This window comes from Lissotriton vulgaris, chromosome 1_1 (assembly GCF_964263255.1).
Source record: "Lissotriton vulgaris chromosome 1_1, aLisVul1.2, whole genome shotgun sequence".
Taxonomy (NCBI): Eukaryota; Metazoa; Chordata; class Amphibia; order Caudata; family Salamandridae; genus Lissotriton; species Lissotriton vulgaris.
Window position 1 is genome coordinate 106,065,683 of NC_141685.1, and position 144,179 is coordinate 106,209,861.

The 144,179-nt window shown below is 47.1% G+C and overlaps 1 protein-coding gene across 1 annotated transcript; it reads left to right on the forward strand.

Annotated features, from left to right (window-relative positions):
- Positions 1-12,185: 12,185 nt before the first annotated feature.
- Positions 12,186-61,114, forward strand: LOC147737622 (uncharacterized). Its single transcript, XM_086938292.1, has 3 exons — positions 12,186-12,522; positions 31,158-31,227; positions 58,046-61,114. The coding sequence occupies exon 3, from the start codon at positions 59,291-59,293 to the stop codon at positions 60,755-60,757; it is 1,467 nt and encodes a 488-aa protein (XP_086794418.1). The 5' UTR covers positions 12,186-12,522; positions 31,158-31,227; positions 58,046-59,290; the 3' UTR covers positions 60,758-61,114.
- Positions 61,115-144,179: the final 83,065 nt, after the last annotated feature.

The window sequence follows — 144,179 nt, forward strand, 5'->3', positions numbered from 1 at the left end:
AACAGAGACAAAGGGAGCTCGAGGAAAAGAAACTAGCGTACGAACACGAACGGAACCTAGCCGAGATCAACCTACGCAAGCAGAATAAAGAAGCAGGGGTGCCCGAGCGACCCCCCACCTCCGGGGCCACAGACAAAAAGGTACACATCCCCAAGGATGTTGTCCGAGAATATTTCAGAGAGGACGACATCCAGCAATGGTTTAAAGCCTATGAAATCGCTATGACTGCACACCGGATCGATAGAAGCGACTGGGGAGCCGGTCTCTGGGGAAGATTCCTCAATGAGGGCCGCGACACCCTGCTACAGCTCCCGGACCACCAGATGACCTCCTACGACCATATGAAAGCGGCACTCCTCACCCGCTATGGTCTCACACCCGAGATGTACCGTCAGAGGTTCCGAGACTGCACCCGCATCCCGGGTACAACTTGGGTGGACTATGTAACATACTTTAGCCGAGCCTTCGAGGGCTGGATCCGAGGAAGCAACGTCACGACCTACGAGCAACTATTTAATCTGATGGTATGGGAGCATCTGTCGAACAATTGCTTCATTGAACTCCGCCAGCACCTCCTCGACAGCAAGTTAACGGATCCCCGGCAGCTCGCAGCCGAAGCTGACCGGTGGGAGATCACCAGAGTGGGCCGGAATGGGTCCTACGAACAGAACCGGAACAACAATGGTCAGCACCGACCCAGAGGAGGAGGAGGGGGCCAAGGGCGAGGAAGAGACAACGCCCCGGTCGCCCCCGCTACCAACACCACCCCCCCGGCCAACCGGGGCAGCACCCCAGCGCGACCGGGGTACAGAGCCAATGTCACGTGTCACCGATGTCAACGAGTCGGCCACTATGCGAACGACCCAAACTGCCCGCAGTACCAGAGCCCAAGACCCCGCCAAGTGGCCGCTGCAGCCCTAGGGGAAGAACAGATCTCCGAGGAACAAGAAGAATACGAACAAGAGCATCAAGAGTGGGAGCCAGCCGCCATGACTCTAGCCTGCTTAGGGGGGAAAGACATGGTCCCGCGGGTCCCCCTACCCGCTAACACCCAGAAGTACAGCCAATGGGTGAGCATCAATGGACGCCAGGCCGAAGCCCTTCGTGACACCGGGGCCAGTGTAACAGCCGTCCGCTGTCACCTGGTGGCCCCAGAACAGTATCTACCGAACATTCTCTGCCCTGTACGATCAGCCGATAACTCGGAAAGCCTGTGTCGGATGGCCTGCGTCCCCTTCGAATGGGGGGGGGTCTCCGGCATGTTGAAAGTAACGGTCCGAGACGATGCCCCCGTAGACTGCCTCCTGGGCAATGACCTGGAAAGCTCTCCGTGGGCCGCCGTGGAGCGAAAGGAACACCTGGGGATGTTGGGCGTCCCGGACTGGGCGTGCGTCACCACCCGTTCCATGGCCGCCCGTGCCAACCACCGACCAGAAGAACCCGAATGGCCGGCGCCACCGCCTCCGGTCGCCCCAGCCGAAAACACCGACCATAACATTCCCTCCGAACCAGCTCAACCTACCGACCTTGCTAACCTCGATCAGTGGCCTCAAGAAGGGGGGCCCACGCAAGAACAATTTCGCCAAGAACAGAAGACCTGTCCCTCCCTCGAGGGACTCCGCCAGCAAGCGCTCGCCCAAAGCGCAGGGGATACCTCCGGAACTCATTGGGTCTACTGGGACAATGATCTGCTGTACAGCGAGCAAAGAATCGCCGAGCTGGGGAGCAACCGAGTACTCGTGGTACCCCTCCGTTTCAGAGACTTCCTGTTAAACCTGGCCCACGATGTCCCCCTGGCAGGACATCTGGGACAAGATAAAACCTACAGTCGCCTAGTGACCCACTTCTTCTGGCCCAAAATGAGGAACGATGTGCACCAGCATTGCCGATCTTGCCCCACGTGCCAAGCCAGTGGAAAGAGCGGCCGCAAACTAAAGGCCCCCCTGCAACCTTTTCCTGTGGTCACTACCCCGTTTGAGAGAGTCGGAATAGACATTGTGGGGCCCTTGGACCCACGCACAAAACAAGGCCATCGATTCATCTTGGTGCTAGTGGACCACGCCACCCGCTACCCTGAGGCTGTTCCTCTGCGAACTGTGACAGCCCCGGTAGTCGGCCGGGCCCTGATGGGGATCTTCTCCCGTGTGGGCTTCCCCCGAGAAGTCGTCAGCGACAGAGGCACGAACTTTATCTCTAGGTACATGAAATCCCTCTGGCAACAGTGCGGGGTTACCTACCGATTCACAACCCCCTATCACCCTCAAGGGAACGGACTCGTTGAGCGGTTCAACCGCACGCTAAAGGGAATGATCGGGGGGTTGGAAGAGCCCCTCCGTCGCCAGTGGGATGTGCTGCTGCCGTGCCTCCTCTTCGCGTATCGAGAGGTCCCCCAGAAATCCCTGGGCTTCAGCCCGTTTGAACTGCTATATGGACACCCAGTGCGAGGGCCGCTCAGTCTCGTCAAAGAAGGCTGGGAGGTGCCTCCGTTAAAGAACCCGCCAGATGTCTTCCGGTACCTCCTCACCCTCCGCAACCAGACCCGGCGGTTCAGAGAACTAGCGAAGGCCAACCTAGAGGCCAGTCAAGAGGACATGAAAAAATGGTATGACCAGAATGCCTCATCCATTGAATTCGAACCTGGCCAACAGGTATGGGTGATGTCCCCCACTGAGCCATGCGCCCTACAAGACAAATGGACGGGGCCCTTCAAAGTAATAGAGCGCAAGGGTCCTGCCACCTATCTCATCGACATGGAATCCTCCCGGAACCCTCTCCGGGTCCTCCACGCTAACAGACTAAAGCCCCACTTTGTGCGAACAGAGCTCAGCCTCCTGATGGCCACAGACACTGGGGTTGAAGAAGACTCCGAGCCTCTCCCTGACCTCCTACGGACTCAAGAGCAAGACGGCTCCGTGGATGGGGTCCGGCTCTCAGAGGCCCTCACCAGAGAACAACGCCAAGAGTGTCAAGCCCTCCTATCACAATTCGCCAGCCTGTTCTCCCTCACCCCAGGTGTCACTTCCTGGTGTGTGCACGATGTGGACACCGGGGACAGCCCCCCTATCCGCCACCGGGCCTACCGCGTGCCAGACCGGGTACGGGCCTGCATCCAGGAAGAAATAGCCAAGATGCTCACGCTCGGGGTCATCGAGCCCTCAGACAGTCCCTGGGCCAGCCCTGTCGTACTGGTCCCCAAAGCAGCTGCCCCCGGCACCACACCGGAACTCCGGTTCTGCGTCGACTACCGGGGCTTGAATGCGGTCACCAGAACAGACGCGCATCCCATCCCCCGGGCGGATGAACTAGTCGACCGAATGGGAGCTGCCCGCTACCTCAGCATCTTCGACCTGACAGCAGGCTATTGGCAGATCGGCCTCACACCCCGGGCGCAAGAACGTTCTGCCTTCTCCACCCCCGATGGCCATTACCATTTCACGGTCATGCCCTTCGGCATGAAGAATGCCCCAGCAACATTCCAACGGCTCGTCAATCAGGTCCTGGCGGGGCTCGAAGGATTCAGCGCCGCCTACCTAGACGACATCGCTGTATACAGCCACCATTGGACCGAGCACCTCCACCACCTCCGAGCAGTGCTGCAAGCCCTTCAGCGAGCTGGCCTCACGATCAAGGCCAGCAAGTGTCAAATTGGGCAAGGGTCTGTAACCTACCTCGGACACCAGGTGGGAAGCGGCCTAGTGGCCCCTCTACAGCTGAAAATTGCCGCCATCCAGGCTTGGCAGCCCCCCATCACCCAAACCGAGGTACGAGCCTTCCTGGGCCTCACGGGATATTACTGAAGGTTCGTGAAAGACTATGGTACCATAGTGGGGCCCCTCACAGAACTCACGTCAAAGAGCCAGCCCAAGAAAGTCACCTGGACCCCAGAGTGTCAAACTGCATTTGAACAATTGAAGGCCGCCATGTGTTCCGCCCCTGTGCTCCAGGCCCCAGACTACAGCCGGGAGTTCGTCGTCCAGACGGACGCCTCCGACCAGGGCATTGGGGCAGTCCTGTCTCAAGTGAACACCGAAGGCCTTGATCAACCGGTGGCCTTCATCAGCCGGAGACTCCTACCACGGGAGCAACGCTGGAGCACCATAGAGAGGGAAGCCTTCGCTGTGGTATGGGCCCTCAAGAAGCTCCGGCCCTACCTTTTTGGCACCCACTTTCGGGTGCAGACCGACCACCGACCCCTGCAGTGGCTGATGCATATGCGGGGGGAGAACCCAAAGTTGCTACGCTGGTCCATCTCCTTGCAAGGTATGGACTTCACAGTCGAACACCGGCCTGGGCCAGATCACGCCAACGCGGATGGCCTGTCCCGGTTTTTCCGCCTCGACGAGGAGAGACCCCAAGAGGATGGGTAACTCTCCCCGCCTTCAGCTGGGGGGGACGCATGTTGGACAGGCCACATGAAGGGCCGCTCTCCCCCGGCCCAACCAGGCCTGAGTCCAGTCCCGCAAGTACCACACACCACCATTGCACGTCCTCCGTCCCCTCAGGGACCCCTGCCCTCGAGCATGTCGACCTCGTGGGTCCGATCCACTGCCGGCCCACGCGCCCAGCCTGGGGCGCCATCTTGGACACTCCACCACGAGGCCGCCTGGCCCCCGATCGACCTCAACCCTGGGCCTGGGCCGGCCTCAGACATTCCGGCACCACCCTCCACCCAGGAGGTGAGCGGGCTACTTGGCAAGTCAATAGGAGAAAGAGGTGCCGATGGCTCTCCCCCACCAAGTGCCGCTCGCCCATCGCCTCCCCGGGCGCTGGCTCCACCCCCCTGCTGGGTGTCTGGACTCCCTCATCCCGGACCTCCCGACCTCCAAGTGCGAGGGTCCGGACATCAAAGCACACCAGCCCTATAACTGGGGCAGCTCCAGAGCAGGAAGGCAGTTGTATCTTGGAGTCGAGAGACGTAAAGAGGAACTCATCCTGGACGGACTACTGGCGCTGCCGTAGCTCTGTCTTGTGCACCATCGTCCTGCCTGTTGGCGCTGCCACAGCCGTCGTAATCTTCATCACCTTCATCGTCGTCGGGACCTGCTGGCGTGGCCGCGGACCGTTGTAACCGCCATCTTCACCGGGACCTGCAGGCTCCGCCGCGGACCGTCGTTTTCCTTCGTCCATCTCGGGACCTGCCTGGCTCCGCCGCGGCCCGATCATCTAGAACGCCGAGCTCGAGGATTGAGAGCTATTTTCCACTCGTTGGTAACAAAGACTGTCCCGCTACCCCTTTCCTAAACCAGAGACTAGAACCGAGGGGACCCCTGAGTCCAGACCTCCTTGTATCCATCATCGTAACCTAAGAATTGCACATAAAGTCTCGTTAACCTTCAACCTTGTGTGGTGTCCGTCTGTGGGGGGGAAGTTGCTTATCTGTACAGTCGTTGGAGACGGCTCTCCCTGGAGACCTCTCCCCGTAACCTCGGCCGACCCTCCCGGTCCGTCTAACAGTCCCCCGCTGTCCGGATACCCTTTGCTCCCGCCCCCCTCCTTTGTCCGTGTTGAACATGCTCCAGCCCTCCTCCCGTTGTCTGCATTTCTTTTTTGTTTCCCCCTGCCTCTTCACTTGCGGCGGCCCGTGAGGTGCTCCCCCGCCCTTGCCCGCCTGCGGCACAACACTGTTTATTAAAAGGCTGAACAGAGTCAGCAAAAACCATTGGCAAAGCCAAAAGGCGTGACCTATTGGCTTTGCCGATGCTTGTCTGCCAAGCCGGTACACAAGGGGCGTCAGTGTTGGGGTAACGGATCCGGTGAGGAGAAGGAGGGGGAGGGGAAGGACTGGGAAAAGGGATGTCCGAAATCGCTGCCTCTTCTGCAGGATCCATCTCTCTCTTTCTTCCCTTAAGGGAGATTTATCACCTTTGCTGTAAAAGCCTTCCCATGGTGTGCCTGGCATGGCGACCTCTCCCCGGCATGGGCACTGGCTGCCAGTTTAGCAATGGCGACAATCATTTAAAAAAAAAAAAGGCGAGCTGCCAATTAACAATTACCAGTGCCACGGTGCTTGCTGTCTCATTATCCATGATATCATCGATTTAGTCACTCTGGGTAATAAAAGAGACGTGCCTAAGGCATCTGGCGCAGTGTGCGGGTGGCTCTGCTTGGGCAGCACGAGGAGCTGGGCACAGACTCTGGCTGGCAGATCAGGTGCCCGCATGCTCCCTCTTCATTGCCTGCTTGCACGAGTGTGTATGCTTGTACGTGTATGTGAGTAAAAACGCCTAGGACATCAGCATAAATAAGTGACCAAATTAATTTAAGCCAGCAGGTGTGAAGAATAAACAAAAACTAAAATAGTATACAATATATAAATTTAATAAGTATTGATAAAAAATCATATAGACAGGCAAACTATATGACGGGGCTAAAAATACAATTCATTAAAAATCAACAAGAATGACATATTACACTGCAATTTCTCAAAATCATACATATAGTGCAAAAACAGTACATTTATATACTTAAATGACATAAACAATACACTAATAAAGCAACTCGACGCGCGTTTCGGCAGAAAACCGCCTTCTTCAGGAGTCTCTGCTGATAATCTTATATTGTATAGGTCTTATTTTTCACTTGATTTTCAATCTTGAACCTCAAACGGTTAGTTCTGAGGTGCGGGCGATGATCAATGGGTTATTTGATATTATCCCGGTACTCTCTAAAAATCGAGAAAGTAAGCTTCGTGAATGACTGTGGATACTGATGCTGCCAGGTAAGACACTTGATTTGTAGCTCTTGATTTCGCAAGGAAGATCTTATAAGGGGGTTCTGAAAACGTAATTGGTACAGCACGGTGTTTCCGAAAATAGCGGAACCCGAAAGCCTTTCGTGTTTCAAAAGAAATTATTATAAGGGTTCTTGATCATGGCAGGCAATATCCGGCGTACGGGAGATGGCGATAGAGATGACGCTTATTCTGACGATAGATCAAGCGGACAGCAGAATGGTGCTGCTCCAATCGGACGAAGACCGTCGTATCGGGTTCTTTGGTCGTAAAAAAAGTCCAGTATGCTTGTACGTGTGCCTGGATCTGCTTGGTTCTGTTGGTGGTTGCTTTGTGTTGCAGCAGCATGACCCCATATACGGTAGCTTCAAAGATTAGTGCTAGTCTAAGCAAACCCACCCCTCCGCCCAAACCCTATTCTCCTGCATGGCTAAACACTTATTATGTTCCGTCGGCGAGACCTATTGGCTACGCTATTGCTTGTTTATTTTTTTTAAGTGACTCATACTTGAGAGAGGTCGTTTTTTTTTTTTTTCGACTATTATTGGTGTTGATGAGTGTCCAGTGATAGATGAAGTGGTTATGGTGGAAATATAGGATTATTGACCATCTGGAGAGAAACACAATAGATTATTCAGTTTACTTAAGACGATTTGCCTTTTATGATTTTTTTTAAGTCAATTTGTTGTGGGATAACAAACTGATCTAAAACAAGCTTGGTAGTGTTGTTAGATATTTGTATCCCTATACTGGCACTATTTCATATTTAATGTCTTTTTATTAAATTATTGTAAATGTTTTAGGCACTTTTATGCAAAATAAAGTATTGAACTGATAGAGAGAGGGAGGTGGTCAACAAAGCAACAAACAAAGAGACAGTCCCAAGTATCAATGCCTGACAGAGGCCGCTAACTTAGGGGACGATAAGAATGGTGGACGGATCGCCACCACCATGCTGGCGGTGGCGATCCGTCCGCCATCCTTGCCCGTCCGCCACCTATTTCCCCCTGCCATATTACAATGACGGGGGGGACTGTGGCAGACTGGAAGACCGTCCGCCGGTTTACCGCTGCGGTCACCTTGCGACCGCGGCGGAAAAGGTCTAATATGGTAGCGGTGTCTATCTTACACCGCCAGCCATATTAGGATGGGCTGAGGGGAATGCCTTTCCGTGGCGGCAAAGGCATACGGTTCTTGCTTTGGGGGCCGTTGCGGGCCCCCAGGGTGAAGGGGGGAGGTGGGGGGTTTCACAGTACAACATGGCAGGTACCGCGCGGTGCCTGTCATGTTTGGGATACCTTGATGACCAACCAAGGGGTGGCACCGCAATTGATGGCCCGTCTGACCTTGCTTCACAAAATGTCAGCCTTCCAAGATTTAACCCACCACTGTAATTGTTAGCTGGCTATGGCCTTCATAGTGGGAGTTGGCTTTTTGTGGGACACCATGGGGCTTGGCACCCTGACATTTTTTTTCCTCTTCCTATGTCCCTTCCCCTCGTGTTCTCCCTCATCCTCCTTCCCTGATCATCTGCAGGATTTTCTGAGCCACATCACCTCTATCTAGACGGGTTATTTCATTTATTGTTTTTCCTGTTTTCAATGTCTTCTCACAAGTTCTAGTTTACAGAGTATCTTGGACTCTGCTGGATCGATAAACTTCCATCCCTGTTATATGCTCATTGTATATGAAAAATCAATAGAGAATTGAGGTATTTAAAAAAAATACAGGGAGTGGTGTCACTTAACATTTGACTTTGACAATTCCAAAGGAAGAGACTTTACTGAATTTATAGACATGATGAGAACACATGTAAAGTGATAAGATTGACAACCAAGTCTCACTAAAATAAACATTCAATTTAACATTCTACTGAACTATGTGCAGTACTCATGGTGAAATATGAGAAAAGTTTTGCACCAAAATGTGGGACAGAGGGCCTGCTCTGTGCCGAATAGTCATGTGTGAAGTTCTAGTTAATCCCTATAGTTTGGAAGAATGGGCCAGGTTTGTGTGGGACTTCAGCACGACCTACAAATGTGTGAATGTCAATCGTGATGAGTGAGGCTTGAGGGCTCTGATATATGCACGTCTGAATTAATGTCGCTGTCGAGGCACTCAAGGTTGCTTGCATGACAATGCTACAAAGAGTTAACGCACTCACTAATCAGCGGTGTATTGATGGAAGGAGTAGAATATTTTCGAGTAATGAAATGCCCCTCCCCTGTTCTTCAGACCAGTAATACCCACCAATTTTTATGATACTATGTAAACTGTGTAAGAAATTTCTGGTTCATACTTGATATCTCTATCTTAGGAATTAATTGTTTCAAAGATATATTGCTTTATTTTTTGTCAGTGAATCTTTGTTGAGAGAGGATGGTGGTTACTGTAAACAAAAAAACAAAGCCTGGAAGAGACCGCTATCTTAATATTTTAGGAGATAGTTGTGCCCTTAAACCAGAAACTCAAAACCTAATTAGAACCTACAATTCAGTCTTGTTTGAGGATATAAAATCAAATTAAATATAAGGAATAACCCACAGACATAGGAAAATTAGAAATAAGCTATTTCTTCAATTGTCACTTTGACAAATGATCTATGCCTCGTTGTCACTGAACTGGTGTTTAAAACTCCATGGTATTTACCTCTGTTTACTTTGCTATCTAGTACGTTGGGGATTTGAAAAACTGCAGATAAATTATTTAAGAGAATAAATAAGCTGCCCAGTTTAATTGGAAAACTGACTGATATTCTGATATATTCTTTGAAATACAGACTGCCAATTCCAGTTGTCACCTTTCTGTAAATACTCTTATGTCCTTTACGTCAGTGTTTGGAAGATGCTCATCTGAAGTGAAGCTCCAAATACTTTTTTACAGCAGCAGCAAAGTGTGAGGCCCTGTACTTGAACTGTCTGACCCTTAAAAACATTCACATCTGTGACATCTGAAATCCCAGGTCTTTACAGGCACCAATGCTTGTTTGTGTGAGCCTGGAGGCGGTGGTTCCGGAAGCGGCCACCAGAGGGCGCTCCTCGCCTGCTGATGATACCCACTGAGCTGTACATTGCATGAAAGGAGAAGGGTTTCCTCTTCCGGGTCAGCGGTGGCAGAGACAGCACATGTAGCTTGGTGACAACACTTCCTGTCTCTCCTCGTGTTCAGCCTGCTGCAGAGGAGGAAGGAGCCCAGATACCTTCATCTTCAGACCCCCGCCCCCCACCCCAGATCTGCCCCCCCCCCCCTCCCCAGGAGGAGGAGAGAGTCTGGACAGGTTTCTGCTCAGGTAGGAGCGGCTAACTCACTTGACTGCAATTTATGAATCCAGGGATCAGATTCCCCCGGCCTGGCCTTCAGGTCAGGAGAGCTCAGCTGAGTGCGTGTGCCTAGGGAGTGCAGGACTCAGGAGCCCGCCCTGCTGAGCCTGAGTGGGGTGCAGAGGAGTCAGGCCTGTCCAGGGGAGCAGAGGAGGAGAGGCCTGTTCTGGGGTGCAGAGGAGGTGAGGCCTGTCCAGGGGTGCAGAGGAGGTGAGGCCTGTCCAGGGGAGCAGAGGAGGAGAGTCCTGTCCAGGGGTGCAGAGGAGGTGAGGCCTGTCCAGGGGTGCAGAGGAGGAGAGGCCTGTTCAGGGGTGCAGAGGAGGTGAGGCCTGTCCAGGGGTGCAGAGGAGGTGAGGCCTGTCCAGGGGAGCAGAGGAGGAGAGGCCTGTCCAGGGGTGCAGAGGAGGAGAGGTCTGTCCAGGGGTGCAGGGGAAGTGAAGCCTGTCCAGGGGTGCAGAGGAGGTGAGGCCTGTCCAGGGGTGCAGAGGAGGAGAGGTCTGTCCAGGGGTGCAGGGGAAGTGAAGCCTGTCCAGGGATCAGAGGAGGAGAGGCCTGTCTAGGGGTGCAGAGGAGGAGGGGCCTGTCCAGGGGTGCAGAGGAGGAGAGGCCTGTCCAGGGGTGCAGAGGAGGAGAGGTCTGTCCAGGGTGCAGGGGAAGTGAAGCCTGTCCAGGGATCAGAGGAGGAGAGGCCTGTCTAGGGGTGCAGAGGAGGAGGGGCCTGTCCAGGGGTGCAGAGGAGGTGAGGCCTGTCCAGGGGTGCAGAGGAGGAGAGGCCTGTCCAGGGGTGAAGAAGAGGTGAGGCCTGTCCAGGGGTGCAGAGGAGGTGAGGCCTGTTCAGGGGTGCAGAGGAGGAGAGGCCTGTCCAGGGGTGCAGAGGAGGTGAGGCCTGTCCAGGGGTGCTAAGGAGGAGAGGCCTGTCCAGGGGTGCAGAGGAGGTGAGGCCTGTCCAGTGGTGCAGAGGAGGAGAGGCCTTTCCAGGGGTGAAGAAGAGGTGAGGCCTGTCCAGAGGAGAAGAGGAGGAGAGACCTGTCCAGGGGTGCAGAGGAGGTGAGGCCTGTTCAGGGGTGCAGAGGAGGAGAGGCCTGTTCAGGGGTGCAGAGGAGGAGAGGCCTGTCCAGGGGCACAGAGGAGGAGAGGCCTGTCCAGGGGTGCAGAGTAGGTGAGGCCTGTCAAGGGGAGCAGAGAAGGCGAGGCCTGTCCAGGCATGCACAGGAGGAGAGGCCTGTCCAGTGGGTGCAGAGGAGGGAGGCCTGTCCAGGGGTACAGAGGAGGTGAGGCCTGTCCAGGGGTACAGAGGAGGAGAGGCCTGTCCAGGGATCAGAGGAGGAGGGGCCTGTCCAGGGGTGCACAGGAGGTGAGGCTTGTCCAGGGGGTGCACAGGAGGTGAGGCCTGTCCAGGGGTATATAGAAGGTGAGGCCTGTCCAGGGGTATAGAGGAGGTGAGGCCTGCCCAGGGGTATAGAGGAGGTGAGGCCTATAGAGGAGGTGAGGCCTGTCCAGGGGTATAGAGGAGGTGAGGCCTGTCCATGGGTGCAGAGGAGGTGAGGCCTGTCCCCGGGGAAAGAGGAGGAGGTTAGACATGTCCAGGAGTGCAGAGGAGGTGAGGCCTGTCCAGGGGTGCAGAGCAGGTGAGACCTGCCGAGGGGTATAGAGGAGGGATGCCTGTCCAGGGGAGCAGAGGGGGTGAGGCCTGTCCAGGGGTGCAGCAGAGATGCCTGTCTAGGGGTGCAGAGGATGTGAGGCCTGTCCAGGGGTGCAGAAGAGGTGAGGTCTGTTCAGATGAGGGGAGGAGGAGAGGCCTGTCCAGAGAAGCAGAGGAGGTGAGGCATGTCCAGGAGAGCATGGGAGGTGAGGCCTGTCCATGGGGTGCAGAGAAGAGGCCTGTTCAGAGGTGCAGAGGAGGTGAGGCCTGTCCAGGGAGTGCAGAGGAGAGGCCTGTCGAGGGGTGCAGAGAAGGTGAGGCCTGTCCCGGGGTGTGCAGAGGAGGTGAGGCCTGTCCCGGGGCATGCAGAGGAGGTTAGGCCTGTCCCGGGGTGCAGAGGAGGTGAGGCCTATCCTGAGGGGTGCAGGGGAGATGCCTGTCCAGGGGGAGCAGAGGAGGCGAGTCCTGTCCAGGGTGCAGAGGAGGTGAAGCATGTCCTGTCCATGGGGTTAAGAGCAAGTGAGGCCTGTTCTTGTGTGCAGAGGAGGTTAGGCCTGTCCCTGGCTGCAGAGGAGGTGATGCTTCCCCAGTGGGAGGAGAGGAGGTGAGGCCTGTCCATGTGTGCAGAGGTGATGAGGCTTCCGAAGTGGGTGCAGAAGAGTTGAGGCCTGTTCCGTGGGGGTGCAGAGGAGGTGTGGCCTGTCCAGGGGTGCAGAGGAAGTGATGCCTGTCCTGAGGGGTGCAGAGGAGATGCCTGTCCAAGGGAGCAGAAGAGGTGATGCCTGTCCTGAGGGGTGCAGAGGAGAGGCCTGTCCAGGGGTGCAGAGAAGGTAAGCCCTGTCCTGGGGTGTGCATATGAGGTGAGGCCTGTCCAGGGGCGCAGAGGAGGTGAGGCCTGTCCAGGGGTGCATAGGAGGTGAGGTCTGTCCAGGGGTGCAGTGGAGGTGAGGCCTGTCCAGGGGTGCAGAGGAAGAGTGGCCTGTCCAGGGGTGCAGAGGAGGTGAGGCCTGTCCAGGGGTGCAGAGGAGGTGAGACCTGTCCAGGGGTTAGAGGAGGTGAGGCCTGTCCAGGGGAGCAGAGGAGGTGAGGCCTGTCCAGGGGTGCAGAGGAGGAGAGGCCTGTCCAGGGGTACAGAGGAGGTGAGGCTTGTCCACAGGGTGCAAAGGAGGTGAGGCATGTCAAGAGGTGCAGAGGAGGTGATGCCTCCCCAGGGGGAGGAGAGGAGATTAGGCCTGTCCATGGGTGCCGAGGTGATGAGGCCTGCGAAGCTGGTGCAGAAGAGTTGAGGCCTGTTCCGTGGGGGTGCAGAGGAGGAGAGGCCTGTCCAGGGGTGCAGAGGAGGAGAGGCCTATCCAGAGGTGCAGAGTAGGAGAGGTCTGTTCAGGGGTGCAGGGGAGGTGAAGCCTGTCCAGGGGTGCATAGGAGGCGAGGCCTGTCCGGGGTGCAGAGGAGGTAAAGCTTGTCCTGTCCATGGGGTTAGGTGCAGGTGAGGCCTGTCCAGGAGTGCAGAGGAGGTGAGGCCCGCTTAGAGGTGCAGAGGAGGAGAGGCCTGTCCAGGGGTGCAGAGGAGGAGAGGTATGTCCAGGGGTGCAGGGGAGGTGAAGCCTGTCCAGGGGTGCAGAGGAGGTGATGCCTGTCCTGAGGGGTGCAGGGGAGATGCCTGTCCAGGGGGAGCAGAGGAGGCGAGGCCTGTCCGGGGTACAGAGGAGGTGAAACATGTCCTGTTAAATCTGGTAATAAATATTTGGCACACTCCGAGATGCAAGTAACGCTGAATGGTCACTCGTAAAATCGATATATACAAAGGATTTTGACTTCAGCGTGTAATTATAGCTCCCGGGAATTCTGTGCTACATGTACACACGTGCAGTGGGTGGTGACAGGGCGTGTGAAAAGATATTACACCCATTGAATAATTTAATCAGGAGGCATGTTAAGTACAGCACATACCAACATTAAAATTTAAACAAGAAGAGCGAGCAACAAGCCCGGGAGTTGTGCGCACACACGTGCAAAAAAGACATGCGAGTGGTGCGCACGAAAGAAGGAGAGGCCAGGGCGCTGAAAGCTGGTGGCTGCGCGCGTGAACGCAAGCGCTAGGCCATGTAGCAGCATTTTTAAAAGGCCTAACAAAATGTCTCGCAGGGCAGCGCATGCGCTGGCTCAGGCGAGACCTAAAAAGGGAAAGTTAACTATGGCAAGCGGGGAGAAATTATCCCGCAATAGGCGGAGTATCCACAAGCATATAGATTATTAGATGTTTTGGAGAGACAGTGCATGCACGCTGCCTAGGCGAGACCTACAAATTACCAACTGAAACAAATGAAAATGATGAGACACCAACAATCAGCCTAGTTATTCTAGTGAAAACACATCACATTCAATTTTTAGGTCGAGCCTAGATTGCTCGACTTATAGTAAAGGGCATCTCGAAAGTGCTACCCAGGATTTCATGGCTGGCTACACGCTTGAGTGCACAAGCGCAGAACAGCCATCTGTCTCCTCCATCACGGGTCATTAAATTGCTTTCCTCTCTGCGTCCGTCCGATCACTTTAAATTTCGCTTTCGTGGCTTGGCTTGTTTATACTGGTGGGGTGATGCAAAGCTCCTTATTTTTTTTTATTTTTTTTGGAGGAGCAAGTATGTTTATTAGAAAACTGTGAGATTACTTAAAATCATTACAGTATAAAATACAATGAACTTCAATAAAATACAGTAAAATAAAATACCCCCCCCCCTTCTTGGCCAAAACCAGGTAATACCATTGGTGCAGCTATATTGTCCCAAGACTAACTGTGTTCACTACTATTATACATTATTAAAAGAATAAGGGCTTTGAATTCACCATGAGACCACGCTTACTAGAGTCTGTGACACGTATAAAAGTTCGACATCATCAGTCGCACTGCGGACTTCATCCGACCCTTAGTCGACCCGGGTTAAATACCACAGTCCGATGGTACCAATTTCTTTTCGGCGTCTCCCTGAATTACCTGTGAGCTGCCAACTTTGGGGCGACGGGGAAAGCGCAGAGCCCACTATCCGGGCCCATCGAAATAGTAGCCTTTAGTTGGGAATCGAGTGCCATTTTAACTTGATGGATGAAGTTGCCTACCCTGGCTAATAAGCAGGTCGTGGATTCTGAGAAACACCAGTCCGAGGCCTCTCTGCGTGTTCTATGGCCCAGAATCCGTAATGCCGGACGCAACAATCGCTGTCGGTCGCTGGCCAACTTTGTACAGCAACATAGCAGATGTAGCCAGGATTCTCTGCGATAGTTGCAAAGTCAGCAGGCAGTGGCTCCGTCCGTGCGTGCCCAAATTGAGTTGAAAGCTCCTTATTTGTGTCATTTGAAAAGCTTGCAATGTCCTTGTTTCTCTTGCCTTGTCAAAGTTTGTTTGCATTTTGAAATAACTGTTATTTTATTGCGAAATTATGTCCCCCTCAGCCAAACTTTCGTCCCCTTTTCCCCTCTTTTTTGAAAGGAAAAATAGCTGCCAGGTACAGCCTCTGTCCTTTTTTGCTAGTGCCAAAGTGAGGCGGCCAAACGTGCCAATCGTGCCACATCCACCAATCGTGCCGCGTCTACCACCACCACGTCCACCACTACCACATCCACCTCCACGTCCACCACCACCACGTCCACCACCACCACCACCATAAACCAGCACCACCATGTCCACCATCACCCCCACATCCACCACTATCATGTCCACCACCACCACATCCATCACCACCACGTCCACTACCATGTCCACCACCACCACCACGTCCACCACCACATCCACCACCACCACCACGTCCACCACCACCACCACCCCGTCCACCACCACCACCACCACGTCCACAACTAGCATGTCCACCACCACCACCACATCCACCACCACCACCATGTAAACCACCACGTCGACCACAACCACCACATCCACCACCACCACCACGTCCACATCCACCACCACCACGTCCACCAGTACCCCCACCACTACCATGTCCACCAGCACCTCCACCAACACCACGTCCACCACTAACTCATCACCCACCACCATGTCCATCACCACCACGTTCACCACCACCACGTCCACCACCACATCCCCCACCACCACAACATCCACCAACACCACGTCCCTCACCACCACCACCATGTCCACCACCATGTCCACCACCACCATGTCCACCACATCCGCCACCATGTCCACCACCATCACCACATCCACCACCACCACATCCACCACCACCATGTCCATCACCACCACGTCCATCACCACCACGTCAACAACCACCACATCCACCATGTCCAACACAACGTCCACCACCACCACACCCACCACCACATCTACCACCACTACGTCCACCACCACCATGTCCACCACCACCGCATCCACCACCACCACCCTCCACCTCCACCACCACCACGTCCACCACCATCACCAATACCACTACCACCACCAGGTCCACCACCCCCACATCCACCACGTCCACCGCTGTGTCCACCACCACCGCGTCCACCACCACAATGTCCACCACATCCACCACCACGTCCAACACCACCGCATCCATTACCACCACCACGTCCACCACCACCACATCCACCACCACATCCACCACCACCATGTCCACCATCTCCTCCACCACCATCACATCCACTGCCCCTACATCCACCACCACCATGTCCACCACATCCACCACCACCATGTCCACCACCACATCTACCACCACTACGTCCACCACCACCATGTACACCACCACCATGTCCACCACCACCATGTTCACCACCACCACGTCCACCACCACCACCCTCCACCACCACCATGTCCACCACCCCCACACCCACCACCACCACTACCACCACCTCCAATTCCACCACCGCCATGTCCAGCACCATCACGTCCACCACCACCATGTCCACCACCAACACCACCACATCAACCACCATATCCACCACCACCACATCCACCACCACCACGTCCACCACCACGTCCACCACTACCACATCCACCACCACCCTGTCCACCACCTCCACCATGTCCACCACCACTGCATCCACCACCATGTCCACCACCACCTTCACATCTACCACCACCATGTCCACCACCACCACCACGTGCACCACCACCACATCCACCACGTTCACCTCCACCATGTCCACCAACACCACACCCACCTTCACCACCACCACATCCACCACCACCACACCCACCACCACCATGTCCACCACCACTACGTCCACCACCATCACATCCACTACCAGCACCACGTCCACCACCACGTCCACCACCACCACATCCACCACCACGTCCACTACTACCACGTCCACTACCACCACGTACACCACCATCACGTCTACCACCACCACGTCCACCACTACCACATCTACCACCACCATGTCCACCACCACCACCACATCCACCACCACTATGTCCACCACCACGCGTCCACCACCACCATCACATCTACCACCACCACGTCCACCAGCACCATGTCCACCACATCCACCACCACCATGTCCACCACCACCACCATGTCCAAAACCACCACGTCCACCACCACCATGTGCACCACAACCATATCCACTAACAACATCACGTCCACCACCACGTCCACCACTACATCCACCACTACTGCCACCACCACTACATCCACCACCACGTCCAACACCACCATGTCTACCACCACCATGTCCACCACAATGTCCACCACCACCATGTCCACCACCACCATATCCACCACCACCACGTCCACCACCACCACGTCCACCACCACCATGTCCACCACCACCATGTCCACCACCACCACCATGTCCACCACCACCACCATGTCCACCACTACCGCATCCACCACCACCATGTCCACCACCATAATTTTCTATGCAATGAATAACGTTAACAGATTATTCAGTGGCGCATCTGCAGAAAAATCCTCTTCCTGTTGGAAATTAAGTGAAACTTAACCCCTCACCTAAACAATACATTTACGAAAAAAATTGACTGAATGAGATCCGTGGCCTGCGGCCTTAGTGCTCCAGTAATATTACACCTGGCGGCCAAGAAACCAAGTGCGTAGAAGTCCTGCGCGCACAGCCGCCGCGCCACAGACACACGCACCGCGGCAGTGATCTGTGGGTTCTGCCCTGGTAGCTTGCGTGGTTTAATGTAACAGGCGATTGGCTTTGAATGGATCCCACGTGCTTCCCAGGGGCGGGATACACTTACAGGGACAGATTTAATCTTCTATGAAAAATCCGTGGGATTGCAGTGAACCATGGGACAAAGAGGTGCGAGCGGATTATAGCCGCTGCCAAAGCTACCGCTGGACATGACTTCTCCAAACAGTATCTGTCCATCTTCACCTTTGACCCAGTAATGCACACCAGAATCGGAGTCCTCAAGGACAACTGTGGCAATCAAACCACTCACACAGGTATCTAGGTAATCCATTGGTTCTGTTGTGGGGTGGGAAGGGGGAAATCCATAAATCTAATTTGAATATAATTAAATTGGGGACATTACTATAAGGACAATAGTACTTCAAAGAAGTAGGCAGGCACTGAGGCATTTATGCCACACATATGTTTATTTGTTGACAAGAAAATACACTATGCAAAATGTTTCAGTAACAGATAGCTTTTGGTTAAACTTGGACAGAATCATTCAAATTCAGACTTTGTTGACAACAAATTAGAAATTTATGGTTGTGTGTACAGCGCCCTTAGCCGTAAGTGCCCACACAAAAGCTTCAAATTTAAGTTTTCTAATGTTACTAAAAAGACCATGATACCTTGTCCCTGCTTGCAGGACCTTCGCCCCATGTACTACGCGTCTCCCTCCCCCGTGAGTGCCAGGACCCCTGACCCCTCCGCTACTGCCGTGAGCCCTCAGCTGCTGCCTCAGTGCCTGAGTGCCTGCCTGCCAGGACTGTTGCGTGTGACTTGTGCCAGTTTCTTTTTTTTTCTTAGCCTGTGCCCCTGTATTTTTTCCGGTCTCTCTGTTTCTGTATTAGCTGTGCCCTTGTAATTTTACCGTCCCCGTGTGCCCGCGCCTGTTTCCAGCCGCTTCTCCCCCTCCCCGCCGCTGCTCCCCTGCAGCCCGCCCCCTTTTTAATTCTGTACCCCGCCCATTGGCCACCCCGCTCCCGCCTCCCAGCTGCTCCTCCCTCCCACTTCGCCATTAATGGAGGTCACCGCACGGATGCGCAGCGAACTGTGCGCCAAAGGCAAGCCCGCCTACGCCCGTCCGCGCCTGGACCGTGCCCAGCGCCAGGACCCCTGGTCCTTTAACGATGCCAACGTTCCCGACGAACTTACGACGCCGCCACCCTCAACGTACTCAAGGCCAGCCGGAACACCGCTTGCTACCGAGCCACCCTGAAACGCACCCACGGACCCTTCACCTGCCAGGCCTGCCAATTCACCTGCCTCTGAACCCGCACTCGCCAAGCCGAGCTCCAGCAAGAACCATCTCAAGTGCATCCTGATCAACACCCGCTCCGTCCACAGGCATGCCGTCGAACTCTGGAACCTCCTCGACTCAACCTCACCAGACGTCGCCTTCCTCACAGAAACATGGATGAACGCTTCCTCAGCCCCCGACATCGCCATAGCCATCCCGGAGGGCTACAAGATCACTCGGAGGGACCGCGTCAACCAAACAGGAGAAGGCATCGCCATCGTCCACAGAAACACCATCCGCATCACAACCAACTCCGACGACACCCTCACCGCCGCCGAGCACCTTCACTTCCAGATTCACACCGACCCCAAGACCACCCTCAGAGGCACCCTCATCTACAGACCCCCGGGATCACGCACACAATTCAGCGAAGCCATCGCAGACTTCGTCAGCCCGCACGCCCTCACCTTCACAGACTACACCCTCCTAGGGGACCTCAACTTCCACCTGGAGAACAACAAAGACTGCAACACCGCTGCCCTGCTGGACAACCTCGCCAACCTCGGACTCAAGCAACTGGTGAACACCCCCACTCATTACGCCGGCCACTCACTCGACCCCATCTTCTCCTCCAGCAAGCACATCTCCTTCAGCCACTTAACCGGACTACACTTGACAGACCACAGTTGTGTCCACTTCAACTTTAGGAGAACCACGACCCACCACCACCCGCAACAGGTTCCCCGCAGAAGCTGGAGCAAGATCACCGCCGACCAGCTCACCACCGCCCTCAGCCAGAACCCGCCCACCAACATGACGGACCCTAACGAAGCAGCCCGCAACCTCACACAGTGGCTCACCAACTGCGCCGACGAACTCGCACCACTGAAGAATCCTCCCAGCAGACCCAGCAGCAGGAAAGCCTCGTGGTTTACCAACAACCTCAAAAACTCCAAGAAAACCTGCCTCACCCACGAGAAAGCCTTGCGCCACGACCAAACAGCAGAACACATGACCGCCCTCAAGAACGCCACCCGCAAACACCACCAGCTGATCCGCACCACCAAGAAGACAACATTCAAAGAACGACTGGACAACAACACCCACAACAGCAAGGAAATCTTCAGCATCGTTAAAGAGCTCTCCAACCCCAGCGCCTGCAACAACAACATTACACCCTCGCAAGACCTCTGCGATTCACGTGCCTCGTTCTTCCACCGCAAGATCACCAACATACACAACAGCTTCGGCGCGCTGACCATGCACCCAACCACCGAACCAACGCCCCCCACCACCACCCTCTGCACCTGGACCCCTATCAGCACCGAAGACACCACCTGCCTGATGAACACCATCCACTCCGGCTCCCCTACCGACCCCTGCCCACACCACATCTACAACAAAGCCGACTCCATCATCGCACCCCAACTCGGGAACATCATCTACAGCTCCTTCGCATCCGCCACCTTCCTGGAGAGTTGGAAACATGCCGAGCTGAGCGCCCTTCTGAAGAAACCCACCGCGGACCCCACGGACCTGAAGAACTTCCGCCCCATCTCACTCCTCCCCTTTCCAGCCAAAGTCATCGAGAAGACCGTCAACAGACAACTCTCCGCCTTCCTCGAGACCAACGGATCCCTCGACCCCTCACAGTCCGGTTTCTGAGCAAAACACAGCACCGAGACCGCCTTCATCGCAGCCACCGACGACATCAGGTCCCTGCTCGACAATGGGGAAGCTGCTGCCCTCATCCTCCTGGACCTCTCAGCAGCCTTCGACACCGGAATCCAAGGAGCGGCCCTGGAGTGGATCATCTCGTTCCTCGACGGAAGAACCCAGAGAGTCCACCTCCCCCGTTCCGATCCGCGGCCACCAAAGTCATCTGCGGCGTTCCGCAAGGATCCTCACTCAGCCCCACCCTCTTCAACGTCTACATGAGCCCTCTCACAGCCATCGCACGCCAACACAACCTCAACATCATCTCCTTCGCCGACGACACCCAGCTGATCCTCTCTCTCACCAACGACCCCGCCACCGCCAAAGCCAACCTCCAGGAAGGAATGAAAGACGTTACGGAATGGACGAAGATCAGCCATCTGAAACTGTACTCAGACAAGACAGAAGTCCTCATCCTCGGACCATCTCCCTCTGCCTGGGATGACTCCTGGTGGCCCCCTGCCCTGGGCACCGCACCCAAGCCAACGGACCACACACGCAACCTGGGCTTCATCCTGGACTTCTCCCTCACGATGACCAAGCAAGTCAACGCCGTCTCGTCATCCTGCTTCAACACCCTGCGCATGCTCCGAAAGATCTTCCGATGGATCCCCACCGAAACCAGGAAGACGGTCACGCAGGCCCTCGTCACCAGCCGTCTGGACTATGGGAACACCCTCTACGCTGGAACCATAGCCAAACTCCAGAAAAGACTCCAGCGCATTCAGAACGCCTCAGCACAACTCATCCTGGACATCCCTCGCCACAGCCACATCTCTGCCCACCTGAAAGACCTGCACTGGCTCCCCGTCAACAAGAGGATCACGCTCAGACTCCTCACCCACGCACACAAGGCTCTCCACGACACGGGCCCGAAGTACCTCAACAGTCGCCTCACATTCTACACACCCACCCGCCAGCTCCGATCTGCCAGCCTCGCCCTCGCCTCCATCCTACGAATCTGCAAATCCACCGTCGGAGGAAGATCCTTCTCCTACCTGGAAGCCAAGACATGGAACTCCCTCCCCACTCACCTACGGCTGACCCTGGACCATCTCTCCTTCAGGAAACAACTCAAGACCTGGCTGTTCGAGCAGTAGCGCCCCCCCCCCCCCTACCCCCTCTGCGCCTTGAGACCCTTACGGGTGAGTAGCGCGCTATACAAATTCTGTTGATTGATTTATTGATTGAAGATAACAAGCATTTGCAAAGCAACAGGTCGCGCATATACACAAGTTTAAGCTATTGGGATTGTAAATGACAAAGTATTTTAATTATTTTTTGAAAACCAAAATATAAATAAAAGGCATTGTCATTTACAATGCCAAAAGCTCAAACGTGTGTAAATGCGAGACAAATTGCATTGGAAATGCTTGTTCCAGTTTGTTGTGTGTCCAAACACCCATTTGGTAGCAAGTAGCAGGTTTACCCCAACTGCCTGGTTTTTAGTAGACATCAAATGAATCGCTAGTGGGCTGCCAACTATCAGGGTCGCACTGAGATAGAGAATATTTACCGGCACCAAAATAAAAATGCTCACCATTAGTGAATAGCTGAAGAAGTGGCATCTATAAGCTAACTGTAATGCACGCTATCATGCAAAAGGAAAAGAATAATAGACTACTGCGTAGAACATCTGTGCAATGCATAGGTATGCAAGTCAGATTCAGAGAGGACTATATTCATTCTATATCATGCATTACAATATTTTAGCTTTCTCCCACTGGAAACTTGCTCTGCCCAATAAAAGTTAATGTTAACATGTTCCCTCATGTTTCATTAAAACTCTCCCACATTGTTGTACCAAAATACATTTAAGCCTTCTTTATTTATGTACATGAGGGCATACACTGCTCATGTGCATGCTTATAATACGTGAATCACGATTCATTACCATTAAAGAGAGGCATAATAGACTTGCAATGTCGCTCTCTGTGACATTACGGCACACTGCCTATGCTACTTTGCAAACCGTGCCCCTCTAAAACGTATTTTTTGTTTTGTTTAGGGCTCGTGCCCCCTGTACTCTGCATTTCCGTACTTGTGGTTTGCTGTTTTCAGTATCTGTATAGACTTAAATATAAAAAAGTGATGTTATTACAAGCCTTAAAAGAGCAAATGTGTCACAAATTGTGGCTCAAGTGAGGACGGAGGTGCAGGAGACTGATTAGTTAAGTGGTGAATTAATAAACCAGCCTCGTAACACTCACACTTGCTTGAAGACTTGACGAGCCTGTCTGCTCTGACACTTCTGGAAAGTTAGGGAAGGATTAGCAGAATGAGCAGCTTTTACTCCCATGGGACCACCGAGAGCAAAGCAGATCCAGTGGCCCCGGCTCAACCCGACCCCTTTTTGAAGAACATTGAAATACACATGTAGCTGGGGCGGTCGCCGGGAGGATCTAGATCAGTGATACTCAAAGTACGGCCCGGGGGCCGCATAAGGCCCTCCAGGTCTTTACATGCGGACCCCCGGGCAGCAGCAGCACTGGGCTGCCGTTTACTTGATTCAGAACTAACACGAAAAAGAAACGTACATATACAGCAAACACTTATTTACAGGTTAATTACAGTAAGGAAAAGGAGGTAACTAGGCCCTTAACTTTAGGAACACCTTCATTCTTAAAGGCAGCCACTAGATATACATGCTTTGTTTTCCTACCCCGACTTTACACCCCGCTGGCATCAGGGCGGCCCTCGGTCACATCATAGACCAAACTTTGCGGCCCCCGGGAAAATGTTTGTGAGTACCCGTGACCTAGATCAACAAAAGGCGGAAGTAGTTTGACACGAGGACGAAACAGAAGCATGCATCTCTAAAAGTCACGAACAGGAACCAATGATAACAAGCATTGGCATAGCCAATAGGTCTTGCCTTTGGGACCTTATAAGTGTTTAGCCATGCAACAGTTGATGTTGTTGCACCAAGGATATTGTGCTGGATAACTAAACATTTATAAGGTACCAAAGGCGAGACCTACTGGCTATGCCAATGCTTGTTTACCTGATGGGCATTGGCTGACCGTTACTTGGTTACTGAGGCCCTAGTGAGGTTGAGACATATTTGGGAGAGTTTTAGCCTCATCAGATGATGCTGTGCACGCCGAGCCTAGGTGCAATGAGGCGCAGTCGGGGCTGACTGGGAGTACGTTCTTTCACTTTCAATTGACGGGGCTGCCCCCCTTTACTCTGGTGAAAGCCAAAAACGGAATTCAAGTCAATCTTCTCATCACACAGACTTTTCAGGTGAAAAAAATGTCAACGTTTGCTGAGGCCTTCAAAAGAGTGACCCAACTCCACCAATGAGGGTCAATGAGCATTGTTGATACAAAATAATCATTGATCGATGCAGACAACAACAACAAACATGAATCCCGTACAGCAGGCTTGAGACCCTCCCAGCATCAGACATTCTTTGTATCTCATGGCCTCACTTGGGGTTTCATACGGGGTCTGTGCACCCTGCTGTGGATCATGACTTCACCTGGGGTTTCATATGGGGCCTGTTCTCCCTGCTGTGCTCCGGCATCCTCCGCCGGCCCAGCTGAGACTGAGGCCAGGACTGAACCATGAGCGTGGGGTTAACTGCGCATACGCTGAGGACAGACACGGCCTCCCGCCACGGAGCACGAGGCGCCTCGCGCCACAGCACATGCTGAGATTTATGTGCAATAGTCCTCGGGTTGGCTCCTCTATGTGGAGGGGGTAACTGTCTTTCCTCTGCGCAGGCGCACTGAAACTGAGATATCTGTCCAGGGCAGTTCACAGGGCACAGGCTGCATTCCGTGCAAGGTCCTATCTCGGCGATAGGAAGTAGTGTTTTCGCCCCGCACGTGTGCAGCTGTGATGCGCGGTGCTGCGCGTGCGCAGCCTGAGATGCCATGTTTGTTTGCACGTGTAGATGGGGTCATGCCCTGAATCAGTTGCGCTTAACCCGGAATAACAACAACTACCGAAGAGAGACTGAAGTCAGAGGTATCCGAGGAGCAAAGGTTTGATTCAAACCAGAAAACGCTCGGAGACACATGTCAAGTCAAGTCAAAGAATTTATATAGCGCACTACATACCCAGAGGGTCTCAAGGCGCTTAGGAAGGGGAGGAGGATTATTTGTCAAATATCCACGTTTTAAGTTGCTTTCTGAATGCTAGGTGGTTCTGGGTAAGGCGAAGGTAAGTAGGGAGTGAGTTCCATGTTTTAGCAGCCAGGTATGAGAAGGATCTGCCTCCCATGGTGGTCTTGTTGATGCGAGGTACAGTGGCGAGGGCTTGGCTGGAAGAACGTAGTTGGCGGGAGGGGGTGTAGAAGGACAGTCGTGAGTTGAGGCATTCTGGTCCGATGTCGTAGAGTGATTTGTGTGCGTGGGTTAGCAGTCGGAAAGTGATTCTCTTATTGACGGGTAGCCAGTGGAGGTCTTTCAGGTGACCAGAGATGTGTTCGTTGCGCGGGATGTCTAATATGATCCTGGCTGAGGCGTTTTGGATTCGTTGGAGTTTCTTCTGGAGTTTAGCGGTAGTACCTGCGTAGAGGGTGTTTCTGTAGTCCAGTCGGCTCGTTACCAGAGCATGGGGGACTGTTTTCCTGGTTTCGGTGGGGATCCAGCGAAATGTTTTTTTGAGCATGCGAAGAATGTTGAAGCAGGATGAGGATACGGCGCTGACTTGTCTGTTCATTGAGAGTGAAGAATCCAGGATGACGCCTAGGTTCCGTGCGAGGTCTGTCGGGATGGGTGCTTTTCCAAGGGCTTCCGGCCACCAAGAGTCGTCCCATGCAGAGGGGGATGTACCTAATATGAGGACTTCTGTTTTATCTGAGTTCAGTTTCAGACGGCTGTGTTTCATCCATTCGGCAACTTCTTTCATTCCTTTGTGTAGGTTAGTTTTGGCGGTGCTGGGGTCATTGGTGAGAGAAAGGATTAGTTGAGTGTCATCCGCGTAAGAGATGATGTTGAGGTTGTGTTGGCGGGCGATGGTCGCGAGGGGGCTCATGTATACGTTGAAGAGGGTGGGGCTGAGTGAGGATCCTTGTGGTACGCCACAGATGACTTCAGTGGCCTCGGACTTGAATGGTGGAAGGCGGACTCTCTGGGTTCTTCCGGTGAGGAACGAGGTGATCCATTCAAGTGCTTTTCCTTGTATTCCGATGTTACTGAGGCGTTGTAAAAGGGTGCTGTGGCAGACTGTGTCGAAGGCTGCAGAGAGGTCGAGGAGGATGAGGGCGACTGTGTCTCCATTGTCCAGTAGAGTTCGAATGTCGTCTGTTGCTGCGATGAGGGCGGTCTCAGTGCTGTGTTTAGCTCGGAAGCCAGATTGTGAGGAGTCAAGGGATTTGTTGGCTTCGAGGAAAGCGGCGAGCTGGTTGTTGACAGCTTTCTCGATTACTTTGGCCGGGAATGGAAGGAGCAAGATGGGGCGGTAATTTTTGAGTTCGGTGGGGTCCGCTGTGGGTTTTTTCAGAAGGGCGGTGAGTTCAGCGTGTTTCCAGCTCTCCGGGAAGGTTGCGGAGTTGAAGGAGCAGTTGATGACGTCTCGGAGGTGCGGTGCTATGACGGAGTCTGCTTTGTTGAAGATGTGGTGAGGACATGGGTCTGTGGGGGATCCTGAGTGGATGGAGTTCATCAGGCGGATGGTGTCCTCAGTGGAGATTGGGTTCCAGTCGTTAAGGGTGTTCACGGGGGGAGAATGTTCAGCATATGGTTGGGCGGGTTGGTCTCCGGGTTGGTTGTCGAAGCTGTTGTGGATGTCTGCAATCTTGTTGTGGAAGAATGAGGCTAGGGAGTCGCAGAGGGCTTGAGAGGGGGTGATGTCGTTGGAGTTGGCCGAGGGATTGGAAAATTCCTTGACGATGTTGAAAAGTTCCTTGCTGTTGTGGGCGTTGTTGTCAAGTCGATCCTTGAATGCTGTTTTCTTGGCCTTTCGGATTAGTTGGTGGTGTGTGCGGGTGGCGTTTTTGAAGGCGTCCTTGGTGCTAGTGGTTGGGTCTTTTTTCCAGGCCTTTTCAAGGGAGCGGCAGAGTTTCTTGGACTTCTTAAGATCATCGTTGAACCATGAGGCCTTCTTGTTGCCAGGTTTGCTTTGACGTTTTTTCAGTGGTGCTAAGGTATCGGCGGTGTTGGATAACCATAGGGTGAAGTTAGCGGCGGCTTGGTCTGGGTTAGAAGAGTGGGCTGGGGTGTTTAGAAGGAGCGATGAGGAGATCTGGTCGATGGTGATTTTGTTCCAGTTTCTTTGCAGAGTTGGTTGGAGGTGGTTGATGGGTTTTGGCTTGTTGTAGGTGAAGTGAACGCAGCTGTGGTCAGTCCAGAGGAGATCCGTAGTGTGGCTGAAGGAGACATGATTGCTGGAGGTGAAGATGGGGTCGAGTGTGTGACCTGCGATGTGGGTGGGGGAAGTGACCAGTTGTTTAAGTCCGAGGTTGGCGAGGTTGTCCAAGAGGGTGGCGGTGTTGTGGTCGTTGATCTTTTCAAGGTGAAAGTTGAGGTCTCCCAGAAGGATGTAGTCTTTGGAGGGGAGCGCGTAAACAGAGGCCGCAGGGAGCCTCTGGGCAGGAGGGTTATTAATAATAGGATTGCAGCATTTGTGGCCGTGAGCTCAGCCTGGTGACAGAAAGGATGCTCTGCAGCTACAGTGTGCGTCACAAGTTTACAAGTCAATGGGTTTAAAGCAGAGATTCAGGGCATGCATTCATTTCATTTGATGTAAGCACCGTGAAGAAATGGTGCTTTGTGTTTATTAGCAGGTAAACATGCGTGCTTTCTACAGAGGAATAGTATTTGTATCTGTTCACAGGCTTCTTTCATATTGTCATACGCAGGGCTTTAAGTGGGCCGGGTCTCTACCCAGCAGGACCACGCTTCACTATTTATGTCAATTCAAAGGCACTCCTTATAGTTCTTTCGCAGTCTCATCATTTCAGAAATGATGCTTTGTGTTTATTAGCAGGTAAACATGCGTACTTTCTACAGAGGAATAGTATTTGTATCTGTTCCAATGCTTCTTTCATATTGTCATATGCGGGGCTTTAAGTGGGACGGGTCTCTATCTAGCAGTGCCACCCTTCACTATTTATGTAAATTCAAAGAGTCGCCTTACAGTTCTTTCACAGTCTCATCATTTCAGAAGTGAAGCATTTTCAATATTCTAAACAACGAAGCCATAGTCGTTGCTTTTTTATCTGATGCAACTAGGGTGACTCACTAGCATGGGTGCATATTCACAACACTGAGAGTAAACATTCAGGGCAATGGGCTGTATGTACAGTGGTTTCCAGACTCTGAACTGTTTCAATGATCTGGGAAAGTGAAGCATGCCAGAAATGAATTACGTCACACAAGACATACAGCAGACACTTAGCAGTTTCCCATTCTTCTGTTCGTGGTCTCTTCTTTGTAACTTACACCACTGATAACTAGTATTCTTCCCTGCATAGAACTGCACACGTTACCTTTAATTATTTACCTTTCTCAAACAAGTCATAACGCTTTTTCAAAGTTCATTTAAATTATATTGCAGAACTGCTCACCCAAAACTTTTAAAAAAAATTACTAATCAGATAGGAGAAACCTAATGCATTTACCAATGCTTGTTTACATGGTACTATAGTTAATTAGATATTCAACATACATTAACAAGCATTGGCATAGCCAATAGGTCTCGCCTTTGGGAACTTGATGTTGTTGCACCAAGGATATTTTGCTGCATAACTAAATTGTTATAAGGTCCCAAAAGCGAGATCTATTGGCTATGTCAAGGCTTGTTTTGCATTTGTCACCTCGAGTGGGCCAGGTATGCCCAGACGTGGTTCCCACACTATCCATGCCACTGGAGTCAAGCTATCCTGGCTGATGAGGGCTGAAAGGCCGAAACCGGTCCTAGAATGCTTGTTTCCAGTTCAGGGAGGGCCTGGCCTGTCAGTTCGGGCTGGACTGTTCCCATTGGGTGCAGGGTCAAGATTGATTAGCACATGGCTGGGTACAAACTGGAATGGTCCAATTAAAAATGTCAGTGTGTTTTTAGGTCTCGCTGAGTCAGCGCGCATGCATTGCTCGGAGAGACTTTAGTAAGTGAGTTTTGAAAATGCTACAGAGTGGCTACAGCCTTGCGTTCACGCGAGCGTGCACACGCTGCAGCCGCCATCTGTCTCCTCAGTCACGGGTCATTAAGTAGGTTGTTCCTTTCTTTCATGGCTCAGTAAGCCTTACAGCATGCTCCTCCACCCCCTCCCACGCAGCCCTCGTCCTCTGTTCAGACCCCCTTCGCTGCCTAGCCTTTCGTCACAACCAACACATAAACACACAACACACACACCCACATACCCACACACACAGCCACACAAACACACAACCACACACACCCACAACAACACCCACAACCACACAACCACAACCACAAACACACAACCACACACAACCATACACACACTCAAACACATAACCACACACACAACCACACACACACACAACCATACCCACACACAACCACACACACAACCTTACGTAACGACAACCACACACACAACCACACTCACACACACAACCACACACACACACAACCACACCCATAACCACACCCACAACCACACACACAACCACACACAACCACATGAACAACCACACACACACACAACCACATCCACACACAACCACACCCACAACCTTACACAATCACAACCATGCACACACACACAACTACAGACACACAACCACAGCCACACCCAACCACACTCACACCCACACACACAACCACACACAACCACACACAACCACAAACACAACCACAACCACACCCACTCACACAACCACAAATACACACACACAACCACATACAACCACATCCACACACAACCACACTCAACCACACACACCCAACCACACCCACACACAACCACACACAACCACAAATACACACACAACCACACACACACAAAACAACATACACAACCACACACAACCACACCCAACCACAGTGGTGCTGTAGTGTGGTGCTGGAGAGTGGTGCTGTAGAGTGGTGCTGCACAGTGGTGCTGCAGGGGGTGCTGCAGAGTGGTGGTTTATATTGGTGTTGTAAAGGGGTACTGTAGAGTGGTGCTGCAGAGTGGTGCTGCAGTGTGGTGCTGTACAGTGGTGCTGCAGAGTAGTGGTTTAGATTTTTGCTGTAGTGTGGTGCTGCAGAGTAGTGCTGCAGAGTGGTGCTGCAGAGTGGTGGTTTACATTGGTGCTGTAAAGGGGCACTGTAAAGTGGTGCTGTAGAGTGGTGCTGTAGGATGGTGCTGTACAGTGGTGCTGCAGAGTGCTGCTGTACAGTGGTGCTGCAGAGTGCTGCTGTACAGCGGGTGAGGAGCTTGAAGGTGATCCTCTTGTTGACCGGGAGCCAGTGCAGGTTTCTCAGGTGGGCGGTGATGTGGCTGTTGCGAGGGAGTCCGATGATGAGGCGTGCAGAGGCGTTTTGTCGGCATTGGAGTCTCTTCTGGAGTGTGGCCGTGGTTCCTGCGTAGAGGGCGTTGCCATAGTCCAGCTTGCTGCTGACGATTGCTTGGGTGACCGTCCTTCTGGTTTTGGTGGGGATCCATCTGTAGATCTTTCAGAGCATGCGGAGGGTGTTGAAGCAGGAAGAGGAAACAGCATTAACTTGCTGGGCCATAGAGAGTGTGGAGTCCACAATGAACTCCAGGTTGCAGGTGATGTTGGTGGGTATCAGGGCAACTCCCAGCATAGCCGGCCACCAGGAGTCGTCCCATGCGGAGCGGGTGGATCTGAGGATGAGGACCTCCTGTCTTGTCCGAGTTCAGTTTCAGCCGGCTAGTCTTCATCAAGTCTGCAACAGCCTTCATTCCCTTTTGGAGGTTGGATTTGGTGGTGGCCAGGTCCTTGGTGAGGGAGAGGATCTGCTGGGTATCGTCGGTGTACGAGATGATGTTGAGGTGGTGTGCTCGGATGATGTTGGCGATTGGTGCCATGTAGATATTGAAAAGGGTAGGGCTGAGGGATGATCCTTGGGGTACGCCGCAGGTGATCGTGGTGGGTTTGGATCTGAAAGGGGGAGGCGGACTCTCTGGGTTCTGCCGGTGAGTATAAGCACATTGAACAAAATAAATAGTTCCACCACCTTTCTAAAAGAATGTACATATGCCAGCAAATAAAAACTGTATCAGGCATTTTCCTACGATGCTTTACTGTGTGTGTGTGTGTGTGTGTGTGTTTGTCTCTGTCTCCTATTCCCTGGAGGGAGAGTTTGTAGCTCCCCATTGTAGAAGAGTCGGTCGAGAAGGAGCTCACTGCATTGAATAATTTCTTGGTATACACTTTTTATTAGTATTGCAGGAAATCACAATGATTGATTGTCTCTTTTGTATTCTTCTTTCCCACAGGGTCTTCCACTTCAGTCCCTTAGGTGAGCCTCGGCCGCCGTCATCCCTTGGACAGAAGGAAAAGGCTCAGGTAAGTGTTTTTGCTTTATGGTTTAGTCAAGCGAGGATGTGAGGAATAAATAATAGCTCTGCATAAATGTGAAGGGAGGGGCTAGAGGTTGGAATAACCAAAAGAAAAAGAGTAGCTGATGATTTCTGCTTTTGTCTTTCTTTTCCGTCTCACTTATTTCCTTTACCCTGGGTCCCTTACACCCCTCTGCCTCTCCGCCCGTCCCTCTCTGACTCAGCCCCTTTCCAAAAGCCCCGTAGACGCCCATGCACCTGGAAGAGCAAAGTCCCTCCGGGGCCGTGGCGTGGTGACAAGTTCAAATTTCGAGATGGCATTGACTGATCGGAAGTCTATACAAAAACGGATGGAACCATCCGGTTTCAGAACTATGACAATGGGGGAGGACCAGTTACTGCTGGAAGGTTTTATGACTCCTAGTTGTAACATGCTCTCTATTGTGGCAGGAACCGCGTCCCGCCTAGCGCATGGTATTCTGTAGAGGCGTTGTTTTATTACTTAATTTGGTGGGGTAACAATGGCATGCTCGACGATTGTTGTTTTTACCGGGAGGTCGGAAAAGATGGAGGAGAAGGACTCTAATAGGGTCTGAAGAGACACTTTTTGTTCCTCTGTTAGATGTTCGTTTATGAGCAAATGAGTCAATGTTGAAGGAATGGGTTTTTAGTCTGACAAAACGTATAGGGTGTCTTTGGGCAGGGGTCCCAACCATTTCTTTAGTAGATTTATGTGGATATCTGGGTTTTGGTTGAGGAAAGGTGTAACCGGTAAGTAGTGAGGCCTATCCTTTCAACAACTACAACCTTTTTTGGCGTATAGAGGAAGGTAGGAGTAGGAGCACCTAGTCATGGACTTATAACTGCTGTCACCTCTTTCCTTTATTGCAAGACATCTGCTAGCTTCTTTGAGCTTTTTCTAGGTTGTCGTGAGCAAAATCTCGCCGTTTCTGTATGCGGTTTCTTAGGCTTTGGGTGTATTCTAGAAGATGTTGTGTGTCTTCGTGTTTCTCTTGTTCCCAGTCTTCTCTTGTAATTTCTAGCAAGGTTTGTGGCTGTCTCCCATAAAGAAGTACAAAGGGAGAACAACCCAAGCTTTTCTAAACCTGGCTTCAAATAACAAAGAGGGCGAGTGGCAACAACATGTCCCATTCTTTCCCTTCGGTGGTTAGCATTTTCTTCATGGTTAGCTTGAAGGTGGCGTTATATCGCTTGCACAGACCCTCTGTCTGAGGGTAATAAACTGATGTTCTTATTTGGGTAATTTTCAAGGTTTTACAGACTTGTTTCATTAAACGAGAAACAAAGGGGGTACCCTGGTCTGTTAAAATCTCTGTGGGAAATCCTACCCTCGAAAACAGTTCTAGTAACTTTTCACTGATGTTTTTTTCGTGCTTGGTGTTTGTAGGGGAAATGCTTCTGGGTATCGAGTTGCGTAATAGACAATAATCAGTATATAGATATATATTTTCGATTTTGGGAGAGGACCCAGTAAATCCATACTTATCCTCTCAAAGGCGTCATCGATGATTGGTAGAGGTTGTAAGGGAACGGCAGGGGGTTTTTGGGTCCTTCTTCTGACATATTTCACACTCCCTGCAGTATTTATCTACATTGGTGAATATCCCTGGCCAATAAAAAATATCTCAACACAGTCTGGGTTGTTTTTTCAGGCACACTGTGACCTGCTAGAATGTGTGACTGGGCAAAAAATAATATTTGATAGCGAAATCTCTTGAGAACCACTAACTGTGGGGGATCGTCTTGTTTTCCTATCCTGTATATAAAAATTTTTTGAGGATGAATGAGGGGAATGAGGACGGTATCACTGGGTTCTGCGCTTGTTGCCAGGCATTCTGGAGGGTGGGGTCTTTGAATTGAGCATACTGAAATGACTGGTCCGAAAGCCAAGGGGCTTGTGTGAGCAGCGTACAAGGGGGTGTAGAAGTCTCCCTCAGTGTGCTTTTGAGCAACAAGATGAATTCTGGATAGTCTGTGTCCAAACTGAGTTGTTCGGGTAGGTTGTCCAATACTCCTACCCTAACCAGTAGAGTACTGTTATTGGGTAACTTGATGGGGATTTCGGCTATTGGATAGGTTCTGATGTCTCCATGAATGCAACGGATGAGTGTCTTTTTCTCCGTGCCAGTGCTTAATTTGTGCCGGTGCTTTCAGGGGCTAAGCACAAGCACCTATTTCTCAGGGCCGGGTCTATAGAATTGAGAGTCATGGGTATGCTCCAAAGCCTGAGGAGTGTTGCAGGTGCTGACTTTTTCATGGTGAAGCTTCGTTCATTGTTTGAGGCTCGATCGGAGTCGGTCAGCTGCAGAGCAAGTAATGAAGGGGTGAGGGAGGCTGTGGTTGGAGGCAGCTTCAAGGCTCTGCAGGGACAGGGCAGGCCTCAATACAGATGGAACAGGCACAAATCGACTTCCGGGGCACTCCTGGCAGCATGAGAGCTGGTTGCTTGTCCCCATCCAATCCCCCAGGTCTGGCCACAAAGGAATCCTCTGGAAGAGAGAATGAATAGTTGAGTTCGATGAGAGGACGTGGAGCAAGCAGAGGAAGTGGCAGAGGGAACCGTTGGGAATCCCCTAAAAACTTCTGTCAAGAGAGCACTGGGTAAAAGGTCAGTCCAGTTGGAGGTGAGAGATTTAAGACAAGTAATGTTAGTACCAGAAATGGATACACCCTAAAAACAAAAAATATCTGATGATCAGTCTTCCTTGTAAAATAGGGTCCATGTTAAATACAGTTTCAGTTTTCTCCAAGGTGACACATTGAAACTTCTTTGCTAACAAAAGTGCAGATTGCTGCTGGGGCTTATTTATGGTAGGAATATAAACAACTGTGATTAAGTGCAGATTGCTGCTGGGGCTTATTTATGGTAGGAATATAAACAACTGTGATTAAGTGCAGATTGCTGCTGGGGCTTATTTATGGTAGGAATATAAACAACTGTGATTAAGTGCAGATTGCTGCTGGGGCTTATTTATGGTAGGAATATAAACAACTGTGATTAAGTGCAGATTGCTGCTGGGGCTTATTTATGGTAGGAATATAAACAACTGTGATTAAGTGCAGATTGCTGCTGGGGCTTATTTATGGTAGGAATATAAACAACTGTGATTAAGTGCAGATTGCTGCTGGGGCTTATTTATGGTAGGAATATAAACAACTGTGATTAAGTGCAGATTGCTGCTGGGGCTTATTTATGGTAGGAATATAAACAACTGTGATTAAGTGCAGATTGCTGCTGGGGCTTATTTATGGTAGGAATATAAACAACTGTGATTAAGTGCAGATTGCTGATGGGGCTTATTTATGGTAGGAATATAAACAACTGTGATTAAGTGCAGATTGCTGCTGGGGCTTATTTATGGTAGGAATATAAACAACTGTGATTAAGTGCAGATTGCTGCTGGGGCTTATTTATGGTAGGAATATAAACAACTGTGATTAAGTGCAGATTGCTGCTGGGGCTTATTTATGGTAGGAATATAAACAACTGTGATTAAGTGCAGATTGCTGCTGGGGCTTATTTATGGTAGGAATATAAACAACTGTGATTAAGTGCAGATTGCTGCTGGGGCTTATTTATGGTAGGAATATAAACAACTGTGATTAAGTGCAGATTGCTGCTGGGGCTTATTTATGGTAGGAATATAAACAACTGTGATTAAGTGCAGATTGCTGCTGGGGCTTATTTATGGTAGGAATATAAACAACTGTGATTAGCAGGAAGCCAAATGCCATATTTTGTCTACGCATTAGGAAAAAATGTTGCAAAGAGGCAGGGATGGAAAGAGTGCTGGGGAGCTAGGGGGGTGTGCTTTCTTGAGCAAAAGGTATAAAAAAGTCCTCTTGCCAGATCTTAACTAATAAAGAAGTAGTCTCTTCCAAGAGCCTGGTGTTCACCCAAAAGATCTGTTTCTGAATTTTATAAAAGGAAAAAGGCGCACACAGACCAGTCCAAGCCCAGCGTTTCTAACCGCCACCGCCAGCTAGTCATTCCAGTCATTCTCCGAATGACCGCGGTCATTTATATATATTCCCACTTTCCGATAAGACAACATTGTATGAAATAGATTCAACAATGCTATGGTATAATCTATTCTGGCACTATGATCCCCTGCTTGAAAATTCCATGCTTTTGGCAAATCTTGAGGAAATCGCCCATTTTGCCATCTTAGACCTCTGGTTTCTAATTCTTATACAAGAGTCTTGCCAATGTTTTCATTCTTTTGTTCCCTCATACCCATTGTTGATGAAAAACTTGGAATTGACCATAAGTTATTTTACCATTGTATTTCAACATCTCTATCGTAAGACCATAGCATATTCATGTTATAACCACCGGTAATAATAATCCCAGGTTGGGTGTCATTGTCCAATTGCTGCAATATCATAATTATGAAATTGGTCGCCATTGTTCTTCGTAATTATATACGTTGATTACTACAAGAGATGTAATTATATTTTGTTCCTTGTATCGTATTTTGACAATTAGATAATCCTTTTGACTTGGGACGTCCATTTCACTTTCCATTTTTAGCTCAGTTGATATAAAAATAGGCAAACCCCCTCAAGGTCTGCCATAGTTACTTGTTCTCTTAGCTAATGAGTAATAACCCTATACCCTTCCAATCTAAAAATAACTAAAGCCCAAGTCTCTTGTAAACAAATGATTTGAAAACAGCACAAAGTAGCGAGTTGGTTATTCTGAATCTTTGCTTGAACCCCATTTACATTCCACGAACATAATCTGACCCTTTTATTCATAATTGTTGGCCCCCTTAAAGGAACTTCAGATTGTAGATGTCAATCCTGCCTGACATTATGGAGGGCTACTGTTAGCCAACCTAATTTGACAGTGTTATGTTATGTTATGTTATTAATGGGTCTTATATAGCGCAACGGCTACTCCAAAGGAGTGTCCCGGCGCTTTGTGCTCCAGACCCAGAAAGGATACTAAAGAAGAACATAACAGTAAACAAGAAAACAAGGAAGAGGGGAACAGAACTCTACATAGCAAATAACCAAGTCTTCAGACCCTTCCTAAAAGCTAACAGATTGGATGTGGAACGTAAGGACAATGGTAGGGAGTTCCATAACTGAGGGGCCAGAAATCTGAAGGATCGCCCTCCCAGGCGTGCCCTCTTTATGCGGGGAACTACAGCAAATGCTAGAGACTCCGATCTTAAGGATCGAGTCGGCCGATAAAATTCCAGCCTCTTCTGTAGGTATTTTGCACCTGTAGCGTGCAGTGCTTTATGGGCTAATGTCAAGGCCTTGAACATTATCCTCTTCCGTATAGGGAGCCAATGGAAGGATTGCAGCAAGTTAGAGGCACTGGCTCGGCGGTGCAGGCCGAATATAGCTCGCGCTGCAGCATTCTGAGTCACCTGCATGCGCTGTAAAAGGTATTCTGGGAGACCCAGATATAGAATGTTGGCATAATCCAATCTGGATCCGATGAGAGCCTGAACAGTGTCAAACAATAGGTCTACTTTTTTTACCTCTAATAATTTTAAAAGATGCCCGTTGGTCATACCTGTGGGTTTTTTAATATTGAGTATTTCTTATTATTATCGGTTCTAATTGGTTATGATTTTGTAATTTTGTTTAAACAAAAGGGATAGGATAGGAAAGTTGCAGGGGAGTTGTTATTTGTATTCCCCAGTCCTGAAAGAGATTATGTTCTTGCATAATAAGGCTGGCGGCAGTAGAAGATGTCCAAATTACTAATGTTGATTTGCGATTATTTTTCTTGATGTGTGGAATTCAATTGATTCTATGTCAGTACATTTAATTTTCTTTAATGAGGGTACTGCATTACACAATTTTAATATGTTCCCACGAGTCATGATATCATTATTACCCCTAGATTTATATTCCGGCGTAGAAATTACCTGTACCACTCCTTCTTTTTGATCTGGGTTATTTAATTTAATTTGTTGCAGGCTATTTTCACCTTGAGCATGCTCAGTTAACCTTCCATTATGATTATTAACAGTTTGAGACCATGATTGTCGATGTTTATGTAATTGCTTCATTTCGGTTCCCAGATCTTGTGGTAATTTAATATCCTTCCAGGTTTTTAACAAATCTCTATTCATTTCATCCCCTCTGGTACTCTCTCTCTTTGCTCTATTTGTTTCCAATTGTGATGGCTTATTTTCCACCTGTTTATTACATTCCTCCACTTGCAGCATTTCTAAGGACTGAATTTTCCCATACTCTATCATTTTTATACTATCAGCTTGCTTGTTTAGGCATTTATTTTTCATAACTGCTTGTACCTCCGATAGGTCTTTATTAAATAGAGGGTAAAAGGGTTTTGCTGGAGACATTGGTTTACCCTCACCTTCACAATATGATATTTGGTCATGGTTATTTCCAGTGTTCAATCTCACTATATCTGATGCAGTTGTATTTTTTTCATACTTTTAGAAGCTTTATTTCTTGCTTTCCGTTGTTTTTTCCTCTGACTTTTTGGTTAAACTTCCGGAGCTGCGTCTGTCATTGTTGATTGTGTCGAGCATAGGTTTATCACTTCTTGATCTTTTGTTTTATCATCTATTTTATCTTTAACAACAACAGTATTGTCTTTACATTTTATTGTATCTTTAGAGGGGCAGTCGATCTTGATGGATTGAATTCCCACATTAGGAAAATTCCCTTTTGCATCGTCAATTATTGTTTTTAAAATATCCGGAATGGTAGCCAGTTTGTTAATTAGTGGGGGCACAACTACACTCTACATATGTAGATATTGGCTGAGATTGTGCCCTTACTATTAGATGATTTTGTGTTGTTATCTTCTGCTCAGTTCCGGCAACAGAGGATGCCGTAGCACTCAAGAGATCTATTTGGACCTCCTTTTTGTTGGACTTATATGTTAAAGCTTCCAGAGTTAATTGCGAGGTTTTGAAGAATAAATCCCAAATTGCTCCTGCGTTCCCACTTCCTGGTACCTGAGTACCTGGGCTATGGTGTTGCCCATTTATGAATGATAGGTCCTTATAGTCCTCTTTTTGTGGTCCTTGAAAATTATGTCCCTCGTCACAAGAATTAATGAATTGTGGACTACTATTCAAAACGTCTTTTTGATACGGAGTACTCCAACGCTGCAGAGTTTCTGGGTTGCTGTTGTATTCGTCCTTATTAATTTGACATCCGTTATTTTGATTACATTTCGGCTGGTCCTGTTTTTTAACTGAATTTATTTTAGACAGAGTAAGATCCCATTTCAGTGGGGTATTGGCTTCCCTTATGATTTTCACCCCACCATTTAGTTCATTTGGAGCTTCTTGCTCTCGTTGATTCATTTGTCCCAAATTAGATAGTTCCCCTATCCCGTTAGCTGTTCTGATTTTTACTTGCACTTCTATTGGCATTGAATGCCTAGTTGGTAGTAATTGCTGAGTATCTCCCATTGTTAGATTTGTGCATTTTGCGTCCTCTTGTTGTGAACGACCAGTAAGTGGAATAGTTAACATCTCTAGGTCCGTTATTTGACCCCAATGGTTGACTTGGTCCTTAGTTGAATTTGACATTCGTTCGACTTCAGCTTCAGACTCAGGGTGGCCTGGTTCACTTACTCCTTGCTTAGGGGATATAATATTTTTTCTACTCAGTGGTTTAATCGGAGTTTAAAGATCACATGGGTTAGTTAGCAATGTTAGCATAGCACCAGTTGGATCTTTCATAAAATCAAACTTTGACGTCGACTTTCCCAGTTTCCCAAATGTATGAACCTTAGATGATTTAAAGGACTGTATGTCACCTTCCTGTTTTATTTTAAACATATCTAATATTAGTGTTTGTTGTATTTTTCTTTTCCTTTTGATAGGAGAGAAAGGTGGCCGCTCTTTTCCTGACCTCATAATACACCCTCTAAGGTGAAGAAGTCTTGCTTCTTTCAGAGAATCAAACGGGCCAGTGACAAGACCAAATGGTACTTTGATAGAAGAAAAGCACCTCCAAACGAAAACACCCCAAAGCACACCTCATTACAGAATCCGCCGGTGCTGCTGGTTACTTATTTAATTAACTAATTAATTAATTGATTGATTAATATCTGGCTCCCGGTAGGGCTGTGGTCTAGGCATGCAGAGTAATTCAGGGGTCGAGGGGTGCTTCAACAGGGTCAAAGTCTATTGTCACTTTCCCCTTTGTATAATTTCGCAGATTTTGTATTACAGAGTTATTACAGACTCCAATGGCTCAGCGACTTAAGGACCGATCAACCTTAACTACTCGCCACACGCCACACACCTCTTGCCACTTGTCACTCACCACTCACTGTTCATTGCTTGTTCGTTGCTATTCATCGCTGTCATGAGTACAAGGGAGAATGCTGTCAATCGATCAGGAGCAAGAGCGGAATCCACAGCCAGTCCCTCTACAGACGGCAGATGTAGGCACTTCCCTCCACTCGTCTGCTCAGCTCTGCTCTGCTCAATGATTGGTGTATACGTAAAATCAGGCGGCAATTCCCTGAGTTCTGAGGAATGATTGAAGCGTGCGATGTCGGACCATAGATGCGCCCATTCCTCATCGGAAATAGGACGGTGAATTAATTCTTCCCACTTAAACATATACCGGGGGCGCGGGGAAAGCACTATTTTAAGAAAGAAGCTATAGATAAATGAGATCAGCCCTTTCATGTTAGCAGTCTTGGTGAGAAAGGCCTCAAATTTTGTGAGAGGTCGAGTAGCAGCCTCCCGTATCTGAGGTGTGAGGGCCCAGTGCATCAATTAGATATACTGATATCTTTCAGTGTGCTTCAATTCAAAGTCCCTTTGACATTGAGCAAAAGTAAGGAGATCAAAATTGTGGAACAAATGTATTAGAGATAAGCAGCCTCCCCTTCTCCAGGCATCAAAGGGTCCCACATGTTGGGCCGGGGGGAAAGCTGGATTGAAATGGATTGGAGTGAATGGAGATGGAAAAGGAGTCCACCTGTCGTCGCCTGAAATTGAGTCCCATACTTTAAGAGTGGTGCGTGTGGGGCAGCTAAGGTCACCCTGGCAGCCGCCTAGAAGAGAAGGGAGGCTCCAGCTATTTCCCTATGGCACTCTCGTCTTTGGAGACTGCTTAGCCTGGCTGATATTTTCAGGGATAATTGTAAGAATTTCGAATTTAAATTGAGCCCCCTTGTCTCCTTCCTCTCCCAGGGCCGTCCGTCTGCGGTGTGTCCCTCCACCATCAGTGCCCTCCATCTCTTCCAGTTTTGATCACAATTCCTGTGTCGACCAACCTCTCGTTAGTATGAATACGCCGCCACCACGGGTGTGGTGGGGGGCGTTTTTTTCTTTTTTCTTTGTTCCTTGTTAGATTAATAATTACTTATCCCATGTTAGGATGAGTTTGTCCACGCTTTTTGGCTATTTCACATACAACACCTCGGTGGAGCAACCTGTAGAAATTACCGTTACAGAAGGCCGTTGAGTTTTCTTATGACCTATCTGCTGGCTTAGCAAAGTTGCATGATCTTCTTTTTTATCTCTCTGTCTCAGCTCCGGGGCACTTAGAAGCTGTATCTTTCATTTGGCTTATCTAATAAGAGGGGGAGCTGTTTATATTGATCAATGCACTTTGTCCACCTGTTATTATTCTGTTGAGGCTTTCTGATCCCCTGCGTGGGACCAAGTGATGATGTCATTTTTGCCTGTAGACTGTGGAAAAAAAAATGATTAAACACATTTTTTTATTTTTTTTATTTCTTTATTCAAAGTTGCACAGTCATTACATTACAGTGGCATAAGCAATGAGAACTATAGAAGATCATGCAAAATCAGGATTTTACACTGCAATGAAGGGTTCATAGGATATGACCATTTTCTAGTTTTAACCCCCCCGGTTATCCCCCCCTTTCAACCATTAAACGAAACCAATACAAACAAAACTCAGTGCTGTAAGTAAAATGGAAGCAGATCAGCGTGCGTAATCATTACATATCCAGTCTTTGCAGTCAACATTGCCATTATATCCGGACATGTGGCACAGTTCAATACAGCGAGCGAGAGGACACACAATTACTCGTCCAGGCAAATATAGAGACACTCACACGCAGAAGTGCACATAGTGTTCGGAAACATAATCACCACTGAAAGATTTCAGTTACAAAATCCTATACGACAAACATCAGACAGGGCCTCCCCACGTAGCCAAAGTCCCAGATATTACATCTACTCATCTAGGAACATCGTCTCTCACCTCAGAGGGAGATTGCTCAGAGCTGGGGGTGTTTACTCTAGCACTTGTCCAGTGTAGGAACGGTTCCCAAATGTCCCTGGGTCGGGAAGCGGAGGGCATGAGCTCCCAATAATTATCTAGTTGAGTGTGGCCATAAGTTACGTCTGCTAACCATGCATCGAATGTAGGCAATGCCCTACGACCCCAGTGTACCGCCACCCGTCTTCTAGCATAAAGAAGGAGTAAGGCATGAAGTTTACGATTATTAGGTGCAGTATCAATTACATATCCCAACAGGCCAAGAGCCGGGGAAGGGTCATCTGCTCTAAAAGGTATCTGATTAATAGCAGAAAAATGGCGGACCAATAATCAGCAAGCACAGGGCAGCTCCAGGCGACATGTAAGAAAGAAGCCTGTTTGGTGCCGCATTTCCAAAAGCTAGTGTCATCTTTCAGTCCCATACGATGCATAGACACTGGTGTGCGGTAAAATCTGTGTAAAAACTTGAAATGAATTTGCCGGAGCCTATAGTTAGGTGATAGTTCAGTGAGTTGTTTACAGCAAAAGGACCACTGATCATCTGTTAAAGGCTCCTCAAGTTCAAGTTCAAGGGATTTATATAGCGCACTACTCACCCAGAGGGTCTCAAGGCGCTTGGGGAAGGGTGTTCAATTTTTGTCGAATAGCCAGGTTTTAAGTTCTTTTCTGAAGGAGATGTGGTTTTGAGTAAGGCGGAGGTGAGTGGGGAGTGAGTTCCAGGTCTTGGCCGCCAGGAAGGAGAAGGATCTGCTACCCATGGTGGATTTTCGGATGTGTGGGACTGCGGCGAGGGCTTGATTGGACAATTTAAGTTGGCGGGTGGGTGTGTAGAAGGACAATCGAGTGTTGAGGCATTCGGGTCCTAGTTTGTAGAGGGCCTTGTGTGCGAGGGTGAGAAGACGGAATGTAATTCTGTTGTTGACGGGAAGCCAGTGGAGGTCTTTTAGGTGTCCGGTAATGTGATCTTGGCGAGGGATGTCCAATATGAGTCTCGCTGATGCGTTTTGGATGCGTTGGAGTTTTTTCTGTAGTTTTGCTGTGATTCCGGCGTATAGTGTGTTACCATAATCCAGTCGACTCGTGACCAGTGCGTGGGTGACAGTCTTTCTTGTTTCGAGGGGGATCCAGCGGAAGATCTTTTTGAGAATACGAAGTACGTTGAAGCAGGAGGATGAGACTGCGTTGACTTGTCTGGCCATCCAGAGAGAGGAGTCTAGGATGAAGCCCAGGTTGCGTGCGTGGTTAGTGGGTGTGGGTGCTGTGCCCAGAGCGGAAGGCCACCAAGAGTCGTCCCAGGCAGAGGGGGAGGATCCTAGGATGAGCACCTCCGTTTTGTCTGAGTTGAGTTTAAGGCGGCTGTGTTTCATCCATTCGGCTACTTCTTTCATGCCTTCGTGAAGATTGGTTTTGGCGGTGTTGGGGTCTTTGGTGAGGGAAAGGATTAACTGGGTGTCGTCGGCGTAGGAGATGATGTTAAGGTTGTGTTGACGCGCGATGGAGGCGAGTGGACTCATGTAAACGTTGAAGAGGGTGGGACTGAGTGATGATCCTTGTGGTACTCCACAGATGACTTCAGTGGCCTCTGAGTTGAATGGGGGAAGTCGGACTCTTTGAGTTCTCCCGGCGAGGAATGAGATGATCCAGTCCAAGGCTTTTCCTTGTATGCCGATGTTGCTGAGGCGTTGTATAAGGGTGCTGTGGCAGACTGTGTCGAAGGCGGCGGAGAGGTCGAGTAGGATGAGGGCCACTGTTTCTCCGTTGTCCAGTAGCGTTCGGATGTCGTCTGTAGCTGCGATGAGGGCGGTTTCAGTGCTGTGTTTGGCTCGGAAGCCGGACTGTGAGGGGTCGAGGGAGTTGTTGGCTTCAAGGAAGGCGGCGAGTTGGCTGTTGACGGCTTTCTCGATGACTTTGGCGGGGAAGGGGAGGAGGGATATGGGTCGGTAGTTTTTAAGTTCGGAGGGGTCTGCTGTGGGTTTCTTCAAGAGGGCGCTGAGTTCGGCGTGTTTCCAGCTATCTGGGAAGGTGGCAGAGTTGAACGAGCAGTTGATGACATCACGGAGATGGGGTGCGATGATGGAGTCAGCTTTGTTGAAGATGTGGTGGGGCAGGGGTCTGTTGGCGAGCCAGAGTGGATTGAGTTCATTAGGCGGATGGTGTCTTCGGTGGTGATTGGGTTCCAGGTGCTGAGGTTGTTAGTTGGCGGAGTAGGATCTGAGGGGGGTGGGGAGGGTTGTTCGCCGGGAGTATTCTCGAAGCTGTTGTGAATGTCTGCAATTTTGTTGTAGAAGAAGGAGGATAACGCATCGCAGAGGTCTTGGGAGGGAGTGATGTCGTTAGATGCTGCGGCGGGGTTGGTGAATTCTTTGACGATGTTGAAAAGTTCCTTGCTGTTGTGGGCGTTGTTGTCGAGACGATCCTTGAAAGCTGATTTCTTGGTGGATCGAATCAGTTGGTGGTGTTTGCGGGTGGCCGCCTTGAGGGTGGCCATGTTGTCGGTGGTTGGGTTTTTTCTCCATGTTTTCTCTAGGGTGCGGCATAGCTTCTCAGATTTTTTAAGGTCATCATTGAACCAGGGGGCCTTTTTGTTGCCTGAATTGATCTGGTGCTTTTTCAGGGGTGCTAATTCGTCAGCGCTGTGGGTGATCCATTGCTTGAGGTTGGTGGCCGCTTGGTTTGGGTCCAATGAGAGGGTGGGAGGGTTTTGGTTGAGTGATGTGAGGAGGTGGTCGGAGGTGATTTTGTTCCAGTTTCTTCGAGGAATAGGTTGTGGGCGGTTGTGGGTCAAGGTGGTTTTGAAGCTGAAGTGAACACAGCTGTGGTCCGTCCATGGAGGGCTGTGGTGCGGTCGAAGGAAATGTGCTTGCTGGAGGTGAAGATAGGGTCGAGCGTGTGTCCGGCTACATGGGTGGGAGTGTCCACAAGTTGTTTGAGTCCGAGATTGGACAGGTTGTCCAGAAGGGAGTTGGTGTTGCTGTTGTGTTTGTTTTCAAGGTGATGTCATCGCTGAATTGAGTACGGGGTCCTGGAGGCCTGTAGATGAAGGTGCCTCTAAGTGTGGTCCTAGGGTCGGTGTGGATCTGGAAGTGGAGATGTTCGGCGGTGGCAAGATTATCGTCGGTGCTGGTTGTGATTTTGATGGTGTTCCTATGGACGATGGCGATGCCTCCTCCTGTTTGTTTGGTGCGGTCTTTTCGGGTGATCTTGTAAGCGTCTGGGATGGCTATAGCGATGTCGGGTGCTGATGATGTGTTCATCCAAGTTTCTGTAAGGAAGGAGATGTCCGGTGACGCAGTGTTGAGTAGGTCCCAGAGTTCAGTGGTGTGTCTATGGATCGAGCGGGTGTTTAGCAGGATGCACTTCAGGTGGTTAGAGTCGGAGCTATGTTTGGAGAAAGTGGATTTGGAGAGGGTCCTGAAGCAGGTGAACTTGCAGGTGTGACAGGCGAATGGACCGTGGGTACGTCCTGGGGTGGCTTCGCAGCATTGTGGTGTGAGCTCTCCAACCCCAATGCCGGAAACAACAACACCACCCCTTCGCAAGACCTCTGCAACTCCCTCGCCTCCTACTTCCACAACAAGATCGCGGACATACACAACAGCTTCAGCACTCAACCAACGCACACCACGACCGAACCACCGCCCCCCACCACCATCCTCCGCGCTTGGACCCCGATCAGCACTGAAGACACCATCCGCACGATGAACTCCATCCACTCCGGATCTCCGACCGACCATTGCCCTCACCACATCTTCAACAAGGCCGACGCTGTCATCGCACCCCACCTGCGGGACATCATCAACACCTCGTTCAACACCGCTACCTTCCCGGAGAGCTGAAAGCACGCCGAACTCAGCGCCCTACTAAAGAAGCCATCAGCCAACCCCACGGACCTCAAGAACTACCGTCCCATCTCGCTGCTCCCGTTCCCCGCAAAAGTCATCGAGAAGACCGTCAACAAGCAACTGGCCGCCTTCCTCGAGTCGAACGGATCCCTCGACCTCTCGCAGTCTGGCTTCCGGGCCAACCACAGCACCGAGACCGCACTGATCGCAGCAACCGATGACATCCGAGCCCTGCTCGACAACGGAGAAACAGCGGCCCTCATCCTCCTAGACCTCTCCGCGGCCTTCGACACTGTCTGCCACCGCACCCTAGTACAGCGCCTCAGCAACGTCGGAATCCAGGAGAAGGCACTGGAATGGATCACCTCCTTCCTCGCCGGAAGGACACCGAGAGTTCGCCTCCCACCCTTCAGATCAGAAGCCACCGAAGTCATCTGCGGCGTTCCTCAAGGCTCCTCGGTGAGCCCAACCCTCTTCAACGTCTACATGAATCCCCTCGCAGCCATCGCACGCCAGCACAACCTCAACATCATCTCCTACGCTGACTCTCTCCCTCACAAACGACCCCTCCACCGCCAGAGCCAACCTACACGAAGGGATGAAAGAGGTAGCCGAATGGATGAAGAACAGCCGCCTGAAACTGAACTCGAACAAGACAAAAGTCCTCATCCTGGGATCCTCACCCTCCGCCTGGGACGACTCCTGGTGGCCTCCCGCCCTAGGCAGCACACCCAAACCAACAGACCATGCACGCAACCTGGGCTTCATCTTGGACTCCTCCGTCTCCATGACCAGACAAGTCAACGCCGTCTCCTCGTCGTGCTTCAACATCCTTCGCATGCTGCGCAAGATCTTCCGGTGGATCCCCACCGATACCAGGAAGACGGTCACCCAGGCCCTTGTCACCAGCCGACTGGACTACGGCAACTCCCTCTACGCCGGAACCACCGCCAAACTCCAGAAGAGACTCCAGCGGATCCAGAACGCCTCAGCTCGACTCATCCTGGACATCCCCCGTCGCAGCCACATCTCCGGACACCTGAAAGACCTGCACTGGCTCCCGGTCAACAAGAGAATCACCTTCCGCCTCCTCACCCACGCACACAAAGCCCTGCACAACCAAGGCCCAGGATACCTCAACAGCCGCCTCAACTTCTACGCTCCCAATCGCCAGCTTCGATCGACCGGTCACGCCCTCGCCGCCGTCCCCCGCATCCGAAGGGCCACCACAGGGGGACGGTCGTTCTCCTACCTCGCCGCCAAGACTTGGAACTCACTCCCGACCCACCTCCGCCTGACCCAGGACCACCTCGCCTTCAGGAAACAGCTCAAGACCTGGCTGTTCGAGCAGTAGCGGTCCCCCCCCCCCTAGCGCCTTGAGACCCTCCAGGTGAGTAGCGCGCTATACAAATGCTTTGATTGATTGATTGATTGATTGCGTCCGGGGTTGAGGGCGAGGAGAGTTGCGGCATCATATGTGAATCTAGTGGGCTGGGCATGGCGGGGGCCAGGGGGTCTGGCGCTGGGCGCGGTCCAGGCGCGGACGGGCGTAGACGGGCTTACCTTTGGCGCACCTTCGGCGCGGCCGCAGCGCGTGGACGCTGCACGTAGGTTCATCTGTCTTATATATGGAGAGTGGAGGGGGCGGAGCGTGGGAGGGGCAGCTGGGAGGCGGGAGCGGGGAGGAGACACGGGGTCCAGGTAAACAAACTAACAAAATGGAGTAGGGTATCTCGCAACAAAGCAGGGGCACAGTCGCCGATTATTAAAACACTTTTCAGAGCCAAGCGCTATTTAATAAAGCACAATGCAGGGCCAATGAGCAGCGCAAATAAATAAATATGTAAAAACGATACCAGGCACTGCGATATCGCTGAAGCGCTCGAGTAGATGAATTTTGCAGCAGAGCGTCAGCAAAAGCGTCTCGGGACAGGCAGGGAGCGAGGGGGAGCGACCTCTGATGAGCTGCTTCAGACGGTCACAGAGGCAGTGGGGGACGGGGCTGCAGAACAAAACTAGTGTGTGAGAGGGGCAGCTGGGAGGCGGGAGCGGGGAGGAGACACGGGGTCCAGGTAAACAAACTAACAAAATGGAGTAGGGTATCTCACAACAAAGCAGGGGCACAGTCGCCGATTATTAAAACACTTTTCAGAGCCAAGCGCTATTTAATAAAGCACAATGCAGGGCCAATGAGCAGCGCAAATAAATAAATATGTAAAAACGATACCAGGCGCTGCGATATCGCCGAAGCGCTCGAGTGGGTGAATTCTGCAGCAGAGCGTCAGCAAAAGCGTCTCGGGACAGGCAGGGAGCGAGGGGGAGCGACCTCTGATGAGCTGCTTCAGACGGCTTCAGACGGTCCTCCAGTTCCGCATTCCATGCCTGCATGGATGTTGGTACCATAATAGGGGAGTGCTCCTGCATACTGTTGTACAATCTAGAGACCAGTTTTTTGGGGGATGCCCTAGCGAGCACGCTTTGGAGCGCTTGCAATTGTGGAGGTTCTTCAGGAAACTACCCCCAGAGCGCCCTGCAGGACAGTTTCAGCTTATGGTAGGTAAAAATATAATTGAAAGTCAGGGGCTCGTCGTCGCCACCCGGTTGGGGGTCCTGAAACGCGCCATTCGGGTATAAATCAGCAAAGGTACGCAATGGTGCGCCACGTATAGAGACATCCCCTCCACTGACAGCCAAGCAGGGCAACATAGGGTTGCATCTCAACGGGATAGCTGGTGCAGACAGGAGCGGAAGCCGAGCTCTCTTCTGGAGTTCTCGCCACACCCACCTAAGCATATTGGCTGTATCTATGTCCAGGGAGGGTCGTGGTGTTTTGCTATATAAGGCTACATTCAGTGGTAGCGGGTCCACAGAGTCTGATTCCACTGCAACATGAGGCTGGTACGGCATAGGATATACCCAAAAATGAACAAATAGAGCCTGCGTACACAATGCGTAAAGCTGCATGTCAGGAGCGCCCAATCCCCCCTGTCGGAGTGGTAGTGTCAGGAGTGCCCACGATACTCTGGCCTGACCTCCAGCCCACACCAGTGATAATAAGGAAGATCACAGACAGGTGTGAAAGTGTTTTGTTAATGGGATTGGGATATTCGCAAAGAGGTAGAGGAACTTTGGCAATACCACCATTTTTGCCAATGCGATCCTCCCGACCAAGGACAGAAGGAGTGTGTTCCAAATAGCCACTTTGGTTTCCAGCCAGTGCACCGCTTTACCAAAGTTAAGGGCCCATATGTCCTGTATGTTACGGCTAATCCAAATGCCTAAATATTTAACAGAATCCGCTTCCCAGCGTAGGGGGTAGTCAGACTTCACTTCAGGGATAGTGTCTGTAAGCGGGAATGCAACAGATTTAGAACAATTGATTGATACACCTGCCAGACCTTCAAATTTTACAAATTCGCGAAGTAGAGGATTAAGGTTTACAGTGGGGTTTGAGACATACAGAGGGACATCATATGCGTACACAGATATCAATAGACTACGGGAACTAAAACTTATGCATCTCGCCGTGTGGTGTTGTCTGATTCTTGCAGAAAGAGGCTCCATGGCAATGGCGAAAAGCAACGGAGACAGGGGGCAGCCCTGTCTCGTACCACGTGAGATGTCAAAGGGCTCGGATAGTAAACCGTTCACTTGTACCCTAGCTGTAGGGGAAGTGTACAACAGTTGTATTAAATTAATGAATAGTGGGCTGAATCCCATCCTGCTGAGGATTCTGAATAAATAAGGCCATTCTAGCGAGTCGAAGGCTTTTGTCGCGTTTAAAAACACGACCGTTGCTTGTACAGTTGGATGAAGGTAGTGCAACACCAAGAATATAGTTCTTAAGTTATGGGAGGTTGCGCGCCCCGGCATGAAGCCTGATTGGTCTGGCAGGGCCACCATCGGTAGCAACGGCTGCAGTCTGTCAGCAATTATTTTCGCGTAGATTTTCACATCCACGTTGATGAGGGAAAGAGGCCTATAAGAATCTAACGACTGGCTGTCTTTATCTGGTTTTAAAAGCGTTATTATTAGGGCTTCGCGCATGGACTTAGGCAAAATTCCAGTTTCAAGGGCCTCAGCGAACACTGCGTGCAGCCGCGGCGCCAGTTCCTCTGCATAAGTCTTATAAAAAGCTGTCCTGAGACCATCAGGGCTGGGGGCCTTATTTAACGGCATACTCTTAATCACCTTGGCTATATCTTGCGCTGTGATTGGGACGTCCATGTATTGGCGGCGTGCGTTGTTAAACCATACCAAGGCTATTGTGTCTAAATATGTATCGAGGGATTCTGGAGTCTCATTCTGTCTGGTTTTATATAGGTTAGAGTCAGCGAAAGTGTGAAGAACTGCTTCCTGACCTACCACCATCTCCCCATCTGGGTCCCTAATGGAGTGTATGTATGTGGATTGTGGTCTGGTGGAGATGAGGTGAGCCAGGGTCCTGCTAGGTCTATCACCTTCCCCGTACCTACGGCTTCTGCTTGTTTGCCCAGGAACTTTACCTCCCGTTGTGCCTCCTCGTTAAAGTCTAGGAGTTTAGCCTTCATTTGAACCGCTAACTCAGGCGTGGGATTATCGCAGAAACGGGATTCCACCGCCCTCAGTTCCCCTTCAATCTTGCTTAGTGTATTTCTAATGGCTCGCAGCACCCCTGCCCTACATGCAATACACTGCCCCCTGATTACCACTTTGAATGCATCCCACAGCACAGACTCCGTTGATACTGAGCCCGCGTTCGTTTCAAAGTATTGGACTATGTCTGCTCTTATTTTTTCGGTAAATGCTGTGTCTAACAATGAGTGTGGTGGTAAGCGCCAGGTGAAGGCCCGAGTGGGAGCATCTGGTATTCTGATTTCCAGTAGGCATGGAGCATGATCAGATAGCGATCTAGCCTGATTACACACCCACACTGTCCATGCAGCCACATCGGGCGACACCATCCAGTAATCTAGCCTTGACCAGGCAGCATGGTGACTCGAAATACAGGTGCCCTCCCTCACGTTCGGGTGTCTACACCTCCATATGTCAAGCAATGAACCTTCTTGGAGAATGTCTAACAATGCCTGCCTGGCATGTGGGTGCAGCGGTCTAGATGCTCCCTTGCGATCCAGATCATCGTTCAGTACAACATTAAAGTCTCCTCCCCAAACGACTGTTGAGCAATCCATCAATGCAATTTGCGCCCATACAGATCTGAAGAATTCTGGGTCATCAACATTCGGACCATACATCGCTACCAACACCAATGGCTTTCCCAGTAGGGTGCCGTAGATCACAACAAATCTGCCCTCAGGGTCACAGTGCACAGTATGTTCCTTCCAGTCTAGTCCTCTACGTATAAGGATAGCCACCCCACAGGCATAATTAGAGTAGATGGCAGAATAAATCGAACCCCATCTGGAGTGTTTTAGTCTGGGGGATGGAGTGGAGTTAATGTGCGTTATTGGAAAAAGCAAATGTCTATCTTGTGTCTTATAAGATATCCATGCATCAATCTCCCTTTTTTGCCATCTCTAAGTCCGCGGATATTCCAAGTTAACACCCCTGTTAATTCCATTGCAATGTTGATGCTGCATTACCACTATACAGTAATTGTCTAGTTGCATGTCCAAGACTAATGATCACACCGCACAATCGAGAATAATACTCAGCACTTGCCAAACAACCCAACAGCCCCGTCCCCCCTCCACCCACAGCAACCCCCCAATCAGGTTGTGTCATAGCCCCCCCTAAATTACGCATAGCGCAAACACATTGAAATGTAAGGCAGCATTGTTTTTAAACTTTGTGTCACTTGATTATTATTGTTTTTAGAAATTATTGTCACAGACTTAATTGTGTTGTGATTTCACTTACCGAACTACAGCCGTGCACGCAGCGGAGCCAGCGCTGACGTTACACGCACACTCCCCCTGCGGAGGCCTCGCCCCTTTCAGGCCACACCCCCTCGTCCCACAACCCTAGAGTAGTATAAAATATGTGCAATCCTCGGTCGCGCAGCGGGCAAGCGCAGCGGGCGCGACGTTTGCGCGCCGAAGGCGCGCCTAAGGCAAGCCCGTCTGCGCCCGTCCGCGACCGGCCGGGACTAGGGGCTATACCCCCTATAGGCCTTAATCCATCTGCGCCGATACTTATCCAGTATACACGGAGCGAGCTACTAGCCCTCAACACGGATGTTAGATCTCACCGTTGCAATCAAACCGGCCCCGGACTATCGTATGGACCTTTCTCCTGTCTCGCCTGTCGCTGGTCGAGTATGGGCCAACCCCCAACTGACCTCCGCACAAACTCTACCAAAAATCAGCTAGAATTGAAATGCCTATACCTTAATGCCAGATCCTTACCTAAACATGCCCTAGAAATCTGGGACATGCTGACATCCAGGACCCCGGACCTAGTTTTTATTACCGAAACATGGCTATCGGACTCTAATACCCCAGACCTCGCTAATGCCCTTCCCCCAGAATACAAAATAGTTACACAAAACAGACAAGGCAAGAAAAAAGGAGGCGGAGTCGCCGTGATCTTTAGAGACCATCTGACATGCTTTGCGGAAAACACAATTGTGTACCATGAACATGAGATATTACCATTCAAAATTTTATCCCACGGCCTCATCATTCTTGCTGGCGCAGTTGTTTACAACCCTCCAGGGCAACAAGCCAGTGTAAGCGCCAAATTATTGAACCAACTGCTACCACTATGTTTAAAACAGGAAAACTACATGGTCGTCGGTGACTTCAACGTTCATTACGATAAAACAGACGCCCCCGGATCCGCCCAGTTGAAATACGATGTGGAAATCCTACAACTCAAACAGTGGGTCGAGGGCCCCACGCACTTAGCCGGGCACACCCTTGATCTTCTATTTACTAATATTGATTCAACCACCATAAAAGAAATCCTCCCTCTGTCCTGGTCCGACCACTCCTTACTACTCTTTTCATTTAAACTTACTGGCAAACCCCTGAAGTTTAGATCCACCCCTCCCGTCACCAATAGAGCCTGGAGACTAATTGATGACTCTAACTTTCAAACCCACTTCCTTGAGACAGATGTCACAATACTGGAAGACCCCTCTATCAGTAACAACGTCATTCTTTTAGATTCTGGAATTCGCCAAACGCTAGACAAACTAGCCCCTATGCGGAAATCAAGAAAAAAAACGACTATAACGGCGAAATGGTATACCCCTCTCCTAAAGAGCCTCAAAAAGGAATGTCAAAAAGACGAACACCGATGGAGACAAACTAAAGACTCGGAAACTAGAGCTGCCTATGTCACCAAACGAAATCAATACTTTTTTGGCCATTAGAGACGCAAAAAAAGCATACTTCACTCAACGAATTCATGAGAACCACAATTCCGCTAAAGAATTGTTCAAAATAGTGAAGGAGTTCAGCAACCCGTCCAGCACCTCACAAACCCTCACCCCATCAACAGAGGCCTGTGAACGCATCAGCACCTTCTTTGTCGATAAAATTAACAAAATCTACACTACCTTCACCCCTCTAAGCACTCCCACCGTTCCTGACAATCCTGAAAAGCTCACCCCAATAACAGACAAAGGCAACAACCAACCAGACTCAGGCAACACACCTTGCCTAACTTGCTTCCAACCATTCTCTGAAGATGAAGTATCAGCAGTTCTGAAAACAGTTAAATCCGGCTCTCCTGCATACCCCTGTCCCCATTTCGTGTTCTCCAAAATTTTACCAACACTCTGCCCTTTTATCACCAAACTCTTCAATAAATCGCTCACCCCCGCAACTTTTCCAGAAGCCTGGAAACACGCATCCGTGACTTCCCTTTTGAAAAAAGCCAGATCTGACATCTCCAACCCGGAGAACTATAGGCCAATTTCTCAGCTCCCGTATCTCTCCAAAGCTTTGGAGAAACTGGTCAATATACAACTATCCCGATATCTGGAAAACAATTCACTCCTAGACCCCTCACAGACCGGCATCAGAACCAATAATAGCACAGAGGCAACGCTGCTGGCAGTATCGGACAGTATCAGATGCACCACTGATCAAGGTGGATCGGTGGCTCTGATACTGCTTGACCTGTCAGCGGCGTTTGACACCGTATCCCACGACTGTCTACTAAACACTCTGTTGAGTAAAGGAGTGCAATCCTCAGCACTAAACTGGATTAGATCGTTTCTTAGCAACCGTACCCAGGCAGTGCACATGGGCCAGTTTCATTCGAAACCCTGTCCCATCAGCCGTGGGGTCCCACAAGGGGCCTCGCTGAGCCCCACTCTTTTCAATGTCTATGTTTCATCTCTGGCTGACATTGGTAGAAAGTGGGGCATCGGCATATGTTCCTATGCCGACGACACACAGCTGATGGTGACAATGGATGAAAGGTCGGAGACAACAAAGAAAAAGCTACACAGCTGTCTCACCGAAATGGCATCATGGATGCATAACCATTGCTTAAAATTAAATGCCGGCAAATCGGAGATACTACTGTTTGGAGGAGCAAAACTGACATGGAACGCCACATGGTGGCCACCCCATTGGGATCAGCCCCTACTCCAAAACAACACGCCAGAAATTTAGGTATCATCATGGACGACGCACTGTCCATGAAGGACCACATACGATCACTCTGGGGTAAGGGCTTTGCAATACTCAAACTTCTGGCAAAAATCTTTCCCTGGATACCCCTGGATTGTCGACGCACAGTCACCCAAGCCCTCTTGGTCAGCCGCCTTGATTACGGCAACGCACTTTTCGAAGGAATGAACGAACAACTTTTCTCCCGCCTACAGGTTTTACAAAATCAGGCGGCCAAGCTGGTCTGCAATAAAGGCAAGCGAGACTCAGCATCCGCTTGCCTCCGGAAACTTCACTGGCTACCGATGCGCCAGAGGGCCACCTTCAAAATACTCTGTCATGCACACAGAGCTCTTTACAAAACTGGCCCTACCATCTTCCAAGGGAAAATTGATTTTTACGTCCCCAACAGGAACCTAAGATCGAATCACCTAGCCCTGGCTAAACCTAAACGCTTCCATAAGACAAGAATGGGTGGACGTGCCTTCTCATACCTGGCAGCCAAAAGGTGGAATGAGTTACCTGTAGACCTCAGACATACCATTAACTACCTTCAATTCCGGCAAAAATTAAAAACTCACCTCTTCACAAAAAACTAAATCCCCAAGCATAGCCATCAGCAGTCTAACTCGTTTCATAGCGCCGTGATATCCCACGGGATGAGTGTTGCGCTTTATAAATACTGGAAATAAAAAAAATAAAATAAAAGTTACAAACATTGGGAATCACCCCTGGAGGGCATGGTATCCTGAGCATACACCCCTGTTTGCACAGGGTGGCTGTGCATTTCAGCCTAGGTTGCTAGCCACCGATCTTGATAACAACAAATTTATGTGGCAGCCAACGCACAGGGTGCTCCACGGAGATCAGCACAAGAGCCCAGCAATCTCAAGGGCACAAAAGAGCAACAACTGCAAACCAACAATGTTCCATAGTATGATACTTGTACAGTGAACCAACATAATCCTGTAACGGAAGTAAGAGCTCTCTATTTAAGTACAGAGGGTTTTAAAACGAGACTAGTAGAATCAATCATTGTCACTTAGGCGACCAACTTCATCCCCCAGCTGTGCATGTTTCCTCTTTGGCCTGTTACTGCAAACATGTTTTGCGAATTTCAATGCAGACTTAGCGTCCGTAAAGTAATGAGTAGTACCATCATGCACCACTCGCAGTTTAGCTGGGTACAAAAGGGAGTACTTTATGTCGGCCTGCATTAAGAGCTTCTTAGCTGGGAGGAATTCCTTTCTGGACGCCTGCACCAGTGGGGTGAAATCTGGGTAAAACGAGATGGCATTGCCCCTATGCGTTATTTTACCCTTCTCCCTTGCAAGACGCAGTATCAGATCCCTGTCCTGATAATTAAGTAGCTTGGCAAGGATCAGTCTCGGCGGTGCGCCCACAGGTGGTTTCTGACCCAGCGCCCTATGGGCACGCTCCACTTTGAAGACCTGAGACAAGTGTGGATCGAATAGTTCGTGCAATAGGACCGTGACAAAGGACTCCATCCTGTCAATGGCGGTGGACTCCGGAATACAAGTTATGCGCACGTTTCATCTACGGGAACGCGCCTCTAAGTCATCAGCCTTGGCGCGCAAAAGTTCAACCTCTTTCTCCAGATTAGTGATATGCTGTTTGAACTCCTGCTGGAATTCGCAGCATTCCGTGTGTCTGTTTTCGAGACAGTCCAGGCGTGTTTCGTGTGTTCCGACCAGCGTTTTAACCGATTCAAGCTGAGACGTCATGTTGTCGAGTTTAGTGTCAATACTTCTAAGACTGGAACGCACCTCCAGCATTAGTGCCTTAATATCAATGTCTTGTTCAGTATCAGGTGCATTAAGCTCTGTATTGTCGCAAACCTGGTCATTTTGTCTAGCTTGACGTTTCTGCTCAAATCTGATCTTAGGTTGTTTCGGGTCGCCCTTGCCCATTGTTATTAATATAATAGAGACCCGGCCAGGAAGTAGTAAGTATGTAGGGGGTAATGCAGGCAAACGTGTGGCCGAGACTGTGGGCGCTATCAAACTCCAGTCCTCCAATGTGCAGGACCAATGTTCACTTCCCGAGAGCCTTTGTAATGGGCCAGGTATGGGAAATTCTGCCAGCTGCTCACTATAAATCGCCGACCCCCCAGGAGGTCAATACTCGCCAGCTAGGGCCACCTCGCGGTCGTTACCAGGCGAGATCAGCTGGCCAAGCGTCAGGTGCAATGCATCGCGCAGGCCCGGCACCAACGATGAGCAAATGATCCAGATCCAAAAGGGTGTTCACCGCAACCCCCAGATGCGGCGAAAGCAATACTTTCGGCAGTTGAAGGCGGCGGGGACCACCTACCGTCTCTCCTGCCTGCGTCAACTGATCGAAGGATTATTCCGGGGTTCTCACCAGCACAATTATCGCACAGCACTCCCTCCGCCACTCGGGTCAGGTTCCCAAGCACTCACATCGGAAAGCGCGCAAAATGGCGATGTGTCTCTGTTTAGCCCAATGATACGGCCACGTTGGTATAAGGTCAGCTCAATCTCTGTAGAGGCAGTGCTACAAATCCTCCCCGCATGACCACTTTATGGTCATCCTGAGCGCGGATGTCTGGAGCCCGCCGGTCAAAATAATCAGATCTTCCCTCCGCTTTCCAGATGGCGGTTCTCCAGGCCTCGCGAAGGTCAGGCAAACAGCACACACCACGGCCACAGCTTCACACCCCCTCACGGAGATATGGTCGTCCGTTTATGCACGCGCCCAGCACACATCAGGCGGAGTGGCTCGCTCACCTACACGATGTCAGGGTCCCGAGTGTATATCTCCGGTCTGCACAAATGGGCCTACCAGGCACCGGGCCATAGTGTGACGCGTCCCCCAAGCAGGGCTCCGTCTCAGGCAGGCTCCGCACCTGCAGCACACCGGCAGATCTTTCAAGGCCAATAACTTAATGTTGGTTCGCACCCGGAACGGCAAATTTTCACCTCAGCCGCCCCTCGCTCTCAGCAACCTCTGTGTCAGGATAGATGCGTGAACTTCGCATCCCAGGCAGGATTATGAACAGGATTAATAGCGCAGCCGGCGGAGCTCGCTTAGAAAGCGGCCATGTCGCTGCTCGGCCAGCCACGCCCCCCCCGATTAAACACATTTTTGACAAAAATCAGGCAGCAGGCCAAGGCTCCTCTGTGCCCCTCTGTGCTCCTCGGTGCCCTGCAGCAGCCACCACACGAGCAGCACCAGCAGCGCCTTAGCACCGCGTGCCTGCAGCGGCTATTCCTGCCCCCACAGCAGATCCGTAGAACTTAAAGCGCCTTCGGGAGCGGAAACCTGTCACAAAACAAACCCGGGCAGGCGTCTCAAGCTCCGCCACGCTTGCTCATCAACTCCTCCTCGGCTCGGCCCCTCGGCTCTAACCGATATGCTCTGCACTCAATGCCGAATCACAGGCCAACAACGACTGTGAACACCAACAGAGGGAAGAATTGTGTGTTTCTCCCAGTTATTAAAAAAAACAGCATAAGTCTTAGCTGCTTCTGCTGCACCCAGAGTCTTATGCGACTTTTCAGTCTAATTTTTCTGTCTGGAAAAAGATTGTGTCCTGGTTTTCTGCACCCAGTAAATCCAGGTGCAGAAAAACCTAACAACTGATAATCAGGTGGAATAAAATGAACACATGAAAGTACGCCTTAATTTCATTGCCCTTGATTCATACTCTGGACCATAGTTGAGGGATAGGTCTAGGCATAGTCCTTGCAGCACACAATAGATTTGCGTGCGGCAGAGGCCAGAACTCAAAAGTCAGGATACCAGATACAAGTAGCAGGTAACTCAGGGCAGGGGGAAATGCCTGTTGTCCGTGGAGGAGTCATTCCCTTCCCAGAAATCTGCATTACAAATTAATTAATAGTATATATTTTTTAAATATCTGTTTGGTGCCGGTCCATATGACTTTAATATCTGCCTTTGGGATTCTATGTTGCAATTCCATAGGGTACATGTATCCTTTGTGTGCTTAATAAAATGTTGAAAATTCTACAAATCCTCCCTCCTACATCCAAGTACTCTCATGCTACCATTCTACACTCTGCTCTGTCTGAAAAACAGCTCAACATTTTCAAAATTCTGCATTGATTTGGTTTGTTAGTTATATTTTTGGAAATGTACATGTATTAACTATTTAATTTTAATACTATAGGTGATTGAAATTATGGACGAAGAAAGCAAGATTTAGCACTAAGCAACTGAATGTCAGTTCCATTTGAAGGATTGTTTTGAAAAACTAAAGGACATCCAGCATTATACGTTTAAACAATTTCCAAAAATCTACGTGTGGCGAGGAAAGTACTATACCTGTAAGTGAAGTCACTAATTTTGCATTTCATTAACCCAGAGCAAAGCCATATCTGTGCACACAGCCTCAGAAATAATGTAGGAAGACCACTTCAGCATCCTCATCTAAAATATTATCAGAAAGACAAATTACCTAAGCATGACAGAAGAACGTTCATCTAAAGCATCATGTAATTCGAGAGAGGAAACACACACTGCATAAAAGAAAGTAACAACTAAAGGTTTCTTCTGGATACCATCAAAGAAAAGACGCTGAAAGAAGACTACGAAGCTGACACGTTAACAACCAAAAGATTGGAAAATCACCTTTGTTCAACAACCGTTTTTAGCCAGTTACTCAAGTTTGAGAGTTATCGGGATATAACACCTCGACCCACTCTGCTCACTCTTGCGAAAACCTTAAATATTCACCACTTTATTGTGTTCATGACCATCTCAGATTGTTTCACTTTTGTTGTGTACTGTTCTGTAGTTCTATGTAAATCGCCTCAACATTATCTGTTGTGCAGGAGTGATATGTAAAACTGTTAAATATAAAAATGGATTAAAGGATCACCATTGCGCTATAGCTAATGTAAATAAATCCTCGTCTTCAGAACTACAAACCTTAACCTTACACCAAACATAGAAAGAGTAGAAGGAACTGATGTTCTGCGACTAATGATCCACAATAGTACTCTGCACGTTCTAACACCCTCAGTTACTGCCATTACATCAGTGCAAAAAGGTACTTATCAGTTTAATCATTAAATATCAGACTAACACTTTATTACTGCATTGCTAAGAACCTATACAAATAGATTTGAGAAAAACTTCAGTCACAAATGAAGTTGCTGCCGGAGAGGCTATTACTTAAAGACTATTATCTGCTAGAAAAATTTCAACAGGTGTTACAGGGCTGGTTCCTGACATTTTTTGCTGAATTCAAGTGTTGAGAAGATTACACACACTGTCTTTTAGAGATAAGTGCTGAACATTATCTAAACAAGCCCGACTCTTAAAGCGAGGCAAAATAACTGAAGTTGGGGAAAAAAGTTACCTGTGCCAAATAAGATACAGCCATAAATCTTATCTCACAGAATTTGACAGAATGCACACAGGGGGAAACCACTCTCACTCTGTGGAAAAACCTTACCAGTGCGCTGAATGCAAAAAAAGTTTCAACCAAAAATCTTATTTCACTGAACATATGAGAATCCACTCTGGGGAAAACCCTTATCAGTGCTCTGAATGCCAGGAACGGTTTTGTAACAAACAAAGTCTTTCTCGTCATCTAATAATCCACTCTGGCAAAAAACCTTACCAGTGCTCTGAATGCCAGAAATGTTTCATGTACAAAAACAGTCTCATTCAGCATAGAGGAACCCACACTGGGGAAAAACCTTATCAGTGCTCTGAATGCCAGAAATGTTTCCGTTTAAAAAGTAGTCTCACAAAGCACATAAGTACCCACACTGGGGAAAAACCTTATCAGTGCTCTGAATGCCCAAAACATTTCAACCGTAAATCACTTCTAACTGCACATTTGAGATTCCACACTGGGGAAAAACCTTATCAGTGCTCTGAATGCCAGGAAAGGTTTTGTAACAAACAAAGTCTTTCTCGACATGCAATAATCCATTCTGTGGAACAACCTTATCAGTGCTCTGAATGCCAGAAATGTTTCTGTATACAAAGTAGTCTCAATCGGCACATAAGAATCCACACTGGGGAAAACCGTTATCAGTGCACTGAATGCCACAAATCTTTCAGTCAAAAAAGCTGTCTCACTCGACATACAAGAACCCACACTGGGGAAAAACCCTATCAGTGCTCTGAATGCCAGGAATGTTTCAGTGAAAAAAGACTTCTCACGCTGCATATAATAACCCACACTGGGGAAAAACCTTATCAGTGCTCTGAATGCCAGGAATGTTTCAGTGAAAAAAGACTTCTCACGCTGCATATAAAAACCCACACTAGGGAAAAACCTTATCAGTGCTCTGAATGCCCAAAAGATTTCAAACTTAAATCACTTCTAACTGCACATGTGCGATTCCACACTGGGGAAAAACCTTATCAGTGCTCTGAATGCCAGAAATGTTTCAGTGAAAAAAGAAATCTCACCCTACATATAAAAACCCACACTAGGGAAAAACCTTATCAGTGCTCTGAATGCCCAAAAGATTTCAAACTTAAATCACTTCTAACTGCACATGTGAGATTCCACACTGGGGAAAAACCGTATCAGTGCTCTGAATGCCAGAGATGTTTCAGTGACAAAAGCAGTCTCACTCAGCATATAAGAACCCACACTGGGGAAAAACCTTATCAGTGTTTTGAATGCCACAAATGTTTCAGTCAAAAAAACAGTCTCAATCAGCATATAAGAATCCACACTGGGGAAAAACCTTATCAGTGCTCTGAATGCCACAAATGTTTCAGTCAAAAAAACAGTCTCACTCAGCATATAAGAGTCCACACTGGGGAAAAACCTTATCAGTGCTCCGAATGCCAAAATTGTTTCAGCCAAAAATCTCATCTCACTGAACATGTGAGAATCCACACTAGTGAATAGACTTATCAGTGCTCTAAATGTCAGACAAGATTCAGAGGTAGAGATGGTTACAAGCGCCATAAGAAAACACACCATCAAAATATTTCAGTTCTCTGAATGCCAGAAAAGCATTAATTTTAAACTCAATCTCACTCTACATGAACAGCCTCACTAACTATAAGCAACTCCATACTGATGAAAAACCTTATGAGTGCTCTGAATGCCAGAAAAGCTGTCGAGAAAAACGCTATCTCACCATGAGAAACTCCACACTAGAGAAAATCCTTATGCCATAAAAGGTTGAATCTGAAAGACAGTGTTATGCTTCATGAGAGATCCCACTCTGGGGAAAAACCTTATGAGTGCTCGAAATGCAAGCAAAGTTTTGGTTACAAATTACTTCTCACTTGACATGAGCGAACTCACACGGTGGAAAAAAGCCTTATGTGTGTTCTGAATGTCAGATAATGTTTAGTCTTGAATACAATGTCATTTCACGAGAGAATTCACACTGGACTAAAGCCATATACAGGAGGGGAAAGCCAGACACGTTATACTCAGAAAGGAGATCTTACTAAACATGAGAAATGCATCCAGACCAGGTGTAAAGTAAAGCATATCTTGAGTTGCAGAAAAGCTTTTAACAACCTGACTTTACATGAGAGAGCACATATTGTAGTTTCAATAGAATTCATCAAGAAACTCTTGCAGGATAACTTAGGCTTGCCGCATGCAACCTCCAAAGAAATTTCAGGCCTGGAAATATTTTTAATTGCAACAGAATCCACAATTTGAGTATCTGAAAGTTACAAAACTCTCCAGGTCTTTACTTTACACAGAGAAGTGTTAGTGCTTGCAAAAATCAACTAATTGCCCAAAAAATCACAATAATAATGTTTTAAATATTACTCCACCCAAAAGGTTTCTACTCACCCTTGTTTCTTAACATATGACTGATATCTATTTTTTAATGATAAGATTAAGCCTATGCGGAGATCCCTCTCCCTTCTCCAACCTGAGTTCACAGTAGTGACGGATGCGTCACTCCTGGGTTGGGGCAGCCATATGGGAATGGCGGAGATCAAAGGCCTCGGGTCTCTGGCAGAGTCCAGGCACCACATCAACCCTCTTGAGTCCGGGCGATTCGTCTTGCATTGAAGGCATTCCTTCTTTCTTTCAAAGGAAGAGTGGTGCAGGTGTTCACCTCCACCAGATTCCTGTAACAGACTGTCCATTGGACATGGTCCAAACATCCTACACTTATCCATACAAGATTGGGCACTCTGATTCAGGTGCACTGACATCTCTATACCCTTAGACATATGGGACTGGCCGCTTGCAACAGGATACATGCGTAGTCCAAGGGAAATTGTTTACACACCCATCACTCATTTCTACTATGGGCAATCTGGTTTTCGGGTGTGCTGATTTTCCTAATGGTTCTTTCGCCCTTGGGTATACAGCGCTGACCCTTTAAAAACACATGCCAGTACATTGTGGTATTTGCATTTAAATTCGATGGAGGCCCATCTTTAGTTATTCTTTTCCACGTGAAAAAGTGGCTGTGTGTGACAGAGGCAAGAAAGCCTTCAGCATGTAGTGCGCGTTCATTCACATTCATGCTGCCGGCATGGGACTACATTTCCCAAGTACTCGTGGTCACGTGACTGCATCAGAGTAATGCGATTATACAACCTGAGTCAGTAGCCACACACCAAATTAGGCTTTAGCTAGCTCCGGATCCTCTATTCGAGCAACAGCGATTACTCTGGACACCGTCCTCCATCCTGTGGTATAACGGATTGCTGGCTCACTGTATACAGTTATGGGTCTCTGACCCTACGTGTGTTATATCTGTAATTTTTTCTTCAACGAGTTCCCTGTATACAGAAATGGGTCCCTGAACCTACCTTTTTGTTTAACTTGAATCTTGTGTGCATTGAGCGCGTCTTTTCATTTTTTTATTGTTATGAAAATTTAAAGAACGCTGTATTCATGTTAAAGATATGGAAGTGTCAAAGCACACTCTCTCGTGTTGTAAGAAAGTTCTCAGTGCACATGTGGCAGGGGTTGTGTCTTGAAAACAAAGCACGCTGCCCCCATGCAGAGGTCAACTATTTTAAGCCATTTACTCCACTGCATTGCAGCTTTGTTATTGCAGTGCACATCAAACACGTCCGCAGTTTTCAACTTGAAGAATGCTGCATCTATGTTTAAACTAGGCAGTTTTATCATGTGCCTTACCGCTGCATATTTTAATGGGGCAGTTGCTTCTGGAATCTAAGCACGCTGTACTTTTGTGTTAGGCCAACTAGCTCTAAGTGTCTTTTTTTTCCCCACAACACCACATGTTTCCTTTGGAAGTTACTGCACTAGGTTCTGCCTTTGTTCATCCTGTGCTGCCGCAACACAAGCCTGTTATGAGGCACGAGCCATCAAAAACATTGATACACAAACTTCAAGGCAGACACACGACTGCCTCCACGGTCTTGGCGTGTCTCCCCCTAGTGTTAACTACCATTACGCTGCCCGCTTGTCTCGATAAACCTAAGTGACATCTGAATACATGCTCGGAGAACGTATTAGGAACTTCACAGCCATACGAAAATACCTCAGTCACTATTGCAGACACCGCCTATGAGTATATGGACAGTTTTTAATCTACATGGGCACACTTTTTCTTTACACTTGTTCTGAAATGCCTAGAACTGTTACAGCCTTCCAGAAGACTTATTTTCTTACCATGCTCACCTTCCTATAATTCTTTATTAGGGTGGAGAGTCACCCTGAGCCGCATGCCACGGTGAGTTGAGGCATATTTCCCGACGTCGGCGGATTAACCTTTTTAACAGTATATTATTATTGTTGTGAATCTTGTTGTCTATAAATTATTTTATTTTTCACCTATACTAAGAATAACAGACATTGACTATACAGTATATGGTTGTGTCCCATTTGGACGGGTTTGTATGTCCTGGACTGAATAGCTTTGAAATGTAACACTAGCACAGTTGTTCAAATGTCTGACCTCGATTTTTTCAAACCATTCTTATATTTCCTATACATGTATTCTTTTTGGTACCACCAGTGAATTAACCACTCTATGAAGATTAATATGATCACTGGATGGTTTTGTATATTAAAACCCTTCTTTATACTTATATGGTTCATACACCATTTTTAGGTCTCGCCTGAGCCAGGCCGCATGCGTTGCTCTGCGAAGCTTTTAGTAAGGGCTTTAAACTCTGAACACACTCTTGCGCGTGTGCTTATTTATCCTTGCTGTCTCTCTTCATCACCTTCCCCTTTTCTGCCTTTCCCTCTCTTGCTTTGGGACCTTTTCAATGTTTAACAAAAAGCTGTAAAACCTGCTGACCGATCTTTGTACTTTTATTAAAGCTTTTTTTTTAATCACCCTGTGCCTGGAAGCTGAGGCAGATTGGAGTACGAATAACCCCTGAAAAATGGACCTGGTCTGCCAGTTTCTAAGCATTAACCAAGGAGCAATGTATTCTGTGATAGCTTGGAGAGATGAACTGACCAGTCAGAGATCCCATGGCAGCTCTGTGGAGACTCAAATTCACGAGCTCCTTCTTGCAAGGAATTATGGGAACCAAATCATGCATGCCATGCCCTCTGACCTTTTGCAGGCGACATAGTTCATTTTAAATCTCTCCTTGCACAACAAATTTCAGAATGCCTTAGAATCCATTCTTTTGAGGTCCAGAGCGTGGGGTCTGTCTTCTATATCTATGCGTTTTAATATCAAATAATGAAAGAGCCTAGATTTTTGCACCATATAGGTCAAGGTAGTTTACAAGAATGATGCGTGCCCCTTGCATCTGTTCCCTGCGGCATGTGCATCATTCCAGGAATCCGACCCAGAGCTGGAGGTTCCCGCCACATTCCTGTGCCTTGGTAGCCTGGTTCCTCAAATTGTTGCCTTCTGAAATATTTAACCCCGGTTTGTCCAAAATGCCTTCAGTATTGATACAGTGCCAATTTATTCCTTTACATTTAATTTCCAGTTTGCCCAGTAACATTTTCTTTTTGGGAGGAGGTATGTTTTTGATCATTCAAATGTAACTCCTGTAAAGGCGTACATTTCCACAGAAGATATTGCATTCACAGTGTATCCTACCTGGTATATGGAAGATGGGTGTGGGCCGGAACGTTTTTCAAATGCATCCAATTTTCTTTTGTATATTTAGAAAGCTTTTTTCGTATCCTTGCGCTCGCAAACATGATTTGTATTAAAAATAGAAGCCTTGACTGAGCCAATAGACTCTTCGATAAATATTGTATGCTGTATTTTTCTATGCAAGGCGCACAACATATAGACTGTTCACACACTTTCTGTAGTATGCTGCGTTCTGGGCAGATAAACTCTAAGCCCCACCCTGCTTTTATCCTCATGTTAGTGCAGCCCGATGTAAACAGTAATTCTAATATATTTAGATTTCTAGAACGCTTACTACCCCTGACGAATTTTGAAGCGTTTTTTCGGCGAGTACTACTCTAGGATCCAAAAATGATTAGTGGTGAATTAGTATAGGGAAATATAAAATGTATTTGAGAGCTGGACATGTTGGTCTGTTAGTTGGGTTAAAAAAGATAGTAGGGGGATAGAAGAGGGAAGGTTTTGCATTTATATAGCGCTTGCTATCTGATGAAGTGTTGAAGTGCTTTTCGGCGAGTAGCATGCTACTCCAGATCCCACAAAGATGAATAGACAGATCATTTATGGTGGGGAGGTTGTTTTACTGTATACACACAACTGTACAAAAATTAATACAATTCCATTGTAAAGTTGTATCCAAGAGGCAAGTATAGTTTCTGATAATAATGTATACAATACTGATACGTTTTAAGTTGGCTTGCCATCAAGACCGATGCCCCGTAATGTTGATGCAACGTCATCTGTGCTGGAGTATCTTAGACTCTTGTTGAATTGTACCATCCACCTTGTAGGTACTGCTATTTGTATCAGGTCCACGTTGTAGGCAGACACAAACGCCTAAATTGTGCACTATTTATATTAAGCATAATGTGGGTGAACAGATGACAGTAACCACTGTACAAGCTGTATTAGGTGCTTAGAAGTAGAGTGACATAGGGGCAATAAACACTCCACTAAATCTTTTTTTTATTATTAACAGTGCTCATAAGACCATACAATTCAATACCATGTACAAATAGCCCATTGGGGAACAGTTCAGGCATCATCTGGGGATTATATATCCGAGAAACACAAGTGTCTTTCATGAATACAAATTGACTGCTCCTCCAAGGACTGCACTGTATTCTTGACACGGGCGAAAGGGCAAACAAGCAGTCAGGAGGCACACTGATTGTATACCCCCCACCTGACAGGATGGTGAAAGACCCCAACCACCTGCAGGGGAAACATGCCACCTCATTTAATAGCTGCCAGACGCTTTACTATGTAAGCAGACTGGTGGTTTACAACTGCGCCTACGTTGGGGCACCACATGTTTTTTCCAGCATAATCTGGTGTACTCCCCTTGTGTGGGATGATAGCACCCACTGAAAACTGCACCATTGTGTAGTCTGGGACAGTGCACCTTCCCTGTAATTCTGAATTGGGCATTTAAATACGGTACTATTTTGTGTGCCTATTTAATTCAGGTATACAAAGAATGTGGTACTACTTGTATACTAGGGTAGGACAAGGAAGATTGAATTTCTAAGGTGGCAGAAATGTTTTTGTTAAAGTGCTTTATACCCTAAACACTCTCCCGTACCCTGAACATAATGAGATTATGTAGAATACACCTCTGCGTGGCTAATGCTGCCATTTGCATTTCAAGACCAGTGATTAATGTGGCTTTATCAAGTTCAAAGCCTTTAGGCGTTTCCGACCTGTCTGATACTTGTATATGGAAAAGATGGGTCATTTGAACCTAAAGATAGATAAACATATTCATAGGTCACGATTTATGTCTGCATCTAATATAAAACTAAATTAGGAGAGGTGATAAGTGAGAAGTTAAAGGCAGCCGCTAATCGAGCTGCATTTGTACATAGGCCTTCCTATATTATGATATCTATTCCTGCTTAAGTCTTTAATTGTAATGAATACTTTAATACCCAGGCATGAAGTCATCGTCGAGCTGTTTAGATAATCCACCTGTCTCGCCACTTCTTCCCCACTGCATCCTTAACCAGTGGCCTAGCCAGTGTGCCTTGGGCCCCAAGGCAAGAAAGGAAATGTGACCTCTGCCGTTTATTTGGACTGTGGAAAACAGCAATAATCATTGTTCTGTGGGCCCCTCAGGCCTCTGTTTGAACTGTGACAAACAGCAATTATCAGGGTTCAGTGGGCCTTTAAGGCATCTGGGGCCTGGTGCCACTGCACCTGCTGCACCAATGGTAAGCTATGCCCCTGCCCTTAACAGCTTCTATTCTAGCCCCACTGGAGAACCGAAACAGCCAAGTACTGATCTGGCCATATATGCAGGCATGCAGCCGCCTCTTCCTCTGAAGGGATTTAAGTCGCTTGAAAGCAGCATGCGGGAAACAACCATTTTCTGAGGTAAAGTCAACCAACACCTCTTCTGTTCCAACCTGAATCCATTTAAAACCAGGGATGAAAAAACGGTTCATCGTCATCCCTTGCTTATCAGAAGGGTAAAACAGATTCATCTAACATTACAGTGTACCACATAACAAATTGTGATTCTGTTTACAAATAAAACTAGCATGCATATATAAAGGGCAGCCTTTGGCCAAAATAGCCATTTTCCCTACCCATACTTTTAACACATCTTATACAAAAAATGCTAATTACATTGTCATCCGGAAATAGTCATTAGCGCCTACTCATAACCAAATGCCACTTCGAATTGTCTTTCACTTCAAGCTTTCAAAGGTATATTAATATAAAAGCAGTATTAAATTTTTTGACGTTGTGTACTCTTACCAAAATTTAAAGCATCAACTTTATATGACACACCATAGAAAAAAGGAGTTGTTTATATATACTAAACCTCCAGAAATGTTTGATTAACCAGTTATAAAGTCACGTCTAGCTTAGTTAGTTTATAGTCTTCTTTTTTTTAATAGCAATTATTTCACATTGTTACTGAATATGCATGGCTAAACACTTATGAGGTCCCAAAGGCGAGACCTATTGGCTATGACAATGCTTGTTATTGATTGAGTACATTGAGCGGCAGAACTTTTGATTAAGTCCTGAAGAATGCCGCAAACACCTATTTGGAGGGTTAATATGCTGAAACATGTTGACCTCTTATTGACTCTAACAGTGTATATATATTTCTCCCACAGTGTCCTATTTTTAATCCTGCCCCAGGGGTGTACAAATAATGGAAACCACATACCCTTTAACAAGTTTTAACTTTCACTCTGCTGCCCCCACTACCCTGAGCTCATTATTGTGGTATTTAGTATACCTTTCTCTATAACATAATATGCCTGAACTCCTCCCTCTCAGTGAGGGGGTTGTTTCATGGTGCAAGGAGATTCCCAATAAGGAAGCATGCCAACTATGGTAGGTGAGGGAAATCGTCCTTTTAAAGGGATATTTCATCTTAGCAAGGTCTTCATTTGCAACAGTAATCCTCAGAGACCCAAGGGTTTCTTGATTGTGGTAGAAATGCATTTTTACCCCTTCATTGTACGTTGAAGCACAGACCATTGCATGAAATGTGATCTATGTAGGGAAAATACTCTGTGCACTGACAAACTGTGTTAAAATAACAGAAAGTTGATCATCGCAAATATAACTAATATGTTAATTCTAGCATATTTTTGATACCACAAGGTATACAAAATTTGTGGATCTTTATCTGATATCTTTATCAGTAAGTTATCTGAAATTATTGAACATAAACTTTTCCAAGTATTATTTCGAAAGATTAAGGAATTGGTCTTTTCTAAACTAACCCCAGTGCGTATGACTACAATAATCACCTCTCTCAAATCAATATTGTGCTTGTTTTAGTGAGAAAGCTAAATGATCTAGGAGAAACCAGGGACTGGCGTCAGTATTTTTCTTAGGAAGATTCAAGTTAGAGAGTGAAAACACTTTTTAGAATGCCCCAAAAATTGGAATGAAGATATTTCAATATGTTTGACAAAAAGAATAGGGACATTCATTGACAATATTGAAATTCTGAACTAACAGGAACAAATATTTACACGACATTACAAAAATATTAGAGACTACATTTCAGCAATATAGGAAATACTGAGGTTCATGTACTAATAATCCATTTGGTAAACAGTGGTTGCTTGTAGCGTCAGCACACTACTTTGTCTGTGATAGCTTTTAAATAAAGCCATTTTTAATGCACCCCATTTTACTTTCAGATTCACAAATGTCCCCTTGGGTTACTACCTCCTGTTACTGTTTTTCAGTCCACATATGGTTTTAAAGCTCAATACATACCTTATTAAATATTCAGAAGGGAAACTATTAACATTCCCCTTCCAAATTCTGAATTGTTAAATGGGTTTAGTACATTTCAAAAAGGGGTTTAGCATTTGCAAACTCTGTGAATTACTGAACCAGTAGATTTTTTTAACAATAAAACATGAGGCAATTTTTCTCAATTCCCTCCAAATTAAGTTTGCTAATATTGTTCGTTGAATAATAACCGGTGCATGTATCCATTTAGTGTTAGTGTTGCTTCAGATCAAATAAAACCATCACACATAACTCTTACACAATACTTAAAGACAGAATTCCTGACATCCAGCGTTAATGTTTTGTTAAATATATTTGCAAATGTTGTCACTTAAACAGGAACGCAGCTAAAGCAGTCTCTGGACATAAAATAGGATTTAATCATAATCTTTAGATACATTTTCTGAGTTTCAGGAACAATATGTGTCTTCTGGGTTTACTCTAAACCACTATAATAAACATATTCAATGATTTTAGATTTGATCTGTTTGTACTGGTTTCCATTGCAGACAATAATCTAGATTTAGACCAAGGATCAATTCCACCCATGGCTTTTAAAATCTATTTATCAATGATCTGTATTAGTGTTATCGCAACTAAAACTGTAAGAGAACTGATCTGAGAGATGGACCTTCAAGTATTATGCTCGGTCAATTTATTGAACAAACTATGGAGTTAAAATCTGAATAGATTAGGTCCTCAAGCATTGCCTGACCACTGTATTTAACATCAATAGATTACTTATCAGAACATTTTCTTTAAGTACAATTCAGTCATCTTCTATTTTTTGTGGAGCTCATGCTGGGTTTGTTAGAACTCTTTCAAAAATATGACATTTAAATGTCCCAAACATCAGGAATTCTAGTTTCAAGCCTGGTCAAACCTTAATGAATGCTACACCAAAATATGCCCTTCTGTTCGTACATTTTATTGTGCACCATGATTCAGAAATGGCATGTTTTTGCTTTCAGAGGTAAAATTCGAAACATATTTATTGTTATTGCCAGCCGAAGAATAATCACTAATTGGGAAGATAACAACAAGTGGTCTTGTGATGCTTGCTAGAATGGGAAGTGTTTAATCAAAAAGTGGATGGAATTCAAGTTTAGGAGACATTTTTTACAAAAGTGTATGGATTTTGTATATATTTCAAATTGTTGATCCCCAAAGTGGCCTAAATAAATAAATTGAATTGAAATTCAAGTTTATCATTTGAATCCTATTGTTGGCAGAAAAACACGCCAACTGTTATGGAATGGTGGAGCTTTGTTAAAGAAATTTATGCTATGGAGACCACTCTTGCTACCTCAAAGGGCCTCCGGGCTAAACAAAAAACTGACAAAATCTGGGGGACATTTATATCTTAATTACTGGCATCTTTCTTTTTTTTTTTTTCTCTTTTTTCTCTTTTCTTTTTATATGACCGTATTTTTGCTTGTGATTAATGTAAAGTTTAAATGTGATTTTTGTATATTATGACTTGTACATTTGATGCAAATAAAAAATATTTAAAAAAAAAAAAAATGAATCCTATTGTTGGAAAAGATGTGATTTTGAACTCCATGAGGCGGTTCCTTTCCAGAAAGCATTCAGGTTGTAATCATGAGTCAAATAATGCTGAGGAGGTTAAAATATTCAAATTGAATTCTAATTACATATGAAATGTTCATTGTTCAATATATTTCTCTTAGTATTTTAATGTGAGGACTATTTGCTTAAGCAAAATAATTAGTATTTGTTTTTCTACATGTAGGAAGCATTACATTAATGAAATCACTGTATCCCCACCTTCTTTGTTTCCTTTCCTGTTCTTTATGAACGTTTCTATGGTTGAACTTTAAAGATTGCCCGAAATTAGGAATTGTGCTCTACATAACTTTGCTGTGTTACAGTATGTTGATTTTTATGTACTACTTTTGTCTCTTATGTGTATGGCAACTGATGTTTGGTTTTGCTTTAATAATCAGCTTATGTTTATTAGGTTTTATTATTCAAATAAAAAGTTGCAAACACAACAAATGGTAGTTGATATGTATTTACAACTGCAGCATTTTTATTGTATGGGCAGTTTCAAAGAGACCAAAAATATGGTCTGTGGGTTGACGGAGGACCACATTGGCATCAGCAGAGAGAGGTTTGGGCAGGTGATTAGGGGTACATGTAAGGTTGGAAGTAGGGGGAACAAAGCATGTCCATTGTGTGGACTGTGACTCCTGGAGTTAGTGTGAGGGATACCATGCTACCCTGTAAATGAATCCCCTAGTGATTATTATCAACAAATTTTATTCGGTTTTACAAAAGAAAAACATCTTCCAAGTTACAGATTGACAAATATAATATGTCCAAGTTAATCAGAACACAAGATAAAAATTCATGAATTACAGCAGTAGCTTTTTGCGTCTGTGAGATCTCAATGAATGCCGTCATCAGAATCGGTAGCCGCTGGGGACAACAAAGTGCATGGGCTGTTACTGGTTCAAGCAAAGTATCAACATCCGTTGGCATGACGGATGGGAGTGTGAGACATGTGTCTAACACGTATTCTTCTCCGCATAGCAGGCAGCGTAGAACAGGTAGGATGCAATCTTGCCAAATTGGTCTGAATTACAGAAACCATGTGGTATTTAATTCTCTTAGACGAGGTAGTCCCAAAATTTGGACGATGCGCTCATGACACTTCATCGCCAGTAGAGTTGTCTCCATGGAGAACTAGGTGTCGTTTGTGAAATGACTTGCCATATCGCAGCAATAGAAGCAAAAATAGTATTCCTGCAGCGAGTCCCAAAATGAGAGGCAATCCGCCAAACAGATAGATAGATAGATAGATAGATAGATAGATAGATAGATAGATAGATAGATAGATAGATAGATAGATAGATAGATAGATAGATAGATGATAGTTAGATAGATAGAGTGAGGGCGATAGATAGATAGAGCAAGAGTGAGGGCGATAGATAGAGTGAGGGCGATAGTAGATAGAGTGAGGGCGATAGATAGATAGACAGATAGTGTGAGGGCGATAGATAGATAGATAGATAGATAGATAGATAGATAGATAGATAGATAGATAGATAGATGGAGTGAGGGCGATAGATAGATAGAGGGCGATAAATAGATAGATTGATAGATAGATAGATAGATAGATGGATAGATAGATATAGTGAGGGCGATAGATAGATAGATAGATAGATAGATAGATAGATAGATAGATAGATAGATAGATTGAGGAAGATAGATAGATAGATAGATAGATAGATAGATAGATAGATAGATAGATAGATAGATAGATAGATAGCAATAGATAGAGTGAGGGCAAGAGATAGAGTGAGGGTGATAGATAGATAGATAGATAGATAGATAGATAGATAGATAGATAGATAGATAGATTGAGTGAGGGGGATAGATAGATAGATAGATAGATAGATAGATAGATAGATAGATAGATAGATAGATAGATAGACAGACAGATAGATACAGTGAGGGCGATAGATAGAGTGAGGGCGATAGATAGATAGATAGATAGATAGATAGATAGATAGATAGATAGATAGATAGATAGATAGATAGATAGATAGATAGAGTGAGGGTGATAGATGGATAGATAGAGTGAGATAGATAGATAGATAGATAGATAGATAGATAGATAGATAGATAGATAGATAGATAGATAGATAGATAGATAGATAGAATTATTTAGACCATTTTATCCCTTTGAAACGCTCGAGACCTAGGCGAGATCAGTCCCACCCCTGGTACTCGGAGACTCTCGCTGAAACTAAAAAACATTGCAAGTTGCTAGAGCGTATCTGGAGACGATCTTATGACCCCCTGGCCAAAACTAAGTTTAGAATGGCCACTAAAGCTTATCATAAGCTTATAAAGAAAACTAAAGCCATCTACTATACAGACCTGATTACCTCAAGCACAAATCGCTCTAAAACGATCTTTTCCCTGGTGAAAGATATGACCAATGCCCCGGTAGGCACAGGCAACCTGGTAGTGTCAGATGCACAGTGTGAAGAACTGTCTTGTTTCTTTATTAATAAAGTCAAAGAGATATACGACCTACTACAACTGGATAGTCCATCGGGGCCCCCTAATCCTGCTAGAGACAATCTTGATCCTCCCTACTCCCTCCTGACCCTCCCACCTATAGAACAGCCAGGGATGGAACACCTAGCCCTAAGAGTAAAGTCAGGATCCCCGGATGATCCCATCAAACCGGAACTTTTCAGATCACTTCATGACTCTGTCCTGCACGAAGGGCGAGAGCTGATTAATTGTTCTTTACAACAAGCCACCGTTCCCAAATCCTGGAAACATGCCAAAGTATTACCTCTCTTGAAAAAACCAACACTGGATCCTTCAAGGCCAGACAGCTTCCGACCTATTTCGCTGCTCCCTTATCTTGCGAAAGTGGCGGAAGCACATGTCAATTCCATCTTGACTGCCTACTTGGAGTCCAATGGGATTCTTGATGAGTCCCACAATGGCTTCCGTGCTAACCACAGTACGGAGTCTGCCCTGTTAACAGTCACAGAACACCTAAGGGCCTCCCTGGACATGGGCACAACCTCTATCCTGGTTCTGTTGGATTTGAGTGCGGCCTTTGACGCGGTCTCCCACAAGATACTACTTGAGAGACTGTGAGAGATCGGAGTCAGGGAAACAGCCCTGGACTGGTTTGCGTCATTTCTATATGACCGCTCCTTCCAGGTGCACGCGCCGCCGTACTCATCCAGCAAGCTCCCTCTTGAATGTGGGGTGCCTCAGGGGTCTGCGCTCAGTCCCACATTGTTCAATGTGTACATCCGCCCCCTGGCCTTGATGGCCCTGGAACGTAAGATCCAGTTAACATCATATGCGGACGACACACAACTCATTTTCAACTTCTCCAATAACAATGTGGAGGACCAAATTAAATTCCAAGAAGACATTCTGGCGATTTCAAGGTGGCTATCTAACAACTGTCTTCAGTTAAACGCCTCTAAAACAGAGGTACTCCTGATAGGCAATGGCACGCAGACTTGGGACGAGCATTGGTGGCCTCCTGCGCTGGGACCAGCTCCTATACCCAAGGAGTCAGTAAAAAATCTAGGGGTGTTGCTTGACAATTCACTCAACCTGGATTCCCATGCCAAAAAAGTGGCAGGTACTTGTTACGGGCGTCTTCGCTCTCTTAAACCCATCTTGGTTTTTTTTAGCCCTCTGCCCGCCAGATTATAGTCCAGGCATTAGTTCTATCTCACCTGGACTATTGCAATGCCCTCATGCTAGGCTCCAATATGACTGCAAAAAACAGGTTGCAAAGAGCACAGAACGCCGCCGCCCGCGTTCTATTTGCCCTACCTAAAACTTGCCACACGTCCCCCTTTCTCCGACGACTACATTGGCTTCCAATACAACAACGCATTCAATTCAAGACTCTTTGCCTCACCCACAAAATCCTGTATAATGCTGGCCCCCAAACTCTGCAGGGACTGTGCTCTTTTTATACTCCCACGCGCGCACTCCGCTCAGCGGACCTCTCTCTAGCTTGTACTGTCAGGATTTGGAGGAGCAGAGCCGGCGGCTGCTCCTTCAGGTATTTGGCCCGTAAGCTCTGGAATTCTATCCCCTCTAAAGCTCGGGCCACTTCAAATCACCTGCAATTCCGAAAACGTATAAAAACTTGGCTGTTTGTATCCATCTAGCACTTCCTCTGCCGTACTAGCTTCTGGTATGTCCGCAAGCGCTGTGACGCCCCGTTGCTGGTGTAGCCATGCGCTATACAAGATCACATAACATAACATAGATAGATAGATAGATAGATAGATAGATAGATAGATAGATAGATAGATAGATAGATAGATAGAGTGAGGAGAGATCAGATAGTAAAAAAGCAAGACTTCTGGTGACCAAACAGGAGCTTGAATGTCATATTTCTGGCTGTAGCACTTAAATTAAAATGCAGTTCATTCAACTAAGATTACCCCTTACTAGAAGGTGAGTGCCCTGCTGTGGCGTTTTACTGGGTTCCAAATATAACGTAAGCATGTAAAAACATTGAAGAGCCTTTCAGCGTGGCAAATACTAATTGCAAAGCATGTGGTACTCCTTCAAAAAACATATGATTAATGTGGTTGTAGGTGGCCAAACTTCATCTTGTAAATTACTCTTCTTTTAGAATAGAGCCGTCTCTTTGGCACCAGAAGCCTTGCAGACACCCCTTTGGGGAACTGAACTATAATGTAAGATAAGCTTAAACTATTTCATGCATCACTGAGTGCGATCTCCTGTGTCCCTTCTGTGAGAAGTTGGCCTGATATATGATGCTCACTAGTTCTAGTGATCACCTTGTATCAGTCCAAACATCCCTTATGGTGATTGGTTGTAAGTCAACCTTATAGACCAGCTATCCTAGTAGCGTGGACAAAAGCAGTCGTTAGGCTAAACTCTGAATGGCATGTGAAGCCAGCTGTTTTACCACATATAACCCCTTGAATACCAAGTGAAAGGACACCACACAGGTTGTTATGAAAATAAACAGATATTTATTAACTAACATACACCTCTGAACTCTTTATGAGGTCAGAGGGCTAAGCACATGACAATACTTGAAAGGAAATACGAGTTCGCACAGTATTTCCAAGAACGCCTGAGGGGCGCAACAAACCATATACTAATTAAATGGAATGCGAAAGTCAATCAAAGGAATGGAGCTGTCCAGAGGCTATAGGATCGTTGGGACCACACTATACTAACTGGAGGTAAGTAATAGGAGGCCCACAGAACGCGTGTGCAGAGTGTGAACTCACACGCAAGATGCGTACAATCGTCTATGGACAGTACAGTTTAAAGAAAAGGTGAGTATGGACGTCCCTGACTAGGGAGGACTGAAACGAAAATGGAACTGGACACTAGGATAGTGAAGCTACCCCTGAGCACCGAAATGCTTGTGTTACCTCACCCACAGGCTGCGGGTGCATAGGTGCCAAGTTGTGTCGGGTTCCGGCGTTGAAGTCTATGGCGCCTGGAGGAAAAGATGCTGCAGACGGTCAGGAGGAAGATGTCCGGTGCAATCCAAGGGTGGATTGGTGAAGAGAGGAACCTGAAAGCAGAGGGGACAATGTTCAAAGTCACTAGCCAGTGACTGGAGTGGAACCAGGAGTGGAACCAGATGTCGTCGTCGCGATCAGGTGATGGTGGACGCTTGTCTCTGCAGCCACGTGGACCAGGTGGTGTCTTCGACGACCAGGATGGAGGGACGAGCTGTCCCACGCAGGCTCTCGCTGTCGGCGGTGTCGTCTCCGGATTCGGGTTCAACAGGCCTTGGCAAAGGCAACCCACGCAGTGAGTGGAAACGGCGTCTGGAGTGGACCAGGAGGGTCCGGGGTGCTCCTCTTTTGGAAGGGAGCAAGGGCCAGTCTGGAGCAACCAGACCAGCAGCAAAGTTGTCGGAGTTCGTCGTCTAGGAGGTCACAAGCCAGCCGGCAAGTGACCAGACAACGCGTCGAGCAGCAAACAGGCAGAAGGGCCCCACGCAGATCTCGTGGATGCTGGAGGGCTGATCTTCAATGCAGGAGCTGCTCGGGTCGGGGCTTTTCAGTCCCCAAAGCACTTGGACGAGGATGCCTCTGAAGTCGTGCTGGAGTGAGGTGCTGCTTCTTCCAAGATGGCCGGTCCCACGTGTCTCGTCGCACCCACGGGTCTCAGCTCTGCTGGAGATGTGGGTAGAGGTCGGACAGGTCTGGGAGTCCGGGTCTCGTCGGGCTCTGAAGTCTGGATCCTTGCAGGAAGACGACAAAAGGAAGCCGCTGGACGCTGATGGTGCCTGCTTGTGCAGGGTGGACACTCCTTGCCCACAAGGGAGATTTCTTCAGTCTTCTGGGGAGCAGAACGTCGAAGGTCAAGAGTTCTTCGTGGAAGTTGTCAAGAGTAATCTGATTTGGAATGGGACCAGCTCCTACCTTTATCTGGCTAAAGGGGGCTGCACTATGACTAGGTCCCTCCTCTGGGTGGGACCAGGAAGGGGGGTGGTTACACCCCCTTTCCTTTGTCCGGTCTTGCGCCGGCTCTGGGGCTGGAGTGCCCCAGGAACTGGTTCTGACCGGTGTATGCACAGGGCACCTTGTGTGCCCCAGGCATGTCTCATTCCATTGAGCCCTGTCCTACCTAATACACAAAATCCTGTCTGGGTTGGTGCTAGCACCTCCCAAGGCAGGAAACCATTTGTCCAAGCCGCCCTCTCTGGAAGGACTCCCAGCAGCAGGAGGTCAGACTTGTGTCTGTGGTGGCAGCATCCATTTTGTGATGCTGAGGCTCGAGTTAACTTTAACCGGGGTTCACAGTTACATACATGTCGTGTCCCTCTAGAAGGGTGGAATGCTAACCCCGTCGCCAGAATTGGCGAGGGGTTAGTATTCCAATTCGTATGACACCTTACTCGACATGTTTTGATAATGCTATGCCAAAGTTAGCATTTGGCCGCGAGGTTCATAATGCACTTAAGAGTATATGGTATAGCGTTATCATGGAACAGCTATTAGGACTTGGTTCCGCAAGCTGCAAACGGGCTCAGCTCATGCCAGAGCACCATCTCACATAATTCCAAGCACTCTGCCTTCAGGATTGATAAGGCCTGCCATAGGAGTGACTGATAGGAATATATGTGTCCATTTTTAGGGTTAGATATAGGAATACTATATCTAAAGCAAAGGGTGATTACACCACCTTGCCCCAGCTGTCATGCAGCTAGTTGTGTCAGATTTGGATGGCCAGCCAGGGGTGGCATAATACATGCTGCAGCCCCTGGTAGGCCCTGGGAACACCTATGCCCTGGATACCTAAGGTATACTGTACAGGGACTGATAAGGTGGCCCAGTACCAATTGGTAAATGCACCTAAGGTACATGCTTGTCAATTTAGAGAGAGAACAGCTAGGCTGTGGGTCTGATTAGCAGGCCCACAGCCAGGGAAAGTCGTAAACCAGTGAAGCAAAAAGCAAAAATCGGGGGTGACCATAGGATTGCAGACCCCACTCTCCTACACTTTCCATAAAGTCTTGGGGTGTGCTGGAAGCAAACTGTGTGAATCCAACATGTCAATCAACGGCTGCAATGGCTTTACAATAACCACTTATTGTAAATTACGCTGTGGTTACTAAAGAGGTTTGGTAACTCCCTACACCCGTGTGTGTCCACCTCATAAAAATATCACTGGAGCACCTAATCCCACTACAGAGAAGAGAGGGGCAAAAGGAAGGGCGGCTGCAAGATTGACGGACAGGGGGCAGGCCTCCATGTGGCTGCAGAGTAGCATACTGAGGGGATGGAAGAGGTAACAAGCACTGTCAAAGTAAACACGAGCAGTAAGGGCACTCACCCAAAAATCCTCCCTGTAGCGCTAGTCTTGGCTGTAAAATAATGGGGTTGCGTGGAAAGTGGGCAGAGTGCCAGGATTTAAATGCCTCAGGAGTGCTCAGCTTGTGAGCATCTGCTGCAGCAACAGACCCACAATCCGGTCCCCTCGGGCTCACCCACCGCAGCGCAGGCAGTTTGCAGATGCACAGAAGACGTTTTCAGCAGAAGTCCTGACAAAGACACGTCCTCTCAAAAAACCCAGATGATTTTAGATATCCCTGTCGTGAAACAAATGAGATGCACTTTTAAAAGTACGGCTTGTAGGTAGAAAGGAGGTTTCTGTTTTATTCAAGTTCAAAAAGAAGCTAAGTGACAAAATGCCAGTTTCATTGAAAACGTGTAAATGTCTGAATGAGGAAATGCAACAGGACACTCGTCTCCTCGTACGTAGAGCGGTAGAGGGGAAATCGGAGAGAGGTGGAAGAGTAAGGAGAATGAGAAACGTAAAACCCAGCAGGGCAAGTAATCTCGAGACATTATTTAGAAAGCAGAGAAAGCAGCACTAGCGCGAGTCGGCTAAGGAAAATATAATTGCAATAAGGCTGGAAAACAGCCCAAGTCCTATGCAAGCTCTGGCATTGCGCGGAGGGGGGCGGGGGAGTGGATTCCTTTGAAGTCTTTGAAGGCTGAAGCTCACAGGCTGCCAAATGGTGTGCGATGTGCATGCGCCCAAACACATGCACTGTATAGATATCCCCGTCATGAAACAAATGAGATGCACTTTTAAAAGTACGGCTTGTAGGCAGAAAGGGAGGTTTCAGTTTTATTCAAGTTCAAAAAGAAGCTAAGTGACAAAATGCCAGTTTCACTGAAAACGTGTCAATGTCTAAATGAGGAAATGCAACAGGACACCCGTCTACTCATACGTGGAGCGGTAGAGGTGATATCGGAGAGAGGTGGAAGAGTAAGGAGAATGAGAAATGTAAAACCCAGCAGGGCAAGTAATCTCGAGACATTATTTGGAAAGCAGAGAAAGCAGCACTAGCGCGAGTTGGCTAAGGAAAATGTAATTGCAATAGGGCCGGAAAACAGCCCAAGTCTTAAACAAGCTCTGGCATTACGCGGAGAGTGGGGGGGGGGCGGATTCCTTTAAAGTCTATGAAGTCTGAAGCTCACAGCCTGCCAAATGGTGTGCGATGTGCATGCGCCCAAACACATGCACTGTAGGCAATCCGCCTGAAAAAGCCTTTGGGAGCATTTTTTAAAGTCCCTACTTTATATCTCGCCAAAGCATTGCTACCGCAATGGCTTAGGCGAGACCTAAAAACATAGGTGGCACATCCTTCTCTGTTCAAGCAGCCAAACTATGGAACTCTTTACCCCCCAACATAAGATCCACTGACAACCACCTTTTCTTCAGAAAACTACTCAAGGATTGGCTCTTCCCCACAAAAGCAGCATACTGTATGTAAGCATTTATTTCACCATAGATATGTACCTATCTTTGTGTATTGCTTTGTATAAACATGTACAATAATTATCTTGTTAATAAAAAGTTTTAAAAATCATCTTTGGTCTACATGTACTTGCTTCCATTGTGCATCTATGTACCTTCCATGTACATGGATCTGTGTGTCAGTTAGTTTTCTCCTGAAAAAGCATATCCAATGCACTACCCTATTTCTCATCCTGTACCTCTATCAATATCTTTAATCTACATATACTTACCTCCTTTATGCATCTATATACTTTCAATGTACTTATGGATCTATACATTTATCACTTTCTTCTAATTTAGCATTTCCAATGTACTACCATATTTCTCAGCATATACCTCTCTCAATATATCTTCTAGCCCAACTATCTGTCTCATCTCTACTACTCTTTCCAATGCACTACCCTATCTCTCACCCTATACAGCTATCAATATATGCTCTATATCCACTCTCTCATTTATCCCAAACCCCATACCACTACTATGATCCCCAAAATAACCCTTTCTAGACTCTCTCCTACTCTACCCCTCCTTGCATCATCTGACATCTTTTACTATACCGATCCCCAAAGCAAACCTTTCTAAACTCTTCTCTCTGACTCTTCCCCTCCAAAACCCCTTTTACTCATCCAAAAGCCTCCTCCTACTGCTATTACCTCACAAAAAACCTTGACTATCCCACCACTATCAAAATAACAGACTAACATGTTCACTTCTCAAATTCCATATTCCACTATACTAATTCAACACTAATCCTTTATGGGTTCCAGAGTAGCGTGCTACTTGCTAATTAAGCGTTTTAACACCCCATCAGGGTAAGAAGCGCTATATAAATACAAACCTCTTTCCCTCTTCTATCCCGCTGCCTACCCTTCTCTATCCAAATAAATGACTTTCATATCTACCACTCAAAATAATTTCATGTTTCACCATACTAATTCAACACTAATCCTTTATGGGTTCCAGAGTAGCATGCTACTTGCCAATGAAGCGTTTCAACACCACATCAGGGTTAGAAGCGCTATATAAATACAAACCTCTTTCCCTCTTCTATCCCGCTGCCTACCCTTCTCTATCCAAATAAATGAATTTCATATCCACCACTCAAAGTAATTTCATGTTTCACCATACTAATTCAATGCTAATCCTTATGGGTTCCAGAGTAGCGTGCTACTCGCCAAAAAAGCGCTTTTAAAACCCATTACGGGTAGCAAGCACTATATAAATAACAAACCTCTTTCCCGCTGCTATCCCGCCCCCTACCCTCCTCTATCCAAATAACTGAATAACATATGCACCACTCAAATGACTTCATATTTCACTATACTAATTTTGAACACTGATGCTTTATGGGTTCCGGAGTAGCATGCTACTCGCCAGAAAAGCACTTCAACACCCATCAGGGGTAACAGGCGCTATATGAATGCAAACCTTTCTTCCCCTTCTATCCCTCCACTATCCTTCTCACTCCAAATAACTGACTAATATCCACCACTCAAATTACTTTCATATTTCACCATACTAATTCACCACTAATCTTTTATGGGTTTCCGGAGTAGCGTGCTTCAACACCCCATCAGGTGTGACAAGCTCTATATAAATATAAACCTTTATTTCCCTCCTCTATCCTTCTGCTATCCTTCTGAATCCAAATAACTGACTACCCTATCCACTACTTAAAATGTACTTGGGAAGAGGTGTGGCGCCGCGGCTAGGGTGACTGACTCCGGAATCTGGGGATCACGGTTCGATCCCTGGCACCGGCGGCAGGTTATCCCAGCACCATGTGACTCTGGGCGATAGCTTGCTTAATCTTCCCGACGGCCCCCAGCGCCTAGAGACCCTTACGGCTGATTGTGTGCTTTACAAAATGTGGATTAAAATCTGGATTATTACTTGCATGTTTCACTATACTAATTCAACATTAATCCTCTATAGGTCCTGGAGTAGCGTGCTACTTGCCGAAAAAGCGATTTGACGCCTCGTCGGGGTAGTAAGCGCTATATAAATGCAATTACAATACAATACAATGAAAGTGAACAGGGATCCCATTGCGGCTCTCTTGGACACCGACTGTCATCAGAGTGTCATCACTGGAGGGGCTCCTGAAGTGGAAAATGCCGCCTATATTGATGACATTGTTATATACAGTCCCTCATGGTAAACACATCTACCACACGTATGCAATGGTAACTGTCTTAACAACGCGGTCTGAGGTAGGCATGTTGTTTACCTGCAAGCGGAACCATGCTTGCCTTAACCACGCATATGCAAGGTTCAGGCGGTGCGCGGTCTGAATGTCGGATAGGCAGGGAGATGAACAGGAAGCGTTAAGAAAGAAAGGTCAACGCGGACAGGTAGAGGGGCTGAGGTCGGGTTTGGGGTGGAGTAGTTGTTTGTTTTTGGTGGGTGGGTTTAAGGCACAGAGCAGGGTTGTCAGGGTAGTTCTTAGGGCTTAGGGTTGGATTGGGCTAGGGATCCTCGAGTTAGGACTCAGGGGCCATTTCAGTTTAGAACATATAGGAGTTAGCAAGGTTTGGCTGAAATTTGGTTTTTGACTTGTTTTGGCTGAATTTCCTTGTTTTTGAATGGCTGCAGGTGGGGTTTTTAGGTCAAAAGTCATACCCATTCCCGTGAATCGATCGGGATACAGCTTGGTAGGTATTTGGGGACAAGTGGGTCTTGTGTTCTTCCAAGTTTGCAAAGGATCGGACAAGTGGAACTAGTAGAAAAGCAATTGTTTCTGAGATGCTGGTGTCCAATTTTATCTAATGGGCCCATTTTGGAAGTTCTTGAGAAATATGTTTGGGGTGGTTTCAGTTGCTCCAGGTGAATGTGGCTTCTGATGGTTGGGGATGCCTGCTGTGTGTATGAACATTTTGGGGGAAATCAATCCACAGTAAGGGTGGTTTTGGACCTAGTTTGGAAATAGCAAATCGCCTGCATTGGGGCCTATGGGATTGCACATCTTGTGGTTCTGAGTGGAGCTAGTTGGATGGGCTGGTAGCTGGGGTAGTCTAGTTTTGAATTTACCACACAGATTCCTTTAGCAGTCATACCTTTGCAACAAAAATCGTTGTAAAGGCATACATAGTAAACAAATGCATGGTTACGTCGCATTTGAGGTTGGAATCGCGTTGTAGAGGCATGCGTGGTTCAGCCATGACTGCCTCTGTCATACAACCGTATGTAATGTTTTGGTCTGCTTAGGCTCCGTGGGTCTCAAGGTCAATCTGGTAAAAATCCACTTAGTCACTAGTAAAGGTGTTGCAGGGATTCTGCTCCTACACAGAACTGTGCACGGAGACCCAGGACCTCAGTGAATTGTGGTGTACCAAAAACTCACCTCAGTGCCTAGAAACCCTAACCAGCTAGCATCAGTGTCACATTAGCTCTTCATCCTATAGCAAAGGAACCAATGATTAGACAACCCAGAACATGCGACTTAGGTTATACTCAGGAATGGTGGGAAGCAAGATCACTCTTTCGTTATACTCTCATACCAGTCCACAACAGGAGTAAAAAGAGACAGGGGCAAAGTTAAAATATTTATTTCTTTTAGCGACGTGCTCTAAGATGCAGTATTTTTGCTAACATAAGCAGACATACAATCGGAAATAATATGGTCAGCATTGTTACAATTCCATAAAACACAAAAGGAGAAATCATATTACAATGATGGTGAAAACTGGTCTTATAGTTCCTAGTATAACACCCTCCCTAGATAGAAACTATGTTTTATAAAATATAGAAGGTCTCTTAGGCTTGTGCGGGGGACCCCATACCTCTAGGATTAGCAGGAATGTATCACATCAGGATCTGCAAAAGCACTCTTTCTCTCTGGAAAAACGGGAGTCTTCCAAGGGCCTGAAATCATGCTTCCATGCATGATTAAAGGCACCAGAATCACGTTGGTTGCAGCTGCATGTATGTTATGGCTAAAACGTGAGCCGATCAGCCCGAACAACAGCTACCTTGTTATGATAATGTTGGCGGCTTTAGAACTCTGTGTGCAGACTAGAGTCTCGATGTAAGTCTCGGGATGCTAAAAACAAGCCATTCTCATGTGCAGCATTTCACGCAGCCTAACTTACAACAACATTTATGTGTAGTGTTGTGTGCAAAAGCAGCGAAAAGGTAAAATGACACTTAAACTTCTAATAAGCCTATGCTAACATAGCAATGCATGCAACAAAGCCCAGCCCTCACTACAAAGGTACAATCCCCAGGGCATTTTAATTGGGAAATCTCTATTTCACCTCAGAGAAAACCAATTGCATCCATTCTCAAGATACCCTTTCCAAAAACAAAAGGAGACCTGAAATTGCAATTGGTAAAACAATCAGGCAACTTATCAGCTGGTCTCTGCGCATTGAACTCAGGTGGGACTGCTTTCCTCATCGCAGTGCGCCAAAAGGCAATAGAAAATAAGACGAGTCATATGTTTTTCCATTCAGCACTTAGAGGTAAAATTAACTGGATATAAGAGATAAGGACAAATACATATATGACCCCTCATTTTGGACTGGTATTCTAACTCCATTGTTTATGCACGAGTTAGCAACTGGCTCGATCCCTGATCCCTGGCGAGGAAGCATTTTAAATCCCATATACAGGGGGCGTGGCCAAGATGGCGGGCTGAGAGGTCGCACTTGCCGAGAGCTCCCGGACCCCTGAAACCCTGCACCGCTCGCAGCCGCTGATTCCCCCCCTAATCGAGCGGTGACTGAGCCTGGTGACCCCCGTGGTGGTGTGGAGCACTCGTTGAGCTCTGGGTGCCCCGCCAGAGGTGCGATTCTGACCGAGATAGCCTGGGGCGGAGCCCGCTGGTCAGCTTGTGTGCGGCCCGGAAGCCGCAAGACCTTCAGGCTTGGGGTCTTGACGGTGGGCTCTGCCGACTGTGAGTGGCCTGCCGGAGTGCCTGCGCCGCGGTGTTCGAGGAGGTGCCGAGGAGGACTTCGCCGGCGGAGCGGAGCCGAACGGAGGAGGGCGACGGAGGCGGAGCCGGCCTCCGGCTACTACGCAAGTCCGGGGCTTGAGAACGCTCGCCTCGCGCGACCGCTCCGGCCCAACCCTGGTTGTGGCGGAGTGGGGTCGCGCCTCCGGAGCATTTCTTCATTCAGGCGTGCCGGCCCCGGCTGCCTTTGCCCCGCGAGCCTGCCCTCCGGCTGTGTTTATTGCCACTGGACTCACGGAGGAGGTAGGCCTCATTCCCTGGGCGTTGGCTCATTGACTGTAACGGGCGGCCATTTTGGGAACCACGGACCGGCCGCCCGGCCTTGGTCGGGCCTCTGTGTGGCGGTGCTTCCTGGCTGGCGAATAACAGTCCTGACCCAAGCGGCCTCTTCGCCGAGCAACGGCCATCGGTGGCTCCCGCGCCGCCAGGATGTCGAATGCCAGGGGTCAGAGGAGAGGCGACCTGACTTTGCCAGACATGTTGGGACGCGGTGCCCTACGCAGCGGAGGGAGCCAGGCCGCCCCGAACTCCCCGGCCCCTTCTAGAGGCGCTGAAGGCGGGGAGCCCCCGGTGACACGATCGTTCCTGGAGTCGCTGTTTAGCTCCTTAAGGGAGGATTTTCAGACTTTGAAGCAGGAGGTGGCCGGGGAGGTCCGCGAGGTACGGAGAGAGGTGGACTCCTTGGGGGAGATAGTCAACACCGTGGAGGAAGCTGGTCATTTCAGGGACGAAGAGATCACCCACCTGCAGCAGGAGGTCCTGCGGCTGCGGGAGCAGCGGATTGAGCTGCAGGCCCACGCCGAGGACCTCGAAAACCGGTCCAGGCGGAACAACATCAGGGTCCGGGGCGTCCCGTCCGGCGAAGAGGGTGAAGACGTGACCGCCTACCTAGAGGCCCTCTTCCGTGCAATTTTGGGGGAGTCAGAGGATTTTCAAATCCGCATCGACAGGGTGCACCGGGTGGGCCGCCCTCGCAGAGCTACGGCGCCCCCCCCCGGACATTCTGGCCTTCCTACCGGACTTCCCCCTGAAGGAGCGGATCCTCCGCGAGGCGCGGCGGCAGCAGCCTTTCCACTTCAGAGATCACCCGGTGGCCCTCTACCAGGATTTGTCTACGGTCACGCTGCAGAAGAGAAAATCCTTTAAAATCGCTACGGACTTTCTCCGGGAGCAGGGAACGCAGTACTCTTGGGGGCACCCCTTCCGCCTGATTTTCAGATGGAACGGAATATTGCACCAGCTCCGGTCCCTCCAGGATGTGTGCGCAGTATTGGGCGTCACGGCATCGGATGCGGACACTCCGGCGCCGCGCCGCCGACGAAGCACTCGAGATGGTTGGCAGCAGGCTGGGGAGAGGCGCTCCCCGCCACCGGAGCGGCCTGACTCGTCCACGATTCGGGCGGACATGTCGGCCGCCATTCAGGAGGCTTCCAGGGCAACAGCGGTTGGCGAAGTGGCCTTGACGGCCTGAACTTACTCCGGGGGGGAGTCTACACTAGCTTTTCCTTATTGCAGGTGCGGGGGTTCTGGGGGTGGGGAGGGGCGGGATGGCGAGGGCAGGTGGTTGTGGCTGGACGTCCACTAGACTGACTTCCCACGGCCTTGTCCGATAAGGGCCGGGCTGGGACAATGGCTTCTTTGAAAGACTTGAGAAGCGGGGATGGGAAATGGGAATTGCAGGGGAGTGTTTTGAGTTTGGGGGTTTGCAGGGGGACTGGGAGTTTGGAGCGATATGGGGTTGGATGTGTGAAGTTCCAGGGGAAGGGGGGGGTCCACTTAGTTGGGGGGTTTTGGGGTTTGGGGACTGCACTGTGCCGTAAGGGTGTCTGCGTTTGCTGTGCGCTGAGGCTTCGTGAGGTGGCCTCTATGTTCGCCTGCTGGGCCTTGCCCACCTTCATGTGCGTTTTAAGGGTTCCCCTCCTTGATGGCCCTTAAGGTTGTCACTCTGAATGTGAAAGGGCTGAATAACCCGGTTAAACGGCGGGCGGTGTTGTCTCTGTTAGAGAACTCCCAAGCTGACATCTGCCTGCTACAGGAGACCCATCTGCTGGCCAAAGATTGTCCCAGAATGCGTACCCCCAAGTTCCCTACGCAGTTTTTTTCCTCCAGCGCTTCTAAAACAGCAGGGGTGGCACTTCTGTTCTCCAAGGGGTTCAGGGGGGAAATCTTACAAAAGGTAGCGGAACAGAAAGGGAGGCTCTTGGCATACAGGATTAAGGTGGGGGGGCCTGGTGATGACTGTGGGCTCTATCTACGGTCCCAACGACCATCAAGATCAATTTTTGCACAAGGCATTGGAGGACGTGGCGTCCACCTCTGATAGGCACATAGTGTTGGGGGAGATCTGAATCTAGTCGTTGACGCGGCTCTGGACAGGTCTGTGCAACGGCGCCACCAGTTGGGAGAGCTTTCGGGCTCGGTTCGCACCCGACTTGAGGAGCTGGACTTGCATGACATGTGGCGCCGCCTCCACCCTGCGACCCGCGCGTACTCCTATTTCTCACACGCACACAAGTCCTACGCGCGACTGGACCATCTACTTGTGACTGGCCCGATGCTCGCTCAGGCCTCGAATGCCGATATGGGGGTCCTCTCTCTTTCCGACCATGCGCCGGTGGAGGGTACCTTTAATTTACCCCCGGTGGCTCGACCAAGAGGGGTCTGGCGACTCCGGGACACCCTCTTGCACAGACGGTCGACGGTGCAGCAGATTCGCGCGGCCATTGCGGACTTCCAGCGCGTAAACGATAATGACAACACCTCCTGCGCGACGCAATGGGCCGCCCTGAAGGCTGTGCTCCGGGGTGAATTTATTGCTATCTCCTCGGCGGAGAACAAGGATCGCCAGCTCAAGAGGGATGAGCTTACCCGACAGGTGCGGGAGCTGGAGCAGGTCCATCTTAGGACGGGAGCCCCAAGGGTCTGGAGACAACTGAAAGCCGCCAGAAAACTCTTGTCTGCCCTCGACATGGACCGGGCAGAGTACGCGATGCTTCGTCTGAAGCACAAGTATTACACCGGTGGCGACAGGTGCGGACGGCTCTTGGCCAACAAGCTTAGGGTGCAACACCAACAGCACCGGGTGAAGGAGCTGGTTACCCCTGCCGGAGGTTCAGTCACGGAAGACGAGCAAATTGCAGACGTTTCCCATAGTTTTTACGCTGACCTCTACACTGGCGAGGCCCCCTCCGCCCAGGCGGAGGCGGACTATCTGGAGTCAGTGCCGCTCCCGTCGTTGACGCCGGATCAGGCCCAGTATCTGGAGCGGGAGATCCGTATCGAGGAGGTGGTCACGGTGATCTCCCGGCTTAAACTGGGAAAGGCACCGGGCCCGGATGGCTTCATCCCTCTTTTTTATAAGACCTTCTGTCAGGAGCTGGCGCCTCTGTTGACACGCCTCTTCAACACGTTCTCGGAGCCGGGCGCCACCCCACCCGAATTTCTCCAGGCCACGGTCTCCGTGATCCCAAAACCGGGCAAGGACCGGACTGCCTGTGGATCCTACCGTCCTATCTCGCTACTGAACGTGGACCTGAAAGTGTTCACTAGCATATTGGCGGCACGTTTGGCACTTCATCTTCCGGGCATGGTCGACTCGGATCAAGCCGGCTTCATGCCTGGCAGGCAGACGATGGACAACACGAAGAGGGTGACTCATATTCTTGAGAAGGCCTCCAGGATCCCCGGGGAAAGAATGCTCCTTTCCATCGACGCGGAGAAGGCTTTTGACAGAGTGCACTGGCCCTACCTAGAGAAGGTCCTGGGCAAGTTCGGAGTAGGCGAGAAGTTCCAGCACCTGATTTTTAACTGCTACCGGTTTCCGTCCGCGGTGGTCCGAGTGAACGGAGGCAGCTCCCGACCCTTTCCTATAGAACGGGGAACACGACAGGGATGTCCGCTGTCCCCTTTGCTTTTTGCTCTTTACATGGAGCCGTTTGCTCAAAGGGTTCGACAGAACCCCGATATTATCGGGGTCAAGATGGGAGAATTTCACCACGCGATTAGCCTCTATGCGGACAACGTCATTTTGACGCTCGATGACCCACGGAGGTCGCTGCCGGCTTGTATCGCGGAATTGGACCTTTTCGCCGCGGTGGCGGGCTTTCGAGTGAACCTCGGGAAGTCTGCTGCCCTCGATATTTCGCTAACTGGCACCACCAGGGCGGAACTACAGAGGCTTTTCCCTTTGAGCTGGTCCGGTGACCGGATTCCGTACCTGGGGATCCTGTTAGCACCCTCACTCCCGGCGATGGTCACGGCCAATTATGCGGCTTTGAGCACGAAAATTAGGGAGGAACTGGCTCGGTGGGATAAGGGCACGTTGTCGCTGATGGGTAGGGTGGCCGCAGTGAAGATGACCCTTCTACCCCAGGTGCTGTACTTGTTCAGGGCGCTGCCGCTGCAACCCCCCGTGGGGTGGCTCGCAGAGACTCAGTCGGCCATTGCACGTTTTGTGTGGCAGGGCCGTAGACCGCGGATTAAAAGGAACATTGCTACGCTGGCGCCTGAATATGGAGGGCTAGGGATACCAGACTTACGGAAATACTTCCAGGCCGCCCAACTTCGCTACCTGGTGGAGTGGAGCCGGTGGGAGTCAGACAAACACTGGCTGTTTCAGGACCAGGCGGTAGCAGGCAGAACGCTACAGGAGGTGCCATTCCTGAGACGGGCCCATCGACCCCCTAACCTTTACGCCTCTTTTGTGACGCGTGTCCCACTCCGGGTGTGGGACTCAGTGGCCACTAGGCATGAACTCACTACCTTTCCCTCTCCCTTCACGCCGCTAATTGGCAATCCGGACTTTGGTCCGGGAACTGAACCTGGTGCTTACGACTGCTGGCGGGCGGCCCGCTGTTGCGCTTTGTATCACCTGTATGGCCCAGAGGGTGTCATCCCCTTCCAGGACTTGCGGCGGGTTTATCGCCTCCCTGAGACGGAGCGCATGCGGTATATGCAGGCGCGCCACTGGGCGCTACAGTCCCACGTGCGCGAAAGGGCTGACCGGGAGATCACGGTGTACGAGCGCTGGTTAGTCACTCGCACATCGGACGCTAAGCTTATCTCCGACTTGTACAAGATGCTGCAGCCCCCCCCCTTTCACATTCACAACCCGGGTCGGGAGCGCTGGGACCGGGAGCTCGGACGAGTGTTGAGTCATACAGAATGGGACCACATCTCCTACCGCTCACGCCACTCTGCCTATCACACGGGGCTCACGGAGACCTTCACCAAAATTTCGACCTATTGGTATTGCACTCCTGAGAAATTACATGAGATGGATAGGTCAATACCAGGGACGTGCTGGCGTAACTGTGGCCAAACTGGCACGCTTACACATATTTTGTGGGATTGTCCCCTTTTGGCTTCTTATTGGGAGGAGGTCCTTAGCGAGGTTGACAAATGTTTCGAGATAGAGCTGCCACGGTTCCCTGCCTATGTCCTATTGGGATTGCCGAATGGGTTGATGTACCCACTCAGGTCTAGAAGGGGTAGACAGATTGCGATAGCTCTGGGGTCAGCGGTGCAAAACATTCTCATACACTGGCGCTCCACCACGCTTCCCTCCGTTGTCTGCTGGCTGCATAGATTGTGGCATGTTCTTGGCATGGAGAAAATGTCCTTAGTGGCAGTGGGGGATGTAGATGCTTTTGAGGAGCTGTGGGCGCCTTTCCATGGTCTGTTGTGTTCTGAGTTCAGGGAGATCGCCTGCCCGAGGTATCTCAGGCAGTTACGGCTGACACCGCCGCCGGATCCGCCTGTTTGATTGGTTGGAGTCGGCGTCTAGTAGCGGAGTCCACCGGAGGGTCGCTACGAGGGGAGAGTAGATGGTCATTGGCACAGTGCAGGGGGTGGGTTTGGGTGCTGTAGTTGGGGGGTTTGTTGGTTGGGTAGGATATGGAGCAGGGTTGTTTCCCCACCCTTTCTCCCCCCTTTTTTCCCTTTTCCCCTCCCCCCCCTTCCCTCTCCCCTTCCTCCACCCCCCCTTTTTTCCTTTTTGTCTTTAACCACAGGCGCGCAAGCTGTATTTCCATGCTGGATGGTGCGGATGGTGCTCATTGAGGAGCCAGAAATGCTTTGATGTATCTGATGTACCGTACGCATTGATTGTGATGCACCTGTGGTTTTTCTTTTTCAGGTCCTTGTTGTTTCCTTCTTTACCCTGCTTCAATAAAATACTTTAAACCTAAATCCCATATACAAAACGGGTTCACGTTAAGACCCTGCGAACTATAGAATGATTGCACTGATTGATGTGGAGGCCAAGATATATACTTCAAATCTCTTGGCAGATCTAGAGGATTGGGTCAATCGCATAAACCTGATACCAAACACTCAAACTGGATACGGGGCCGGAATGGGCACCCTTACTAATATTTCTGCTGTGACTCTTCTAGCCAAACAAGCTTACGCGAAATATCGAACCTTGTACGCTTGCTTCATTGACCTTAAAGCAGCCTTCGACAAGGTCCTGAGAAAGAAGTTGTGGGCCAAAATGAAAAGCTGGGGGGCACCACCCAAACTTTTGGAGGCAATAATCAATCATTACTCAAACATGTGGGTGCAGATAAGGAAAGGAGAGGGCCGCACCATAACAAACAAGATCCCAGCATTAAACGGGCTAAAACAGGGGTGTGTGTTGGCCCCTGTTTATTTAACATCTACACAGCCGATCTTGACAAGTACCTCCAACAAGTGCAAATTGACTCCCCAAAATTGGGCAAAACGTCAATCAGGAGCCTTTAATACGCAGATGATATTGTGCTCCTAGCACAAACACCAATAGGCCTACAGCGATCGATGACCCAACTAAGATCTTATATCACTTCTGCTCAATTACTAATAAACCTTAAGGAAACTAAGGTATTATGCTTTAGTAGTCATCACAAAATAGGGTCACCTGGAAAATGGAGGAAAAACCCATATCCCAGGTGGACTCATACAAATACCTAGGGTTCCAACTTGACCATACACTTAAATATAAGCAACACTTGGACCAAGGGAATATTAAAGTAAAACAACTCCTTCATGCTTTCAAAATGTTACAGAAGAAGCTAAAAGGTTAGCCAACATGTCAGTTGCTTAAGATAATACAATATCAATAATTTACATTCACAGTTTGTCTTCTATGTGGTGGTTATTGCTAGAAGAGAAATATGTAAAGAATGGAAGTCAGCTGCCCCTCCCAGATTTGCAGAGTGTCTAAAAAATATAATGGAAGTCTGTAAGATGGACATGGTCGGTCGCGATGGAAACACTGAGAATGTATGGTCAAAACTGGAGGTCTGGTCGAACAAGTAAACGGTCCGATGATTATGCCAGAGGTTGTGTCGGTCCTGTCCTCCCCTGGCCTGAAATATACCACCATAAGTCAGGGGAGATGGATAAGGAAACAACCTACCTCTGGGACATCCCTGTCCGCTAGATACTGACCCCGGGGCGGAAACAGAATTGTTAGTATAAAAGGCGACAGTGAGACCCATCTAGAGCATATAAAATCTGGTGGCATATATGAGGACAAAAAAAAAACACTTGGACCAAGGGAATATTAAAGCAAAACAACTCCTTCATGCTTTCAAAATGTTACAGAAGAAGCTAAAAGGTTGTCCAACATGTCAGTTGCTTAAGATAATTGCAGCAAAACTTTTACCCTCAATATCATATGGGTCGGAAATAATGAATACAAAAGATGCAGCCGCCTTAAACCTAGCCCAATCAAGTTTTTTTAAGCGTCTGTTTTTAATTCCTCGGCACATCTCTCAGGCACAAGTTCGACTGGAATACGGGCTGAAAATCCAGAAACCTACCAGACAAGGGGTGATGGTAAAATATTACTGGCGGATGAGGCAAGCGGAAGACAACACATTAGCCCACTTCTGTTGGAAAGAAATCGAAAAGCAAGGGAGGTAAAAAAAACTCTATTGTTGCAGTCCTAAAAGAATCATTCGTTGATCTACATCTTGAAGAAGCATGGCATACAACAACATCATATTCCGAGTTCAAAAATATGGTAAACGGCGCAATTAAACGAACTTCGCTATTTATTGACAAATCTGCCTTTGCTAAGAAAAATCATGCATGGGCAGTGATTCAATCATATCATTTTCTGAAACTCCAACCGTACTTGTCTGAACACTTCTCGCATTACAAAAAGCACTATTTGACACTGTTGCGGCTGGGTTCATTCCCCACAAAGGATCTAACCCCGAAATGGAAGTCTACATGGCCCACTAAAGAATGTCGCCTGTGTGAACAAGGAGAAGAGTCGTTATTACACCTTTTATGCATCTGCCCCCTGCTATCAGAACCTCAAAAAATAGTCCTCCATGAGGTTTTTAGGAAACATCAATTGAGGTCGTGCAGAGATGCAGTGATACAATGCCTTGGTGAGCTGTCAATTCTGCTGTCATGTCGAGCCATCACCTTTTGGAAAATAGCAGCCAAAGAATTGGACAAAAAACATAATAGTCCACATGGCAAAGGTATATGTCTGTTTGGTCACTCCCTTTCTGCACTGACATCAAATATCGCTCTTTTCATATTGAACTGCAATGAACTTCTTACGATTTGTATAGATTACAATATGTTTGTTTTACTTGTCGTTGCGACCAAAGCTTATGATAGGATAATGTTTTTACTTGTTTGCATTTTATAGACTTTTATCTTAGATAACTATTGTGTAATATGTGTTTTTTCCATGCTTTTATGATTTTTAACGAAATCAAATAAAAGTAATACTACTTATGTACCATATATGGCATATAAATTGTAAATATCAAAATGTATGGGGACCCAACATATCTCACGAAAACCTTTCATTGATTTAAAATATATATATATGATTTATAATATAACACACATACTTTTCCAAAACATGTTGTCCTTTATGAGTAACAATATCTAAATATGTGCAAGATTGAAAAACTTTGAATAAAAACAACAGCACTTACTATTTTATTGATATGAATGAGGTGAATAGTATGAATACGGCTAGTCAATATTTGGTGGAATATTAGATAAAGACACTCGCATTTCGTCATTAAGCATTTTCAAGCTACCACATTTCAGTGCCATGTTTTATTTCAGCTAATTCTTCTTCAGAAAGTGAAAAAGTTCCCAGTTGCAGTTGAAAGAAATGGATTTCTGATGCAATCATAGTCTTTGATTTCAAAATTTGGGAAGTGAAGGACTGGGTTAATTTAAGACCCAGCGGTGCCAGGGATAACACCTGAAACCTTTGTGGGTTACCTGTTCCGGCGTACAAATAACAGAGACACGGGACACTTCCTTCGGCGTCAAAGATTCAAGGTTTATTTACTGCAGGGAACACAGAAGTCACGTGAAGTACATAACATGTAGGTTCGCGGAGCCTGATTCAAATTGTATCTGTGGATCGCTCCTTTTATACAGTTTCTGAGCATAGGATAACATGGTACACAAAGAATTACAACCTGGTTCCCATCGTAAAGATCGTAAGGGGTCGCTTTCATGTATTCAGAGCCCGGAACATAATTACACTAGCATTTGGCAGTTCCCAACTGTAAAAGTACGTTTTCCCACCATTAGTACATTCCTTTCTGCAGTAAACAAATCAGGGAAGAAACAGAAACAGGTGCAGAGGAAGACGAGAACAGTAACAGATAGAAAAGGGTATAAAAAGGGGTGGTATCAGGAAACACGAGTTGCAGGAATCAAAGGACATGCCTAATGAGATGCACAACTGAGACAATAGTCCGGCACGGCAAGATGAGCCTCGAGCGGGGCCATCTGCCTTACAGTATCATCCCCCTCATCATAAAGACACCTTCAAAGGAACACGTGTCTTCCGCAAGAGCTTGGGAATCCCAGGGTCGCGAAGCGGACAGCGTCCGTTCGCTGGCTACTTGAGGGCAAGAAACAAAATGGATGCCGCATCTAAAATGGAACCCGTGGGTTCAGATGAAGAAACCCACGAAACAAACGAACGGTTTAGGCTAGCACAGCGAAAACGCGTACACCCACTAAACTCGTCATTTGTGGTTCATAGATGCTAGACTTGACCATATTCGTGCGAGTCGAAAACACCACTTACAATTGTCACGGAACCTCAGACGCTCCTTTTGCCCTCATGTAGGCAAGCACTAGTCGGAATCATAATCGATCTCGATATTCATCAGACCATCTAGATGCTGCTGCAACATAATTCTATCCATCAATGCTTCCTTGGTAACAGGTGGCCGTCTTATACACATGTAGCACAGAGGCCACATAAGGCAGGACCACACTGCACACAAAGACAGCACGTGAACAAAAATGCTACAACAACCCCAATGATCATCAGAATCTTCCAACCCCAAGTCGACATTAGGCCCCAAAACCATCCTAGTAGCGACCAATCTCCTACGTCCACGTGTATGGACTCAGAGATCTTATGCAACTTCGAGATGGCCTGATAGACAGTCGGAGCGTTGTCTGGAATGAAAATACAACAGCTCGAATGGATCACCTTACATACTCCACCTCGATCTGCTAAGACAACGTCTAAAACCATACGGTTCTGTAACGTCATAAGCCTATCCGCCTGAAGCTCTGCTGTGATGTTACCCCGGTAGCTTGTCTCCTTTCTGGTGAAGAATTGGCTTGGTAGTTTAGTCTGCCCTGTTCCCATGATGCACTGGGCCAGGGACAGACTGATTTGCATATAGCCAGGTTCTGAGCTGGGATGGGGCAGTGAGATAAATAACGGTGATGGATCAAGCCCTGATCTTTGGACTGGGTAAGAGTGGTCTGTTTAACTCAGACACTCTGTTCATCACCACCCCCCTTTTTGTAAATCGTGATGTTACCAAGGGCACTGGCAGTGATATTAGCAGTCGATTCCACCACTCGAGTCAACTGTCTCAGGTTCCTACTATTGACCATAGGTCCCCAAAACGGAAAGAAACCCTTGAAAAAGTCTCCTGCCTCTTGACCGGCAGTGTCCTCTTTGCTAATCACGCCCCTCACAACTCTAGTCTTGTGGTAATCTGCTGCAACTGTGAAGGTTGGTGGCAACAAGTTTGCAATATAACAGGTGCCTACGAAGTCCAGGGGCAACCATGTATATGCACGGTCGTAACAGACAAAGTACGTACCCTTGGCAGTCAGGAGAACAGGGGAGGAGAGCATTGGTAAAACGTATGTTTCAGAGCAAGCACTCTCCCCAAGGTGAGCTCTCGGGCTTCGGCCACGGCCTTTCAGACAGAAATTACCAAGGTGGGGTACGATCCATATTGGAGATGAACTTCTAAGCTGTCTATCGCCCCGAGCGCACTATACTCAACCTCACTCAGATCCCTATAGGCTCGCACCTCTTCATCTGGGATAAGCGATGGATCATAGATATCCCTATCTAAGTCAGCTATTGCTATTGCCAACGACTTATGGTACGGACCGGGACCAAAGTGGGGAGAACGTGGCTCTCGATTGGGGTAAGAATCTAGTGCGCTTCGAAACATTGATTGGAATGCTCGAGCTGAACCCTGGGAGCTGTAAGGAAGAACCAAATACGGAATTCCCTTATCGGTGGTATGTGGCATTAATCCACACACCCAATAGTTGGTAGTGTTTTCAACTAACTGATGCTGATGGAGGAGCTGAACAAAGGAATTGTTCATGAATTCCGCACGTCTAGCCTGCTCGTGTTGTGGTAAGATGTGGAAAGAATGAGGAGAAACAGTAGAGGTAGGTTTAGATTCAGTAGAAGGGGTAGGTGAGGCAGTAGGCAACAATGATAGTATCGTGTAATACACCCCACCCACCAATAACAAAGAGACAGTTAGGAATAAAAGGAACGCCTGAAACATGAAGCATTTTGTATAGGCAATTCCACGCAATTCAAATCTTTGAGCCTGAGCCTTTTCCAAATCCGACAGCTTTGAGAAAGCCATCCTCTAAAACCGTCCGCAACGTTTTTGACGCACTTCGTTCTGTGTAGCAATAGTCAATCCCCAGGAGTTCCTAGGAACCGACGGTCTTCGACCTAGTGTCAAGACCTACTAACCAGAAGGAAGTACCCGTGCGGCCCTACGGCCCACCCGGATGTAAGGTATCTTTAATTAACAGTATGTACAAAATCTCCTAGCTGTGGAAGCAAAGCACATATGTGGAAAAAGGCTCACATTTTACAAAATTATAATTATACGAGTGTGTTCAGACTGAATGGTGGCAATGGGGTAACGTGGATGTCAGGGGAGTAAGCAAAAATATTTATTAGTCTTTAGTACTGGATCGAAGAAAATATCGGCTTCTCCCAGGACGTGTCTGTTCGTCAAACAGTTGATCCGAGGATGAGACAGAGTTCTGTTGATCAATCAATTGTTCAGATCCTGAGTTTTGTGGTGACAAATGTTCAACAATGTCGTTCTGCTGCACTGAGGTATCTCCGACAGGCTGAGCATCGCTGAAAGGAACGAAGGTTGGCACAGTTTCGCTTTCAGACGAGGCGATGCCCTTCCTCACCCACGAGTCTGCTGGTAAAGGTATAGGTACCTTTTTGGTATGGGTGGCATGCACCCAGTTCTTGCGTCCTTCCAAACGAACAGCAGTCCTCGTGGCAAGGAGCACTTGGTAGGGTCCAGTAAAACGAGGCTCAAGGTTGCGCTTCCTGGCGAAATTCCTCGTCACCACCCAGTCTCCGGGCTGGAGCTGGTGGCCTGGACCCTCCGTCTGCGTCGGCAGTGCTTCAAAGACCTGTTGGTGAATTAATCTCAGTTTAATAGTCAGATCATGAAGATAATCAATCAACATAGGGTACTCAAGATCAGAGAACACACTGGGTCTAGGGACCCCCCAAACATTGGCAGGACGGCCGAACACAATCTCATAGGGACTGAGCCCTACTCGGGAGTGTACAGTCGCCCTAGTTGACAGAAGAGCTAAGGGTAAAGCGTCAGGCCACGAGAGACCAGTCGTAGCCTGAATCTTTGCTAACTTTAATTTAAGGGTGCCATTATAACCTTCAACCAAGCCTGCTGACTGGGGATGATTGGCGCTGTGGAATTTTTGTGTAATTCCAAGGCCCTTACACACACTCTTCATCACACTCCCTACAAACTCACTTCCATTATCAGACCATACAATCCGTGGCATTCCATACCGAGGAAAGTATTCCTTTAGTAGGATCTTTGCAGTGGACAGGGCAGTGTTGTCTTTGAGAGGGTAGGCTTCAATCCATCGGGAGAATGCGCAAACCACTACTAAAACGTATTTTAGGTTATTGCATCGCTCCATATGGATGAAGTCTAGTTGTATCACTTCAAAGGGACATGAAGGGGGAGCAAAATGGCCAGGAGGTGTAGGAGTTCCCTTACCAGGATTGTACATCATACATATCATGCAATACTTAACCAATCTCCGAGCACACTTAGTAATACCATCATTCTTCCATACAGGGGACAACAACTTACAAATACCTTTCGCACTAATATGTGCCAAGCCGTGTGCCATCGTCACAACAGCTAGCACATACGCATCCGGCAACATCTACCTCTTATTCTCCGACAAATCAATCCAGCCGCCATTTGCATCCAACTTTCCCGTACTCTCTTTCCACTTCGTCTTTTCAGATTCAGTGGCCTCGTTCTGAATCGCTTTCACACTCTCGATAGTGTCCTCACACATACCAGTCTCTGTAGGCCACCTAACCGAACTCGTCACATACATTCTAGTGCTAAGGTTCCTGACAGTCTCCTTAGCAACTTCATCAGCGAACGCATTGCCACGACCAACATCATCCGTCACCTTACGGTGTGCACTACATTTAATAATCGCCACCTGCTCGGGCAATGTAAGTGCATCCAAAAGATCATTCACAAGCTGTCCATGCTGAATCTTCGTACCATGCGACGTCATGAAACCTCTCTCTCTCCACAAACGTCCAAAACTGTGCGCAACACCAAAAGCATACTGACTGTCAGTAAACACATTCACCCGCATCCCTTTCAACAAAACACACGCTCTTGTCAAAGCAATCAGCTCTGCCGCCTGTGCAGAGTTCTGATTCAATCTTGCAGTCTCCACAACCGTACTCAAAGTTACCACAGCATACGCAGTCGTCACATCGCCATTCGGCAACTTAAAACACGAACCATCCACATACAGGGTACCATCGGGATTTTCCAATGGAGTATTTTTCAAATCAACGCGACCTTTTGTTTCCTCCTCGGTTCGTAAGTAGCAGTCATGAGGTGCTACTTCGTCTGATTCCATACTAATTGGCAACAAAGTCGCCGGGTTCAGGGGATGAGGTAATTGAAATTTTTATGGTCGAGTATGTCCCCTAACGTGCACCCCAACGGCTCCATGTACGAGTTTAAGGTACATGTAATTTCCCTCCACAACCGAATCTGAAGACGCAAATACATTTGCGTCCAACGTTAACATGTCTTCTATCAGATCCACCATGAATGGATCGGTAATTCAGTTCCTAAGTATGCCGTGCCACCGTCTTTACATGGTGCACTTTCATGTTTTTTCTGGCTCTGCCGAGCTAGGCCCTGATTTCTGCCTTCGAGCCACTTCTGTCTCTGCCTCTGAAAGCTGCAGCATGGAGATGCTTCCCTGACCTCTGCCTTACTTCCTGCCAAGCGGTGCCTGGCTCGGCCTGGCCTGCCTGCCAAACAGTGTTTTGCCTTCAAGTTATCTGTTCAGCCTCCTCGAAAACACATTCCCGTCTAGTGATTTAGGTAAACATATCCCCGGCTGCAGAACAAAGAGCAAGTCTTCCTGTCTCCGTGCAAGTAATTTACAGTTCCCGTTGCCATAGTAGGCCCATGGCCCCGCACGTAGACACGTAGACACATATGCACGCACTAGCATTCAGTATAGAATAGCCTCTGCCCGAGAGACCTTTTACTCCAGATAAAACATCCTCCAAACATAAGATACCAGATATGTTATAGGTTCAGGTCGTACTGACATCCCAGACTTCTGTCTCCTTTACTAGTGTCAAAGTTCTCCCCAGTTACACGTCTATGTCACGTCATGCTAGTTGCGCGCGCATCCGCACTTCCTGCTGACTTTGCAGAATTCTCTACGCACCCACCCACATATGACACTTTTCTATGACGTTTCCAGTACACGCCTCTGTGCACGCCCTTGTACACGCCTTTTTGCTACGCACATGTGTTCTTATCACATACATTTCACTTGTCACGCCTACTGTATCCATTGCCATTGTGTCATTTTACTATATATGTCATGTACTGCTAATAAATCGTTGACATCTTTCTGCCATCATTGCATACCCCCGAACCCTTGTATTGATGGAATTGATTTCCATGGCTCGAGCCATCCTGATTAAAGCCCGTATGACTCAGACATCACGGTCTCTGCCTCTCATTTGATTGAGCTATTCTTTTACCTGTCTGTAATTATATGGAAAAAAGTATACGGTAAATTATATTTACCACATAATTTGGTGCCCGAATAGGGACCCCTCCCCCACCCCACGCGCTGGCGATGCGTCGCAGGCCTTGCCCCCTACCACAGCCGTGACGGACTTCTATGCGCATCTGCAGGTTTTCCTGTATCTCCCTCAGGCCTACGGAGGTGACGGAGACTGCGGTCGACATCCAGACGAGGCGGTGAGGAGTGCGGAGGATCTTGACCAGAGCCCAGCCGAGAGAGCAGTGTCCGAGGTGTCGAGAGGCCCACCTGTCCGAAGCGTCGAGGCGCATGCGTAGTGTGCGGCAACAGTGACGTCGTAGCGGTCCAGTCCAGTCGAGTTTCCGAGGCCTTCCGTTCCGTGCTTCCCGGTGAGTACCGTTGCTGGGGACGCATCAAGACGGGTGCATTAATTTGTATCCGGTCAAGACGGGTTTGGGTACACAGATCCGGTCTGCACTGTTTTAGCAGTGTATCTGTACTGTTTAGCAGTGCATCTAGTAATCCAGTTATTCAGTTATTCAGTGATTCAGTTAACTTTTGTTAAGTCAGTATCTGTTCGAAATGTTTCAATGTGTTTAATGTCGTGGTATGAGTGATTGTTTGCATTTCTTTACTGTGTTTATCGTGTTTGCGTCGAGGTAGCAATGCCTTTGTTTTCAAAACTACGACAGATAGGAACTAGGAAAGGGATACTTGAAGAAGCAGTTCCCATCCCACCTAGGGACACCCCTGGACATTTTATGTACCACAAGCATGGCTTAGATGCCATACTGTACTTAGACTTATGGGTAGATTATACGAAAGACTTGGAAGAGAAACAGAGATGGCCCGTTACAGGGACATGGGATGCCGAGTGCATCATGAGAGTAGAAGAAGCATTATGGAAAAAGAAAGCCAGACAATCACAGAAAGATGCCATAGAATTATGGCGTAAAGAATCACATAGACGGACAGAGAAAGCACTCAGAAAAGTAGAGAAGAGTAGAGAAGATTCCGAAAAGGCTAGAGAAAAAGAACTACTAGAAGAAGGACAGCGAGTCAGAATGGAACAACACGACAGACAGAGTAATGCCCTTATAACAGGACTGTATCCAGTTCTTGCCGAGGGCCTGCCCAAGGCGACCCCGGAAATACCGAACGATCTACCACCTCCATTGGTTCCGACTAAATTACGTCATAAAAAGACCGCAGCAGACATTTTCCTTTCTTCCTATTTAGATGATGTAGCTCCCGCATATACCAATGTACCCGTACAACCTGCTAATAACAATCTGCCACCACCTATTCCTGCTGATCAAGCCCAAGCCGCGACCCCTCACGTCAGCATTTTCCCGCACCTGTTGTCACTTCCCCTCCTGGTCCCCCTACTCTTGGTCCTCATAACCCTTTTGGTACAAATGCGACTCAGAGTCAGTCGTCCCCGATAAATATACCTTTCCCGCATCCATTGACGTCAGGTTATGCTCACGCTTCCGCCTCAGGAGGTGCTACAGGAGGTCCCTATCACACCCCGTCACAATTACATCGAGTGACAATGAGAGAATTAGCAATGCAGCGTACACCTAAAGCAAGCCCAGCCGAAAAACTTAAACAGTTACTTACAGATTGTAGATATGATACAGTGCCTGGCAAGACAGGACCCATGATGTTAGCCTCATTACGTTTACGCCGTGTTACAGATTATTTGATGTTATTACCAGAAATGCCAGAACATCTAGACAACATATATCATTTTATTAGAACAGGAGAGAGGCCAGGTTGTATTCGTGAAGCCATGGCACATCAGAAAGTTGAGACGCAAGGTTTAATATTACGATTTTTGATTAATTGTTTGATTAGGGAACAAGACCAGCCAGGCTTTCCGCAAGAAGAAATGGAGGGATTGTCAAAATGGAGTCAGAATATTGCAGATTGTAAACATGATAAACAGAACTGTATAGATGCCATGTCAAGAAAGATCCGTAAAGAAATAGTAGCAATACATGCCCGACGGGAGGCTGAAAGGCCTCTCGAGTCAGACGATAAAGATACCTCTGAGGAGGAAGAACCAGAGAATGCCGCAGAGACTCAAGACCTGATGGCGTACGTAGGTAGAGAAAAACTCCCTAGACAGTATCCTCTTGATAGACCCTTTGATAGACCCATCCGTTTAGGAAACAAGAACCGATACCTTTCCCCGATACCAGAGCGATGTTCCCTTGAACATATTTTCCAAGTTACTGATAAAATCCTGAAAGAAAGAGTAGGTTATCATGAACTCACTACCTTACGTGATCAGGAACTAGCCCGGTCCGCAGTCCAATGGGCCGGGGATGACAGCATATATAAAGATGATTTAGTAGTGCAAACGTTTTTAAGTCTTACTCCAGAAGAACAGCGACTAGCTGGTATATACATGACCCAACATCTTATTGTACAGTATGAAAACCAACAATCTGATCCAGGTCCGTTATATAATCTATTGCAGGACTTACTTCTGAGAAGATGGAGAGGTCTAGGTACCGATTTAATCGACATCATTTTAGAACAACGTCACAAACACAGAACTTTCCTGACTCCACATCTTGTTTCCGTTCCAACCCCAGTAAGACAACCATATCACCTAGATAAACAGAACCCTTTACGAGAAGTGCATCCAATCCGGAAACCAGATGATACACTTGAACGCGTGTTTGTATACACGCCCATAACTAAGATGGAATTATTGGAAATGAAGAAAATAGTGCCGAGTCATGATAAAGATCCAGCAGGGTTTCACCGCGAAATAAAAGACATGTTACTCATGGGAGATTACACATATCCCGACATTATGAAAATATTAAAAGTGTTATTGCCTGCAGGTATTTACGAGAAACTCAAAGAAAAAGAATGGGAGGTGGGAGATAAAAAGATTAATTGGGCTGAATTAGAAAACGAAGAAACGACTCGAACCCCAGGTTTAGGTCTTGGGGAGAAAACTAAAGCATTACCAGGATTATTAGTACAGGTTTTGCCAAGATTATTGACAACTAAAAAGGAGGACTGGGATGCAATCTCAGCCTGCAAACAGAAACACGACGAAGACACTAGTGACTTTTATTCCAGATTTGAGAAATGTTTTATTATTAATAGTGGCCTGAAAACAAGTAGCGAGTCATACCCACATCTTTTTGTGACCAAATTAGTCGAAAATTCCTTACCCCAGGTTAAGAACCGTGTATTGAAGGTCGAGAGCACATGGCAAGCAAATACGCCTTCCCAAATGTTACAAATGTTACAGAACCACAAGAACAGAATCAGGGAGGAACATGATCACGAACAGAGACGTATGAAAGACACGAAAATGAAAGTGTTAGTTGCTCAGTCAGTTCCAGCTGATGGTCATAAAAGGGGTACGACACAGTCCAATAATTCGGCAGCTCCTGTTAAAGGGACATGCAACTATTGTAAACAGCCAGGTCACTATGTAAACGATTGTGCAGTCTTGAAACGCAATATAGCTACAGGTAAAACTAAAGAGAGACCGCGTCCCCCTAGATAGGACCAGGTCCAACATCATATTCCGCAGAATGTACAGCCTATGCAAGTTCCACAACAGACCGTAGCGGTACCACAGCCCCAGCCCATTGCTGCAACACAACATGTTACACAGCAGATGTACCAGTATGCACAATCCGATTACCCCGATTATCAGCAGTACACATGAAACAGCCTAGAGAGGGAGGTTGGCTTGCCTCTTATTGAAGTTCCTGTAGATCAAGAGGGTCCTTATGTACATAGTCAGGTATTAGGAAAGGATAGAAAATTTTTGATTGACACAGGGGCAAGCAGAACTACCATCAGTCATGACGAGGTTCCAGGGGCACCCCTCTCAGGCTCACAGAACGTTTCCCTTGGATTTTCAGGAAAGCCTATTGTTAATGAAGTATCGAAACCAGTTCCCCTTGCAGTTGGTCCATTATCCCGTACTACAGATTTATTGCTCACGAAATCATGTCCAGAAAACTTGCTTGGTATAAAGACACTGAAAGCTGTAGGAGCTGTGATTTGTTGTTCTCCGGAAGGAGTAAGGCTGTTCCTTCGTGATTTTAAGGGACACTATGTATTGAGAGATTTTGATCCTAGGTTACAGAATGTTCCTGCACATTTATGGGCACAAGGCCCCACTGATGTAGGTTGTATGCACATTACACCATACCATGTCACACTCAAGCCAGGAGTTGTACTACCACGAATCCGACAATACAAGTTACCACCTGATGCTGTAGTGGCTTTACTGAAAATCATTGACGAGCTTATTGCACAAGGAGTGGTTGTAGAAACTGACTCAAATGTTTGTAATTCCCCTATCATTCCGATTCTTAAACGCACTGATCCGAATGCACCCCCAGTTTATCGATTAGTGATCGATTTACGAGAGTTAAATAAATGCATTGTACCACAGTATCCAGTGGTCCCAGACATTTCGTCACTATTGACAGCTATTGATTCTGTGATCTCAAGAACGCCTTCTTTAGTGTCCCCATCGATCCGGAGAGCCAATACCTCTTCGGATTCTGTTTAAATGGCCGTAGCTTTAAATTTGCACACGCCCCTCAAGGATTCACAGAAAGCCCCAGCATCTACAGCCAAGCATTGAAACGACAACTTGACAGTATTCACATGCCTGCCAACACTGCCCTACTCCAATACGTTGATGATCTATTGATCACCGCCCGTAGTGAACCAGAATGTGAACAAGCATCACTGACAGTTTTGCATTTCCTGGCAGACAAGGGACACAAGGTGTCTCCTTCGAAGCTACAATTCTGTGCCCAGCAAGTGGTGTACCTTGGGCACTTGCTGTCCAAGTGGGGTAGACAGTTGACACCTGATCGTATTCAGTTAATTGCACATCTTCCGCAACCCAAGACACAGAAAGAAGTACGAGCCTTTATTGGACTCACTTCTTATTGCAGACAATGGATCCCACAATATGCATTTCTAGCCAAACCACTTATACAGTTGACAACACAGGAGGCAGCGTCTTCGACTGTTCTCCCATGGACTCAGGAACATACACAAGCTTTTGATGAATTAAAGAAAGCCTTATGTCAAGCACCCGTTTTAGCAACACCATGTTACAGCAAACCTTTTACACTTTTTGTCACGGAACGTGATGGCACAGCGTTATCAGTTCTCACTCAGGTTCAAGCAGACAAACACAGACCGTGTGCTTATTTTTCGAGTACATTAGATCCAGTAGCCCAGGCCCTGCCTGCATGCTTAAAATCAGTTGCAGCAACAGCTCTAGCAATCAGACAAAGTGACTCCATTGTATTAGGACATCAATTGACAGTTCAGGTTCCACACTCAGTGGAAGTTCTCCTAAACAGAACACAGACCCAACACTTGACTATAGCACGACTGACAGGTTATGAATTGACATTATTCCAACCACACATAGAAATCAGACGCTGCAATACACTAAATCCTGCTACACTTTTACCATCGAGCACAACAGATCCTACTCCACATGATTGCGTGGATGTCGTTAACACAATTACGAAGCCCAGACAAGACTTGACAGATGTAGCATTACCCAATCCAGACCTGACACTTTATGTGGATGGTTCATGTATGAGAACAAGTACAGGAGAGTTAGTGGCCGCATATGCAGTGACCACTGAAACTGAAGTCATACAAACACATCGCATTGACACCCTGTCAGCCCAAGCAGCAGAGCTCATGGCTCTGACCCAAGCCTGTATACGAGCCAAGAACCGTAAAGTAAACATATAAACAGACTCACGTTATGCATTCGGAGTCGTACACGATTTTGGTGTCCTTTGGCAAGAGAGAGGTTTCTTGACCTCTCACGGAGCCAAGATCCAGCATGGCCCCCTCATTCAAGCTCTGTTGGAAGCAATACATTTGCCTACAGCTATAGCTATCATGAAGTGTAAAGCACATACAAAAGTCACAGACACTATTTCCCAGGGTAATGATTTTGCAGATCGAACGGCTAAACATACAGCACTGACTCATACTCAAACGACTGATATGACAAAGACTGACGTAACCTCACTGACACATTGCATGACAGTCAGAGATCCTACACAAGATGTCATTGACATACAGACACATGCTACTCCAGATGAAATAAAGAAATGGACTGAACAAGGAGGGGTCCAGACAGAACAGGGATGGATGACGAAGGGAAAGACCACATGGTTTCTCCCCGACTCTATGGTTCAGGTTATCATCAACACAGCACACAGTCCAGCACATTTAGGAGCAAAAGCCATGTTAGACAGCATCCAGAATCTATGGTTCAACAAGCATTTACGAGCAGCAGCAAAACAGAAAGTGCGTACCTGCATGATCTGTTGTCAGTTCAATCCAGGCAAAGGCATTCCCGTGGAACAAGGTGGATTTCATCCTCCCGATCATCCTTTTGAAGTCCTCCAGATGGATTATATCCAGATGGAAAGATGCCGAGGATTCAAGTATGTCCTCGTAGTTGTATGTGCCCTATCCAGATGGACAGAAGCATATCCCGTCCCAGATTACACTGCCCCGACCACTGCCAAGCAGTTGGTTTGTGAGTTCTTCCCACGGTACGGTTTGCCCCATGTCGTGTATTCAGATAACGGTCAGCCATTCTCGTCCGAACTTATGAAGCAGGTTTCACTTCTATTAGGTTATCAATGGAAGTTTCACTGTGTCCGACATCCCGAGGCAGCAGGCCTCGTGGAGAGACACAATCAGACTCTGAAAACTCGTCTTGCCAAAGTGTGTAAAGAGAAAGGCGTAGATTGGATAGTAGCTTTACCAGTTGCCCTTTTTTATATGCGAATGGTAGCCCATTCTAGGACAGGGCTATCCCCGTATGAGGTGGTCTTCGGAAGACCTCCTAATATGTGGGGGACGCCTATGCCACGTAAAATAACTGATGTCGACAGTACAATGCTGACAGATTACCTTGCTTCCTTGATGTCTGCACTACTATCATGTCGTTCACAGGTTGCGGCAGCCTTCCCAGACAACACCGAGGTGAAACCGCATGAGCTGGTCCCAGGAGATGTCGTCGTAGTCCGGAATTTCGATCGGTCAAGCCCTCTGGAACCCCGTTGGAAGGAGCCGAAGATCGTTTTGTTAACAACCAGGACTGCAGTGAAGCTAGAGGGAGGAGAGGCTGGGTCCATTCCAGCCACGTTAAGCGATTTTATGGACTTCCGCCAAAGACTGATTCCCATGACTCTCGCATTCCAGAGACTGATACCAAACTCCCCCTGTTAGAGAAAACTCCTCAGCAGGAGTATCGAATGAAATTGAGGTCTAGTAAGTCAGACAGTTTAATTGTTTAAGTCCCCCCCCTGGGTGAAGCGGTTAGACAGTTTCTTGACATGTATAAGTTAGACCCCAATAGAGAGAGAGATGGACAGGACACCAAGAAACAGAAATATTGTAAAAGTCTCCGAAGCAGAAGCATATGCACATTACTTATTATGTTTTTTCTGAGTCTTACGATTATTGTTATGAGTTGGATGTTATATATGTATTTTCCTATTGCACATTTTTCTAATGACACTGCAGAGCACACGTTCAGTGCCCTGCCTCCACACGAATTGTCCTATCGACTTGCGCTGCGCAACAATACATTCATCCGTATGTTACACCATTCTCACCAGATCAACAATGCTACTAATTGTTGGATATGTGGCCGACTCCCTCCCTATCCGAACTACAAGGGAGCTCTGCCCCTTTTTCCTTACCCGTTTACACATAATGGTTCCTGTGGTGCATGGTTTAGTTTAATATCCTCTTTAGACACTGAATCCCGAGTTTCCCAAGGCAATTGGATATGGGGAAATCTGAACACAGTCATGAACAAAGCATGTTTCCCAAACGAAGAAGGTCTTCCACAAATGACAGGGACCGATCTAGAAAATGAAGTATATGGATTAGGCAATTTTACACTTAACCTCATGATCCTAAATGTTCAGTCCGAGACTAGTCCAGACTTGCCATCCATATCAGTTTTACCAGCAAAAGGTGTATTATGTGTCAGAAAGAATGGTTCAGTACATCTAGGTCACAGTGATTGTACTACTGTGGTCGAATTCAGTGATAGAGGCAAGTCTACATTCAAAGCTTCCCGACATTCCTATTTCATTTGTGGTCAGACAGCTTATGTCCGCTTACCTCTAGATTGGGATGGTACTTGTTTCATTGCATTCTTATTGCCGCCAGTTTTCCTAGCCCCCTCTGACTATCACAGGAATTCCCACCTCGATCTCGTTAGGCACAAGAGAGGTCTCCCAATAGTCGATCAGACTGAAACTACATGGGAACAATATACAGATTTCAATAAAGGATTCTTTCCCTATCTAGGCACTGTCTCCAACAGTAAACTGATACGCAAATTAACCAGAATACTCGAAGCAGTAGTGAATGAGACTACTTCTGCTTTAGGCAACGTAACAGAGGAGCAGTCTGCTATGAGACTTGTTGTTCTTCAGAACCGCCTTGTCCTTGACGTCATCCTGGCCGATAGGGGCGGAGCTTGTAGAGTCATCGGATCCAGTTGTTGCGTGTTTATTCCTAATAACGCGCCATCAGTCTATAAGGCCATTACCAGACTTCACGAAATTGCCCATCTGATACATCAGAACCCAGGCTCCTGGACTTGGTCCGGTTGGCTCTGGAGTGTAATAACAGCCTGGGGATGGAAGCTACTGTCATTCCTAGGAATAATATTGGCCATAGTATTCAGTTGTTGTCTATGTCTACAATGTGGGCCAGCGATTTGCGGCTTGTGCGCCACAGCTTGTGTTCCTCATCCAAGTTCACGTTCCCATTCCCGAATAAAGAAAGATGAACAGATGATGTTATATGAACAGATTGATGGTCTCATGAAAATAGATATATCCTGAAGGGTCCGTAGGGGACAAGGAGGGAATGAGGTAATTGAAATTTTTATGGTCGAGTATGTCCCCTAACGTGCACCCCAACGGCTCCATGTACGAGTTTAAAGTACATGTAATTTCCCTCCACAACCGAATCTGAAGACGCAAATACATTTGCGTCCAACGTTAACATGTCTTCTATCAGATCCACCATGAATGGATCGGTAATTCAGTTCCTAAGTATGCCGTGCCACCGTATTTACATGGTGCACTTTCATGTTTTTCCTGGCTCTGCCGAGCTAGGCCCTGATTTCTGCCTTCGAGCCACTTCTGTCTCTGCCTCTGAAAGCTGCAGCATGGAGATGCTTCCCTGACCTCTGCCTTACTTCCTGCCAAGCGGTGCCTGGCTCGGGCTGGCCTGCCTGCCAAACAGTGTTTTGCCTTCAAGTTATCTGTTCAGCCTCCTCGAAAACACATTCCTGTCTAGTGATTTAGGTAGACATATCCCCGGCTGCAGAGCAAAGAGCAAGTCTTCCTGTCTCCGTGCAAGTAATTTACAGTTCCCGTTGCCATAGTAGGCCCATGGCCCCGCACGTAGACACGTAGACACATATGCACGCACTAGCATTCAGTATAGAATAGCCTCTGCCCGAGAGACCTTTTACTCCAGATAAAACATCCTCCAAACATAAGATACCAGATATGTTATAGGTTCAGGTCGTACTGACATCCCAGACTTCTGTCTCCTTTACTAGTGTCAAAGTTCTCCCCAGTTACACGTCTATGTCACGTCATGCTAGTTGCGCGCGCATCCACACTTCCTGCTGACTTTGCAGAATTCTCTAAGCACCCACCCACATATGACACTTTTCTATGACGTTTCCAGTACACGCCTCTGTGCACGCCCTTGTACACGCCTTTTTGCTATGCACATGTGTTCTTATCACATACATTTCACTTGTCACGCCTACTGTATCCATTGCCATTGTGTCATTTTACTATATATGTCATGTACTGCTAATAAATCGTTGACATCTTTCTACCATCATTGCATACCCCCGAACCCTTGTATTGATGGAATTGATTTCCATGGCTCGAGCGATCCTGATTAAAGCCCGTATGACTCAGACATCACGGACTCTGCCTCTCATTTGATTGAGCTATTCTTTTACCTGTCTGTAATTATATGGAAAAAAGTATACGGTAAATTATATTTACCACAACATTACAACGTTTTATTTGAATGTGACTTGCCAAGAGTGTCAACTCATAACCAGACAATCTTGCACTCGTCAGGTGTTGAGTTTTCGTACGATTCAAGAGAGTGTCAACTGCATGTGGAACCATCACCGTGAGCATATTATCCATGACCAATCCTACAGATTGTCGGATGGATGCCGCAGCTGCCGCTGTTGCTCTCAAACAACTCGGCAATGCTCTAGCTACTGGGTCCAAGGTCGAGGAAAAATATGCACATGGACGCTGCTTACCGCCGAATTGTTGCGTCAAAACACTCAACGCACACCCTTCCCTCTCGTGAACGTATAGTGTAAACGGCTTACTGTAGTCAGGAGTACCTAACACAGGGGCCGAACACAACGCATCACGCAGTTCAGAAAAACTTTTCTGACATTCTTCCGTCCATGGTAAAGGAGTTGGAACATCCTTACACGTAAGAGCCACCAATGGTTTCGCTAGCAATGAAAAATTTGGAATCCATTGCCTGCAGTATGACGTGATACCTAAAAAGGCACGCACATCTCTCTGAGTTGTTGGCACAGTCATTCGAGCAATCGCTGCAATTCTCTCTGGGGTCAACCTTCTTCCCTCCTTTGACAATAAGGGACCTAGATAGGTTACTTCTTGACAACAATATTGCAGTTTAGAAGGTGACACCTTGTGATGTAAGTCACAGAGATGCTGCAACAACAATACTGTAGCAGTTTTGCAAATGTCCTGAGAGTCCGCAGCCACCAATAAGTCGTCGACAGATTGGATCAAGGCCGCACCAGCCGGCAACACAAACGCGTCAAGTTGGCCTTTCAAGGCTTGACTATATATCGATGGACTCTCACAGTAGCCCTGAGGAGCGTGTCTAAACTTAAAGCTGCGGCCACCAAGAGAGAAACCGAAAAGGTCCCTACTCTCTTCAGCAATCGGAATGCTAAAGAAAGCATTCTTCAGATCGATCACTGAGAACCAAGACGCAGATGCTGGAATCAGAGTCAGTAGAGCCGTGACGTCAGGCACCACAGGGAACTGAGGAATCACAATTTTATTCACCTCCCGTAAATCGATAACAAAACGATAAACAGGAGGCTTAGATGGATCAGTGCGTTGCAAAATGGGCAGCACAGGGCTATTACACACGTTTCCCCGAGTCTCCTCGATAACGTCTTTATCAATCAAGTCATAGATGATTGCTAACAGTGCTCGCTCACCATCAAGGGAGATACGATACTGGGGAATACGTGGTAATCGCACATTGGATTTCAAGTGAACAACATAAGGAGAGATATCAAGTAGACCCACATCATTGGGACCTGTTGCCCACAAAGATGCAGGAAGAGAACTCAATTCCGGTGGAAGCTTATCGAGAGACAAGTACATAGGTGAGATGACTCTCTCACCCAAAGTAAGCTTCACTCCCACAGGAGAACAATACAAAGTCGCATATAGTCGTTTTAGCAAATCCAAGCCCAAAAGATTTTCACCACAACCAGTAGTCAAAATCAAGGGAGCTTTCAGCTCACGTGGCCCAATTGTAAGGGGCAACGGACGAGAAACCGGATTGCTAACGGGGGCGCCTGAGAATCCAACGGAAACATTTGTTAAGCCAGACAAAGGTGCGCCAGGGAGTTTCGAATGCATGATGGAACTTTTCGCTGCACCAGTGTCCAACAGAAAAGGCTCAACTACGCCCGAGGTGGCAACTGCGATGTAAGGCCCTCTCTGATCAACCGGAACTGATACTACTCCCTCTCCTTGTCTATGGCTGTCCTAGTAATTACCGTCGTCAGCATCCTGATCGACGTAATAATCATCCACATTGTACTGAGCGGATCTGCCTTGCGACGATCCACGCTGATCAAAACAATTATTAGAATCAGAAGAATTGTTGGGACGATCATTTTGAACACCACGACCTCTACCACGCGAGGCCTGTTGAGGACCACTACGACCTCCTCTAGATGAATTTCCACTATTGCGATCACGCAAAACTGGACAATCGAATTTCAAATGACCCTCTCCCCTACAATAGGCACACTGATTGTACCCCAACATGGATCTCTGCGAAGAGGAATCATTTCGTGATTGCGACCTATTCGACTGAGACTGCGATCGATTCCGCTGTTGCGAATCATTCTGATTCGAACGTGGAGGATACGCCTGTTGCAACAACACTTTAGTTTTGAGTTCTTTTGTTTTTTTATCTGCTCGATCATTTTCTTCTTTCTCTCTATTCTCATAATATTGGGCCGTAGCCAATATCTGAGCAGAAGTGGAAACAGCCCACGCACTTTCTGAATTCCTTAACTTGTTGCTTAAGTCCGGCAACAAGTTCGACACAAATTTGTCCACAAACAATCTCTGACCTCCCTCAGTGCCCATATCCTGACCACTGTGATCGATAAATGCCTCCTCAAATCTCGTAAAGAAATCGGAGACACTTTCGTCCTTCTTTTGTTTGCAGGCAGACAATTTGTCCCAATTTACCTTCATAGCTGGCATAAGCGTTTTCATAAGAGTAATTATTCTCTGGGGCAAAGCCGTAATTAACTGTTCAGGCTTAGCCCCACCAACTTGCCGTGTATCTGCCGCTATAAGAGCAGCCCAATCACCACCTAATTCTGCTACATGATTTTCCTGACGAATTTTCGCCCAAACCGGTTGCGGAACTAAGTTACCAAACAACATATCAATGTCAGCAAGATTCATTATCGTAGCATCCACTAGCTGCGACAATTCTTTATAGTACCCTGTAGGATTCTTTCGAGGGTCAGGCAAAGATTGCTTCACCTGCAAAACTTCCGATCGTTTCCATGGGAGGTGTATCCACACTCTCTGGAAATGTGGCAGGATCGGCGGAATTTGAGTAGCATCACCCGGCATCCACACTGGTGGAACTTCGTGCATGGGATACTGACCAGGCGCTGCTAGTGGTCCCTCAATGTCTTCTAAAAACAATGCCCGAGGCATTATAGAAGGACGAAAAGACAACAACTGCTCAACAGCACGTCAAACATTGGTACCCACCAACATTCCGCTCGCAAACTGAAGCTGAAGATTTGTCAAAGCAGTCAATACATCGTCAGATGCATCAGCCGATATTAGGTCATGTAAAAGCTTGCACATTTCCTCAAACACGAACCTTTGTGTCGGTACGTTGAATTGACAAAACGTATCAAGCACCACACGCGGAGGATTTCTAAGGGGGTATTTCATCCAACCCATCGCCATGTTATACAACGAGTCACGTTCCCTACTACCGGGAAGCTGACTCCGTCTTTGAGGACCATCCGAACCAGCGGACTCAAGAATAGGTCCAAGAGAATTAAAGAAGTTAGCTGCAACAGAGGGGGTACGACGTCGAACAGATGGAGAAGAAGAGTAACTCAACGGGGTAACAAGAGAAGCGTCAGGTACAGAAGAGACAGCAGGAGTAACCAGAACAGTAGGAGCAGCGGAAACAGGAGTATGGGGAAGTACAAGCGGAGGAGCAGTAGGGACAGAAGCAGGTAGAGGAGCAGGAACGGGTTGAAGTACGGGGACAGGTTGTGGAACAGGAACGGGAGCAGGTGGAGGAACACGGACAGGGGGAACCACTGGAGCTACGGTACCCTGTGCGTACGGAGGTGGTGACTTCAAGAGATAGGACAACAAGGGGTCCTCTACTGATTCCTTCTTCTTATCTGTACCCGTCGGTAAAGCGGGGTAACACTTATCTATAGTCATACGCTGCAATCTATCGAAAACTTCCTTTTCCTTTTCCTCCTTATCTCGCTGGAACTGCTCTGCGTTTCTTACCGTCGTAACGACACCTTCTCTCTTATTACGTTTAATCTGCTTGATTTCTCTCTGCTCGGCTTCTTTACGCCACAACCGAAAGGAATCAAACATGGCCGGCCTTGCTTTTCTTTGGAACAATTTAGCTTCAAGATTATCCAAAATCGGGGTCTCAAAACTACCATGAGGTGGCCAACTGAGGGCACCGTCTTTTTTAGTATAACGAACCCAACACTCATTGAATGTAATTGGACCCAACCCATGTCTATTGTACAACTCATAAGTTGGAGTTCCAACCGGAGGTATCGGACACGAGTCCTCCAGTCGGGAATCCGCACCACAACTTCTGAAGCAACTGAACAAAGTACTACGGCCAGGCATCGTGCACACTAACCGAGTTTCACAAACGTCAAGGGTTACGGGATTACACTATATCCCTGCAATGAGCAAAAACCCTCGGTTTTTGGCGACTGCAGACGTCAAATAGTACAACGAAGAACAAAATACCAAGAACTACAAATGCAATGGAACCATGCAACAACTAAGCACCCACAACAAAGGACTCTGGGAGCGACCCACAAATACTTAACTCAAAGATCGATGGCGTCACCAGGAAGGCCCGTCTATCGTCTCGCTGTACCAAGGTCTACGCCAGGCGCCAAAACAGGTCTACAGTCAGGGCAGCAGTCCGTCGCAGCCGTCAGGAGGCGGGAATCTTCGCGGGAAAAGTCGTCGGGCCACTTATTTCGACAACAGGATCGATGAAGCGGTGTGCACCTTCCCTCGGAGATTTCTCACGATCGTCGGACTTTGGACCGGTACCACTGATGCAGCCCTACGTTGGGCGCCAACTGAAGAACTGGGTTAATTTAAGACCCAGCGGTGCCAGGGATAACACCTGAAACCTTCGTGGGTTACCTGTTCCGGCGTACAAATAACAGAGACACGGGACACTTCCTTCGGCGTCAAAGATTCGAGGTTTATTTACTGCAGGGAACACAGAAGTCACGTGAAGTACATAACATGTAGGTTCGCGGAGCCTGATTCAAATTGTATCTGTGGATCGCTCCTTTTATACAGTTTCTGAGCATAGGATAACATGGTACTCAAAGAATTACAACCTGGTTCCCATCGTAAAGATCGTAAGGGGTCGCTTTCATGTATTCAGAGCCCGGAACATAATTACAGTAGCATTTGGCAGTTCCCAACTGTAAAAGTACGTTTTCCCACCATTAATACATTCCTTTCAGCAGTAAACGAATCAGGGAAGAAACAGAAACAGGTGCAGAGGAAGACGAGAACAGTAACAGATCGAAAAGGGTATAAAAAGGGGTGGTATCAGGAAACACGAGTTGCAGGAATCAAAGGACGTGCCTAATGAGATGCACAACTGAGACAATAGTCCTGCACGGCAAGATGAGCCTCGAGCGGGGCCATCTGCCTTACAGTATCATCCCCCTCATCATAAAGACACCTTTAAAGGAACACGTGTCTTCCGCAAGAGCTTGGGAATCCCAGGGTCGCGAAGCGGACAGCGTCCGTTCGCTGGCTACTTGAGGGCAAGAAACAAAATGGATGCCGCATCTAAAATGGAACCCGTGGGTTCAGATGAAGAAACCCACGAAACAAACGAACGGTTTAGGCTAGCACAGCGAAAACGTGTACACCCACTAAACTCGTCATTTGTGGTTCATAGATGCTAGACTCGACCATATTCGTGCGAGTCGAAAACACCACTTACAATTGTCACGGAACCTCAGAAGTAATGATGAAGGTTCTCTCTGAGCAATGTTAAGTGGTCAGCAATCAGGGGGCTGATATCACATTTCAGCGGTCGCTCAGCAGTTTTGGAAAACATTTCAAATTGTCCTTCTTTCACTTTGCTTTTCCAAATTGCTCTTTTGTCTCTCATAGCACAAAAATTTTATAAAAACAACAGCACTCGTCTTACTATTTTATGGAGATATATGAGGCTGATAGGATGTACACAGCTGGTCAATATTTAGTTGAATATTTGATAAAGACACTCGCATTTCAACATCAAGCATTTTCAAGCATTCACGTTTCAGTGTCTTTAAGTTTGTCATCGTTGAAAAGGATACTTCACAAATGTATGTAGTAGAAAACTGCAAGAGAATATTTAACACTTTTTTACCTATGTTTGGAGGCATTTTTGTAACACAAATCCAAAAGCTGTCTAAATCACTCTCTGCATGCATCATGAAAATACTTCGATAATTTTTTATTTCAGCTAATTCTTCTTCAGTTAGTGAAAAGATCCCAGATGCAGTTCAAAGAAATGGATTTCTGATCCAATCATAGTCTTGGATTTCAACATTTGGGAAGTAATGATAAACTTTCTCTTCGAGCCATGTTAAATGGTCAACAATCAGCAGGCTGATCTCATTTCTCAGAAGGCACTCATCAGTTTTGGAAAACATTTAAAAACTGCCTTCTTTCACTTTCCTTTCCCAAATATGTATTTTGTCTCTCAAAGCACAAACTGTATTTACTGCGGTTAAAATATTTTCTCCTATTCCTTGCATACTGGTGTTAATTGTATTCAAATTTTCAAATATGTCAGCAAGATATGCCAATTTTGTGCACCAAAGTTTGTTTAGAATTAGATCGCAGAATTCGTCTTGCTGATTTTCCTAAAATTTTTTAAGTATCATTTCCCGCAATTCGTATACACGACAAAGCACGCAACCTCTTGAGAGCCAACAAACGTCTGTGTGCAGTAGGAGCTTTTTAAATCTTGCCCCCATTTGTTCACAAATATGAATAAATATTCGTGATTCAAGAGGTCTGATTTTAATGTAATTGACCATTTGAATCACTTTGTCCATAACTTTTCTGCGACTAGTGCCTCGCGATGTAAAAAGCAATGAGTAAATATGATATTTTCATTTTCTTTCTTTGCTAAAGCTATAAAACCTTTTGTTGAGCCAACCTTTGAGGGTGCACCATCTGTGCATATCCCGACACAATTTAACCAGCGCAAATTATTTTCCTTCATGAAGCAATCCAAAGTTTTAAATATATCTTCACCTCTAGTTCTCAATGGAAGTTCTAGGCAACACAGGTATTGCTCTATAATTCTGTCACTATGAATGAAACGTATGAAACCAAGTAATTGAGCTAACCTACTGACATCTGTTGATTCATCCATTTGCAATGTAAAGACCATATTATTGTCTTGGAAAATATCCTTCATTTGCAGCTTTACGTTAGCAGACATATCTTGAATACGTCTTCCAATTGTGTAATCTGCCAAAGGGATTTTATTAACTTCTATCACAAATTCTGGCCCAAACATTGTTCGAACAATAGCACAGCAAGATTGCTTTTTGGTGGTTTCCGCAACAGTGTGTGGTTCCTTGTTTCTGGCAATTATTTGAGCAACCAAGTGACTTGCCTCTAGAGCTTTCTCTGATGTCTTCATTCTCTTTGTGAATGATGCAGACTGCTTCTTTATAGATTTAGAAAGCTCAAATTATTCTAATGGTTTTTCTGACAAATTGCTGTGTTTTGTGGTAAAATGCCATTTTAATTTATTTGGTACTATACTTTAATTTGCAAGTATTTCCTCACAAACTAAACACCTGGGACAAGGAGGATTTTCATTACCAGAAAATGTGAACCCCAGTTACATATAAGCTTTATTATATAAACGAGGATTTGAGATTTTCCCTGCACATTTCTTACGTACTGAGACAGACCGCTCAATTAATTCTTAGGTACTTTGCTCAATAGCTGCTACATTTTGTTCTTGGCAAACACCATCTTCGCCAGCTTTTCGCTTCCTAATTATAAACGTATCAATTTTTGAGTTTCTGTTTGCCTTATGGGAAAATGAAGAAATGTGGCAATCTAGAGATAGGAAGAACATGAGATACGAAGTTTAATATTCTTACGCCTTGCCTACTGTCCTCATTCTCTCTAGTAACATTTCAGGATTTGAGTAGTAGATAATCATTTGAAATCAGAGCTCTCAGCATAAGGTTGAACAGAAGTAATAACTGCATTGACGCTGGCTCCGACAGACTCAGGATGCCACGTGAGCTGTCCAGAACCCACAATTATATTCCATCCTTTATCAGAAAGCCCTTACATGTCTATGCCATGGTCTTCAACACTAGAAAGTTCCCTCATAGCCTATATACTTTATACATTAGAACATTGTTCATATCCTTTTCTTAAACCTTCAAAACACAACAATGACACATATACTTTCCTGATTATACTTTTTCTTATTTACTTATTTTATCATTTATTTTTTATGTCTTACTTTCAACTTATTATATTCTTTGTTACATTTTTTTTATAAATATAACATGTAAAAATGCAGTACATGGTTTATCTCAATTCCACATGGTACATCAATTTGTCAATATTTCATTGGGACTATTTTAATACAAAAAATGTTCTCTCATGGCCGGGGTTTTTTACCAAGGGGCCAGTACAGAGGAAGGAATGTTCGCTGGCAACAAGACAGAGGGGGACATCATCAGATGAGCCCACAACCTCAACAGTTGTATGTCAAAACTCGAAACAAGCAATACTGGTGGTAGATAATGTAACTACTACAGACACTGAAAGATGTGAGGATACACTACCAATCTACAATTTATCGTCTACAACTTTTAGTGTAGAAGAGTCTTCCTTATTGAGTTGTGGTTTATCATTTGTTCCATGCACCCCACTCAATAAATTCAAGCTCCATGAAGACTTATTTGCCTTCTTTAGAAAGGTCAGATTGAGGAAATTTTTCATGGATAGACCAGTGGAACAAGAAAGTGACAACTTATCAAATTGTAAACCTCCTTCCACCTTTACCCCTACACTGGACATGGTAGGACCCGAAGTTCATATTTTTGAGCAAAATGTATTAAAGGATATTGCTCGTCTTTTGAAAGGCTCTAATAAACCGCGGTTTAATTTTCGAAAACTGAGAACATAGCCTTGAAAAAAATTGAAACCGATTCAGACATAGTGATTAAACCCTGTGATAAGGGTGGGGGTATAACTATTTTTAATATGGAATATGACAAGAAGATGCTAGAGATGTTATCAAGAGCTTAACATTACAGACCAGCACAGCCTAAAGAGCTTACAAGATTGAATGTATTGATCCGTGACATGACACAAAAATCCCTGAGGGAAGGTTATATCTGCGATGATGAGTATACCTTCCTGAACAAAACATGTCCCATAACACCGGCACTGTATGGTCTCCCTAAATCGCATAAAGATGAAAGACATTCCCCCATGCGACCGATTATTTCAACAATAGGTTCTAGTACAGAGCCACTATCAAAATATGTGGATTCATTTTTATGCCCACTGACTCAGAAGTATGCCTCATTTATCCGAGATACTGGAGACATAATTATCAAAATAGAGGGAATGCCATTTAATCCGGAAACAGACATCTTAGTAACGCTTGACATTGAGGCGTTGTACACCAACATTCCTCAATGTCAAGCGTTACGGGCAGCGGCATCACTCCTACACAGGTATCCTAGCAATAGTCTGGGCGGTTTTATATTGCAATGCCTGGAAGTTGTCCTCTTGAACAACTTTTTTGATTTCAATGGGTCCCTCTATAAACAAATTAAGGGCACGAGCATGGGGGTTTCCTGTGCCCCCAGTGTGGCGAACACATACATGGGAGAGTGGGAACTTAGGAATGTTTTTAATGAGGCGGCTCCATTTTTTGAGAATATTTTTATATGGAGCCGTTTCATTGATGATATTTTTTTTGTATGGAAGGGTGATGAGATGCAATTGCAAGAATACATGCTGTGGTTAAATGCAAGCGACAAGAATATTAAATTCACTGCAAACTATAGTTCTAGTAAGGTAGAATTTCTGGACATCATGATTGATGGTGGGAGTTGCAGCCTACAGGTCAGTCTTTATAGAAAACAGACAGCAAAAAACACCATATTGCAATTTGGGAGTTTTCATCTCAATTGTCAAAAAGATTCTATCCCCTTTGGGGAATTTCTCCGTATTTGACGGAATTGTACGAATATGGTTGACTTCCATGTGCATGGTGATGCACTTAAGAAAAGGCTTGTAAATCGAGGGTATCCTCATCGTCTTGTACGTCAGGCTTACAAAAGAGCCAAATACTATGATAGAGAGGCACTACTGAAAGGAACAAAACGGAAACCACATTGTAAAGTCACCTGTGTGATTAATCACTTTGCTCTGAAATTCAAAATGAAAAATGTGATTAACAGAAATTGGAGAATTTTAAACACAGATGACAAAGATACTCAGCTTCCTCAACCACTGATAGCCTATCGGAGAAACCAGAACCTCAGGGATCTGTTGGTTCACACGAGAAATAAACCCAAGCTATCTGAAAATCCAATGACTATTACCGGTCTTCCGGTGATACTTGGAAACCATAGATGTGGCTCATGCCATGCTTGTGATGCGGCTCTGGTGACAGATTCCTTCTGCTACAATAACATCAATGTGAAGTTGAGGTTTCTCACTAATTGTAAGAGTAGCAACATTGTATATGTACTCTAAATTTTAAATAATTCTCCTCCTGAGCAATTACCAAAGCATTATTTTAGAATCAGTTCACAAGAAGCATCCAAATAATATCAAAACAAGTCAGAAGAAATCAATCCAGTGTATTTCAAAAAACTTCTTCTTTATTTTTTCTTCTTTTCCAGTCACTCAGTACTTTTTCTTTTCTTTTCCTTTGCCAACACGTGTTTCGTCCTAACTAAATATAGTTAACGGACTTCGTCAGGGCTAAAGAAAAATTAAACAATTATAAAATTACTAAAATTCATAAAAGTTTATGTAATAAAGTATCATCAAAGATAATACTTAACATTTACTAAAAATTCTTTCTGCTGTGCGATTAGAGGTCTATTATGGTGGAACTCACTCTTTACAGTCGCAAAAAAGTACAGTTAATAATTCATTCATCTGGAATGCTCCCATCCAGAAACATTATTAATAGTTCCCATCATAAAAAGTCATATTCTCATATTTACAGGTTTGTCAAATCATACTTTCAAAATTTCATTTTAGGAAAGATCTTAACAAAGAGATGAATCAATGTCAGCAACTCTTGGACTTTCTATACTTCTCATGCTACACATGACTACAAAACAGGCAATCTCAGAGTCCTTTCAGCACAGAATTATACATATGTTTTGATGCTAGACTCACCAATGAATATCTTTAATCTATGGTATTGGCGAGACCTCAGGTGATCACAACTTGAAAATTCCTAGAGAGTACATATAGTATTTTAGACATAGAGTGGGAGCATCCATTATTAAGTGCATAAGTCCACAGTATTTCATATAATGCAGACCTAATGATATATATTCATATTCATCTACGTTTCAAATTCTAAACCCCCTGATTACTAGGTAAACCTGAGTATCACATTACATAACAAAACGATATTCTCAGTTGATTCCACTGTTATACTCATATCCGACTAGTTCCACCAGATTGCGATCCCAAGTATGTCTTAGATAATGTTTATAGACCAAAGTGTCATAGTCTTCATATTAGAGCCCTCGTGTACACAAAAGAACCCATATGGGTGGTTAGTATTTAGGCAAATTTCTATACATTTAATAATCCATTGACAAGGGTTCACATACCTCAAAAGGGAACGTAAAACGAATAGTGAGTGGCGGCGGGGGAGGCTACCCAGATCTGTTTATGTTGACTCCAGTAACACTCTTTGTGGAGTCTAACTTACATTAGTCTATATTACACATAAACCAGGTAGTTACTATACTAGACCTGAAGTCACACCCCACTGCTAAACGAGCCCAAAACTGCTCATATTCACTCTACGTATCATAAACTGATCAACTATCTAGTCATTATGCAGAGTTACACTGATATTGAGATGATACTCCATATCCCCAGTCCTAAGTATTAAGCATTAGATAGAGCATAAAAAATGGGCCAATAGTACCTTCGTAAATTATCACGTCCACTAGGTTCCATATATTCTCATAATCTTCAATATCAAGGTCAAGTCACTTAGAATCTATAAAAAGAATTTCGTATTAGAGCAGAAGTATTATCAGCTGCCTGGTACTGTATTGTTATTCATTATCTCAGTCATTCTTACCGGATAAAACGTGCATGTGCCTCGATTTACGGGGGTCCTGATGTAATCGGCGTCTAGCATCTGCGCCATGTTTGTTAGGGGTTTTATATTATCCCTCACTTCAAAGAAAAGGGGACTAACTGATTGTGAATTGAAATCGCTAAATCATAGAAAAACCAATGCACTATGCCTACCGCTATGTTTATTAAAGTATATATATTACAACGCGCTATTATCTTCACGTATTAGGTGATATCAGACGCCCTTTAAAATACACGATTATTAATAATAATATCTATCCTATTGTGTATAGTGGTACATTAACTTCCAATCTAAATTATAAGAAATATATATATTTATAATGTCTTAACAAACAACTTAAAAAGGAATCATTACGATGCCGATATCCTGACAAGTCATTAGATTCTATTATCAAAAGCGGGCGCCATCTTAAAGTGGCTAGTCGAAACCAAGAAGTACTAGTTATTATGGCTTATCCTGCCTTCCACGGCTAACGAATTGAAAATTAGTATAATAGTCATGATCAGTAATATTTATTCTTCACTCATATACCTAATCTAATAATCAAATTAGATTATTGAGTATTTAAAGATACCCTATTAATTTATAACACTCATGTACCTTACTAAATTATCGTACTTCAGAATCAAAGTGTATTTCATAATAAATATGCCCCAATGTCCAATAATAGCGAACTGATTATCATCATTTCCTAATTAATATGCCTCCATGTCCAATAATAGAGAACTGATTATCATCATTTCCAAGTACCCTTCATAAATATAGAACCTGTCTACTCCCTATCTATCCCCATACAGTATTCAAGAATACATACATATATATAAGCCCTCTAGTTCAAACTAGTTACAGTCTAATTCCAATATCATTCTGAGATTGCTAATAGTGTATCTAAGGGTAATACCAGTATAGTGATTCTCAATGTGACATGTTAAACTCTTCATTAGCATATCCAGGGGTAATAACAGTCTAGTGATTCTCAATGTGACATGTTCAACTCTTCATTAGCATATCCAGGGGTAATAACAGTCTAGTGATTCTCAGATGTGACATGTTAAACTCTTCATTAGCATATTTAATATATTATATCTAACGGTATCAAATCAACCCAGGAAATATTGCATCTCATCGTCAATATTAATCCCGTGGGTAACCCCCTTTAGCCTGATGATCCAACGTACTTCAGCCTGTCTCACTCTGAGCTCTCTGTTCCCTCCTCTTATGTTTGGCGGAATACCTTCTATACCATGAAATGAAAAACCTTTATTGGAACAATTCAATGCATGCAGACCTATAGGGTATTTCTGGTCCATATTTTTAAAGGCTCTATAGTGTTCCGCTATGCGTTCTTTCATACTTCTTATGGTACTCCCAACATAGATCTGCTGGCATTTGCATATTATTATATATACCACATACTTTGTTGTACAGTCAATATGTTGTCTTATATAATATTTATTGGATCCATTATAGGTAAATTCCTTTATATCCGTGCGGGCCATTCTGCACAGGCTACAGTTGTTACATTTATATGAACCAATGTTCTGTTTATGTAACCAAGATGGTTTCAATACCTTGTCTCTTAGGGAGCTAGGACTGGTAATGTTACCCAAGGTTCTACCTTTTCTGTATGTTATTCCCGGATTTTTTGGTACATATTTCTGTAGTAACATATTAGAGGTTAGAAGGTGCCAGTGCCTTTTTAGAATACCGTATATTTTGTTGGACCATGGGTGATATGCCGTAATGAGTTTAACAGGGATTGTTTTATTCTGATCCTTGCTCCCTGTTTGTAAAGTATCTAATCTCCTCAACTTTTTCACTCGATTTTTCGCTTTTCCAAGCACTTCTGGGTCATAACCCCTGAATAAAAATCTTTTTTCCATGTCATTCAGCGTAGCATAAAGTCTGTGTCTTTAGCACAATTCCTCCTTGCTCTATAACATTGTATATGTACTCCTTTGCCTTTGTGGGCTGGCATATATAAGGGAGACAGGCCGTGAGTTTCAACTTCGTTTTAGCGAACACAAGTCTGCTATAAGTACGAAAAAAATCCCCGCTCCATTGGTACAACACTTTTTAGATACCCACCATCATGAATCTGATCTTAAGTGGTGTATATTAGAGAAAATCTAAACCAGAATGAGTCAACTTGCTGAAACAACTCGCAAGAAACGTGAGACCTTTTAGATCTTCCATTTGGATTGCATACGTGGAGAAGTGTGGCTCAGGGGTTAGAGGCGGCAGACCCGGAAGCTGAGATCGGTCCTGGACCAGGGTTCAATTCCCCGCCTCAGCGGGTCTTGGGCTCTAAAATTCCACGGACTCGATAATTCACGTTCCGGTGCCTACTTGACTCATGGGTTCACACTCTGCGACTCTGGGCAATAGCTTGCTTAATCTCCACTACGGCCCCTCGCGGCGGGATGCCTGGCTTTCACCTTGTGGATACCCTGCTTGGGTTATCTCACAGGGGAATACCAGGACGGGTTCCCAAGGCAAGCGCCTTGATGCCTTCGGGTGATACGTGCGCTATATAAATCGCAATACATTTACACATACGCAAAGGGCTGAATGAGGATATAGCCTGGTATGTGACCAAAACCTGATAACACCATGATGATGTACCAAATTTTGATCCTTCGCACACACGCAGTATTTTAATTGTGTAAAGCACTTTTCTAACCTCTTCATTATTGGATGTTAGCCATTTTTTTAGAGTCTTTGACGATTATTGGTCAAGTAAATTAGAGCGCCTCTAATCCACATTGAAATGTGGTTCTTATATTAGATATCTGTATGTTCTAGTGTGATGTTAGGATCACACACTCTAGAAACACAATTACCTTTTTGTATACATGCAACCTTTTTTGATTGTATTTTTATTACCTCAATATGTATCAACCCTCTTTGTGAAATTATCTTTCTTTGTTCTCAATTGGGTGCAGTATTTTGATTCAACATATGATTATTGTTGAGTTCCAGGACTGCGTTCCTTATAATGAGGAGACTTGGTAGCCTTTGTCTATGGCTATTAGACATTAGGAACCGTCATCATTTCTTGATCATGTGATCTTACATATATGGGCCACCGTACTTACATCGTTTGGTGGCGTTGACTTGAATATATGTGAATTGGTTTTAGTGTTAAATCAAATCATTTTTGTATTATTGCAATCCCCTTTCCCTGATGGTAAAGGGCACAATTGGATTTGAAATACTATCAACGAGGTGTTTTGAGATGGCGTCCTCGTGACCAAACAAGTATGCAATCCTTCATTTAGGTCCATGATTGAATTAAAATTTTCGCCATGTGGTATCGCGAGATTGATGTACATGTACGAATCCAATGACTGGATATTACGGTTTTGATCTATACAGGTACTCAACATTGTCTAAGTTAAAACCAATTGATATTCTTTTCTTTTTTGTAATTAAAACTTCATTTATTGTTGTGAGGTATATACACTGCCTCTCCTGATATACGGTCTCTTGGGAGTTTCAAGATGGCGCCTGCTATAACAATGGTTAAGGTAACCCTTCGTTAATGTTTACTATCTACCACTGTTACTGGGGATCACCTGATTTGTCAGGATACAAGACTTTTTCGCGCCACGCCAGGATTTAAAAAGTTTGGAGCCCACAATTTTTTTGTTTCGTGGGACTCATCGGGCAGTGTGGATGCAGGAACTATGCTTTCCGGGAACCAAGGTGAGAACCGAATGATGCCTAGTGGCATATTGGTCGCTACTTTAATACGGGACCTGCATGGGTGTTTTTAAAAAAAACCTGGGAGGGTAACTGTCCCAGCGCGGAATATCGGATTCTCTTGTGTACCTAGGTAAAAAACAATAGTCATTGTCATAGCTCGTAACTCGTTTGGCAATAGTAAAGAATCTTTAGTATGCTCAGTGGCCACTTATGATGTATGTTGGCCTAATTTATACGAACTGACAGGGTTAATATACTTTTGCGAGTAAGAAGTTTGGCATAGGCTGGGACGCTTATCAAGAACACTGAAGACAGTGTAAGTCACACGCATCACAATGTGAGTCTATGTGTTTTTTTAGGCATAACAGGCAACCTATATATCGGTGCCAGATACTCTGAAGACTGCACTTAATGGCGGAAGAAAAATCGTTTTTGAAAACATATGAGAGATTATATGAAAGTTAGTATGTGTCATTGCTACTCGGATTACATCATAACTGCCTGTCCAATGGATCATATCTAATTATTGGACGCTGTCTTTCTCACAGAATTTCGTGTTTGTTCACCTATCTGCCCTGAATGGCCCAAGAAGATACCTACCAATATAATTAAAGGAACTAGATATTAGGTAATAGTTTCCTTTGAGGTGTTCTCAGTATGGTCCTTATATAGAATGCTCCTCTATTTATAGGATAACAGAGTGACTACTTTTGGATGATATGGCCGGACGACAGTATTTGATCTAAAATTGGAGTTTTAATATGGATTTTATATAAACTATAGTGCTTTGTAAGTAAACTGGTATACATACAGTATAAAAACATTTATTTCTCTTTTCTTATCTTTTTCATTCTTTGATTCTTTATAAAGAGTTTTTCTTTCACATGGGTTTTCTCTTTAAAATTCTTGGTGATGGCTATTCTTACTTGCATGATTGTTACTATGTTTCTAGACACGGGGATAGTCTTTTGAAAAAAAAGTATTTTGTTTTTTGACGTCTTGGTGCATATAATGATAAATTAGTATGAGATTGGTGTATCCCCCCTATTGTGATAGATGTGTGTCCATACTGGTTCCAACCACATCAGTTTGATAGATATAACATGCCCTATATTCGTGCTGTTTTTTGTACAAACACAACAGTGTTTTCTTCTATGTGTTTTCAGATCCCCTGGTGTTTGAAAGTGAAGAGTGAGTATCTGCACAGGTCCTGAGGAAGGTGGTTGTAATATACCAAATCCACCGAAACGCGCGTCAACCCTGCGTGGAATCCTGTTGAACATTCTGTGGTTCTCGTTATGGCAGTATATGACTGGTGTGAAAGTGAAAGTGTATGAATCTGAGTGATTGTAGTGTGATAGTATTTATGGTATTCTATAACCAGGGGTATATATGTTTCTCTTTTTGAAATCAATTCTGTTTTTGTAATGAAAAACAAATGTTGTATTAAAATAGTAGCAATGAAATATTGACAAATTGATGTATCATGTGGAATTGAGATGAACCATGTACTACATTTTTACATGTTATATTTATAAAAAATGAAAAAAAGAATATAATAAGTTGAAAGAAAGAGATAAAAAGTGATGATAAAATAAATAAATAAGAAAAAGTATAATCAGGAAAATATATGTGTCATTGTTGTGTTTTGAAGGTTTAAGAAAAGGATATGAACAATGTTCAAATGTATAAAGTAAATAGGCTATGAGGGAACTTTTTAGTGTTTTGCTCATTTTTTCTCCTCTTTTCCCTGGCCTTAAGTATTTTTAGAGGGGTCCCCTGTTTCATGTTATGCCATGGTCTTCTCCACCAAACTAGATTGCTTACTTTCCTAAACAAGCATTTGCAATGCAATAGGTCTCGCATTCGTGAGAGTTTGAGCTATTGGCATTGTAAATGACGATGCCTTTTATTTGTGTGTTTTGAAATTCTGTAAGTGGTGTGTAAACTTGCACTTTATACTTATAGTCATTGCTTAGGAGAAGCACAGTTGGCAGTAAAAGAGGCACAGTTAGTGCCAGCCTTGTTTCTTGTAAGCAACAACTATAAGTACGCACCACTGGCAGGTTTTCAAAACATAAATAAAAGGCATTGTCATTTACAAGGCCAATAGCTCAAACTCATGCACATGTGAGATTTATTCCATTGCAAATGCTTGTTGAGCTCTGAGACAGAGGCGGCAGCAGCCATAGGAAGGCAGGGACCGTGACATCAGGCCGTGCATTTCAAAAGCAGGAAGGGGGAGGAGGCAGCTGCAGCCAAAACAGACCTCGGACTTTGAATGCACAGCAACTGTGGCAAGATAAGAGCAAGATTTACAGCTCTGTTTACATCAGAGCTCTATAAACCAGGAGCACTGGTCTCTCATGCTCCAACTTAAAGAAAGAAATAGTGCTCACAAGCTCTGAGTGACAATACATGTAACAGGGGGGCAGTCTTTGAAAATGGGCCGCGTTTTTAAAGCCCTTATCATGAACACAGCATGTCCTGCAGATACAGTGCAAGCGCTGCCTCGGTGAGATCATAAAACGGCCTTTACCTCTGGAAAGGTGCTGCGGGCCAAAGCCAGAGAGTGGTCCCTTAGTGCTGCTGCTAAATACTGACTTCTGGCTGCCACCGTGAACGCATGCAAAGACTGCACAAGAGCACACAGCATGACTGCTATGTGCTTTATCTCTTCGATAGTTATGAGACTGCTAGAGGACAGGTAGGTGTGCTCGGAGATAGAAACAAGCTGGACATAAGGAGCGGAATTGAAACAACAGCCAACAAGAAAGAGTGACAGAGACAGCTTGGATAGCGCCATCTTGTCAAATGAGTTACTTTTATGCTCTTCTTCCCTAGAGAGGGTGTTGTATTTTATTTTACATGCATTTTAGCATTCCATGGCTAACAGAGGCCCAGGAGCATAAAGTGATTTACACAGAATGGCGTTAGGATTTAGTCGAGGGGCCGGTAGTATCATTTCGTTTCACCGTACAAAAGTGGCAGCACAGGGCACAGAAGAAGAGAAATATAGAAGACAAGCACTGGCGTTGCCAATAGGTCTCGCAGTAGGAAAGTTGGAGCTATTGGTTTTGTAAATGACATTTTTTATTTATATATCGTTATTGGCATTGTCAATAACAATATATAAATATAAAATGTCATTTACAAAACCAATAGCTCCAACTTTCCAAATGCGAAACCTATTGGCAATGCCAGTGCTTGTTGTGGTTATGGCCCAGTTTTTCATTCTGTGCGCAACATATGGCTGAGCAACAAAGTATTCAATATAATAAAAATGCAGCAAAGTAAGTGGGGCTGACACAGAAGCAGACTGCAATTATGCTCCTATTTAGGCTTACACTCCCTTGCCCTTCTTTATGTATTGATGGACATGCTTCTAAAACTGGAACAAAAGAAACAAGTATATGCAATAACCAGATCACACACACCGTCATATTTTATATACAGCGCCTTACATTTTAGATGTCAATCCTGTAGGAGAGTAGGGTCTGCTATCCTATGGTCACCCCAAATTTTTGCTTTTTGCTTCACTCGTTTATGACTTAATGTGGCTGTGGGCCTGCTAATCAGACCCACAGCCTGCTGTTCTCTCTCTAAATTACTGCTCATGCACTCTAGGTGCATTACGGATTGGAACTGGTTCACCTTGTTGGCCCCTGTAACAGTGTACCCTAGGTACCCAGGGCATAGGTGCATCCAAGGCCTACCAGGGGCTGCAGCATGTATTGTGCCACCCCTGGCCTGGCCTCCATATTTGACACAACTGGCTGATCACTCAGCTGGGGTAAGTTGGTGTAATCACCTCTTACTTAGGTATAGTATCCCTATATCTAACCTTAAACTGGACACATATGTTCCTGTCAGCCACTCCTATGGAAGGCCTCATCAATCCTGAAAGCAGAGTTCTTGGAAATATGTGAGATGGTGCTCTAGCATGAGCTGAGCCTGTCTGCAGCTGTCGGGAACCACTCCCTAAGCTGTTCCGGGATATTGCCATACCATATACTCTTAAGTGCATTATAATCCTCGCGGTTATATGCTATCTTTGGTTTGGCTTTATCAAAACATGTCGAGTAAGGTGTCATACGAATTGGAATACTATCCCCTCGACAGTTCTGTCGACGGGGATAGCATTCCACCCTTCTAGAAGGACACGACATGTGTGTAGCCTTAACCCCGGTTAAAGTTAAACAGAGCCTCAGCATCACAAAATGGATGCTGCCACCACAGACACGAGTCTGACCTCCTGCTGCTGGGAGTCCTTCCAGCGAGGAAGGCCTGGACAAAGGGTTTCCTGCCTGGGGAGGTGCGAGCACCACCCCAGACAGGGTTTTGTGTATTGGGTAGGACAGGGCTGAATAGAAACAGACATGCCCGGGGCACACAAGTTGTCCCAGTGCATAAGCCAGTCCAAACCGGTCCTGGGAATTTCCAGACCCAGGCCTGGCGAGGAGCTGGACAAAGGAAAGGGGGTGTAACCGCCCCCCTTCCTGGTTCCTCCCAGAGGAGGGACCTAGTAGGTGATCCACCCCTCAGATTGGGAATAAGAGTGGGAGCAGTGCCATTGCACAGCAGATCATCCTGAATCAACTTGAAAACTAAGAAGACGACTGGACTTCGACATTCTGCTGCTCAGAAGACTGAAGAGAATCTCCCTTGTGGCCTAGGAGTAGCCACCCTGTGAATACAGGTACCAACCAGCAAATCGACGTCTGCTTTGCCGCCGCCGGAGCCCGAGCCCAGAGCCTGACAAGACCCAGACTCCCAGACTTCTCACAGCCCGATCCACAGTCCCTGCAAAGAAGGGACCCGTGGAGGCACCGAGAGACGTGGGACCGGCCATCTTGGAAGACCCCCGAAGAGCTGACTGCGCAGCATCCGAGGCATCCTCGACGTTGTGCTTTGGGGACTGAGACCCTCAACCACCGAGCAGCCCTTGCACCGAAGATCAGCCCCCCAGCATCTCCACGATCTGCGTGGGGCCCTTTTGCATTGTGCCACTCGACGCGCCATCCCGGCCACTAGCCACGCGGCCAGCGGCCATCTAGGCGACGAAACCGAAGAATTACACTGCGGGTCTGGTTGCTCCAGACTTGCCCTCGCTCCTGTAAAAAGGAGCACCCGCTCTGACCTTGCTGGTCCGAGTAAGAAGCCTTTTTCAACTCCTGCGTGGCTTGCATTAGCCAAGGCCTGTTTGCTCCGATCAAGTTGCCGACACCGCCAACAGCGAGAAGCCTACGTGGGACAGCTTGTGACCGACTCCTGGACATCCTCAACCCCCGGTGTCCACGTGGCTGCCGAGAGAAGCTACACCTCAACGCCTGTTTGCACCCGACATCGCCTGGTTCCAATCTGGTTCCACGGTAGTCACTGGCTAGTGACTTTGAACATTGTCCCCTCTGCTTTCAGGTCTTCACATCTTCAGATCCACCCTTGGATCCACCGGAACTCTTCGCATCAAGCCGCCTGCAGCATCTTCAGCTCCAAGCACCATCGACCAGCGTGTCGAAACCCGACACTACTTCGACCCTGTGCACCCGCTTCCTGTGGGTGAGGTAACTCCGCTCCTCCGGTGCTCCCACACTGGTACACATCTCTAGGGCCTGTGTCTCAAGTTTCAGCTTTCTAGGTCACTCGGAAGGTTCCGAACTAACTAACTTTGTACTTTTTACGCACCATAGACTTTGCATTGGTGAGTGCGTGCACTTTAAACATTGCACCCGAGTCCCGCGGGCCTTTCCCGACTTAGTCACTGCTAGTCTCGAATAGCTCCAGCAATTCCCAAGGCCCTAGGCCTGTTTCCTTTCCGATTGGTATCTCTTATACCACTTTCTTAGTATATGGTTTAGGTGGCCCCTAGGGCTCATCCATATTGTGCAACTTTTGTGTATTTTAGACTGTCTTGTGTTTAACCCTTGTGCTTCTGTGCTCATAAAGAGTCCAGGGGATACTTTTAGTTAATAAACCTATATATATTTTCAATATATATATCTGTGTGGTGTCCTTTCATTTGGTATTCAAGGGGGTTGTGTATGGTAATACAGCTGGCTTCACATGCCTTTCAGAGTTTAGCCTAAGACTGCTTTGTCCACGTTACCACTAGGATAACTGGTCTATAAGGTTGACTTACAACCAATCATCATAAGGGTTGCTTGGCATGGTACAAAGTGATCACTAGAATTAGTGAGCATTATATACTAGGCCAACTTCTCACAAATCCTGCAATACAAGTGTTACCTTTCTGGCCATCTAAACAGCAGCCACCTTGCTGTAAACTCTACCACTGCTGCTTAGTGGAGCTAAGCAGGGTACGTTAGGGATCAAAAACAATTACCACAAAAATAATCCTTCATGCACTTGATTTAAACAGGGGAAAATGAACTTAGCCAATATGTTCTGCTATTCTGCTTGTCATACACTATTGACAGGTCGGAAGGAGCGTTTTATTTCTTCCCAGCTGTTCACGCAGATCTTTCTCTCATGCTCGCTCACAGTGCCAAGAAGAGCGTGCTAGATTTAGGAAAGCGCATCACAGCGTGAGCTATTTTTAAACCTCCTTGCACGTGCGGCCATGGCTGAGTCAGCACGTGTGGCGCGTGGACAGTAGCGCACAGGCACAGTGACGCTGCACATAGGAATCCTTTAATTCTGTCCAGGGACAAATAGGTTTACGTGGATGCAGGGTCACCACATGTCATGAAGACTCAACTTGAGCTAGCATTGTTGTCTCAAAAACTGAAAAAATTGCAGGAATCAATTATCATGAAAAAGGTAACGTACAGCAAAATGCGCTTCATGCCTAAAACGTGCCCAAAGGAATTGAGTTCAATCTGGATGTGCATTTATAGCATGCATACCATGCTTGAAGTAAACCACTAATGCTAAATATTGGCCCCTCTACTGTTTTACTCACAAACATGCCCGGGAAAAATCCTGCCCAAACTCGAAAATGACAATTACTTGGTGCTCGTGCAATCAAAGAGGCAGTTGTATGATGGTAAAATGGTCTCTGACGCTTGGGGCGTTACACTAACACTAAAGACAAACTGCCAACATATCGGTCTTCTATCATTGCAGATGAGTCAATACACATATTCGGAAATGAACACGAAAACTCCAGATACCTCTAGAAACTTGCATAAGCTAACTAGCCGAAGCCAGGAACTCGCCCAATGCTCCAGTGTGCTAAATACAGCCCATACGTTTGGCGTTCGGACAGTTATAACACTGATATTTACAGCAATTAAATCTGAAAACAAAGTGAACAGTCCTTAAGTTAAGGCTAGTTACAACCTCCTAACCAGTGCAACATGTGATATACAGTGTGTGGTGCTTAGCTACAAAAACGTGCCTCAATCCTTTCTCGGGAATGCCGCCATCACCATGCTCCGTTCACTAAGTGAGAAATCCGGACGCCTTTTAAACAGACTGTGGCGTTTGTCAAAAAGTAATGTGACCTAAATGTTGGCGCAAGTAAAATCTACATGGGAACAACAGACTATGGATAGTGCACAGGTTGTGAATTAGTAACTCAAGAAAAGTGCTCCGTACATGCTGGAAAGCCCTTACTTATTTAGGAATACTAAACATTCCGAAGCCTAGAATTTTGAGAGTACATGTTTTCATGATTAAACAAGACGGAGGGAAGGCAGAGAAGGGGAGGGGGTAGGAGAAATGCAACACGTCGGGCAGGGGAGGGGGCCGAGTTAGAGAGAGGCAGAGACAAGTTAGACTGAACTGTCTGTTCAGAGAGTGGGTTGATGGGTAGGTAAACAAGACGGAGGGAAGGCAGAGACGGGGAGGGGGGAGGAGAAATGCAACACGGTGTGAAGCAGCAGGGGCCTTTGAAGTGAAGCAAAGCTTCACTTCAAAGGTGTGGGAGGAGTGCTGCTACGGCCTGGGGGAAGCTGGCTGGGGAGGGGGAGGAGAAATGCAAGTTTATGGCCCAAAAGCGCGTGCCTGTGGCCACGTGAACTCGAAGAAAACCGCAGCAAAAAGCCCGTGGTTTCACGAGGATTTTGAGCACTTGAATTCTCGCTCCCTCAATGCGCTTGCGCGCATTGTAGGTCACGAGACCTAAAAAAAGAGGGACATAAAGAGATGGAAAAAGTCAGAGATTGCAAGAGTTGGTGTGGAAAAATAGAGAAACAGTTTGCCATTGAAAGTGACGAGGGCGAAAAGAGGCGTGAGGGATGTACTTTGCTTGCAGTGGTTCTGCTTCAGCCTTGCAGCTTCGTTGCAATGGAAATAAAAGAAGGTTCTGTAATGCCATCAAAAAAGCACTCGAAGCAGAGTTTGAAATGGTATTGTAGCTGTAGCTGTATTCTTTGCCCAGGAGTACATGTGTGATCTTAGGAAGCCTGTACTCTCCCATTAAAAGCCCCCTCTGAGAAGAGCAAGTACTCTTTCCCGCTCAAACTAAAGAAGTGCAGGTACTGAGTACCTGTGAGCACTGGCTCATTTAAAGCACATAAGGAAAATGAGCAGTGGAATTAGGAAAGAGGCTCATGTGAAAAAGAACAGAGACGGGTGCAAAGCAAGTGTCACAGAGAAAAAGTGAGGTGTCTCAGCTAAACTTGTAGAGAACCGACAGAGAGAATGAGTGCCAAAGTAGAAACAGACAGAGTGGGAGAAACAGAGGGGCTAAATTGGCTCGAAGCAAGTTTCTCTAGGAAAGAGGGAAAAGTCTAAGAGAAAGGAGAGGAACTAAGAGGAAAAAAGAAATACTAAAAACGTCGAGACAGAGAAAAAGAGGGAATGTAACTTTTGCGAAGATAAACTGGAAAGGTGAATCAAAGAGAGATAGATATAGACAAAGGGTGGCAGAACCATGAGAAGGGAGAGAGTGACAGGAATGGGAGGGAAAAGGGTCAAGTGTCAATGGAAACGCAGGTGTGATAATCGGAAGTATGAGTGAAAACTGATGGAGGACACTCGCAGAAACTAAGAACGCGAGAGAAAGAGTAGAGCGAGGTAAAGTGAGAGAACAAATGAGACTGAAAGAGCAAAATATAGAGGTAGGAAAGGGAAAAGATTGAATTTTCATCCTCACACTGAGAGCTGGGGGTAAAGCTGAAGAGTAATCTAGGGGAGCTCTGTGAATCAGAACAGTGGCTATCAGAGGCGCGGCATGAGCAGTGTCACCGGGGCTCAGGGACCGAGGGTCCAATTAAAATCAAAGCAGAATCCGCACTGTGAAATTAAACACACTAAAAAGCAGTTCGTATTTTGCAAAAATATTTTTAAATCAATTTAATGTGTCGTGCTAAAAATGTTGTGCCTCAAATTGTGTAGAAATATGCAGAGATGTTTCTTTTCCAGTAATTGATATTCCTTAAATATAATGGTGTCATCTATTTTACATTCTGTTTGCTGCAATAGTTTTGTAACACTGTAAGTGAGGGTAAGATAGACTATATAGGTTGAAAGTAATAATAATGTTAATCTAGATATAAGGGTTTTGTGTAGTGCTTGCTACGTGGATATGGCTGTTTGTGCAGTGTTCATGTTTTTATTTTCACTCACCAACTTTGCCATGATTGCATGCCCTATTTCCCAGCAGCATACCACTTCCTTTCAGACTTTTTCAGGCAGACAAGGGACCTGATATTGATGGTTATCTCGAGGTGTTTTTTTTTTTTATTCTAGCCAGAATGGTAAAATACTTGTCAGGAAGCAACTCTACCTGATGGATAGATGGTATTGATCACACCCATTCAAATCTGATATCCAGGAGCCCAGCAGCTTTGACCTGCTGAAATCTATACTGGAGGGGGTTGGGGCAACCCTACCTGATGGATAGATGGGTATTTATCACACCCGTTCAAATCTGATACCCAGGAGCCCAGCAGCTTTGACCTGCTGAAATCTGTACTGGAGGGGGTTGGGGCAACCCTACCTGATGGATAGATGGTATTTATCACACCCGTTCAAATCTGATACCCAGGAGCCCAGCAGCTTTGACCTGCTGAAATCTACACTGGAGTGGGTTGAGGCAACCCTACCTGATGGATAGATGATATTATCACACCCGTTCAAATCTGATACCCAGGAGCCCAGCAGCTTTGATCTGCTGAAATCTATACTGGGGGGGGTTGAGGCAACCCTACCTGATGGATAGATGGTATTTATCACACCCGTTCAAATCTGATACCCAGGAGCCCAGCAGCTTTGACCTGCTGAAATCTACACTGGAGGGGGTTGAGGCAACCCTACTTGATGGATAGATGGTATTTATCACACCCGTTCAAATCTGATACCCAGGAGCCAAGCAGCTTTGACCTGCTGAAATCTACACTGGAGGGGGTTGGGGCAACCCTACCTGATGGATAGATGGTATTTATCACACCCGTTCAAATCTGATACCCAGGAGCCCAGCAGCTTTGACCTGCTGAAATCTACACTGGAGGGGGTTGAGGCAACCCTACCTGATGGATAGATGGTATTTATCACACCCGTTCAAATCTGATACCCAGGAGCCCAGCAGCTTTGACCTGCTGAAATCTATACTGGAGGGGGTTGAGGCAACCCTACCTGATGGATAGATGGTATTTATCACACCCGTTCAAATCTGATACCCAGGAGCCCAGCAGCTTTGACCTGCTGAAATCTACACTGGAGGGGGTTGAGGCAACCCTACCTGGTGGATAGATGGTATTTATCACACCCGTTCAAATCTGATACCCAGGAGCCAAGCAGCTTTGACCTGCTGAAATCTATACTGGAGGGGGTTGATGCAACCCTACCTGATGGATAGATGGTATTTATCACACCCGTTCAAATCTGATACCCAGGAGCCCAGCAGCTTTGACCTGCTGAAATCTACACTGGAGGGGGTTGAGGCAACCCTACCTGATGGATAGATGGTATTTATCACACCCGTTCAAATCTGATACCCAGGAGCCCAGCAGCTTTGACCTGCTGAAATCTACACTGGAGGGGGTTGAGGCAACCCTACCTGATGGATAGGTGGTATTTATCACACCCGTTCAAATCTGATACCCAGGAGCCCAGCAGCTTTGACCTGCTGAAATCTACACTGGAGGGGGTTGAGGCAACCCTACCTGATGGATAGATGGTATTTATCACACCCGTTCAAATCTGATACCCAGGAGCCCAGCAGCTTTGACCTGCTGAAATCTATACTGGAGGGGGTTGGGGCAACACTACCTGATGGATAGATGGTATTTATCACACCCGTACAAATCTGATACCCAGGAGCCCAGCAGCTTTGACCTGCTGAAATCTACACTGGAGGGGATTGGGGCAACCCTACCTGATGGATAGATGGTATTTATCACACCCGTTCAAATCTGATACCCAGGAGCCCAGCAGCTTTGACCTGCTGAAATCTACACTGGAGGGGGTTGGGGCAACCCTACCTGATGGATAGATGGTATTTATCACACCCGTTCAAATCTAATACCCAGGAGCCCAGCAGCTTTGACCTGCTGAAATCTACACTGGAGGGGGTTGGGGCAACCCTACCTGATGGATAGATGGTATTTATCACACCTGTTCAAATCTGATACCCAGGAGCCCAGCAGCTTTGACCGGCTGAAATCTACACTGGAGGGGGTTGGGGCTAGGAGAGGGGGTAGTTCGGTCTTTAAACCAATCGGTAATTACAGGGTTTGTTGAAATCCGACCCACTTGTAAATGCAATCCCCGTACGGCCTAAACAGAGTTTTAAAATTTTGTAGATTTGGCTTAGTGAGCGCTTGGAGAGCAGAGGCAGCTCCGTGGTCTCTGCGTCGGAAAGGGAACAAGGCCGCCCGCTCAGCGTCTCCTTCCTCTGTGTACGTCGCTGTACTGTACTGTGTCACTGAATGCAAGCATTTGCCCTAATATGTCAGTGACGACACGTCATCGTCACGCGACACACCCACACATGGGGGGGCGACACAGTACTGTGTCACGACTCACACTTTGGAAAGCTCTGCCCTAACAGATCGTCTAATAAAGAATAAAGGAGCAGAATTAAGGTTACGTCATCCCTCCTAAGCGGTGCTATTGGATTTCTATACCTTACAAAACATTCTCACCTCAGAACCCATCCTTCCCAGTCACGATTTTACAAAACCTTTTATTCCCAAAACAGAAGCGTTGGGAGTTGGCTTAGGTACAACACTGTCCCAAAAAGATGAAAGAGAAGTTGAAACCCCCTCCTATATATCGCTGCATGCTATTTCAGCAAGAAAAGAACAATGCTACAGTGGAAAAAGAAGCCTTAGCTCATAAATGGACTTCGATACTACTTGGAAGGACAGCCTTAGCTATTAAATGCACTTTGATACTACTTGGAAGGACATGAAATTGTCCTCTATGCATACCATGCTCCTGTTGAATGGATGGCTCATAACAAGGGTAGAAACCCTCGCATGCTAAGATGGTTCCTGGCCATTTCGCTTTTTCAACACCATAAGAGAAGTGGGAGAACAAGAGAAAGACGCCAGCATGGAGGAGAGACAGGAGTGAGATCAGCAAAACAAAGAGACACCAGAAAAGAAGCCTTGAGTCAGCGCCACACTGGAGGAGAAGAATCAGCAGGACCGCAGCAAGGCAGCAGACATCCGCTAAGTGTGGTTCACCACCGAATGGTAGACATTGCCAGAGATACTGCTGCAGCCCGCAGCAGCTCAGGAGAGCTCTGAGCAAGGCGGGGTGCATCATTGTGGGTAGGGGGAGTACCTGCATGAAGGGGAAAAACTGGTTTCCCATGCATGTGTCCTAGAAAGTGCCAATATACAAGTAGTGGGAGTATAATATGAAATTCTCCCTTAAGTTTGGCACAGGAACTGAGAGATCCGAAGCTTCCATTTTTTTCTTTTTCTTTTCTTCCCTACCTTCTCCTTTTGCACTTTTCTATGAACTTATTAATAACCTTGTGCACTCCCTCCGGTCCACCATGATGCTCCTACCAGAGAGAAAAGAGACACTGAGTCTTTAGAATCCTTCATCGTGGGTGACCTGGTGACGGGAGAAAATTGTAAAAGAATAGAGTAGCTTGCACCTCGCATTGCCCCTATTTATTTTGGAGGAGACTGCCAGTGGCACCATCCCTCAAGAAACCTGTGGAGAGAAAAAGGAAACCATTACCACACCTGTCAAGGCCAAGAAGCCGCAGCCCTCAGTCCATACCCTTTGGAAGTTGGTTTATCTATATTATTGATTCATAAAACTGTAGCAATACCATAACACCCAAATAAAAGGCAAAATTCATCGAAGCCATAATCTCATGAATGACCAAATGAAAGGAGAACCACAACAGGTATATATAAAAAATATATGTATTTATTCTAAACACATCACTCTAGTCTCTATATGAGGCTAGAGGCAAAAGTACAATACAGTAACTTACCCCTTTAGTACTGGACAATTTGAGAGTCAAGACCAACGGGAGCACCAAAGTACTCGTGTTACCTCACCCAGGGAAGCTGGGTGCATAGGTGTCTTTTCGTGTCGGGTTTCGTCGTCGTTTCCTATGGAGAGCTGCAAAGAAGTGCTGCAGGCGACCAGATGAAAAGTGTCCGGATGGATTCAAGGGTGGATCGCAGATCGGAAGAACCTGAAAGTAGAGGGGACAGGGTATGGGTCACTTGCCAGTGACCAGGGAGGCAACAAGAAAAAGCCAGCCGATGTCGGGTAATTTCAGGTTCAGGAGGTGAAGCTTAACTCTTCAGCCACAAGCACCAGGAGGCATCAACGACAACCAGGATCTGGATTCGAGCTGTCCCACATCGGATGTCGAGTGTTGCGGTGTCTGTATCCGGATTGGACCCAACAAACCTTGGCAACAGCAACCCACGCAGAATGAAAAGATTGGCTTCGGAGTAGACCAGCAAGGTCTGAGGGACTCACCCTTTGGAGGCTGGGTCATTGACAGCGATGAGTCCAGGATGGACCCCAGATTGCGTGTGTGGTCGGTGGGAGTCGGTGCAGCTCCCAGTGTGGCCGGCCATCTGGAGTCATCCCAGGAGGACGGGGTGCAGCTGAGGATGAGGACCTCCATCTTGTCCGAGTTCAGTTTCAGGTGGCTGTTCTTCATCCATTCGGCGACAGCCTTCATTCCTTCGTGGAGGTTGGTTTTGGCGGTGGTGGGGGCCTTGGTGAGGGAGAGGATCAGCTGGGTGTCATATGAGATGATGTTGAGGTTGTGCGCTGGGGCCATGTGGGCGAGCAGTGCCATGTAGACATTGAAGAGTGTTGGGCTGAGGGATGATCCTTGGGGTTCGCCGCAGATGATCTTGGTGGCTTTAGATTGGAACGGAGGGAGCGGACACTTTGGGTTCTGCCGGTGAGGAAGGAGGTGGTCCAGTCAAGGGCTTTGTCATGGATCCCTGCGTTGTGGAGGCGTGTGCGTAGGGTGTGATGGCTGACGGTGTTGAAGGCAGCCGAAAGGTCCAGGAGGATGAGGGCCGTGGTTTCTCTGTTGTCCAGCAGGGTCCTGATGTCATCAGTGGCAGTGATGAGGGCAGTTTTGGTGCTGTGGTTGCTGCGGAATCCGGATTGGGATGGGTCCAGGATGTTGTTTTCCTCGAGGAAGAGGGTCAGTTGCCTGTTGACAATCTTCTTGATGACTTTCGTCAGGAAATGGCCGGAGGTTTTTGAGGTCCTTAGGGTTCGTCTTGGGTTTCTTGAGTAGGGTGTTGATCTCGGTGTGCTTCCAGCTCTCTGGGAAGGTGGCGGTCTTGAAGGAGTTGTTGATGATCTTGCGGAGATGGGGTGTGATGGTGGAGCTTGCTTTGTTGAATATTTGGTGCGGGCAGGGGTCTGCTGGTGAGCCGGAGTGGATGATGCTCATGATTTTGATAGTGTCGTTGTCGTTGACATGGGTCCAGGTGAGCAGGGGATTAGTGTGGCTGGGGGCGGTGAGTCTGAGGTGTCAGTAGCTGTCTGTTGGGGGCCTGGTTGTTGAAGCTGTCGTGGATGTCTGCGATCTTGCGGTGCAAGAAGGTGGCTAGGGAGTCACAGAGGTCTTGCGATGGCAGGATGTCGCTGGAGTTGGAGCTGGGGTTGGAGAGTTCCTTCACGATGTTGAAGAGCTCTTTGCTGTTGTGTGCGTTGTTGTCAATGCGTTCCTTGAAGAAAGTCCTTTTGGCGGTTCGGATGAGTTGGTGGTGTCTGCGGATGGCGCTCTTGTGGGCTGCATTGCTGTCCAGTGTCTGTTCGTGGTGCCACTTCATCTCGAGCCTTCGGCAGGTCAGTTTGGATGCCTGGAGGTCGACGGTGAACCTGATGGCTTTTCTGTCAGTGCGTATGTTTGAAGGTTACTTGATCAAGGCGTGAGTGTTGGCACAGTCGTCAATCCTTTGCCTGAGGTTGCGGGCTGCATTGTCAGTGTCCGCGGTGTCAGTTGGTGGGTTTCGGGCAAGGGTGGTGATTAGCTGGTCTTCGGTGACTTTGCTGCAGCGGGGGTCGGTTGTGTGTGGTGGTGCGTGGTGGGTTTCTCGAAGATGAAGTGGATGCATCGCTGGTCGGTCCAGTGGAGTTCGGTGGTGTGGCTGATGGTGATGTGGTTGCTGGCGGAGAAGATGCGGTCGAGCGTGTGTCCGGCGGAGTGGGTGGGTGTCATGACAAGCTGATTGAGTCCGAGGTTGGCGAGGTTTTCGAGCAGGGTCGTAAAGTTACTGTCGTTGGTGCTCTTGAGGTGGAAGTTCAGAGCTCAGAGGAGGAAGTAGTCCGGGGATGCAAGGGAGTGCGTGCTGACAAAGTCAGGGATGGAGTCGCTGCACTGTGGCCATGGTCCTGGGGGTCTGTAGACAAGGGTTCCTCTGAGGGTGGTGTTGGGGTCGATGTGCATCTGGAAGTGCAGGTGTTCAGCGGCGCTGAGAGTGTTGTCGGTGCTGGTCGAGATTCTGAGGGTGTTCCTGTGGGCGATGGTTATTCCTCCTCCTGCTCTGTTGGTATGGTCCCTGCAGATGATCGTGTAGCCGTCCGAGATGGCTATGGCGATGTTGGGTGCCGAGGAGGGGTTCATCCAGGTCTCCATCAGGAAGGCGACTTCCGGGGAGGATGAGTCGAGTGGGTCCCAGAGTTCAATGGCATGCTTGCGGGCAGACCGGTGTTGAATAGTATGCATTTGAGGTGGTTGATTCCTACCCTGGTGGGCGAGGTGGAGGCTTGGTGGCTGGTGAAGCTGCAGCTCCGGCAGGCGAAGGGTCCTTGGGTGTGCTTCGGGGTGGCCAGGAAGTATGAACGGCCATCGTTGAGTGCGTGAAGGGTGTTGGTGTCATAGTGGCGGCGGGCATTGTAGCGTTCGCGGGGGCCAGGGGGTCTGGTGCTGGGTGCGGTCCAGGTACGGACGAGCATAGATGGGCTTGCATTCGGCACGCCTTCGGCGCGGCCACAATAAGAAGGGGAGGTGGGAGTGAGGAGCAGCTGGGATGCGGGAGCGGGATGAATGGGCGAGTGGGGAGGCGGGGCTGCAGCGGCAGGAAGGGGAGAGGATGGCTGGAATGCTGGAGGGCTACAGAGCGAAAAACGGGCGGAAGCACAGAATACAAAGAAAATGAATACAACAATGGGCACAAAATAATACAGAAGCAGAATACTAAAAAGTAATACAACAGTTTGGTAACAGATACCGCAAAACATAATACAACAACAGACAAATAACAGGCAAAAAGGAACAGAGTGAGCACACAGACACTTAGGGCTCACCACTGGGCCACCAGGGATAAGGCGCAGGCGGGAGCCTGCAGGTGGAGGAGGGCTGAGAACTCGCCGCAGCAGGGAGATCAGGGAGCAGGGACACGGGCACAGACAGGTAGAGCTGTGTGGCATGGGGTGCGACCTGCATGGATCAGGGTCAAGGGTTGCTCCTTTATCTCACTCTTGATTCATGGCTGTTAGAATTGGGGGTCTCTGGTTGGCACAGGTAGGCACTTGTGACAAGCAGGGACCCTCTCCTCTACTCAGGGCCAGGGAATTACCCTTTCATAATAACCCCTGCTCACCCTTTGGGTTGCGTGGCGCGAGCAGCCAAGGTTAATCTTCAGGGCGCTAAGTCAGTTAAGCATTTATGACCACATACAGTAAATACAATGACGCACCATGAATGGACACCAGTCGTAGAAGTTGTATCAAAAATACATAGCTTTATATCAAAATACTTAGTTGCGGAATTATCACAAGACCATATAACGTTTTAAGAATGAGGCCACAAGATGTTATTAAGCAATAAGGTGAGAAAGAAGCTTTTCTAGTTCGTGATTCTGTACTTAATCAGCAAAGTTCAAGGGGTGACACGCGATCCCCCACCTTCCTAAAGCGGGTCCTGGCCTGGTCGCACAGTTTGCGGTTGGCCAGGCGCTGCGAAGCGCGCTGGCGTACTCTGGGCTGAGCGACGGCAGGGCGGCCTACTGAGGCTCACGCGCTGTGCAGTACGAAGCGTACGGCGTGGTCTGCTTTAGAGCGGGGTATGAGTTGAAACAGTGCAGCGGGGAAAACAGAACGTTGCAGACCCCGAGTTCATGACTGGCACTGTACCTTGATTTGCATGATGTAACATAGGCGCTTCAGTCCACAAGGCGGTCCTGGTGGGGAAGAGGCGTACTCTCTTAGTACGTGCCGGCGGGCGAAGCGTACTTTCTGATCTTTGGGGGCTTGATGCTTTCCACCAGGCAGGCGCGGCACAGGACCTCCAGTACGGATCGTACTGGGGGTCTCTCCAGAGTGCGGCGCGGCCTTCTCAGATCTTGGAGTGCAAAAGCGGGGCAGCCGGATACGTTACGACGTACGGCGGCCATCCGAGTCTGGGGATCGCGCTCCGATCCGATTCTGGCGGGAGGGGTGAAGGGGCACACCAAGGGCTCCAGTAGCAGGCAAGCGACAGGGGAGCAAGCAGCCCGGCCCGACGGGTGGAGAGGGACTCGGTCAGAGCAGGGCTCTCAGCGGGAAAGGGTGGACAGGATCCTGAGTGTCACTGCCCTAGGAGGGGGCGAGGGTACCAAGGATCACAGCTCTGGAGGGAAGGAAGCACACGGCTGGCCAAAGACGAGCGAAAGCACAATGAACCCACTGGTCCTGGGGTTCAGTTCAGG

What these genes read in the sequence shown, in the direction of transcription:
- LOC147737622 (XM_086938292.1), top strand. Translation starts at nt 59,291, where the DNA reads ATGCACACAGGGGGAAACCACTCTCACTCTGTGGAAAAACCTTACCAG.